The following is a 117,447-nucleotide window of genomic DNA, read 5'->3' on the forward strand; positions in this document are numbered from 1 at the left end:
TTTGTTCAATCCTTTTGCTGCTGCCTACCTTACACCTTACACGGAAGCACCACCCGATTGGTTGGGTCGGGCAGACCGGCCTCGTAAACCTCTCTAATTAATTACCACAACCATCGGAGGTCGGTGGTCAACGATGGAGAATGCATTTTCTCTCCCATCAGTGTCTGCCCAACCGGGTTCGGTTGCTGATTGTCGTAGCTTGCAGGGTGAAACGACACTTAATAAATTGTTTCCTCGTCAACATCCAGTTCGGTTGGTGCCAGAGTTCTTTACTCGGCTTGGCTCCTAACTCGATAAAGAAATGGTGTTGGGTGTTTCCTTAAAATTGGGTAAATAACGGCACAAGACAGGGATGGGAGTGGGATGGTTTGGGTCCCATGCTTTCCTCTTCCTGGTTTGAGCGATGCTAAATTAATTGTGTACATTACACTCTAACCACCAGAATGCATTACATGGCTAAGGAGTTTGTGTAAAGACCACTCAAGCCGTGGGTCTCAAGTTGAAGAACGCTAAAATGGCAGCACTTTAATAAGTGAACCAACGCTCTCAGTGCAGATGGTGATGTAGAAACATGATAGCAACGCTTCTACCGCTCACTGAGCTAGCTCCAAAGCGTCGATTCGGTCGAGACGCCGAGAGCCCATTAGGAAGGAGTGCAAATATTTCATCACCATTGGACATTTTGACCACTGTCACGCTCCACCTGCTAAGGGCATTGCGCAACGAGAAACAAATAATGGTCTAATTTATGAGCGCGCGGGGAGAGTGATCCCATTAACGGGTGAACGATTGGCCACGGTCCTTGCTACTCCTTCCTTTCGCATGCTTCGATACGCGATTCGTCTTGTTAAGGAAGTGTGTGGCTCGTGTGACAAGAGTGTCGTTTATCTAATGGCCACTTGAAAACGTGTCGCCGAACAGAAGGCACCATTCACGATGCATGAATAATGGGGATCATTGTGCGATAATTTATCAAACAATCAGAAAGCTTCAGAAAGCGGCTTGGCAGGTAAATGGGAAATCGTTTTGGCTGGTATAGGGAATATTATAATTAACGTAATATCCAATCATACGATACCAATAAATTATGGGAACGAACAAAAATCTATGGGATACGATTAATAAATCGTGAGACGAGTCCAAAAAATTAGAGGAACCGACCTATAAATCGTGAAAAACCCTGTATTTTAACTGTGTCGGCAGGCCATTTTTTAATTCTGTAATTTCCAGTTCAAAGTTTTAAAATTTTAATTAGTGGGTTTTATAATTATAATAGCCACTGTGCAGTCAATTTTGCCTCTGGTATTGGACATATGAACTTGTCTTTTTTCTACTTCTTCTTCTTCTTTTGGCTCAACAACCGATGTCGGTCAAGGCCTGCCTGTATCCACTTGTGGGCTTGGTTTTCAGTGACTAAATGATACCCCCCATAGCAGAATAGTCAGTCCTACGTATGGCGGCGCGGTCTATTTGGGGATTGAACCCATGACGGGCATGTTGTTAAGTCGTACGAGTTGACGACTGTACTACGAGCAACCGGCAACTTTTTTCTACTTACTTAAGATAATTCTCGATGTTTAATCATGGCAATAATATTTTAATAACATTTGATTGTAAAGAAGAAATAATTTTGTTAAAGTCTTTTCCTATATAACGGAATTGATTACTTTATGTTTATTGACAGACTTAGTTACTTATCCAACTGTAAATCCGTATTGCATTTTATTTCATAACTTATCTGAACCGGTCTTTAAACATGCTTACTCAAAATCAATCCTATTTTTATTGACTGCAACTATAATAATGATCGTTTTCAAACATTAAAAATGTTTCTTTTGCACAGTTCTAAAAACCTTACTAGCGTAACAAAAACAATATTGATCGTCAATATTTGTATATTTTCAACAGCATGCACCTACAAATTACCTAGTTAGACATTAAAATAATATAATGCACTGATAATCAACATTGGAACACATTTACGAAGCTGAATCACTCAAAGTATAATGAATATTTTCGAAGAAAGATTTCTTACCTTACCTAACACTTACCTTACTCATCGTTCATCGAAAACTCTATTGACTCCAGCGTGTCATCAGTTTTGAAAGATATTCATATGTTATGGGATTTTTTTCAAGTTCAACTGAATTGATTTATTGATTTATCTATTTATCTATTTATTCAATAACCCCAATTATTGAAATTATATGATGATATCCTTAGTTCTAACAGTCCAACATGTTAAGTAAATAGTAGTAATACGACACTAAAACTCAATCTTAGCCATAAAATCAAATGATTGAAATAAGAATAGGAAACACCAAAAAACTGCACATATTAAAATAATAAATAATGAATGGAAAACAACGCCTAAAAACAGGAAAACAAGAAAACCACCATGCAAAATGGATACATAATTAAATAAGAATATAAAGCAGATAACAGGAAACACAAATAATACCAAAAACTACTAATATAATACATATTTATTTATTTATTGAAGATAATTGCGTGGCGCGCGCAGGGGCCTTTGCAATATTAAAATAAAGTAATACTTGAAAATAACCTTACTTGCTATATATTTGAAAACAGACATGAACATTTAAACGTGGCAACTGTAATGTTGAAGTCAAAAAAGCAGTAGAACTTATTGAAAGCTTTACACATTGAAATAATTGGATCATGAGCTCCTCTGGAAGTACGGGCCCGGTCTATTTTGATCAGAAAATTTCGAGGACGAAGTGCGTGGTCAGGGGCGTACAAATTTATTTTAAGGAGAAGCTCGGGAGCATCAATTTCGTCTTTTATTAATTTTGCTACAAAAACTGCTTGTGCTACCTCCCTACGTCTCTCTAAGGACTGCAATCCTAGAAGAAGCCGTCTAGTTTGATAGGTTAGAGGCTGGTCCATGTTCCACCGTAAGGTTCTTATAGCTATTTTTGTGATTTTTTTCTGAATTCGCTCAATTCGTGTGGACCAGTTGTTAGTTTGTGGAGACCATGTTACAACATTAAATTCAAGTACGGATCGGACTAAGGCGACGAACAGTTGCTTTAAACAGAAAGGGTCATTAAAATCAGATGTCAGACGATGAATAAAACCAAGCTGCCGATATGCTTTGTCGATGACGTACGAATATTGTTGACGGAAGGAGAGTGATGAGTCAAGAATAGTGCCGAGGTCCTTTGTTTCTATGTTACGTGGGATTATACACGAGTCAAGGTTATAGTCTCGCTTGATAGGGTCTTTTTTACGAGTAAAACTAATCACGCAACACTTATTGACACACAAGGATAGCGAGTTCGCAGAGCACCAATTGCTAAATTCGTCTAGGCTGTGCTGGAGTGTCGGGCTGTCCGAATCATTTCTAATGGTCGCATAAATCTTGATATCGTCCGCATACATAAGCAAACATTGATTTGGGAGCGCAAATACAACATCATTAATAAATAGGATAAACAATACTGGGCCAATGTTACTTCCCTGTGGTACACCGGACGAACTAACGAACACGTTGGACAAGCACTTATTGATTTTAACACAGTATGATCTTTGGTTTAAATATGATTTTAACCATATGACTAGATTATTATGAAAGCCAAACCTGCTCAGTTTCGCAAGGAGTATGTCATGGTTAATCCGATCAAATGCTGACATGAAATCAGTATAAATTGCATCAATCTGTGACTTGCCGTCCATTGCCGTAAGGCATTCAGACACGAATTGAACAAGATTGGTCGACACCGATCGTTTGGGAACAAATCCATGCTGGCTTGGACTGATATAATTCAAGCCACCCCTGACTAACGCTTCCTGGACAAGAATTTCGAGTATTTTTGCTGATGCACATAGGGAAGTTACGCCACGATAATTAGATATAACATGTCACGGACCTTTTTTATGAACGGGTGTCATCCACGAAGACTTCCACATAGTAGGATATGTAGAACTGTGCAGAGAAAGCTTAAACAGATGGACCAGTGGCTCTGAAAGATAAGTTGAGCACTTCTGTAAGACTATTGCTGGAATCCCGTCCGGACCCGGGATAAATGAGGGTTTAATTTGTTTGATTGCATTTTCTACCGATTCATTTGTGATGACAATATCATTTATAGACATATCTAGAACATCCGCGGGTGTGTGCTGCAGGGCAGTTGCAATATTAATTGGTGACGAAGATTGAAGGTCGAAAACTGAACTAAATTTTTTGGCAAAGAGCTGACTGATTTCTAGTTCACTTGAGGCTTTCTCGGTGTCTAGTGACATTACTGACGGGATTTTTGCATTTTTCCTCTTACGGTTAACGAAAGAAAATATTTTAGTCGGATCGGTGGATATACTTCGTTGAAGTTTGTTGATATAGATTCTATACAGATGCCTATTGAATCTTCTATAGTTGCCACTAACAGTACGAAAAGGAACGATAATAACGAAAAGGAAATCGGTCGATACTAAATGTGTTGAAAATACGGCCAAAGCCGTAATAATGTGAATCTAAATAAATAAATAAAAGACCAAATGGAAAATATTTGAGTAGGGACTATTAACCGAACAAGGAAACCCAGCTGATTCGTATCAGCAAGTAAATGCAGACATAACACAATGTAACAAACAGCTACATTTAGGAAGCAAAACGTAAAGCAAAGCGTTCAGCATAAACAGAAGCCCAGGGTTGGGTGAAGGACCGTTATTGTTAAGCATTTTTGGTCGTCGTTCAAACATGTTTCTCAGTCCATTTAAGCGTGTATCGCGTTGGATTATTTTGATTCTATTTATCAGTGTCCACCGTTAGCAAAGAACATCCTCCGGCGATATTTAGGGATTGATTTTTATTTACATATTTCATTCATATTATAGATGTTAAGTTATTCGTTATTCGTTATTGTTATTCGTAGACCGAGTCGATTTAAAACAATGTGATACAAATTCATCCTACAAATTTAGTAGATTGCTTTCGCTGTGAAGTCGTTCAGGAGCAAATCTGACCGGCAAGTAAAACAGTATGTTCCCGGTATAATCCATTTCCGTTCAGAACTATTTTTACTTTGAAAGCTGTTGAACAACTCGGTAAATGATCTTTTCAATGTAGAAATTAATTAATATACTTCCTGTTGAGACGTTATCAACAGCACTCTTTCTTTTGCCCGGAATATGCTAATTAAATAAAAAAGAGGCGTTATTTAAGCAACTTTCTTGTATTTGGAGAAGCTTAAAAATAGGTCGCTTGTCCCGGGGATAAGAATAAGAGTGGCTACAGGTCGTTACCTATGCCACGATCGGGAAGTTTCGTGTAATCGAGGATCGTTGGCTGATCACTTTTGATCTGCTCATTCGTTTTGCAACATCGCTATCAAGCAACTAAAGTATGCGCCACGCGATTCGTTGAACAATTTAAATCTGGTTGTTGTAAATTGCCCCAAATAAAAGGAAAGTAACAACAATGATTTTTACTTTACCAAAGTTAGAACAAAACGTTGAATAAATGCAAGCACATGTGCGTTCGCACAAACGCAAACGAAAACGGACGCAGCAAAACAGCAGACCAGAGCTTAAAATTCACAACAATAGCAGTGTGGAGAAGCTGCCGCCAGCATGCACCCCCGGGTACAGTGAAGCTTTTGTGGTGCAAAACTGGGCCGCTTTTATTGCCACTTTGCATTCACACAATTTCTTAGTATTTAAATCGTTTATTATTCCCTTTTTGTGCCGTTTTAGCTTGCCCGTTTTGTAAGGAAATGGTTTACTCGCTCTGAAATTCATGGCAATCAAACCAACAACAATCAACCAGCAACACACGCAACGAGCTTGGAGCCTAAAGGAAGCGTCATGCATAACAGAAAACGGAGGAGAGATAGAGAGGGAGAATGGGAAAGAAACTGTAGAAAGTCTTATCAATTTAATAACGCCTCGAGTGACAGAGTGTGCAGTTGATTTGCGCTCCGGAGGTTTATTTACTCTTCTGGTGACCTCTTTTTCTGCTCTCTGCCGGCCCGCTAGCATCCCCCCCGAGGTACAAATTCTGGTCCCGTCATGCGTTTCTTGCTCTTTATTGTGGTGATTTATTCATTAACGGTTTCAATTTATCGCGTCTGTTTATCGTGTTATCAGCTGACGACGGGCGCAGAAATCACCTTCGATAACGGCCAACGTGCCGAAACCTCAATGAGTCACACACACACACACATACACCGTGCTCCCTCTTTCGTCCATTTGGTTTACCCTCGCCTTCAAGGGAAAGAAGCTACACCATGTAGTGTGTGTCTCGCTAGCTGTATCTTATCCGCCGCTAATATCTTATCGAACTGACATCACAGTTACTTCTGGGAGCGGTCGCTTGATAAAATCGGTTCCCGGCTGCGTGATCCAAATTCATCACCGTCTCAGTACATCGGACATAGTGGTACCGTGCGGGCGGGATTGGCCCATTTCAAGTGTGCAGTGTACGGGTTAAAAGTTCGAATGAAAAGTTCCCGAAATGAACCAACAAACCAGCTGAAGGGAAAGCTCTTAGCATACAAGGATACTGTAAATCCGGAGGAAAAGCTTAGCACACTTGGATCGCTCCTGGAAGGAAACAAATACATCTACGTACACAGACACAGACGTACAACGCAACACGATGGGCTGTTGTTGCAGTAGCTGTAAGTAGCAGAAAGAGAGAGGGGAGAGAAACGTCAGCAAGCTTATCTCTGTCGCAACTGTTACCCATAAGCCTCCACCCGCCCCGTAAAGGGATAAAGGAAGGGATCACCGGCCCGGAGGTGCTCCATCAAAGCCAAACGCCGAATTCAATCGATGTGTACGGTACACGTTGGGGAGGAGGTGATTTTTTGGAAAATGTTGAAACACTGAAATGCCCGGAAATGGGTCAATGGAATATCTGGGATATGGATTGATCGATTGAGGGGTTTTTTTTTAATTAAATCCGTCCGTTCTTGTAATGAACCCCACACCGCGAAAGAAGCGGAGGATAAACCCTGATGTGGTTTATAATTAAAATTCCCGTATCGACAGTGAAGTGAAATCTGAAACCCATGTTACAAGTGGACCATGATTTTTTGTTGCACCAATGAAAAATTCAGGTTGGCATGGGCAGCGGGTTAATGTAAAGAGCGATTCATACAAATCACCAACCATTAATTTTGGGGAGAATGTTGAACTCAGTGGCAAAAGGATTATGTCCATTTGAAGTTGGTAGGCGTGGACAGTCCGAGAATTTTCCATTCTCACATGGGCCGGTGTTCTCCAAACGCAATGCTTAACTAATTATGCTATCCTATACATGTATGAGGAGTACACCGATCAGTCTGCAGTTTTAGACATGTCGATCAGATGACGATCGACTGCAGTGCGCCTAATTAGAAGAAAAAAAATAGAATAAGAAGATAAAAACTTTCCTTTGTTAAAATTACTTAAAATTTATTACGTAACTTTGCTGCCTTGTTCAGCCGGTTGAGAGAATTGTTTTCATGTTACAATCAGTTCCATTGAACGAACAAAACAAAAACACTTTTTTTATAAGAATAGGCCGGTAAATTGTTAGGCATAGACTCTGTCGATGCCCCTGAGTGGTCACTCGAAAGTAGTCCCTACCCAATTGACATTTTCGAGCACGATTAACTGGAAATTCGAGCTAAGTCCCTTAAACTGGAGTCTTAAACTTCCCTTAAACTGCACCAGTTTAAGGGAATTTAGAAACAGTCCTTTAAAATCAACTGTAATGCGGCTTTTTCGTTGCTTTCTTCTAGATTCGCTCGGAAACGATGTGTCCTATCGTTAAAGTTGATCGTTTAGTCATTTTATACTTAAATAATATCGATTTTTTACAAAATAACGTCACACAAAGATAGCTTTTGTTTTTCACCAAAAATCAAAGCTATGAATGTAAAATGAGCTGGACGGCATCATCCATCGGTAGACGAAGGCCTAATATACGAAAAAAAAAACAAATCTTAACGCTTTGAACACACTAGATCACACACAAATCGGCAATTTGAGGCGTATCGAGTACTAATCGAGCTGATATGGAAAAACAATTTCGAGCAAATGTCACTTGGGTAGCCAAGTGTAGTTTGTGAGCATGGTAAGAAGTCCAACACTTAGTTGTTATAATGATCCTCTTAGCATTACCATAAGGAAAAAAGGAATTAAAGTAAATAGGATGGCTTTGCCTATGCTTCTGAAGATCTTGCTCATAGCTCGTCTACTAGTGGTGAAACAATATTATATTATTATATTATTTTTTTATTAAATGTAACAATCAATAAGATGTATATAAAAATACTAAATGGAAAGGAGAGGGGAAAAATCATTCAATAATCATTTTCACCGCATCCAGCATAGGGCCAATTATGGGGCAATGTACTCAAAGATTAATGCATCCCAAGGCCAATTAAAAAAAAGAGTTAGCTCATGTTTCAATCGTGAGGCCAGTACATTTTATTATTGTATTGAAGAAAACTCACTATTCTGGAAGAGAGATGATCAAATAAATTACAAACGAGACGAGTTTCAAGCTCATGCTTCGGTTGGTGGCCAATACTTTGGTTCTAGTTGATGTATTTTATTTATTTCGTCATGGCCTTGTTTTGTTAAACTCAAAACATGGAGTTGAGGAGCTTGGAACTTCTTCAAACTCGTTCAAACACGTTCTCTCACACAATTGGTTGATTCCTTCTTTTGTCCCGGATTAACTGGCGAACGGATATTGACATGCTGGTATGAGGAAAAGTTAAATTTAGTTGTTTTAGCCGTCTAGAAAGGCCGGCAGAATAGAAGTACATGTTAATGTTTCGTCGGGATGAATGAGCGCAAAGTTCATCAATTTTGCAATAAATGTTATGAAATAGGCAACAAAACGATAATTCCAAACATAGGGAATAGGATTAGTGGTGTGGTTATAACATAGGGTAATGAAATTATTACCAGAACCAATTGACAAATTAAGTCGTTTAGTTCAATTGGATGGCTTGGGATTAAAATTTTATGTAATTTAATATGTAGCATTCCACAACAAAAGCACACAAGCAATTATCAAGAGCATTATTCGTCGTCCCATAGGACTTTTTAAAATAACAATCCCACAGGAACGAACGATTCAAAAGCCCAACCGTTTAAAAGCTTATAACAGTAGCTGCGTGCACTGAATGTATAACCGCAAATCATTAAACCTTACGCATGGTGCCTTCCGCTGCTGCTGCTTCTGCAAAACAAAAACCATTTTAATGAAGAAGCACAAAGCGCGCGGGACGGGGTGAGCCCGATTCCGTACCATGTTGGTGCAGGCTTGGCCCGTTTCCGGGTAGAGTGTAAAAATAAATTAATAATTATTCCATTGAAACACATTTCGTGTAGCGCGAAGCGCGATAAAAATGGACATCCGATCCGGACCGTAACGCACGGTTACGCGCATTGTGCTTCACTCGGCATTCTGAAATGGCCGTCCCCATCCACACAAATTAACGGGCCATGAGCCGGTTTGTGCTTCGGGCGCTACGGCGTTGATGGAGCATCATTGGCCATAGAAAATCACGCATCATGCATCACTTTCGCCACACATCTTTTGGTTCGCATTCGTTTGGTAACCAATGGTAACACCAAACGGTCATGGTGCACGGTCATCAGTCCGGTAGGCGACGATGCGCTATGCAGATTAACCTACAAACCGTACCAGTGTACCAATAAAGTGTTCAAAAGAATGAAATAATTAAGTTGCGCGTAACCGAGACGAAAAAAAAAACAAAAATATGTTTGTCTCCTGTGAGGCAAACATTTTATCAATCATCTTACGGTCAGTTTAAAAGAGTTGTTATAAAACTTTTTTCCATGCTAATGAAAATTGCCTTGCCGAGCCGTTCTTGCTAAATAACAAAAAAGGGACTGCATAAGCTAAGAGACAGTGGATTTAATGTTGCATTAGCGGGCATGGACCTTCCATTTACCAATTTTTAAGCCTTCCATTAGCCAGCGGTCCCAATCCGTGCTGCGATTTTAATCACATTAATGCATTTTTTTTGGTTCCTCCCCATACCCATACAAAACTAATATTTACATTCGCTGTCTTTTCTTTTGCACTTCCCACCGCCAGCCGACTCGCAGGATATTACGCCGGTGCCGGATCGGCCCACCGCAGGAGACTTTCCACCGGCGACCGCTTTCGGTGGCGATGACACCGGAAGCAATCCGGCCTTTACCAACGAAAATGGATAGCCCTTAAAAAGGCCTGTCACCGGATGCAAAATTAGGGTACAACAAGGAAAGAGAGAGAGAGAGCGAAGAGAGAGATATTCGTGCGACGTTTCGCTACAATAAATCATGCTAATAAAACTGTTGAAATAAAAACCTGAACGTGACCTTTTCCTTGATAGAAACTGAAGGACCGGGAACCAGTAAGCTTAAGCTCTAGTTGGGGATTATTATCGTTGGTAGTAACACACCAGCAAGGGGGGGGGGGAGGGATTCATTTGAATGCAATTAATAAAGACATTTTCAGTTTCAATTTCCTTCCTTTCCAGAATTATTTTTCCACAAAGAAAGACTAAGGAGTATTTAAACTTCAAATTAATTCCAATGAAAAGCTCTGAGGCAGCTGTACTTTTCCGTAAAAGTAGATTGCATAAAGATGTTTTACAAATCATGCAAAAGTACATTATTTAACGAGTTTTATACAACCGCGTGGTATTCGTAGTTGTCTTCCCTACTCGGTACAGTAGTGGACAACTGGGGGACAAATAGCGTCTCTGCAAAGCTAAGTCATCATATGTGCTAAGACATAACAAGGGATGGAATTATTATTGATATTAATTATATTCCTTTTACAGCAACACTTTTCCCTTATTCGACCCTTCCAAACCCTACCTTTGAATCTGGGGAAGGTTTGCTTAGTTTCTCTAGCGCGTACTTGCTGTACTGGTCGACCGCTTCGTTCTGCAGCCGCTTGCCGACCCGCATCAGCTTGCTCGGGTTCGCCATCAGCATCTCCTTCTTCATCGGCTCTATTACCGTGCCCTGCTTGGTGACGATGCGCGGCTCAACCATCGCCGCATGTGCCGACTCCGGTATGAACGTTCGGCCCAGCGGTGCCCTTAGCGACGCTTCGTAATCCTTCACCGTCACGAACGGGAACGGTACCTCATTCACCAGGTGCTTGTCCAGCTTCTCGTTCTTCAGTGCGTCTTCGTTGATGATTACCTGGTCGCGGTTATCGTCACGGCGCGGCAGCTCCGCCGGCATCTTCATTATCTGGCGCGTCGCCTTACGCGGTCCCGGTGGCTTAGCGCCCGCCCCAGCCCAATGGCCCCAACCCGGTAGCGAAAGTTCCACCTCCTGGGGCAGATCCTTTTGCCGCTCGTCCTGCTTCTCCTTCGCAAAGTCCGCCACAATGTCGTCATCCTCGAACGCTTCGGCGATCGTGAGGCGATGCGCATCGTCCGCCTCCGCCTCGTCGTCCGACAGCTCGCCCGATACGATCGTGTTGGGGAGGGCCGTTAGCAGATGCTTCGGTTTCATCTGTACCACCTGCTTTAGATTGATTTCGGCCGATTGCTTGACCGACGGCGATGGTCGGCCACCGGCCACGGTTGAGGATTTGTCATTGGAGGACTGAATGGTTTGTAGCGAACTCGATGCATTATTCGTTTCGTCCGGTGCTGCCCGCTCTGCCGTTTCATACATTTGCTCGTCTGCGTCGGCTAGGGTGGCCCGTTTCTTAAAACTCAAATCGCTCAATTTAGTTTCTTTGTCTTGCTGGTCTGGCAGCTCCGAAGAAGGTCCATTTGTGTCCGAACTTTTCTCGTGATCAATATTTCGCACAAACTCCAACTTATTGTCCAGCACATCCTTGATCAGATACTCCGCTTCCTCGAACATTGCCTCCACAGTGGCAACGTTATCGTTCGTCTTGCGGTTCTTTTTCGTTTTCGCAGAGTCTTTTTTCTTGGGCTTTTGGTCTGAATTGTCCACATCTTCCACAATCCAGGTGCCGGATGCCATCTTAACTTTTTCTTTTCGTTTCTTGGGAAGTGTTTTAGCTCGTTTGGGCTTCGATGGTTGCACACCTTCGTCACCATCACTAGGTTCGTTTTCATCCTCATCTGAAGAGAGACGTCCATTCGCCTGCTGTCCGTTGGCCGTTTTGCTGTCACCATTTAAATGCTTTTTAATGTTTTCAACCTGATTACGCTCCTCCCAGTACTTGCGATAACTGCCGGTTTGCTGCATTTCTTTATTGGCCACCTGCTCGTAGTCCCCGGCACGTTCCGTCCACGGATTGGTTTCGCCGACCTGCCCCATCGAAAGGTCCATTTCACCATCCGACTCGGAGCTACTGTCTCCCTGCTGAAGACGCTTTGCCGTCAGCTCTCGCCCGATCGCAAGCTGTTCGGCCAGCTCACGCCTCACCTCCGTGTCGTATTTGGCACGAACCTGCAGATTTTTGGCCCACGTGCCCGTATTCTTGTGCCGCAGCGATATACGCTCCTGGGACCGCTGCTTCTCGATCCAATCGAGCTTCCGGAGCGCTTCCTCCGGGTCCTTTTCCTTCAGCTCTTCAAACTTTTGCATCTGCTCCTTTAGCTTGTCCTTCTTCAGCAGGCGATGGTATTTCTTGCTCTTAATCTTGTTCATACGCCGATTCTTTGCTATTGCGTACGACTCGCGAATCTTCTGGCGAGAGCGCTCATACTGCTGCTCACGCATTTCCTCAATCGTTAGCGCATAGTTTTGCTTGCCATCGTCCGAGTGTTCGTCCCCATCTTCCCCACCATCATCGTACGCCTTCTCAAGCTCCTCCAGCTCTTCCATCAGCTTCGTCTTGACGCGATACTCGGACAGCAGCTTCGGCGGAGCATCGTGCACCGTAGTGCTGTCGTACTGCAGCGGATACACCGTTTGCGGAGCGACCTGCTGCGCCGTTACGATCGGTTCCCATCGGTCCACATCTTTCCGCACGCGTTCGAAGCCAGCCTTCCGCTCGATCCTATCGGCGACCGGTTTTTCCAGCGGTTTCTGCAGCGGGTTCCGCACCTTGAGCTGATCCAGCTGCTTCGCAACGCTGATGTGCTTTTTGGTTTTGGTGAAAAACTTTGCCAAATCGCCGAGCCGTACTTTGTCATCCTTCGTTTTGGACAGCCCGAACTCGGACCGCTTGAGCGACGGTTCCGTGCGCGTTACCTCACGGATGTAATGGGAACCGGTAAGGGCGTTGATACCGTCGATTAGTTTGGCGTGCGCTTTCGGGTCTATCTCATCCTCACCGTCGCTTTCGTTGCGCCCAGCACGCGCGGACCAATTGCTCTTGATTTCCAGCGGCATGGTGATTTGTTTCAATTCTTTGAAAACTAGTGTTACACTCTGAAAAAGTAAATTCTGTCTTAAATATCGTCAGTCCGACCGCATGTTGCCACAAAATCACGTTTATTTACATCGCTGTTCGGATCTGATGACAGTTGCCGCATATTATTTGACAGTTGCACATTGGAAAGAATTTGAACGTAAGTAGGTCAAAATTTTAAAAGAAGACCCATCGACCGTTGGAAAGCATATTGTACCATATTTCAAACCCAAGCAGCGAAATTGATTCCATTCTGATGGAATTCGTAATGCGTCGGCTGTAAATTTAAATTAAATTTTCCAGATATCGATACGAACACATTAGCTGAAATGTTATATCAATATATGCTATATGTAATAGTTGTGGGAGCTAGGAATCGGACCTACCCGATTCCTATTCCGTGTTCGGAATCAAATCCGGAGCCGATTTCGGAGTTGATTTTGGAGCCGATTCCGGATTTGTCTCCAGAATAGGAATCGATCTGGGAATCGCAATTTGCTCCGGCAACGAAATAAGAATCGACTCTAGAATTGGAATTAGCTCCGGAATGGGAATGAGTTTGTGAATTGAAATAGGAAGTTTCAGAAGCGAAATCAGTTCGGGAATCTCCATTGAGAATGGATCGTTTTCAAGTAAATTTTGATTCTGTAAAGCTATCAATACGTAGCGCCCTTTCACCCAAACGTCTATTCTTATGAGGATGCCGAAATCAACTCGGATTTCGAAGCCGATCCTGGAACCAATACCGAAGCCGATTCCGGAACCAATTCCGGAGCCGATTCGGATTCCGGGCCTACTATCCGGAGTCGATTCCAGAACACGTCGTAGCTATCCGGAATCGATTCCAACGAAAACTCCATTTTTCACCATCACTAATACGTATTGCATTCTTTCCTTAAACAAAAAAGAAACATTTCCATTATTCTAAAACATCGATCGCACAGTTCATGTATTTATGGTGATTCGTTCATTTTGTTTTATACATCAATATCTGTTTCCCATCGACAGTGAGTTTAGTTTACATATGCGTAATACCGACACTTTACTTATTCACTCTGATGCTCTGTCCTATATAAATCTCCCAACTAGTCTAATAGTATCCGTAGTTACCGTAACCGCCAAACTGTTGCATCTGCTGCGGGCCGGGACCATTCGCACCGAACATCTGCTGGCCCTGGTACATGTAAGGATTGCCAAATTGCTGTTGCATCTGCCCTTGCGGCCCGGACATTTGTCCCATCGGCATTTGTCCCTGCTGTCCACCGAAGGGCATGCCCATTCCCATGGATTGCCCATGCTGCTGCTGTTGCTGAGGGAAGCCCGGATACATAGAGGAGGCATTCGGCGTGGCCGATGTTATCTTGCCGGGAATTGTTTTACCGACAGCACTTTCCCCACCACCACTACCAGCACTACCGCCAATCGTCGTGATCGGATTCGCGTAGCTATTGCTGCCGGCGGCACTGCCCGCTCCCGTTGTACTATGGCTGTTGGCGTCGGACACGGATTTCTGTAGCGATTCCATCAAGTTGGCAATCAAATTCTGCGTGTCGGACAGCGAAATTCCTGCAGAACTGTTGCCCCCACCACTGCCCGCATCGTTGTTGCCGCTCGTTCGGTGCGAATGGTTCGAGCTCGTGTCGTACGCATCGGCCGGCATTTTCGAGCCCGAAAGCAGCGGTACGTTCGACACGTTCTTGGATGCAGCGCGCAAAATATCGTCGTACGAATAATCGTCCTCGTCTTCCGAATCCATAATCATCGGGTTACCTTTTTGCTGTTGAGGCTTTTGCTGATGCTGTTGCTGCTGCTGCTGCTGCTGTTGATGTTGATGCATGTCTTTCTGTCGCTGTTGTTGCTGATGTTGTGCGCGTTGCGCTGGCACTGCTGGCCGTTTTGGCCCACTGTTGCTAGACGCTGGGTTCGGTACCGGTTTACGACCTCCCATTGACGGTCCTGGTGACGGTTGGAACATATCGAATGTGGAGTCGTCGTCTTGCTCCAAATAATTACGCTCGTCTTCATCGGACAGGCGGCTAGCAGCATCCCGCCGTCCACCAGTACCGCCATCGTTACCACCTGCCTTGGGATTGCTCCATGAGTCAAAGTTCACATAACGGCGCAATCGCTCGACACGATCCGGCTCGGTGCGTTCCAGCTTGCGCAGATAGGAGATGAGATGCATCTGCTCATCATTCGAAAGCTCCTTGAAGCTCTGCAGCAGCGTCTGCAGATCGGAGTCGGTTAGATTCTCCAAAATGCTCGACGACGGCTCGTCCTCATCGTTGTCCGCCATGCTGCCGAAGTTACCGGAACGCACCGAAACATCCATCTTTTTGTCGTTCCAGCGTGCCGCACCGCCAGCCGAGCCAGCCGCTTCCGGGCGCACACGTTCCGGCAGCTTCGACGGTCCAGCGGCCTGCGCAGCTACCGGGGCGGGAACAATCTCCTTCGGTGCTACCGGCACGACGGAGGGCGGCAGTGTGGCCATGTACGCTTTCGCCGTAACGAGCGAGTTCTTCTCCCGAGACATCTGGGCCATGGTGACGTACACGTTGATCAGCTGTTCCAGCTCTTCGGTGGTAAAGTCGGTCTTTCCCTGCGCAACAAGCGATTTGGCAAGCTGCTCTGCGACGGCAATCTTGTCAATGCTGGCCCCAGTGGCCGATGCGCTGATGGTGGCAGCCGCGGCAGTAGGAACAGCACTCGGGACAGCCGCTTCGCTCACCGCCACCGAATCGCGGGACAGCTCCTCCTCCGGTGGCTTAACAGGCTCGCGTTTCGATGCCTCGTGCAGCAGCCGGGCAATGTTACGCACCGCCTTCTTGATCGGTACCATTCGGTTTGCATCGATCGTTTCCGCCATCATGTGGCCTTTCAGCTTTTCCTTCACCGTCTCCAGAAACATGCAGTTGTCCTCGTTCAGCAGCAAATCGTCGGCCGAGTTCGCCTTCACCTTTTCCAGCGCGAGCGCTTTGGCCAGCAAATCGTTCACCTTTGGCCCCAAACTGCCCAGATACTCCTCGAACGCGGTCAACAGCCGACAGACCGCGACAAAGTTGAGCGGTGTCGAGCTGTCCGCATCGAACTCCGTACGCACGAACACCTTCTTGTTCGGGCCGTAGTAATTCTTCGCCCACTCGTCGTAATCCACCCGCTCCGCCACTGGTCCACCTCGATGCTTGCCACCGGGCCATTCGCCCCGGTAGTCCATCGGTGGGGCACGCTGCGAGCGACTTCGCGAGTAGCCGCCCTCGTACCCGTTATCGTCGCTGATGGGACTGCGGGACCGGTGGGAACGGGAGGTGGACCGTTTCCTTCCCGAATCCGACCACTCACCGCGGCGCGATGAGCGCGGCGACGACCGATTCTTGGACCGCATCGGCTGTCCGCCCTTATAGTCATCCTCCTCCTCGTCCGAGTTCACATCGATCAGGATCGGGGCCGCAGCCGTGCCCGCTTTGCGCTCGCTCGAACGGGCCCGCTTGCCCGCCGTGGGGACACGCAGTGCGTACTGCTCCCGCAGCTCGCCCGTCCGTTCTTCGTCCTCCGCCGGCAGGTTCATCTTGGTGCGGATCTCTTCCTTCTTTCGCGCGACCTCCTCTTCGTGCAGCTCCTTCATGCGCTTCGTCCAAAACTCGATCCATTCCGGCTTGAAGTTGTGCTTGGCTGGGTCCTTCTTCTCTGCCTGCAGCTCCTTGTACCGCCGGTTCCAGAACTTTTTCCACTCCTCCGAATACAGCGGGTGCTTCTCCGGGTTCTTTTCGTGATCCTTCAGCTGCTTCTCCAGCTTTTCCACCGCTATATCCACCGTACAGCGATACTTCTCCCACTTGTAGCGCTCGTGTGCAATGGCGGCCGACTGTATCGACAGCTCTCGGGGGGTTGGTAGCATCTGCTTCGCCGACGAATTTGCCGGCTGTGCTGCCCGTTGCTGCCGCTGGTAGGACACGTCGCCACGGCCACCACCACCACTCTGTCTATTGCCCTGCCCATTGAGCGGGCTTCGCTTTCGCGTTCGTCCGCGATTCTCATCGTCGCCGCTGGACGAGATCGTTAGCATCGAGTTAGCACTGCTGACGCTCGAAATGGAATCCAAACTGCTACGGCGCTCGTTGCGTCGGTAGCGTTTCGGCGCACCCTGAACCTGCCCACCGCCACAGTCCTCGGCGGTGACCAAATCCTGCAGCACCTTCGCGTCGATCACCTCGACAAACTTCGGTCCCGTGCGCTCGTCGAAGTGAGTGCCGAACGAGATCTGCTGGCCAAACTTCACCCGGTTACGCTCGAACTCGGCCGCCTCGTACACCTGCGGCGTCAGCCGGCCGTGATGGTCCTCGATCGCTTCGCACACCGTTTGCACCACGCGGAAAAACACCTGGCCGCCGTTCTCCTGATTGTTGTTGCGATACGGGGACAGCATCTTGCGCACGGTCGGATAGTGCTTTTCGAGGAACTTGAACCGATGCCCCATCCCGATCATGTGCGTCGTGATGCCGCTCTCGTTGTTGTTGTGCAGATTGCACAGCACGCAGCTGTAGACGGGATCGGCACCGTTCGCCGAATCGATCAGCTCCACGATGTATTCCAGCCCGACCAATGGGCCATCGCGATAGCCGTCAAGCACGTTTTGCAACCGAGCCTGCGGTTTCATCAAGGACGGTGAGGAAGAGTCATTTTCCTGACCGCCACCACCGCTGCTTCCGGTGGAAGTGTTGTTCTCGTTCGATCCGGAAGTTGCTAAAAAAATAAGAAAATTAACCGTACTTGCATTACATACATACAACCATCTAGAGTTAGTGTCTTTCGTTTACCTTTCGTCGGTTTCGCCACCAGCGAAGCACGGTACTGCTCTGCATCAAACACGGTCACGTTTAATCGGGCCTGATGCTTGCGGCCGGCAATATGAATTTGCAGCATGCGCTCGCCATACAGACAGGCCACGCCGCAGATATGGCACATGTACCCGAACAGCAGATCTTTGTTGCGCGGCGTGCGGCTGAACACGCACGCTTCTGTGCCATCGGACAGCCTAACCTTTGTATCGAGTACATGCTCCTCAAATTCTATCTCCGTCTGTGGGTTGAAGGAAGGAAGAAACAGAGAAAAAAGGAAGAAGAAAAATAATTAAAACCTCGATACAAATAAGAGCTGTGTTTTATAGTTCCTAGATCGGGCTGCATGCTTCACGGTCGGTATTGTTCATTGGCACTTTTACACCTTTTACGTTCTCTCATTGCGCTCCTGTCACAATCGAACCACTTTCATCACACACTTCCACAGCACTTGTTTTATATCACTTCAGCACGTCACACATCCAGCACAAATGCGCCAGCAGCAGCACGTGTAAAGCTGCTAGTTGCAGAGCCAATTCACAGCACACATTTACACTTGCACATCCAGCACCGCTTCCAGGTGTCTGGAATAAAGGCTGTAGAACCCAGGCCGCCTAACACAGGGGAATTAATTATGTTACATTCGGTACTTACCTTTGATCTCGGTACATTGTCACCGGGCTTAATTGCATCATTTGCTTCTTCAAGATCCATTCTCTCGATTTGGAACCTCGAGAACAATCGAGGTGGGGTGTGTGTGGCCTACCACTAGTAGCGAAAGTAGGCGGTTCTGTGATTTCGTGCGGAAACTTATACAAATGCCGGATGACGAACCCTCACGCTATTGGGTACAAGTTCGGGCGAAATCTTTTACAATATTTGCTCCCCTCCTTTCGGCCTTTCGGGTAATTGTTTTATTGTTGTTAACCGTTACAAGCTAAATACTATTTTTCAGTGTCAGTCAGTTTTGATATTACGATACGTTGTTTCGCGATCGATGCAGGAATAGGAATTGATCCTTTCGAACACACCCAAAACACTTCTCTTACACACACTTGCACACTTCGATCACTGATTTCACACAGTAGTAGTAATAAAAGAGTTAGAAAAGGAAATGGCGCCGTTTCGGAGGGCACGTGTTGCTGCTACTTCCCTGCACTCCCGAGGTGAATCTGTTTGCTTTCTCACAGACTCGTCTTAAAGGGAGCCAAAGGGAAAGTAATTAAAACGCCTCGCGATAGATAAATTTCAAAAACCTGGCTGATGTATGTTGCCCAACAGCGCAGTTTTCTTTCTTTCTTCCTATACAGGACAATTAACCGCGGAACGCTATCTTATTCGTTCTTCTACTAACGCACGTTTCAATTAAGATACACGCGCGCGTACGCTTTTTTGTGACAAAATCTGAAAGGAACAAATGAAAGAAGAGGATGCAATTAATAGATTTCATTCTGCCCCGCCGGTACAATCGATGCCTGATCCCACTTGGGTTCTAAAGTGAACGATGCAAAGCTGACAGTTTTTACTATATTGTTCTTGTAAATGTCGTGTGTAAGTAATGATTCGCCTAAGTTTTACTTACCTTCACAATGTGTTTGTACTATGGCAATATTTAAAAGACACTCAGTAGGATATTTGTGGACCTGACAAGCAATCACTAACTATCATCACGAACAAGATTAACAACGTGTATCGATGTTTGCACACCAAACTTTTGATATTCATAATAAATGACACGACGCATCAATCTTTTTAACCGATTGATCGTACAACAAACATTTGATTTGACGAACTAACAATGCAATTAAACGCGATATGCAGTATTTGGCAAGCATATGAGCAAAGCCGTGATAGCGGATTGATTATGGGATAGGTCAAACGACGTGTGATAACGTTCTCGGGATCTCGGACTGTTGGTATTCGGACTCGATGTTGTAAGTGTCGGGGGCGGTCCCGTGGTACAATCGTCAACTCGAGAGACCTAGAATGGACCGTCCCCCGTAGCAAGGACTATTCGGCTGCGTGGTACTGAATACAGTCTCGAATGCCTATATAGGCCAGTATGTCCGCGGAGGACACCAAATAGAAGAAGTTGTGAGTGTTGCGGGATTATAGCATAGACATGTGTGGTTTGATGCGTTTACCCTTGACAGAGATAGCAAGAGGATAGTTTCTCCACAATATGTGGCCACGCTAACGCAGACTGTGTTGCACAGCACACGAGTTTTGCAAATGTTTGTTGAAGCAAATTGCTCTGAAGAGATATATCGTTTGTTAAAATAAAAAATAATTGAGTTGCTTTAATAATTGCTCGTTAAAACTAAACTAAGAACAAAACTCCTCTGAATAGAGAAAACTAAAAGCAAGCTAATATGGAAGGTATATCATCAACCATTTTCTTCTAAATCACGATATCGTATATATTTTTTGATGAAATAATAGCTACGATACCTGTGTTTAGGGTTTTATTTTCATAAACGTGGCTAGCAAATTGTATCAATTTAGGAAAAGCCGAGTAAAAGTTGACTAACCGTATCATGATTTCAACAAGATATGTTAGATGTTTTTTGAATCGGAGAAACCGCGACAATGGGATAAATTAAGTTAGGCTGATGGCTTCGTAACGCGCTACTCGAGAACAGACTGTAGTTGTAATTTGCTACAAGATGTACTTTTCTTTAAATTTACATTCAACTGACTTTCTGAAAGAGCGGTCCTTCGCCAGGATGGAAATAGCAACTATCGTAAAGGTCTGCAGCTTATCACGGTATCGCGATATGGAGAACTCCCTCTTCGTCGGCTGTGGAGTTTGCGATCGATATGCTTGGGCTTCAGAGCAACGAAAGGATCTTTTCGAAAGGATCGCGGAACTGGTTTCATGTGCGATTATTTAAAACCGGACTTTTTCTTCATTTTATTCTTCTTTGACACAGGAACCGTAATTGGTCTATTGTGTGTCTCCCCATCGCAGGACCGTTTAATGATGGACTTACTCCTTCTCTCTTTCACTTTTTTCCTGTGGTTTTACCCATAGCAGGGTATTTAGTCCTGCGCATGGGGGGATGGGTCCCCGGATGGGAAGGAATAGATCCATTTACTGCCTTGTAGGTGTAAGCACGTCGATGCTTTAACCGGGCGTACAATCCGCGTTTTCCATTTGCGCTACTCGCTGCATCAAGCGAAACGCTGACAATGGGGCTGTGATGATAAATGCACAGGATATTGATCTAATCTGCAAACCATTCACGAAGCCTCTAGCGGCTGTGTAGGCTTGCGGCATTGTCCGCCATTGCTTCACTGTGATGACGCTCGGTGGATTGTGATTGTTGTTGCATCAACTCAACAGTACCACAGCGATAGTACGAACTTGTTTGATTCGCTCGATACACAAACCTTCACGCACCTAGGTAGGGATTTGATTATTGCAGCGTTTTGTTACAAACTTACCTTTTATTTTATTGAGAATTTTCCGTGTTTTCAACAGCGATTACAGCGAACCATCGGCAACCATTTTTTCACAGTGTGTGACGTTCATTTGACAGCCTTTGTACCGGTTATTTGAACCGGTTCAACACATCACAACGGACTTTTTTGTTGTGTTTGTAAATCTTTTTGAGCTGTACATTTACCATACTTTTGGTGTTAATTAGACGAAGGAAATTTGAACTTTTTCCCGGATATTTGCTTAATTTTTAATTTTATGAAACAAATAAACAACAATCACCGTACCGGTAAAATGGTATTGTCAAACGAACAAGCCGCGTCAAACGAGCTGATCCTAGCAGAGTGACCAGAAATACGATTTACAGTAGAACGTCGATTTTCCGGGGACGGATTAACCGGTGGGCAGCTTAACCGTGCGCATGAACTTGACCGTTGGTCTGTCGTGGCGAATATTTTCTGCGATGAACCGGTTAGCAAAAACATTTGTTGTGCAGCAATCTAGTGTTGAGTGATACTTTTTGACTGTATTTTTGATAAAAGACAATTTTAAATCTATTGTTAATGATTCAAAAAATATTCTAAAAATGATTAATCGATTATATTGATGTGAATTTCTAGTAAAACCAGTGAATTTTAAAAATTGTAAATGAATTTGACATTTCTTTGACCGTTATCCGTGGATGTCGATTAACAGGCATCCGTCTGGTCCCGAGCTGCCCGGATAATCGACGTTCTACTGTATCTGTATTCCTACCGATTTTTTATATGCCTACCGATTCACAGATGACCACCCTAAAACTACCTATTTTTCATTTATCCTACCGAAAATCACAGATATTTGATATTCCAGTCGTTTAAGCTTAATCTGTGGCGCTTGGGATGCTGTTTCCAGGATCGCTATCCTTATTTGTTACTTATCGCGCAAATGCACGTTTGTTTGCCAGGCACGTGAAAATTGCTGCGTGAAAAATGCGTTTTAAATTCAAAATCTTATCCGTTAAAATTTCATAATAAATTAAATGTTCATAATAAGTAGAAAATGTCAGTTGTTAGGATTCCGAGAATTGCGCGTCAAAGAAAATCATTTAAATTTGAAATTGAATTTCACCGTTGACGGTTAAAGTTTAAAAAGAAATTGATCCTTAAAATTGTTGGGATATACAATGTCCGTCAGTAATACCAATGACGCAACCTGACGTTGCTGTCAACTCACGCGAGGTGAGCGCACCTCTAATTGAACTCATGTATAAATGTACAGCGCTAGTCGCTTCCTGAACTCCGAAAGAGATACATCAAATATATTGAACTCCTCAACCGAAACAAAACTGGTGTTCCACAGCGTTTAAAACTAATATCACATTAGGTTATGGGCCCAGAGCACCTGACTAGTTAAGTTGAGTGATTAATATAGACAATGGATCGTGAAAGTGAAACGGCACGTGTTCCTTTGTTGAACGCGTCGAATTATCCGCAGTGGAAGTTTCGGATGCTAACGCTTTTGGAAGAGCAAGAGCTACGATGCTGCATCGAACTAGAAGCGGATGTAGATTTCGACGAAACAACGGAAGATGCCGCAAATGAAGCAGTGTCAAAGAAAGGGAAAGGCAAATCGCGCGTGAAGAAAGATCGTCGTTGCAAATCCCTGCTGATTTCGAGAATCAGTGATGACATGTTGGAGTATATCCAGGACAAGGCGACTCCAAAAGATATTTGGAATGCGTTACAACGTGTGTTTGAACGTAAAAGCATTGCAAGCCGGCTTCACTTGCAGAAAAGGCTTTTGACGTTGCGACACACTAGTGGTGGTCTACAAGATCATTTCCTTGTGTTTGATCGCTTGATTAGGGAATACAAATCCACCGGTGCAAAGTTGGAAGAAATAGATACGGTATGCTATTTGCTTCTAACGCTCGGATCAAAGTTTTCGACGGTAGTTACTGCAATAGAAACTATGCCAGAGGAAAACTTGACGATGGATTTTGTAAAGTGCAGACTTCTTGACGAAGAAATCAAGCACAGTTCAAAGGAAAGTGGTACAACGCGTGAAACAAGAATAGACGACGCTGCATTTGCAGGGACCAGTACAAAGAAACAGCAAAAGAACAATAAGAAGAAAACCATAAAGTTCAAGTGTTTCGGTTGTCATCGCGAGGGGCACAAGGTTGCCGATTGTCCAGAAAAAGACAAACAAAAAGTGCTGAAAGGAAACAATGCGCACTTGGTGAAGAGTGATGTGTGTTTCTTTGGTGGCGACGCTGTGGAATTCGTGGAAGCAAGTTGGATTGTCGACTCCGGATCATCTGAACACATGTCGAATGATCGGTCGCTTTTCAAAAGGCTTGTTCCCATGAAGCAACCTATGCACATATCAGTAGCAAAAGAAGGCGAAACTATTGTTGCAAAGGAGTATGGCGATGTGAGGTTGTTTGCTTTTTCGGAAAACGGAGAATCAACGGGAATAACATTGAAAGACGTTCTTTACATTCCCGAAGCGCGAGTGAACTTATTGTCTGTGAGAAAAGTGGAAACTGCTGGATTGAAAGTGTTGTTTGCAAATGGAATTGTTACAATAGAAAACAATTCTGGCATCGTTGCCAAAGGTGAACGCCGCGGTAAATTGTACGAGCTAGTGCTTTATCGAGATATTGATAACAATAGTGCGGGTTTCTATTCATGTGGTCGTGTGCCTAAAGAATTAGAGCTGTGGCATCGACGCTATGGCCATTTGAGTGCTAAGAATTTGAGAAATATCATCTCCAAAGGAATGGTAGATGGTATGGAAACAAATGTGAAGAATCCGGGTAACGAGTTTGTGTGTGAAGCGTGTCACGAAGGAAAACAGACGCGGAAACCGTTTTCTAATAGTGAAATCAGGAGATCAAAACGTATTCTCGAGCTGATACTCTCAGATGTGTGTGGACCAGTTCCACAGGTGGGAATTCATGGTGAACGATATTTCGTTAGTTTTGTTGACGATTTTAGTCGTTTTACGGTTGTTTATCCCATGATCACAAAGGTTGAAGTGTTGGATCGATTCATGGAATACGAAGCCTTTGTTACAGCTAAGTTCGGTCAATGTATATCGCGATTACGTTGTGATAACGGCGGGGAATACGTTGGACGTGAATTCAAGAACTTTTGCAAGGTGAAGGGAATTCAAATCGAATGGACTGTTCCATATTCTCCGGAGCAGAATGGTGTGAGTGAAAGAATGAACCGTACATTAGTAGAGAAGGTTCGTTCCATGATTAGTGACAGTGGCGTTGGTAAAGAGTTTTGGGCTCCTGCGGTTCAAACAGCAGCATATTTGGTAAATCGCAGTCCGGCTAGTGCACTGGGTAATCTAACGACACCATTCGAAGTTTGGGAAAATCGTAAACCAAACGTAAGTAATTTGCGTACCTTCGGCAGTGTTGTGTTTGTGCATGTACCAAAAGAGCAAAGAAGGAAGTTCGATACAAAATCGTGGAAAGGTGTTTTTATCGGGTATGCCCCTTGTGGATATCGTGTATGGCATTTGGAGGAGAAGAAAATCGTTGTTGCGCGGGACATCGATTTTATAGAAAATTCGAATTTGAGTGAATTGTTAACATCCTCGCGGTCAAACGGCAACAGTGACGAATTTCTTATCCGTACGGTTTGGGACGGACCTATCAGTGATAGTGATGTTGAAGATGATGTTGTCTCCCAACAACCGATCGAAAATGCCGACGATCCTGATAAAACCCTGGCTGAAAACGTTTACGAAGAAAGTTTCAGTAGTTGTATTGGTGATGGTGAAGATAATTTCGAAGTAAAATCGCCTAAAGTTCTTAGTGAACGAAAACGGAAGACACCTGCATGGCATAAAGACTACAACATGAACTACACAGGCTTTGCATTCAATGCATCAAGCTATGTGGATCATGTACCGACTTCGCTTACGGAAGCGAAATCGTCCGCAGATTGGGAAAAGTGGAAAGCTGCAATCCTCGAGGAAATGGATTCTCTTACAAGAAATCACACGTGGACCCTTGAGAAGCTACCACATGGTCGAATACCAATCACTTGCAAGTGGGTGTTCAAAGTAAAGCGCGGGGAATCTAAAAATGAAGATCGATTCAAAGCTCGATTAGTAGCGCGTGGTTTCAGCCAGAAACATGGTTTCGATTACGCTGAAACTTATTCTCCAGTAGCGCGTTTGGATACCGTGAGAGTAGTTTTAGCCATCGCAAATGATTTAAGAATGGTGGTTCATCAAATGGACGTTAAAACTGCTTTCCTCAATGGACATTTGGAGGAAGAGATTTACATGACACCACCAGAAGGAGTTGACATTGACAGTAATCTTGTGTGTCGGTTGAACCGATCATTGTATGGGTTGAAACAAGCTTCGAGAGCTTGGAATGCAAGGTTTCACAGATATGTCGAGAAACTAGGATTTCGTAGAAGTGTGAGTGACATGTGCCTATACATAAAGGGATCTGGGAACAGTAAAGTGATCTTAGTGCTTTATGTGGATGATCTGCTCGTTGTTGGTCATCAGCTTAATGCGGTCAAGGCAGTGAAGCAATCTCTCTCGAAAGAGTTTGAAATGTCAGACATTGGAGAGGTTAAAACATTCCTTGGCATGAAGATTGAACGCGATGTGGAAGGAAAAAGTCTCCGGATAAGTCAGCGAAATTTTCTAGAGAATTTACTTCTGCGTTTCAATATGCATGAGTGCAAGGCAGTCTCAACACCGATGGAGTGTCATCTTCGGCTGAAGAAAGGTGAAGATGCTGAGCGTACAGACAAGCCATACAGACAGCTGATTGGTTGTCTTATGTACGTAATGTTGACATCGAGGCCAGATTTGTGTGCGTCCGTTAGCTATCTTAGCCAGTTCCAGAGTTGTCCTACGGAGGTACACTGGAAGCATGCAAAGAGAGTACTCCGATACATCAAGGGTACGCTTGAGTATGGGCTCGTTTTTCGTGCGAAAGATTCTGCGCCAGTCATCGAGGCGTTTGCTGATGCGGATTGGGCGAATGATCCGACGGATCGACGCTCGTTGACGGGATATCTGTTCCGAGTATGCAGTGCAGCCGTAAGCTGGTTGACAAGGAAACAGTCGACGATTGCGTTATCGTCAACCGAGGCGGAACTAGTGGCGTTGAGTGTGGCTGTTTGTCATGGAAAATGGCTTGTGCGGCTGTTGCGGGATCTGGAGAAAGAACCGGAGCTACCGGTTGTTTACCACGAAGACAATCAATCAACCATTCGAGTGGTCGAGGATGAGCGAGACAGTGGTCGTCTAAAGCATGTCGACGTAAGGCATCGATTCGTGCATGAAGAAATTCAGCAAGGGCAAGTATTGGTAAAGTATATTCCTACTGGTGATCAGATCGCTGATATAATGACGAAAGGTTTGCCTCTATCTGTTTTTCAAAAACACCGAACGAATTTGGGGTTAGTAAGTTCCGAACATTGAGCGGGGGTGTTGGGATATACAATGTCCGTCAGTAATACCAATGACGCAACCTGACGTTGCTGTCAACTCACGCGAGGTGAGCGCACCTCTAATTGAACTCATGTATAAATGTACAGCGCTAGTCGCTTCCTGAACTCCGAAAGAGATACATCAAATATATTGAACTCCTCAACCGAAACAAAACTGGTGTTCCACAGCGTTTAAAACTAATATCACATTAAAAATAATTTATTAAATTTAAAAGGATGCGTTCTCAACAGTGCTCCTGTCTAAATCTGCCAATATAATCTGGCCACACTGGCCCGCAGGGCAAAAGCTCGCTCGAAAGGTCAACAACCGTCGCAAAACGTCAAAAACAACCGTCGCCAGCGCCTCCAAATCGTTGCGAGTTTCGCTCGCTGGCGACGTCGGTTTTCAGCAAGGTGTGTTTATTTAGAAGGTGAATTATCAGCGCGTTTGCCGGGCGCCATCATTGAGTATTGTTATGTCAAAACGCATACAATTTTCTATACCCCCCTCTTGCCCTTCCCGATTTTAATACCGGAGCCTCCAGTATTGTTATGTCAAGTAGTGAAATGTCAATTTGCTCTGAAGCACTTCACCTCCTAATATCCAAACACCTTGGGTTTTCAGTACTTGTGACGTCGGTTTTGACGTTTTGCGACAGTTTTGCGACGGTGGCCGCCAAAAAGCTCGCCTTGACCAGTGGGCAAAGTGACCAGAAACACCGATGTTATATATATACAGTAGAACGTCGATTATCCGGGGGCGGATTAACCGGCGGGCGGCTTAACCGTGCGCATAAATGTGACAGCTGTTTAAACGTACAGCGAACATTTGCAGCGATAGTCAAGTGGGCAACCAGATTTTTGTGTTGCTCTGAGGTGTCTAAGGGTATTTTCGAAATTCATTTTTGTTCATGAACAGTTGTTAAAACTGTAGTTATTGATTAAAATAATATTTTAATAACGATTAATCGATTTATTCAAATTGGATTAATCATAAAACTAATCAAAAACTAGTAATATAATAATTTTTATATGAAAATGACATTTCTTGGACCATTATCCGTGCAAATCGATTAACCGGCAACCGTCCGGTCCCGAGCTGCCCGGATAATCGACGTTCTACTGTATATATATATATCTAGGGTTTGAAGGAAAAATCTCATTTTTTTAATCATTGAACTATAAAACTCAGCCAAGCAATCAAATCAGTCTAAATAATCCAGCGAAAATCAAACGACAGCACCTACGGTAAAATCGTATCCGATGGAGCTATGCTGCGGCTCTAAGCGGTCGCGTGGTGGCCCGAGAAAAATAGCTTGCCACCACTGAGAAGAAAATGTGCATCTTAGTCCTTCTTTGGCTTAGAATTCCTAGTACAATTTTCAATACGACACTTCAGAAAGACCTTCATTTATGTAACCGCTGAACCAAATCTAATCCATAACCTAGATAAAGAATGCATATTCTCGTGAGATGGAACTTTCATTTTACGCATTAGCACTCCCCCCCCCCCCCCTCCCCCGCGGAGTTTCGAGTTTTAACCTTTAAGTTGGCAACCGGATACCCGGGTATTTTTTTAACTTTAAACTGAGATAACTTTTGATTCATTGCTTTTATTGGCCTGAAATTTTCCGTAGCCTCCCAACTTTTAATTTCTGATTTTTTGGTGCATAAATTGTAATTTTAAACAGCCTGTAAGTATTTTATTTTGTTTTTTTTTTTTTTAACTTTACCACGTAAGTTGGCAACCAGCATACCCGGGTATTCCATACATTTTGTATGGAGAATGACGTTTCTCTTCTTCCTCTTTTCGTATTGTGCTTATTTTCGAGTCAAATTCAAGCGATTCCAAATTTCAATTTGACCGTTATTTTTATAATAAAACGAAAAAATTTTATGTATAAATGAAATAGAAGAGAATATATGGTCAGCATTACTTGCTTACAGCATTAAAATATAGAAAGCATTGTTTACCTATGAAAATCGTTAATTTTTTGCATCAAAATGTGTGGAATACCCGGGTATGCCGGTTGCCAACTTACATGTGTAAATCTGGTTGCCAACTCTACGGTTAACCTACCGAAAACTACAGATAAAATGTTGGGCTCCTACCGAAAACCGCCAAAATAATCTGGCCACACTGAATCCTTGACAAAAGGAAAACATTGATTGTCAAAATTTTTCTACCATTGCGTCTATTGTTTTGCTGCGCGCCCGATTGGAAAGCAGCTTGTTTACGAAAGATTTAGCAAACCCGAAATAAAGTGCTTCGTCGTGTTCTCAGGGGCCAATGCATGGACGCGCGTATCCGAATGTATCGCGTCCTTCCACAATCGATTGTACAGAACTGAACTGTAGCTCGTGCGAAGCGTTGTTGTGTAAGCGAACGGGCGGGAGGAGCTAATCGGGACCGCGAATGGTGTGGTGGCAAAGGCGAAACAAACAGTCGTGCGTGTCACTATGAGCGAACGGTGGAACATTGCTAACAGTGCGTTGCGAGGTGGCTTGGGCATTAACGGCATGGGCAGTGGAAGCAATGCGGGCGGCAGCAACGGCGTCGGCAATGGTGTTGGCAACAGCTTAGGGCATCATCCTGGCGTGGGAGTGACGGCGGCAGCAGATGGCGGCGGTGGCAGCATTGGTGGTGCAGGAGCTGGAATCAAAGTGGGCATACACGGTGCGGGAGGTAGCGGCACCATCACCACCTCCACTACCACCACGTTCAGTGCGGCAAACGGAGAGTCGGGAATACTGCGCCGTACCGGGCATTATCACCACCACGGCGGCACACCGGACAACTTTGACGATCTGCTAGTGTTCGGGTACTCGTGCAAAGTCTTCCGCGACGACGAGCGAGCACGTTTCATCGATCAGGGCCGGCATCTGATACCGTGGATGGGCGACAATCAGTTGAAAATAGACAGGTTAATAGCTCCTTTATGTACCTTCTATACCATTTTATTTCTGCTCAACCAAAAAACACATGCAATATCAGAAACAAAACGTTTGTACCGATCAAGCCTAAGCCAAACAGCGCAGCATCGTCCGGCCACAGCGGCAGCGTCGTCCAGATCCAGATCAATCGACGCACCACACCGACTGGAACGGTATTACGTGAAGAGTCTCGCCTGATGGATGACAGTAACCCCCCCGCTGGAGGAGATCCAATCAAACTGTTTGGTGTGATCGCACAGCTTCTGCTGTAGCAATGGGGAGGATCGTTCGGTCGCAATACACAGCATGATCCTCCTCATCTGGCAGTTTACTACGATGAGATCATTTGAACGTTTCATGTTGTGTGCTACGATCTCTGTCATGGGCAAATGTGCGGACAATAGTGGACTTACGAGCTGTTCGAGCCACCTCCCCGTAAATCGATTTTGCTGAAGCCGAATGCCTCGATAGAAGCAAACACGAAAAGAAAAACCGTACGTTATATTATTCAATTTTAGGTCAGAAAATAATCAAAACCAATTCCATCCCAACAAGTAGTCGATCGGCGGCAGTGGTATGTATAAAACAAGTGGTAATTGAAACATCTCCAAATGTTTGATTTAATTCTCTACATTTTTTTCTCTATTCTTCTTGTGTTGTAAGCAAAGCAAAACCAAAAAAAAAAAACAAACTGCAAAAAATACAAATCTCTCTGCCACCACGGACTGTCGAAGATGAATGCAACACGGGTGGGACAGTACGGAAAGGGAACAACCCACCAACCCCTGGTTTTCAATGAGGGAAAATTCATGGATCGATTCGTACATACGTTTCATGTTGCATGAATCTCCCCATATTTGGAACCTATCCATCATAGGGGTGGTAGAATCCGGGTTTCTGTTTCTTAATTTCCGCGTCCAGTACACAAAACCCTTTCTCGTCTGTCTCTAACAAACATGTTTGCATAGTCTTGCAGCGACGTTCATTGAGATATGCAGCAAAAGAATCTAACCAAAGAACCTCCCCGAAAATGACATCAAATAAACGTATCATACACGTGTCTGCAAGCGCGTGACCATCGAATTGGGAAGATGGATGCTGATTTTTGTTTTTCCGTTCTTTGCTTTTTTTCTCTTTCCTGTCTCTTTCTCTGGCTTCCGCTGCATTCCGGGTTGGACATTCCCTTTCGGATGCAGATATGATGCGCGCGGTGCATTACACGACCTTGCACCGTACGAACCACCGCCCGGTGGGTATCAGAATCGTTTGGAGGGCCTGACTGCCGCCGAGCAGAAAGCGGAACAGCTCTGCGAGGAGGAACGATACTACAGCCTGTACAATAATGAGGTGGAAGAGGAAATGTATCAAGGTAGGGGGTAGCGCATCCTATAGCTTTGCGATCCATTTGTAATCTAACGAGCATTTATCTTTCCACAGAAGAGGCCCGCAAACGGGAGACGATGTTGGGCAATCAGGTTCCGTTCAACTATGACGCTCCCGCACCGCAGGAAGGGGCCACAGTGGCGACCGTTGAAGAACGCACCGGAACCAGTGCCGACGAGCACGATGACGATCCGTACCAAGTGCCGAAAGGGTTCGAAATCCCGCCGGACATTCCGCTGCCCGAGACAATGAAAGAGCACGCCATCATTGAGAAGACGGCCAAGTTCATTGCCTCCCAGGACGCGCAGATGGAGATACTGCTGAAAACGAAACAGGCCAACAATCCGTTGTTTGATTTTCTCAACCAAAGTGGTCGTTTGTTCCGCTACTATCGCCATGTGCTGCTGGCGTTCCGAACCAACCAGTATCCGATCGCAACCGACCAGCAGGCGGTGGAGCAGAATGGAAACGAGAGTGGCACCGATGCAGAGCAGCAGAGCAGTGAATCAGCTGCACAACTCCTCAACCGACCAAAAGTAATTGTGCCAGCAATCAAGTACAAACCATCAGTCGATTGTGCCTATACGCAACTGATTAGCAAGATAACGGGTGCCCCCATACCGACGATGGTTGCGGAAGAGGCGAGCAATACGACGGAAGTTGCATCGGCAGCAGCCCAACCACTCACCGCCCTCAACACCGAAGCCGAATACTATACGGAGGGTTCCACGCCTTCCGTAGAGATCAAGAAAGTATCAACCGGTTTGGCCGGATTGGTGCAGTACGATTCGGATAGTGGTGATTCGGATAGTGGTGACAGCGAGAAGGATGGAACCAACGACAAAGAGCCGGTAGTCCAGCACCAGCCGGGTAAGCGCGAAAGCCCCAAAAAGGTGAAGGAACTTCCGCCATTCAAGGGTGTTGTGCCTGCGGTAACAATTCAGCACGTTATCGATCGGACGGCGATCTACGTGGCCAAGAATGGGTACAGTTTTGAGGAGGCACTGCGGGCCAAGAACGATGCACGCTTTGTGTTTCTGAATCAGGCCCACGAATACTATCCGTACTATGCGTACCGAGTGCGCCAGCGGATGAATGCCGGTGAGGCTGGCCTAGGGCTACTGCAGCCTCCAAGTCCCCCACCGGCCAAGGTGCGCATGGAGACGGAAAATGGTACAGTGGTAGAAACGACACCGAGCCTAGGGATCAAGGCAGTTCACACGGCTGCACCGAAGGCGATTGCCGCACCGGTCACAAACATTCAGCACCAGAAGCTGGGGGCGCCGGTTAGTTTTTCACTCGTTTCACGCAAATCAAAGGAGGACGGAGGAGCAGTCAAAACGATGCCTGGGCTGGGAAGCGACGAGGAAGAGGACGGTGACAAGGAGACAAAGCAACAGGAGATAAAACATCAGGAGACAAATAGCAGTGTACAATCTATAGAAGGGGGTGACAATGTAGGGAAAGAATCAACCGCCGGCGACGGACACGAGAGGAAGGATATCGCCAAATCTCCGAACGTTTTGAAGCAAGAACTCGAAAACGATCTGTTAGTGGATGGAGCAGACGTGCTTGAGGAAGCTGTAGTAGCTTCTTCGGCAATCGAACGCCTGGAACGGGAACCGGCAGTAGCGAAGGAAAAGCAGGCAGAACGCAAAAAACGTGCCAACATGTTCCTGAACTTAATCAAGGCCGTTGGAACGGAAAAGAAGGTCGAGCGGCCTCACCGAGAATCAACCGACAATGGTGCTTCGGATGAAAGGCATTCTCCAATAGAATCCTCCATAAAAGAGCTACCGACCAGTGATGCAGAGGAAGGATCAATCCATTCCGTACGCTCGACCACCCCATCGCCGAAGCAAACAGCTCCGAAAACACCGATCATAAACTCCAATCTACCCACGACGGTGATCGATGACGACGACGACGATGATGTGGTGCTCGTCAGTGAAACACTTCCCAAGCCACGGTCCCGATCCCGTAACCGAGGCCATTCCGTGTCTGATCCAGAACGTTCCAGCAACGGTACCGATCGGCACACGAAGAAGAAAAAATCCAAAAGCCGGCACCGTTCATCGAGGTCGAAGAAGAAATCGAAAAAGAAATCTCGCTCCCGATCACAATCCCGATCGGGGTCGGAACGATCCAGCTCACGGTACTCGCGGGGCCGAAAAAGTACCCGTAGTAAAACCCGTCGCGATCGCACGAGATCACGCAGCCACGGTAGCAACGGAAGCAACAGCACCAGTGACGACACTCGTGTCGATCGTGCCAAGCGAACGAAAAAATCTAAACGTGCTACCCGTAGTCGCTCGATATCACGATTGCGCTCACGGTCCCGTTCGCCTCACAGGCGCTCCTCCCGATCGCGATCACGCTCCAAAAGCAAACGATCGCGAAAACGGAAAGCATCGGTTGAGAGAAAACAGCAACGGAGGCGTCGTTCGCGCAGCCGGTCCGGGCGGAACAGCGATAGCGATGGGGAATATCACGCCCGACACCGGGGCCAGCCGAGGAGGACGGATGCCGGTGTCGGCCGTAGCTACGAGTACGATGAACGGTATCCACCGGCAAGGGCAAGATACTGGGAATGCTAGCATGGACGCGGGGATTGCAGTGACACTGTCCTCTCGAATAGGTAAATGGGTGGAATTGACTCAAAACGATCTAGTGTGTAAGATAACAAAATAAAGTTGGGCCACCGATGGTCGACGATCAATACATAAATCCTTTTTTAAAATTTCATTAGCTCTCTCAATCCCTAGAATATATTCAAGGTAGAACACGTGTTCGAATATTTGCTTGAGATTTTGAACCCATTGTTAAGGATGTTTGACCGTTGACCCAGTGTTTGATATATGAATCGGTTTTTCGGTTTATTATTTCTAGTCAATAAACCGATAACCGAATTCTAAAATATTCGGGAACGATAAAAAGATCGTACGATACGATAAATTATAGTCATTCATTTTAATTCATTACTACGATTTCCTACATGTTTGACAACCCTGACCTCAAAACCATATTTTTTTGAAAAATGATTAACTGTTCGTTGAACGTTGACCAAGTCAAACGGAAAACGTTGTAAAGCAATAATTTGTTGTAACAAATTTAAAGAATTTTAAGAAAATCTTGTTCCACTCTACTACTTACAGTATTCATTCTCTCAGCTTTAAGCTGCACACCATTTCCTCCACGGTGGATGTTCTATCAATAATGTTGCCTGATAAAGAATGGATTTGCTGCCTCTCGACCCTTCTTCTGGCCACCGGAACGAAGCTACCGGAGAGAGCGATAGTAGTACCAGCGCACATTCGCGAGACCAATCAGACCTCCCATTCTACCGACCGACCAACGGACTTTTCTGCGGCCTTTGATAACGTTTGGCATCGTGTAATTGTTTCGTAATTGCCATCATTATAATTATAAGCATGTGCGATTTTTATGGCATCACCATTAGCAGCCTCCGAAGTGCGGCTAGTTCAGGAGAAAGAAAGAAAGAATCAGTGGAAAAACGGCAAACTCATTGCTAGATCAGCGCTACACTTTCCTTGACCTTCGATAGCGCTTACGACGCGGAAGATTGGAACTGCAGACTTTGGCTTCTCTTTTTTTTGGTGGGGGTTTGCTGTTTTGTAATCCTCTCCGCCGTGATCGTACAGTTGTGAAATTATTCTACCCGTTTTAGAATGTAACAAAAAAAGCGAATGATCTTACACCCCAGAAATAGAGACGATAAGGCAATCAACGAACCGTAGGCCCTTTTTTTCGGAGCAGTTGTTTCAAGATGCTCTCAACGCGCCCTGCTTAGTCACATGTGTCTGCGGGTCACGAGACGTGTTATCACACACCAGTGACAGTGATTTGTGTTAAAGAGCGACACGGGCGATCACTGAACACCCGTGATCCTTGTTACGTCCGTACTTCAGCCGAACTTGTTGTTTCCAGTCCCAATTGGCTGGCTAATTACAACTGCCTTAGGTGGTGTTTCATGATTTCATGATTTTGTCTCAATCTTTAATATGTACATTTTGAAGATATACACGAAGATCTACAGAGGCATACTAAACAGAAATACTACAATATTTACAGAAAAAGGGGAAAGTTATCCTACGGTTTCAAAACTTCTGTAAACTAACTCAAATTCAAGAGTTGATTCACGATCTAATTCAATTTGCAGGTATTTGAGATGGACGATGCAGTTCTTTAAAGTGATCGTGAATAAAAGGAGATGCTTGATATCACAATGAATGTGATCTTGATTTCGGTTCTATTATTCATGTTTAAATAAGAATATACAAAACCAAAACACTATATCAATATGTTCAAGGTGCATGTCGTCGTTCATCAGCTCTGACCGCTGGATCGATCTTCTTCTTTTGGATCAACAACCGTTGTCGGTCGAGGCCTGCCTGTACCACTTGTGGGGTTGAGGCTTTCAGTGACTTCTGGATTACCTCCCATAGCAGGATAGTCAAAAGTCCTACGTATGGCGGCACGCTCTTATTGGGGGTTGAACCCATGACGGGCATATTGTTAAGTCGTACGAGTTGACGACTGTACCATGAGACTCGCGGTGCTGGATGGATGCTTTTTACTTATTGGCTATTTTTCCGGTAATCATCGTGACTATTTCTCCGGTAGTGGCCGGTAAACCGTTCACAACAGTTGCAATTGAATCCGTACACAAACCTCCTAGTGGGATTATTAAATTCGCTCATTTTTCAAATTTTCAAATTCTTCAGAAAAGAATCTATAAGGCACAACCCCACTAACACTTAAACACCCCAAATAGTCGAAGTGTACAACTGTGTGGACTACTACTAGTCCGTTACGCGATCTCATATTTAACAACATCACCATTCACAGGGTGCCCCGAACAAGCTTGAGGATAAAACAATCGCAAGCCGCACGAAATTGAATCTAGCTTGATCCGGATTTCCAGCATATGATATATTTATAGAGTGACACCGAATTTGCATCCCCCTTCATGCATTCACGTGCCGTTTGTGCTTTTTTTGCGTCGTTTTGTCGTCCTCGGCTATCACTCCAATTGGCTACACTACCTTCCGCGCAAACACAGTAACGCATCTTACTGTATTACAGTGTTTAGCGAAGATCTAGGTCATAAATTTTAAAGAATTTCTAGAATATCTTCCCCTCGTATAACGGGAATTAAAAATAGGAGTAGTAAAAGCGATTGATTGAATTATCATTCCGTCATTACTGCCGTGCCTATTATCTTGCAAGATACTACCAGATAGGAGCAGATAACGAAACATACAAATAATAAGGATCGAAAACATAAAAAAATGCTCAAAAACCCAGCTACTAATCAGACAATTCAAATCCCAATACCCGATTAAGCTTATCATCGCGGTATCACCATCGCCGCCACACCCCGTGCTTGGAAGGGAAGAACGCTGCTGTTGCTGCTGCTGCTGGTTGGAGGGATCATCATCTTGTTTGTTTTTTTGTTGTTCTTGTGTGCCCCCCCCTCGTACGCCACATACGTAGACATCGTGGCCAGACTAATCTTGGGGTTGCAGTAAAGTGATTGAGATTTCTTTGCCATTAAAATGTCCATGGTGGTGAGTGGCAGCAGCAAGGGTGTGTGTATGTAACATGGTTGTATATAAAACGGCGAGATGCCTCGTGCCAGGATCAAACGGTTGCCTGCTGCCATTCGAATCGGACAACCGACTGCACCAGCTAGTGGCAATAGTAGTTTACAACTTTTAGGAAGTTTTTCTTGTGCTGTGTGAAGTGAAACAAGGGTGAAAAAGTGTGCTTGTGTGATTTGTAGTGATCGCTTATACGATCGTATTGTGTGAAGAAATAATATTTACTACAAATCTTCCATAATGAGAATTATCATTGAAGAGGTATTAAATAATGTTGTTCGTTGGACGATAAGAGTGCAAATCATTGATAACAGAGTTTAAAATCTCAAGCAAACTTTAAATAACGGTCACCTTCTGCCCTTTCCGACCCATTCCAGCACCCGAACGTGTTGGATGTCTCGGAGCTGCTACGTCCCGAGCCAAAGTTCGTAGACAAGGAAGTGTCCAAGTTCCGGGACTATACGGTCGATGAAACCGATCCGCTGAAGGAGCGTGTCCGGCGCACGTACAAGCTGATGCACACCCATCAAACGGTTGACTTTGTCAAAGGTACGATCCCGTCGATTGCGCACCGCGCAGATAATAATACGGTTTACGCGCGACACCCATCCGGATTAAATTATGACCCCCTTTTGGAGGGAGGAGAGAGCCAGGAAGCGTAAACCACGCTCATGATAACGGTTATCGAACTGGAGACAAACAGCGCGTAAATGAAACGACGCAAATAGCGGAACCAACCTGCCAAAACAGGGTCAAGAGTCGCGTTCGGACCTTGCCACGCGAATATGCGAGACAAAATCAGGCCAGCTAAGTGGCGACCTTAGGTACTTACGATTTTGCACCACTCCACTCCACAAAAGCAAGGCCCCCGCTGGTGTGATGATTGCGCCTCCGATAAGCGACGATGACTAGATTTGTTTTGATAGTTTTTCGATAACGTTCGAATGACGCTACGCCACAAACATAAACAAACCGGACGCTAACAGTCGTAGTCACCACTGGCCATGTGCGTGACGCGCCTGTCTTTCTCTCTCTCTTTTGCCACGCGCAAAACCATGTGCTACTGGCTTGTGAGGGAAAGTTTTGCGCGCGCGTAAAACGTAAAGTCGCTCTTGCGTATGAGTACAATACCAATCTCAAGCATGGTTATTTACTAAACAATGCGTTCTAAACAATTCGCCCTTTCTGTAGGTCGCCATGCCGATTGGCTTAAATTCGATCACTTCAAGGCAACCGTGCGGCAAGCGCTGGAGAGGCTGAACGACCTGGTCGACGAGTCGGATCCGGATCTCGATCTGCCGAATATTGTGCACGCGTTCCAGACGGCCGAACGGGCCCGTGCCGAGTTTCCCGAGCTAGACTGGTTGCATCTGACCGGGCTGATTCACGATCTCGGCAAGGTGATGGCATTCTACGGCGAGCCCCAGTGGGCGGTGGTGGGCGATACCTTCCCGGTCGGGTGCGAATGGGGCCCAAGCATTGTGTATCGCGAGGACAGCTTCGTCGACAATCCGGATGGAGCAAACCCGAAGTACAAGTAGGTAGAAGGTGGAAGGAGCCTATGCATTTTTATCATTGCATTGGCTTAATTGTTTTCATACCAATCTTCAGCACAAAGAATGGAATGTACGAACCCAACTGCGGGTTGGAGCAACTGACCATGTCCTGGGGCCACGACGAGTATCTGTATCGAGTGCTGAAGCACAACGGTAGTACTCTGCCCGAGCAGGCGCTACACATGATTCGCTATCATTCGTTCTACCCTTGGCATTCCGGTGGCGACTATCATCATCTGACCAACGAGAAGGACGAGCAAACCAAGCAATGGGTGCTGATGTTCAAGTAAGTTGATAAGAGTCAACGCGCTTTGGCGAGACAGAAAGCGAGAAAAAGAGAGAAATGTGTACTAATGATGTAATGTTCGATTCACTTTCTAGCCGGTATGATCTATACACCAAATCAATCACGCTGCCAGATATTGAGGCATTGTGGCCCTACTACCAAAGCTTGATCGATAAGTACTGTCCTGGAGAGTTGGAGTTTTAGGCTGGAAGTGTTACTAGAGAGAGTTCGAATCATATTCTATTGGATTGGAACACACTCACAATCGTGCCATTTTTTATAGGTATAATATAAGCAACACCGTAACGAGTGGAATACTGTTAAAATCTTATCTTTTTACCTCAACAAACACGTGTGCCTAAGGTCAAATATGGTAATCTGTTTCCATCATGCAAGTAAACTGTGATGCATTTAACAATGATTCCGATCTTCGTTTCTAAATCTATGAAATTGTTGTTACTATAGGATAACCAGCATAGTAAAGTGCCGAGATTTGGAAAAATAAATGACTCTTTATCTTAACTACGGAAAACCATTGGCTTTGGTCATAGGCGATTGAAATTGGTTGTTGTTGTTTGTACAGTTTAAAGGAGTTTTGGCTCGAACGGAGTTCTTTCGCCTCTTGATTGAAATTGGTTACAGGTTTCATCGGTAGGATTAACGCAAGCAGTTGAATATGCTCGTCCTAGCTGATAAGAGATATCCGACACCTTCCTGAATGCATCTAATATTGTATTTTGAACGTTGATGGTTACAAGACTTGGCAGATATCATAACAAATTCTGCTTGTCGATGCTAATTTTGAGAGAAGAACAAGCTCAGTGAGTTTGTTCATCAAATTAACTTATGTTAAAGTAAATTTTAACTGAGAATTTATCGATAGGTAATTTCTTGTAATTTTCGAAATATTTCATTTAAAAATATGTTGAAAAGAAAACGAAAGAAAATTAAATGAATACCACTTACGAAAGGAGCTTCGTGGACTTGTGGGTTTTGTAACTGGTCACAGACTTTAAACGTCCTCTGCCTTCAAAGGTAAAACACGTGTTGTAGGTGGTGTATCACTGTGGTGATATAATGCACAAGAATGAAATTCAAGATGTTTTTCAGTGTTACTGTAGGTTACAACGGCTTACTCCGTCTCGTGGACTGTATAGTGCGGGAGATTAACTCCCGAGCAAAAGCCTTGAAAACGGCTGACATCCCGATAAAGGCCTTCGCTATGCTAACTGCGGAGAATTTTGAAGAGGTTTGGCCACTCTTAAGGAGAATCGAACTTACCAATAAGAACAATGCTCACCTAAAACTTTAAGAAAAAACTTAGTTAAATACATTGGAATTCAAACTTGATTAATTGGCAATTTCTAGGATGTTCTAATCAGGAGCCTACATGCTTCGTTAGCGATAGATACATTTTCTTTTACAATACGTTCGCACTATTCCAACTGGACTTTAATTAAAAGGGATTTTTGGTTAATGGGAAAATAGATGTAGTGCGTGTTGCCTATGTTTTAATCATCGTTTTGTCACGTTTAGTCTTAAGTTACAATAGTTAACACGTAAAAGGTCGCATGAGACGAATCCTATTTAACAATGCGGTGCGTGACATGTAGGGTTGTTGACGATTACAAATGACATTAAACTCACGGCACATACGAATAAACGGATCAGAAGAGCCAAAGCGAGTGCGGCGTTCCTCCATGTCGAGTAGCAATCTAGCACGGAGCGATCTCGGCAGGACATTCATGTAGAGCTTCGAAAGAAGCGCAGGCGAGTCGATCCGATTGTCAAGAAGTCCCGCGACAAACAGCCTCTGAGCGTTGCAGTTCCGTTGCTTCAATGTCTCGATGCCAAGCAACGCATAGCGTCCCCCATAGTCCAGTTGGACACTCCAAGAGCGCAAATCGAACCGCGTGAATTTACGCTCGATCGACTCTAAACGAACCAGGGGGCGAACAGCTGAAGGCCACCATACTACCGTAGCGTATTCCAGCACTGGCCGCACTAAAGCGCAGTATAGCGTCTTCATGCAGACCGGGTTAGTGATGTCTCGAGCTATTTCGATCACAGCCACAACCCGGTCAATTGGTTACCCTTAGTGACAACGTTCTCTAGTTGGACGTGGAAGATCAACTTTTCGTCGAGGAGCATTCTTAGATCCGTGACACAGCTTTTGCGCTCAATGGTAGATCCATCCATTTTTCCATTTAGTACACTAAGGGGCACCGCTTTCTCGCAAACGTAACGACAACACACTTCTCGGCGCACAATTTTAGTCCATTGAAAGAGCACCATGACTGGAAGGCACTTAGACTGAATGCGTGCGAACAGACAGCGTCCACGGGCCTGCCCACGCCCGAATGCAGAGCCGATGGCATACGATTCTATCTTTACCATTAACATGAGAGGGACAGGGCTTATACCACGAACGTACCCGAAAGATATGCATGCTTCACTCATCAGGATCTAAAGGCAAGGACAAGGCAAAAGAGACACAGAAAACTTTCCTCACGGCTACACATGTCCTCTAGACGCGTTGTCTATGCGTCTCGCTCGGTATCACAGCGGCATACGGCAGGTAAGCAGTACAAATGCTGCTACCTGATACGCACACATGTTTATCGAACACAACTATTCGGTTCGGCTCGGTAAACTTCACGAGGATGCCGGAACAAAAGGGCTCAGACGTTTTCATGATTTTGTATGACTTTGGCTGTTTTGGACTACGCGTGTAGGCGCTCGCAATAGGAAGCAACCTAGTGAAAATCAACATTTTATGAAAATGACGAACAGCAGCTGCGAAAACCTTAGCGCAGGGACAAAGCGATTTAATCCCACGGTAATTACATGCGTTTGATTTGTCCCCCTTTTTGTGCACTGGAACTAGCCACGAAGTTTTCTGTCAGGCCCTGGATCAAACGATGGTTCCAGCCTGTCAATCGCTTTCGAGACTGAATACTCATCGATGATCGACAAGTTGAAGGTCATAGCATCCGTTTGATCGTTTTATAGTACTTTTGATAGTGCGTTGGCTATCTGCCTCTCATCAGTTTCCGCTGGAAGGAAGAAGGCGGCGAAGCGCGAGGCAAAAATATCATAAATAGCGGACGGATTGTTGCCATTGCGCCCATTGTAACTGGTGGAACTAGGAAAACCAGAGGATTTCCGACAATTGTTGGCGAAGTTCCATAGAACACGAGAATTACCACGGTAGCGCAAAACTGTACGCCGTATATGCCACAGGTAGCGGAACCTTTTATAACGCCGAAGTCTTAATTAACGAAGTCTTTTTATATTCCGTTTAGGTTGAGAGCTTGAGTCGTTTAGAACCCGTTTAGTGGTCGTTTAATGGAGTTGTTGTACTTGGGTTGGGTCGGAAACAGACTGCATTTCAAAATAGACGTTATAAACGCTGTGTTTAATAATGTGGAATTAACTGGCTGACTGACTTTGGTTTTTGTGGACTCTTTCGGCATTGAATATTGAATTAAAATGATATTTTTATTTTTTTAGTTCTAAAAATACATCAATTTGAGATTCACCCTGTGCTGCAAAAGGAGCTGTCACTTCAAACATCAGGCGTGTCAAACTTTTCACAAGTTGTTTGAAAAAAAGCTCGCAATTACGATACATTATTCAATGAAAACAGGTAAAGTCATATCACTATCTTATCACAATTGACTTTTACACTCTTGCTTGAATATCTAGTGTATGTGTTAGGAAAATTAATTGATTCAACGTCGAAAACAAGTTATGGCAGTGCTGCCAGAGCTATAGTTTTCGATGGACTATGGGATATAAATAGATGTGTTTGCCCTCTGCTTTGAAATAATCATTTAGACTGAAACTTGTGTAACTTCTCCATTTTTCATTGTCCTATACTTTAACCTCTATTATGAAAATAACTCTTATCACAATTCTTCACGAATATGTTTTCTAAATATTTCTTGAATCCTAGACATAGTTTATCGTTATTTGCTTTTATGCCGCTGTATTAGCTGCACTCGTCCCACAGTGCAATCGAATCGGGCTGCTGCTTCGTTTGCCCTTCATTCCATCGTCAGTTTACAACAACGTACCGTTCACGCTCGATGCGACGTGCACGCTCACTTCTTCTGTTTTCCGTTGTGTAGATCGCAATAGTTCACCCTAAACTCGTCTAATTTGCTGCATTATTTTGGATTCTGCATATCGTGCGTAGTGGTGTTAATGTCTGCGTGTTGATGCCGTTGCGCGCCAAAATCAAACGATCATGTGCGGAGGCAGCTGAAAGCTAATCGTTTTTGGTAAACAAAACAGTGCACGCAGCTGAGTGTTTGTTTGACCCGTTTCGAATTTGTACAAAGGTAAAAGAAAAGCCGCCGAATTTATGTGCATTGTTTGCCAGTGTGCGCTAATCATTGCGTCTAGTGAAAATATAACCCCCGCGGGCTTGGATGAAAGCAATCAATGCCACCATTTTTTCCCGTAGCAACCGCATCGTCGACGTCGTCGTTCCCTTTCTCGCAATGAAAGCCGGCGTCACTCACACACACGGATCATAAGCTTGTGTCATCATAATCAGTTTTGAAGTGACCGATTATTACGCATCTTCTTCCCTTCCGCAGCGCAACGGTTAGAAGTGTGTAAGGAAGAAGGAATTAAGAGTAGAAGAAGCCTATTCTTTTCGATTCGTCCCGGAAGCGTGCCCACCTGCACGTTCCCCGATCGTGGGTTAAATCGTGATTATTTTTTTTTCTAGATCTGGAGTTTAGAATTACTCCGGGTTGCGTGTGTGTGTCGTGAAGATCGTGTGAGTGTGTGCATTTGTTGTGTGGCCGTCTCCGTCTCCAGATTAGCGATTGGGGCGAGATCGGTTCGATACCATCGGTGCAGTGAAAATAGTGAATGTTTTGTGTAAGCGCGAATGCTCGAAAAGTCACGGTCGCGCACCAACACGTTGTGCCGTACGTAGGTGAAGGTTAAATTTGTTAACATTAAACATCAGCGCATCAACGACGCGGATCGAAGCGAAGAAAAGGCCAACCTAATTCCAGGTCCCGGCTGTGATCGAAAATATAACGCAACAGCAGCAGCAACAGCAGAGAAAGCCTTTCTTTCTTATCTTTCCACACACTTGCCACTCGATCGGATTGGTGGAATTGAGGTTTGCGGAGCGCAATCAAGTGGCCCGAACTTTTCACCCGCTCCGGATAGATCCGATCGATTGGCCGTGTTTTACATTACCCCCTCCCCATGTTCTGCGCATTTGAAAACATCCCGTAAGTATGCACCCACCCTGTATTGTGTGAACATGATAGTGAAGATGACGCTAGTTGATTTGTGATGTTGTCAGTTACGCTCCAGCCTATCCAGCTTTTTATGCCATTTGTCTTTAATTCTAGCGACGTGCGTGTGCACTTGCAATTTGTAGCCTGCTGCTGGAGGTGGATAATTAAAGGGCTCTTCGAACATGAGCAGAGCGAAAGAAAAGCGGGGTTGAAATGCAAACCTCTGCAATGCTGTCGTACTGCTAGGCAAGAATCCGTTCCAATGTCTACTCCGTTACAGCTAACGGTTGTCAATGTTCGGCGACAACATCATCATTATGTGGATGCGTTATTTTATTTCGCGTTTCTCTGGCGTCTTGCTCGATGTAGCGTGTGTCACTTGCACTACATCCGGAGCTGCAGCGAGGAAGAAGTATCATCGCTTCACCTAACGATGACTGCTAACTGTCATTGCGAACAGTCCCCCTTTTCCCTCCCTCGCTCTAAGCACAGTGCTTCGGACAATGAACCTTGTTCTCGTTCTGTGCATCCCAAAAACAGCACAAACGCCATTCATTCATTCCTCGGTCAGGCGTTCCACGTACATCGCTCATGTTGGTGTGTTTATTTGCCTTTTTTGCAATTAGCGCTCTCTATGGATGGGAGGGAGCCATTAATTAGTATCTACCAAGTGGATACGCGCAAGGTTTATTTGTTTAAACCGGCAGAAGATTTACATTCGTGCTGGGAGTGCTCGTGCTTTACGGGGGGAAAAGCTTGCAACAACGTGCCACTGATGTCAGCGGAGGAAGATCTGTTAAGAAAGATCCTGTTATGAGTGAGTCGGCAGGATGACATCAGCACCGGGGCAGGGTCGTGCATCCTTTTTGCGCAACGCCTTAAACAAATCGATGAGCTCATGCAGCTCGCCAGCAGGGGAATACGTTACTGATGAAGCTATTGCGCCTGACCTCTCTTTATCAATGCATCGTTAACCGACCGTGATGAGGCACGAACGGGAGGCACAATTTTCTACTGCACCAATTACACAGACACAAACCAGCTTGATTCGATTGATCAAAGTGGATCGATATTCAAATTACTTCACTTGTTAAATGACACCTATTTAAATGAAGCTTTACTGGTCGTTCTAGATTGAGATCCATCCAGAACCACTTCCCCGGTCAGCTGATCACTGTGCACTGTGCCTGTAGCTGTAGCTGCAGTTGCAATTTGCATGATTTGGCGTTGCACAATGGTGCGTTGTTATTGTTGTACCTTCGCCTGCAGTCATCGCCGATGTGTCAGTGTCATTAGTTGGCATCGTTTGCATCATTGCGCCTGCACACACGGGTGTGCTGGGCTAGAGTGGGGTCGTGTGGCTTTTGAAGCTGACACCTCTCTAGCCTGGAAGGCTTTTCTGTCCGCTTCTGTTTCGCATGCTAATGCAGGTTGCATAAATCGCACCCCCGATAAGTTCGTGAGTGGTACGGACCACCAGACCGGCTTGCGTATTACGCGGCGCACCACCACGCGGTTGCCGCACGTGAAGCAGTGCGCTTGTTTGTGCGTAAGACGGTCGTTCCTGTTGCACGTTGGCGAAACCAAACCAAACAACGATCGATCGCATGATATCTAGCGAACGAAATACATCCTTGATCGGCAATGGTTTGGCCCAAAGAAGTTTATAATTGGCAGTATAAAAAGTGCATCCATCTCTCACTCAAGGTCGATTAGCTGCTCGTGTGGGAATTCCAACGTTCCAGCTCAACGCGGTAATTTTCGAGCTGCTGGTATTTTTCAACCGCAAAAATCACTCAATTTTCGTGCCGCCAAAGTTCGCGTCATCGTAATCGTTGATACCCCACGGTGAGCGGAACACGGTGAGCATCCGAAATGCATAATCACATGATTCGTCACAAACGTTGTCCGTCTTGGTCGTCTTGCCGTTGGCGCTTGCTAACCGATTTGGCATGCCGGGCGCGCGCACTCTTCCCTTTCCTTGTTTTTGAAGGGTGCAATTTTATGCAAATTTTTATCGGTCACTGTTCTGACCTTGAAGGACGAAGAGAATCTCGTTTTGTGTGTCTGTATATGTATGTGTTAAACCGGGGAGAGCGTTTACATTAGACTGAAGAAGGGAAATTTCCTTTTTTTACATGTTTAAGGGCATCAAATGTGGTAAAATCGAGAGTTATGATGTGAAATTTAAGAGTTAATTCATTGCAAGTTGTTGAATAATTCTTCCAGCATTTTTTTTTGTGTGAAAATTGGAGTTCGTTTTTATTGTGAGTTATTTTAATCTATTTGCAAGAAAAATGGATATTCCTTGTTGTAACTTTCATTTAATTTAACGTTTGCTTTGCCCGGGATTCATTCAATTCACCACCAATTTTGCGGGAAGGCCATCAGAGAGTTTGCATTGTAAACCGGTTACCAGATTGTTTAATTGTGTTTTAAAATATTTTATTTCGCACATCTCGGGGCAGACATTGTGTACAACAGCAGTGTGGCATTTATTTTAGTTTTCACTTCCAGCTCCAGCTGCGTCCTTCAGTGTATCCAACAGGTTCATCGGGCATTCTGGCAGAGAGTTTGAAAAACAAAAATATAGCAAAGTCCCAACCCGAACATGAAACTCACCCGCCGAGAGGGAACAGCCCCGCATGTAATTAAATCGTTTTCTGGCTTTATGCTTGCACACTTTTACGACCAGCAACCTTGAGTGGTTTCTCCAGCGTTTGGAAATGTTGGGGAGATGCTTATTTTTATTATTAAATTATATTCAACCGGACATAACACACTGGTGAAGTGATTTTGGGCAGCATTTCTTCTCCGTTTTTCTTTTTTCGACGCCACGTTGCGGCGGTGTACTTACAGACAGTTTTCACTTACTGTTCCAAACAGTTCCTTGCCATTGCGCTTGAACCTTAAAGGGTCTCTGGGTGGCCTTTCGGGGTGGTTTTGGTTTAGTGCCTTTGTTCCTTTTTTGTTTAAGTGTTCGTCACCGCTGGCCTTCGTTGATGTGTGGCCCTGCTCCTGGCTGTGGCAGGTTGTTTATGCGATGCGGTCGCCAACCATCATTTTGTCGGAAGAAATGTTGCTGAATCTTCACTAAATGAGTTGTACTTGATGCGAGTTGCTTTGGTGTAATGCTTCCATTGGTTTTTATTAGAATTAAATTTTAAAAAGGGAATTAGATTTTTTTGATATATTTATTTAACTAAACTATTTTGCCTGTGTGTATGCTGCAGCTTAGGAATTCCCTGGGATTAGATGTTTCCCCCCCCAAAACGCAGCAAAAGGTTGCCAAATTTGGTTATCAATTGTGCAAACCTGGCCTGCCTCATAAAATCATTTGACGAACGATCGGTCACCACGATCCCACCAGAGACGGGGCCGAAAGATTGCACCGACCAGCGGCTGAAACAGAGTCAGCTCGTGAGAAAGATCCGGTGGAAATTTCATCGGCATAACATGGTTATGGCGAGCGTTAGCGAGCTTGCGCTTCTTTTCCTTTGCCCGTTTTTTGCGCCTGAATTTTGAATTTTGTATAAACCTGAAAAGCGAAACCATTCCCGCTTCACTGTGCATTACGTAATCACGTCTTTATCTGTTGAGCGATAAGGCAGAAAAGGGTGGTGGTGGTGCCTGCGAAACAATGCCACAGATGAGCGAAAAAAGGAGTGCATTGATCGATTAAAATAAAAATATAAATTAACATATGCCAGATTGTTCGCGTCTAATCGCATTTTGCCAGCCCGAATGGAATATTTGTTGATATGTTAATGTAATTGGCAGTCATAAAATACCTTTTTCAAAATTATTTGATTGTTTTTATTCAGTACGGCGCGTGCGAGTGTATGTGTGTGTATAGAACCTCACAGCCGCACTTACTTCAACACTCCCTCAACTACTTTCACGTGTTGCAGCCCCTAAAAATATTCGTCAATGTGTGTGTATAGGCTGTCATAAAAGTAAGAGTGCGACTAAAAGAGAAGAAAAAAAAACAAGTCCGATTCGCAAAAGTGATTGGATCAGGTGTAATTGGAGCAACATTGTTTTTTTTCTTATGCTCGACGTTTCGCGGTTTTGCGACGGTCGTAATGCTCGTTCGCCCTTCCCGGGGTGTCTCCGACATCTGTAGTGAGAGTGAGCCATTTCGGCACAAACGGACAGAGCGCAGCGCAATCTTCCACCATCACTCGACCTCGGGGAACACCTGTGCAAAGGAACGCGCACTTCGCTGCAGATGTATGTTGGCCGTGGCTCAACGGTGTGCAAAAAGATAACAGAATCCTGATCCTGAAATAAAATTTTGAAACCGTCATACATACACGTACACACGCACATGAACGGCTCAAAAATTAATATTCTTCATGTAACGCGCAATCCGATTTTCGATCTGAAGCGTAATGTACAAGCATCATGAGCGGGCTGGTATTTATTTTTTTTTCTTCTTTTTTCGGGTTTCGGCGACTTTCGAATGCTCAGTGGCCGGGTTTCGCTCCTCCAGCGCAAGCAAATCACAACCACAGTGGGTAGGACACGGATGGTAGAGAGATAGAGACTGAAAGCGATTGCCCTGTTAAGGCCGTCGTGCTTGTGTTGTTCTTTTATGCTAGGTTGAACAAGTGTTCAAAAATCCCCGTTATGACAGCGCCCGAAGAGTTTCTTGGCTGGCTGTTTTTGGCGTTATTCCGTTCCACCAACCACCATCGCCTTTTTCGGTGATATTTTCTTGGCGATTGTAGTGCGGGTAATTGTTCCGCCGAACAATTTAAGCTTTCTGTTCGGTACGGGTGTGTGACATCCTTGCAAATAAAAAGCAATAATAAAAAGGAAAGAGAAACACATCCCTTCGATCGCGCCCAGCAGGCATGATTATTGCGTGCGTTGTTAATAATTAATAATCATGATAATAATAATTTTCAATCAGAAAACATTCAGCAGCCCTCCGCTTATCGCGTTTCTGCGAGGAAAAGGTGTCGACCAAATAAAACATTAACATGGGTGGTGCGTTTTTCGAATATTAATTTCAATTTGGCGATGGTTTTGTTTGCATGCGAAGAGATGAACAATAAAATATATTAACATATGGTAAGAGCGGTGCTATGTGTGCTGCTCGGTATGGGCCTTTGACATACTTAAAACAGTGTGTGTGTGTGTTGCATGTATAAAATTGTTTATTATTTGAACAAACACAGTCCTCTCCACAAAACACCTTTACGAAAATGAAGGGAAGAAAATTGCTGTCCAGCATAGCATGATGAATCGAAAGGGGAACCGGTTCTGATCTGCGGTGTTTTATTTTGTATTCACACAATTTCATCTCCAAAATCTCCCGTGTCCCATGTGCGTAGCCGACAGCATCGTTGTACGTAAATTATCCGCGAACGATCAAGCGAAAGCACACGAATAATGTTGAACAGTTTTTGCACCCTTTGGTGTGGTCTGGCCGGGCTGTTGAGGGAAAGGTTGTGGTAGCGCAGGGAGGGAAGGATGGGTGGTTCAAAAGAAGATGAACGAATGTTGAACGGTTCTCCCGCTGCTGCTGGATTAAAGGTTGATAAATAAATTGCCTGTCTAAGTCCTTCTGAAGGTCAATGTCTGACGAGTTGGTGGGGATGATGGAGCGATGGATTTGTTGTTTCGTTTGTGCAACTTCACTGTAACCAGCTGACGCAGATTCTTCTGGTAGAGGGATTGAAAAAAACAGGACACAGTGCTAGCGTCGAACTTGATCCGTTTGCTTCCAAGGGAGGCTTGATCGTGTAATTGGCATTAAATAAATAAATAAATATATAAATATTAGTCTCACTTGATTGTATTGTACCTCATTACAGGGTTTTCCAGAGGTTCTCATAGTTGTGGGACACTTCCTCAACTCTTTCTTATGGGAAGTGAACTTCATTTGATGGAAATTGGAGTCTATGGCACCCTTTTTGGACAGGTTTCTTGGATATTCCTATTGGATTTGTCCAACCAGGATGCTATAGAGTCCAATTCCCATTACATTAAGTTCATTTCACTTAAGAAAGAGTCAATAAAGTGTCCCACAGCTATAAGAACTCCTAGAAAACCCTGTTTCGGGGCTTAATTTTTTGCTTTTTTAATCAAACTTTACAATAATTGGTCAATTTGGTGTCCAATTTGCGACCAGAAGAGTTTTGGGGTGCCTGGCTACACCAATACAAACACATACCTACATACCGACACACCGCACTTGACCTCCGGACAACACGGACCAGTGACCGAATGATCTATTCCGTGCCGGCGCGGTGGAATGCGTTTACAGTGTGATGTATCTTTTTCGATCTGACCATCGCTCTGTGACCGATTGCCTTAAGCTGTGTGCGAAGCAGTTGGTCTGACTGCATAAATATTATTACCGCTACCATCATCCCCCGCAATCCGCGGGAAGCGCATGTGTGTGTGTGTTGGTAGCATCGGATTTACCGCCCAATCGGTCTGTGACTTGAATTGGTAATGTAATACAATTCCGCTGACACAACCCGGCACGCTCAGAGTGGCTAAGACCTTCGGTGTGGACACGTTACCATACGCCGTCTTGGCCACGGCTCCATGTGAGTGTGTGAGCTCAAGGTCAGCAGATGAGGTGACGAAGTTCAAACATCCTGCTCCTCCTCCTCCTCCGCCAAAATCGCCCCGGGATTCCGGAATTGCAACTATTTGTCCGACCGGATTGGCAGAAAAATTAAAATTACCAATTTATGCGCCGCCCCGTTTTGCTCAACGCACACGTGAGTGAGCGATCCGTTGCCGTGAGTGCAGCGGTGCGTTACACGACGCTAAAGATGACGAGTGCTGCTCCACCACAGCGCCCCGGTGATGGTGATGCTAAGAAGAGAGAAACATTGCATAATGTGTGCCGATGATGTTGGACGACCTGCTGCTGCGGGCGCTGCTCTGCTACCTTAGACTGATTTGCTAATGAATGGTGTAGGTGAAGGACCCGTGACGCGCCTGGGCATGATTTAGACTCTTGCATAACCTAGCTCCACTAACTCCGACCGATTATCTGTGTCAAGTAGTCGTAGTAGTAACACTGGGGGGCAGCGTGTTCTGACGGTGATGATGCTCCCCGAGATGGCTTGATCCGTAAGGTGTGACTTGTACGCTCTCGCCACTAACAGAGGGCAATGATGTACGGCGCTGGTCGAGGAGTGAGTTTTTATTGATCCATTGTTCTCGGGCGTATGGTGGGTGGGTGTACATCCGGAACGGTTGGAGGTGCTGATTGGTGAAACAAATCAACGAACCCTTCCATGGACGCTCCAAGATGCTTCCGAGCCGAGCACAGCAGGGAGAAGCAACGGTGTTGGGATCCTCGGTTGGGCAACAACTGGTCACTGGTACCGCTGCCGCCACCCTGCCGAGTTTCGCAAAGCTTTAGCGGCAATATCATTTCTTCTTCAGGGGGTGGTTATGCTTGTTTTTGGTCGGTTGGTGGTGTTTGAATTTTAGATCAGCTTCCGGCGCAGGCAGAATTAATTGTGCTGTATCTTGGATGTGTGCGGGTGTCTGGCCTCGGTATGAGCCCACCGCATCAGGTGTGGGCAGGTTAGTTTTTTGTTGGTTTTGGTGCAAAATTCTTACGAAAACAACCGGAGATGCTTTGGTTTTATTATTATTATTTTTTGCGTTTTCTGTAACTTGCTTTGGATTTGTTTTGTTACTGCTCAAGGTCTTTGTTTTTGTGTGTTATGCTTCTTTTACTAACGTTTGCTTACAATTATTGGATTTTTTGTAACCGTTTTCGAGTCTTGTGTGTAAATAATTCTCTAGGAGTTCATGATAACCTATTGAAACCCAAAGATTGTTCATGCTGAATGATGGTTTTATAATTTTACAGTGTGTCATCAACCTGTGTGCAATTAAAACTCAACTTTGTAGCAATAGAATGAACGTTAAGATAAAACTTAGATAGAGCCAAGGGGCAGTTAATTAAATTCATGCGCATTTCTTCGCCGAACACGCCACGGCCGTCCATTATATTTGTGCCATTCGGGCGTTTGCCGCGCAGACGCTCACCTTTATTTTACGATTGACAGCGCTTGTAGCAAATTACGGCCATCAGAGATGTGTCATCGTGCTGTTTTTTTTTTTTTTTTTTTTTTTTGGGAAGACGAAAGCTCTTCCCTTCCAGCACGCCGATGAAACGCTTTTCACGTTTATCGGCAAGAATTTCTGTCTTCGCATGATCATCCATCGCTTTATTTAGCGGATAACTATACTTCCGACGTACCGTTAGCTTTTAGTTCGTAAGATTCGAGACCATTGGCAACGGCGATGACGATGACCGCACTGTGTGTTGTTGCACCTTTGGGGCTGTGTAATTCGTTCTTTGTGCCTCTTCGCATACATCCAGCCGCAATCAGCATCGCTTACCATCGCGTTGAACCAGAAACCCCATCCCCACAGCTCCAGCTGACCTGAACTGCCGTTGTGTGGAGCGTCTTTATCTTGAGAAGAAACGATAGAAGAGAATTCTTCGCTCAACTCGAAGACAGTTGAACCAAGTCTGGGGAATCCACACCACTGGAGAGACCCTGCTGGCTTTCTTCGAGTGTGCAAACGGCATACGCAGAATGGCGCGGAAAATACACGCGGACCAAATGAAGCATATCTCATCGTTTCGGAGACTTATTGACGTTTTTGGTTTGTGAAATTTCATGCTTTTTTAGCGCGATGAGCTCTGGTGGGAGCTGAGGAATCTTCATCCGAGGAATTAAAGAATTGGAAAGGTGCAGGTTTTTCGGTGAATTCCACCCGCAAAGCAACGGTGTCTGTTGTCCACGATCCCCCAGGGGAGCCATGTTTTAATTTGCAACCTGACCCCAGGAGGTCTAGCTAAGAGCTGCGATGCGAGAACCGAATTGCCGTCAAGGTTGCACGGTGGTACACAAGACTCCCCGCGGTGTGCAGAGAGCAAGACATCCGAATTGAACCGAAACGACATTTGATGTTGCCAAAGTTTGCACCATTGGTTGGGCATTGAATTTTTTACAGAAGCAGAAAGGTTCATGTTTAAAATAAATGGATCAGGACTTCAGGTGTTGTAGGTGCACATTTGAATATTTATTTAGTATTATGTTTTGAGTTTTATTTTTACAAAATAATTTGTTTATGTTCTTAGCTCCTCTGAGGTTTATTGGTAGTCGAAATGATCGTGAACAGATACATTCAAGAGGCATTACAAATACTTTAGATGTTTGAACATCCTTTTAGGGTTCACTTTTACAACCTTCATTAGCCCCTTTTAACGATTTTACAGTAAACTGATAACAGAGGTTAATGTACTCAAGATTAATAGATCAAGCTATTCCATAAGTTGTTCCCGTCGACCGGCCGATCGATCCATTGGGAACCGAGGAACCTAAATCGATTGGTTTGCCATAATTGCTTGCTGTTTGCTGTCGATTAGCAAGCTCTTGTTCCGAGCGGGTGTGATGCACATGCACCAGGCGCTCAATTTATTACCCCAAGGTTGATTGGTGGCGAAGGTCAGACCACACGATAGCAAATCACCATTGCTCAAGAATGTTTCGTTCGGTGGTTTAATGGTTCCCCAATGGCTGGATATTGCGAGGAACTTTCTCTCATCAGGATTTATGTGCGGTTGCGGTGGTGGTGATGTTGATGGGGATACCGAAGAGAGCGCTTGGCATTTCCGCCCGACGAGAGCGTGACCGTCAGCGAAGGAAGGTGTAAATCACCCCAAATTCGTTGAAAATCTCAGAAACTGTCAGTCCACTCACATAGTACGATTGCAGAAGAGTGAAGAGTGTTCTCTGCAGGCGTTTCTGCAGTTCCTGCCTGTATCATTGTTGCAAAAGCGGCTGGAACGAAAAAGAAATCCTCATTTGCATACGCCCGTATTCAAGTTCACCTTCCTTTTACCATTGCTGATTGACATTGGTTTTATTAGCCGTTCATTTCTTCCTATGGCCAGAGTACAAGGTGTCGGGAAGAATGTTTATCCGTTTGGAAAAGGTTCACTTCCTCTGTTGGAGCAGTTGCGACACAGCAAGCGTGTGGTTGCGAAGATAACGTTTCGACCAATTCCGGCAGCCCCATCACAAACTGCCTGCTACTGCCTACTTCCAGCGAAGCTAAAACTGGTGTGTTGGTGGCAAGAACAGCTTTATAAACACACTGGTTTCCTATCACTGTCCGAGTGTTTTGCAAGACGGTTTGGTTCGCCCGTGTCCCCAAGGTCGTACTACAACCGCTCCGCCGGTGGTTTTTGTTCGCGGCAAGGTTCTTGCGGACGGTGCAGCAATTTGCATACAGACCCTGCCTGCAACCCTAAAAGAAACCGGAGCACACAATTTAAATTGCACCCGCCCGGCAAACCGGTGATCTTGATGAGATCGTGGGTCGTGTTCGGTCTATGCGCACACCTGCACGGCGCGGCTCCATTTGGTTAGATTGCGTGGGAATTTTCTTGTATTTGATGTGTGCCTGTGTGTGTGTGTGTGGCTGTTTATTTATGGCGTCCTGTATCGGGCAAGATTTTGTGAGCCCGTGTGTCAGTCACGAAACACGAGAATCCCGTTTGATGAAGCCTTTTTTCCCCGTCAAGTGCAGTGTTCCGGTCTCACGCGCAACACCCCCCCGGATGACGATGCTAATTGCCAGGCGTCAAGATTAGACAGAGAGTTGATGGAACGGAGTAAGTCGAGAGAGGGCACGTCAAGAGCCTGCACTGGCGATGGTCAGCAGAGAGCGGAGCCCATAAGGAGCCCACGCAATGCCCACTTGTCGTCCGCAGACATGCTGAAATGGGGCTTCAGTTTTGACGACACGATGGAGCCTTTACAATCATCAAGAGTTCTTGAACAAAACTTTCATTTTCTCCCCGATCGCTCCCCGTTGAGATGATGTTAGCACAATGTTTTTTTTTTCGGGACACAACACCCCCATCTTCACGCGGGAAACACCGCGCGAAGAGCACCTCCTCCTCGCTAAATGCACCAGCGTTTGTAGTTGTAGGCTGCGGTTTCTGTGGCTTACCAACGAGAGTCCATACCCGCATATTTGTACACACTCACCCACGTATGAGCGATGGGAGGATGTGAGGGTGATGTTGACACAGGTTGTTCCCGGACTCCCCAGGGACTGTTTCGGGCGCGCTCGCGAAGAGGAAAAGTGAACAAACTAGAAATTGAGGCCGCAGCGAGGCTGCCCGGCGCGCAACGCGTATCATACCCGGCTGGCTGCTGCAGTGGGCCACGATGGATGATAGCGCCCCCGTCGTCGGTGGGCAATGGTGGCCAGGGAGAAGATGCAAGCGCCCATTTACGTAGAAGCGGGTCTGTCTGACTTTGGTGTACGTGTGTGTACATCACGTATGGAGTTGGTACGCAATTACCTGCTCGGAATCAAGCGCGCGCAATGCGTTTCTACCACCCTCTCAGCGCAGCACCAATCCGAGTTATCCAATATAGTTGTGCCTGTGTGTGTGTGTGGGGTTGGTAGTAACTTATTGCATCGGCAGTACACTGGGATATCGAATGCCTGGGGCAACGGGGAGTCAGGTTTCGCGCTTCGTAACCTAAAAATTAGAAACATCAGCCCTCCTTCCTGCTCCATTCTGCGCCACTGACGGGTCGTTCTATTTTCACAGTGGACTTATTTATTTATTTTAATGGCTAGCGGTGGAAATGATACCGTCCAAATGGGAGGGCAGCTTCCGGCGAGGTAAAGGAAAATACCGCACGGTACGGACAAAGGTGTTGAAATGGAAGAGCGCTTGAGGAAATGAATGAAATCTTGAGTTTGTATTAAGGGAAAACTTGTGCCAATCCGAAATAGCGTCTTTCAAGTTCAGTGTGAAGGTATTTTAAATTGCTTTCTATAGGCTTCAATGGATTTAGAAATAATGTTGTTTTAATACCAACTAGGTTGTATTTAGTTGTCAAAGTCAAATAATACGTCAAAGTCGTTAAACATATCACGTGACGATTACCGAAAATTCTGAACTGTATGTTGCATCTGTAGCTGTTATTAATTTCACATTCGAAAGTGGTTCAATTGTACCAAAACATGTTTCAAAGATTTAATATAAAAGACATACTAATTAAACGAAATCGCCCAGCGGAATGGAATGTTTGGCTCGTCTCACCATCAAAGCATTGCCGCGCCATATTGATCGCAGACGATTGCAAACAAATGGTTAGCATTCCCGCACCGGACAGCCTCCCCTCAGTCGTCAATAAACTGGTTTTCGAAAGCATCCACTTGATCACTTTTGTTTCGGGGTGGTGAGCTGCTGCGTGGCGAGGTGCATAATAATCCTGTTTTTATGTGCTTGATGTTTATTCATCCTCGCTCGTTTTCGGCCAACCTGCCTGCGATGAAAATAAAAATCCTCATCTAAAAGCTGCGTTAAAGCTGCACCCCGGTTTGTCTTCGCTATAGTGCGCAAAGTGGCCCCAGTAAGGGAGCTGGGGATTTTTGGTCGGAGCCTTTCCGAAGGTGAACTACTAGCGAAGGAAGTGGAAATTCCTGCTCTCGTTCGAATGAGTCGCGGGAGGAAGAGATTCTTTTTTTTTTTTGAATGCGCTGGAAACGTGTGAAAACTTGTCACACCCAACTTGGCTGTCTCGCACCCATCTGGTTCGATTTCATTTTTATAAGCTCAATATCACGATTTTCTCATCTTTCGCTGATGCCCTTACCGATCGCCTTTTATCACCGTTTAGTCGCCGTTTGTTGCAGGTTTGGGGATGTGTTTTGGGATATGGCTTGCGCGGAAAGGAAGGTGAAAAGCTAATCAACACGAAATAATCCGACTGCAATCGGAACGCAGAAACATCTGTGCGTCATTGCAGCAGTGCTGCTACCTTGTCTTGTCTCTGCTCTTTGTCTTGTGCTTCATTTGCGAGCTCTAAATAAGTTTGAACCAACTTCAAAAAGAATGAGGCTCTCCATGGGGAGAGCCTACGAGTTCAGCCTGCTGGAAGGAAGATGTTGTTTTCTCCCCTCTCTGCTTGGAAGCGTCCGCATACGTGTTCGGAGCGAAGCAGGTTCTTCCTGCCCGCTACGCAATTAGCGCGTCCTTGCGACAAGGACGACCACTGTGGGGCGCGCAAAGATGACGGGTATCGATGAATGTCATGACGGACGGCATTTATCTGTATCTGGCTGTCGGCGCAGTAGCAGCGGTGTGTAGAAGAAGCTTAAGCAAATCAACACAAATCCCAGGGCGAATTCGCTTGCTGGTGATGAAGAAGGTGTTCGCGTTCTGGCGGCGGCTCTCGGTGATTGTGTGGGCGCGCTCTGTGGCGCTGGCTGCCGTGCGTATCATATGGGTGGACAGGGAATAAACATTCCAATAAACACACACCGCGGGAGGCAAATATATTATCATACGAAGCTGAACGCCGCACCGGCACACAGCGCGTGGAGTGGAATAATAATGAAGTGGAGATTAAAATATTCTTCAACTTTTTTGTTTTGCAGTTTCTTTTAGACGGATACTTTAGCCGTGGCAAATATTTGTGCATCTGGTGATCATCGGATCGGTGAAGTTGTTTGAGAAATCAATTTTGATGATTAGTTATTGAATATGTTTTTTGCTCATAGTAAAATGCGCATTATAAGAAAGGAATCTTTTCCTCTAGAATAATGCAATGTGTGTTCCCTTCCGTGCGATGCACTTTGCGAGCCGATATAGGAGTTGCATGCATAAAGTGGGCCCATTAATTGGCAGGAAGAATGCGTAAGCGTCGAGATTGGTGTGATAGGAATGCTTGAGCAGGCCGTGATGGGCCCAAAACCTGTTCGCGCTTAACTCCCGGGGCAAAACTTGTTATCCGATCGCGCGGTTGCCCTATCGATTTTGATTCGACGATCGTAAAAGGCGGTAGGTTTAATCCAACCGCGCACTGGTGTTGCCTCGTTGCTGCGAGTGAGCAAAACAAGACTGTAAAGGATAGGGTTCAACTGAAGATGACTTAGTCGCTGGAATGGAGTCAAAAGCGAGACTAGATTTGCTGCCTCTTTTTGCTCCCGGACTAGATTAACGAGTTTCGGCCCAATAGTGTATTATTAATCGAAAGTCTATTCTCTAGCTATTGAAGAAGATGGGTTTGGAAATTCCAGAACGATACATTCCAGTTTGCTGTGAGTGTTGCCATCAACCTGGAATCAATGTTGATCTTAATAATGAAAGAATTTTTATTTATGTACACATTTACACGCTATAGTACACATTTTAGTGGTTTAATGCGTCCAAATTGTAATCGTTGCAGGTTCTCGGTGTACAATAATATCTTCACGCACTTGATACAATCATTATTGTCGCATTGTAAAGTAATCTTGCTGAAATTATAGCATTTGGGATTTCCGCAGAGCAACTTTCTAAATGTTTGGCTTGGCTACGCCGCGCTATCATCACAACGGGTTCCCGAAAAAAACGTCATTAACAGAATCAGGCCGATCGCCAAAGTCCACCGTTCATTGGCACAATGCGGGGCTTAGTGGTGCCGAAGCTATGGCTTGGTATACGGTGGCTGGCTGCCTCTGTTCTCTCGGCTGTTTTGCGCCTTCGTGTCGCTCCGCGTTCCTTGGCTTTTTAGAACGCGACCAGACGCGGCGAGTGAATGTACATCGGCACGGTGAAGGTTAATGACTTCCCTTTGCAGGCGGCAACCTTCCACCCCTACCCTGCCCTACGCACCAGCCACTGGCAGCCAGCCGCGCGCAAGAACGCTCCGGGCACCCGTCAGTCGTCGATCGAATTCAACCCCCATCGCTGGGTGCCACAGGTTCTTGTCCCCCCGGTCTGTGCTGCTGTGCCGGGTGGATTTTTTGTTTTGTTCTTTTTTTCCCTCTTACTGCCACGGTTTGGCCCGACCAGAGGCAATGCAGAGGGATGGGGGGTGGTGGTGACGTAAGCTTTCCGAGAGTGCCCTGGCAAGTTGTGAGGTGGCCAACGGTTATGTTTTTGTATGTGCGGGCATTGTTTTTGGTTCGGCACGGTGAGCGTCTTTCGCTCGCGTTCGACTTCTCAATCGCGGCTACTTCTGCTCCCGTTTTTTTTGCTCCCTCCTGCCCTGTCCCACTGTCATTCTTCTGCTCGATTGGACTTTCTATCGGTACACGTTTACGCTCGTCGCTTCTCCGCCGGTCAAACGGACAGGTTTGAGATCTTCTGCAAACCGTATCCATGCCCAGCTGACGATGTGTGAGTGTGCGTGTGTGTGTGAGAGAGTAATTCGTTCTTGAACGTTTGTACGAGTTTTCCCCCGTTGGCTGGCCACGCGGTAATCAGGGTTCGGGAAAAGAATAGAAAAACATACCTTTGCACGTTCTTTCAGTACGACAAGACAGAGCGAAACGGCCACTGATGCAATCAGAAACGGTCTCCCCTTTCCTGCCCGCTCATCGCCTTCGGAATCGATGGCGCCGTTGATGGAAAAATTCTTTCTTTCGATCATCCAACCTCTCGCGTTCGCTTCGTTCCCCACTCGCCGTGTGTGTATCCTTCGATTTATTGTACCCTTTTTAGCTTTTTCTTCGCCCATCAGCTCAATTGTCCGTAATTTAACGCTTCTTTTTCCATCCGCGGATGTGTGTGTGTGCGCTCGGTGAGCATCTGCGGCGTTCAATGTCTCTGCTGCTCCGCCCTGGGCCGCGAAACGGCGGAAGCGAAAGATTCTAACGCCCGGCAAAGAGACGAACCCCTGTTGGCGAACGGTTTATTTAAATGTGTGTGTCCCTCGCGTTGTTGCCCGGCATCATCCGGCATGTGTGTCGGCTGGTGTTAGGGCAGGCGGTTTGTTTTGAACCGTGCGCCACCGTTGGGGGAGTCCGTTACGTGTGAAAAGCACTTACGATTGCCGAAGTGTCATTGCCACCGAGTGTCGCGACGGGAGAGTTCGCCTGTAGTGTGTGTGTGAGTGGGAGGATTTGTTTTAACTGCTCACCACTAACAACTATTCTGACCCGACTTTCTACCTGGGTGATATAAATCTATTGCTCGTTAGCGATTGCACGCGCCGCATGGTGTGGCACGTGTGCTGACGGGCGATTGCGCTGCCAATAAAAACGGCCATGGATAATTTATGCGAGCGTTTGATGTACGTACGCGGACGTTCCTTTTGAAAAGGATGGTAATCTTGCCCCTATGTCTGGGCGTTTTTTAATTGGATGATTTGAAGTTTTGAGCTACCATTGCTGCATAAGCAAACTGTATCCGTTGAATTAAGATTTTCAAAATAGACCATCGGCATTGTTGTGAAGCTGGTGCATTCTTTTCTCGTACGCTTTTGTCACATTCATCTCGTCAGCCAGCTCTAGATGACTACATGGAGATCAACGGTTTCATGACATAATGCTAGCCTTTGAGTGGGCTATGTCTGTGGCGAAGCTTTACGGTTTGGCATTCTTAGCTCATTTTTTTGTCGTTCGCGGCATAACTCTGTAACTGGTCGCGTTTCAATCTCGACATCTCAAGCCGCCAGCTACCGCTTGTGTCTCGGCTCGTGCAACGTAGAAAAAAGGCTCTTTTCATATGGATATTACTATGACCGTGCGCTGGGCTCATATGCAATGATGAAAGTAAAACCAGCCTATGCTCCAGCGCAATCGACCTTAGCTGAAAAAGCAACAACTGCTGCGCTTGCCCCCACCACCACCCTACTGCGGTATGTAAATAATCTCATAAAACTGTGATTTAAGGCAAAGCAGCAGCAGCAGTGTGTGTGTGAGTGTGGTTTCAAGGGAAAATGGCACAAACGGCAGCACAAGTAAGTGAGCTTCAGTAGCAGCAGTTTCCCAATGAAGCCAGGCGGGAACTGAAGCATCAACTCGCTCCTCCGATGTGTGTACGAACGAACGAAAGTTTCGAACGAAAAAAACGCGTGACACTTGCGCGACCGGACCCCTTTCTGGAGGGGTGCACAGGGCTGGTTCCAAGCATAGCCTTTCGCTCTCCTTCGGAACGGGGCATCTCGGGGCATGTTATGGACCGCGCGCTCGTAGATGGAATTGCGAAACAGGTTCAACCGGATCGGTCGACGATCTCGGTTCCCGCTGCACAAGACGTACGGGATCGCTTGTGTGCGGTGCGTACCAGACCAGCTGACCACGAGCCGCGAGAGTAGGGATCGAATGGAATCGTTTTACTTTGGCCAACTTAACACTCATCACATGCGCTGCCGCTTTACAACTAAAAAAAAAAAACAAACAGGTGAGCTGGGGTGAAATAGAGAACCAGATTAATAAAAATCTCGTCTTTTCAAATCACCAGCTTTTCCATACACGCTAGGCACACAGCACCACATCGGGGAAGTAGGTCGACTACTCCCGGCATTTGACGTCGGGCCGTGTATCAGTTTTCCACCTTAAATTGGGGCTCACGCGGTGCGCCACCCCGCAGATCCTGTTGTACGGGAAGGGAGCAACGTACTGTTTCGTTCCGTTCGGTCTAGTAGCTGCAAGATTTGATACTTCAGCTTGGAGAGGTCAGCTTGGCGGCGTGTGCGCGCGGAAGTGTCACCCAACAAGAACAGACCGGCCGGGGGTGGGAACCGCGGCGTGATGTGAAATAAATCAATCAGGTCCTCAGCTACAGCGCTAAGCCGTTGTTAAGAAGTCATTGATCCGATTATGGTCCAGCGCTGAAACGGTGTGGCCGGTTGGTGCAAGTGGGATGGCGCTTTGGCTGCCCGTGGGCATGAAAATGGCGCATGGGGGAGTTTTTTTTCATTTGAACGCATTACACCCTCACCCCCTGGTCGCCAAACCAGCACTTTGAATGAATATGGTGCACTGTTGGGTCGTGGGTTCGATGGAGGAAACATGATCGAGGTGCACTTCTCTCCACGAGAGGCAGTGGCTTAGCATACTTTGCATTCCAATCGAGGGAAACGGGCAGAACATGGGAGTTGGATTGGAATCGGGCCCGCGTAAAGCTCGTACACAAAACCCGCATGTAATTCAATCGCTTTTTTGTTATTTTTCTTTGTTGTTGTGACTAGCAGCTGCTCTGTAGTGCAGTGTTAGCTTAGCTGGATGCCGACTTTAGCGTGATTCTATGTGTATGAAAATCTGTATGCTTGGCATTGCTATGAAATTTTACAGCTTTCATGTAGCAAGAAAGGTTATCCTTTAACTCAGAACCATTATTCTAATGTGTTAGATGTTTGTTGTCAAACATATCTTAAAAAAGTAACGTATATACTTTAGAAATCCATTGTTAAAGGTAGTTTAAGTTGATTAAAATCGTAACTAGAATTCATTGTTGATGTCATTATTTGCAAATTGAACTCTATGTTAGGATAATGGCTTTCATGACAGGAAAAGCATTCGGAAGTTTCTAACATTTAAGTATAAAACAATATTTTAACATGTTATTACAATAACCATTGCTTTTACTACATTTTTATTAAAAAAAAAACTGTCCGAAGACCCAAGAATGAAGACTTAAGGTGAAAAATGTTGTAAATACTGAAGATGTTGCCTAGGTAACGACCCAAAACAGAATAGAAATGTTTCCAAAAAAGTTGGGAAATACTCAAAAAAAATTGGGAAAAATGGGATGCTACCAAAAAACTACGGGAAATTCAGCAAATGGAACGATCTTTGGATGTTCTTCTTTTATTATAAAGATTAGACTATCATTACATTTATTCACGAACGTTACTATAACGTTCGTCAACAACAACAGCGTACTTGACCAAACACCTTCAATATTCCCTATCCAAACAACACAACTTCGTATGCGCAGACATTCTCTCATCTCCCGGATTGACTCAGTGAAGGGAAATGGGTAGCCTCTTTCCTTTTGCATCCACACTACCTACCCCATCTACCGCGTTCCGGCTGTGGTGTAATGCGTGAAACTGTTTGATACATGATGCATAAGCGATGCTCAACATTGTGTCGGCTTTTAGTAACGCATACAGACCGGTCGATTACACACTGGCCCTGAGTGACGTATGCGTACGCATTACCTTCGAGTGTGTGTGGTTGGACCTGTTGCGAATTGCGTTTTTTTCCCTACTCCAAAGTGCATTAAAGTCGCACAGGAAAACCGTAAGGGCACCGAACCACAACGAGAGCTCGGGTGTGGGCATCGATACGTCTAGCGCGTCTGTGACGCGTAATCGAAATGCCCCAAAGCTGATCACCAGCGTCAGAGTCGCTCCGATAAATCCTCGTTGTGTGTGTGTGTGCCGCTCTGCATCGATGTTAGGGAAAACTGAAATGCGTTACGTACCAAAGCAGAGCGGTGGGCTCAAAATGTAATGCAGTCAAACCCGTGTTCCGTTGAGATGTAATTCCAAACACACATGCATAGACACGCGGCAACTACTAATGAAGCACATACTCGCACGATTCGGCGATTCCATTTGGTGTGTGTGTGTGTCCAAGTGCAGTTTTCGGTGTAATGGTGCGTTAAAATTGACCATCGGTCACACCTCACTTGGACCACCGCAGCAGCAGCAGCAGCAACAGCATAATGTTGCGCGTGCCCCCAATGGGGCTTGTTTCTCGTTTAAGCGACTTTTCGTGTAATCGTGCAACGGGCTCTGGAGGGTTTTTTGTACTAGCTATTGGTTGATTGATCGATCAATCCCGATCATTGTGATGACGATTGTTGTTGTTAACTCAGGAATGTGCGAGAACCAGCCGAAAACTGGGAGAGGCCAAGTTTGACTTCCAGTGTCATGAGTTGCCTTTGTATAGGAGTACCGGTTGATCTGGTTGTACGATGTTGTGTTGAGGGAGGGAGGATATCATAAGGCATTAAATGGCTTCGCAAGTAATTCTCTTTTAAATACATTTTATTCACCAACACCTAAGCTCACAGCTTTAATGCGTTACGGTACTGTTTAAAGCTTCGTTCGTTCGTTTAAATACCTCACAAGCGGATAGTGTTCCTGTATGAAATGGAGATAATGGTACAACAGCAAACCGTGAAGCGAGACACATTGCGCGATTCGCTACCTCTCGGCGATCGTCCTGGGAAACATTTTTCCCACACATCCTAAGGTGTGGTATTGAACTTCCGAATTTCGATGTCTTTCTGTGTCCGCCTGATGGTGTGTGAGTCACGCCGCATTTGGAAGCTGTTTAATGAGTTAGCAAAAAGAGTTTCGATTGCATTTCACGCTTGCCTTTAAGATGGTGAGTTACATCTTGCCACCCATGCCCCTCGGTAGCCACTTTGCTGTGTTTGGACGATTTCTTTCCACAGCCTCTGGTGTGACCTACACTTATGGGGATGTGTTTTTGTTTCTCCTTAGTTTTGTTTTCTGGTAGCATATATTCACCTTTTTTCTTATGTTGTGCCCACTCGTCACTACTCCCCTGCTTAATGGTTCCTTCGCTGGTTGCATTTGTCTAAACTTCGCATTCGTCGTACGTCGATAGTTTTAATTGATTTCGTTGCGCAAGTTGCAAACACATTATGCGCGCGCGCACGCTTCGAAGCCATTTCCCGTCCCGCGTGTTGTGCACTTACGGTTCGGTAGCAAACGGCGGCCGCGCTTTTAAAGCGAGCTTCGGTCGGGAACTAGGTTGGCTGGTTGAACGTTTTAATGCTGGAAACGCGGTTTGTTACTTTTTTGTTGTTTTTGTTGTGCATGGCAGCCCTGCGCAAGAAGAGATAAACGTGGAAAGGTTTACTGTGCGCGGACCTTGAGTTTAATTGATCGAATCGCGTCGATCGATCCCGCGGGGTTCAGCAACACCAGCAAGGGGAGGGTTGTGCAGAAAATCTAATGGTCAACCTAATGCCTATTAGCTGAAATAAACCGTCGTTAAAACCACGGTCAAAAGTTCACAGCTAGTGTTTTTGTGTGTTCTTGTGTGTGTGTAGCACACATACCAAAACATGTGAGAAATTAGCTCACCCGGTGTTCATGATGACGAAAAGCGTGCAGGGAATGTATGTAAAATAGTAGAAAAAATGTGTGACCACCGTTGAGACGATATGGGCATACGATAAGTGAAAAAGCTATGTTGTTGGTAGAAAAAATCATAGGAAATTCGTGTTTTTTATACATTATAATTATAAATCGTTTACAGTAGTTTACAGAGATATTAACGCACTTGCTGTACGAGATTTCTATGTAAAACTAAGAATTCTTATGGTTCTTGTAAAAATAAAATCCTACTTGAAAAATAGAATATTTTCTTCATAATTTACGAGTACTTTTATTAGTATTTTAGTAATTTGATTTCGCGAAATTTAATTGAATTAACCTTTTATGGGGCAGTGCCGTGGTACAGTCGCCAACTCGTACGACATAATTACATACCAGTCGTGGGTTCACGCCTCATATGGATCGTCCCCCGTAGCAAGGACTGACTATCCTGCTGTGTGGCACTGAACTAAGTCTCAAAAGCCTATATAGGCTGGAATGTCCGCGAAATAGCAGAAAAGAATCCTTTTATAATAAGACTTATGTCAGTGGTTGGTTGTAAGACCTTTGGGAACGTCAAAAGTTTTGTGTTTTTATTTGATAATATTTTTTTAAATTTTTTTAGTTGATTGAATAAATCTTTCAGAACTTTTCATTGATTTAGAAAATAAAATCTCCAATGCATCCACTGCAACGCCCGTCCAGAATTCCAGTATTCTTCACAGGTGTGCTTGTGTGCGCCTGCATTTGCAGGCCTGCACCTACCTGCAATGCAATCAATTCAGCCCGTCCCACACCCGCTCGTTTGTTCAAAGCCTACAGCCTATGCTGCGCATACTAAACTAACACCTAATCGTTTTCAGCTTCCTGCTGCCTGTGTGCAGCCGGTTCTGACTTCAATCGCTTCTTGCCTCATGTATGCAATCGTACGATTGCCATGGCGAGAGTTTCAATTATTATTCATCGGCTTATTCTACTGTGGGGGACGCGAGAGCATCGGCGAGATGGAAAGACCTTGTCGGCGATACCTTATAAAGAATGGAGAAAATTCTCTTCAGCCTTCTCGGGGTTCGGTCGGCGTTGGTTGATCGATTATTTTCTCGTGCCGACTGGAAGGATTGTGGATTATTTACATTTCAACAGGATGCGTAGGAGTGTGTACAGTCTGACGGGGGAGTGTGAGCCACAGAATGCCACACGATTGTGTATGGTGGGAGCAGTGTAACAAAAAAAAAGGTACATGAGGTACACAGGTGCGTGCAGGTGTTCTTTGCAGTAGGCTTGCGGGAAAGAATCGACAGTCGAAGGCAAAGATCACATTCCGGATCAAATCACGGCCATATGCTTTACGCGTTGTGCAAGCCAAGTATGTGTTATTTTTTAGCTCCAACCGTTCTGTATTTATGATTGGTTTGGTTTAGGTTCGACGGAATACAACAGGGGGCTCCTCCAAATGTTTTAAGTGCACGGGCCGCATTGCTTCACAAATAACGTTGTTGAGGGCCATGTTGACGATACCTTTAGAATGAGTGAAAGTTCAAATCTTGTTTTGGTCAGAAAATACTAACTGAATATATCAAATTTAAACAGCTTTCTTTTGTTGAATTTTGATTTTCGTCTTTCAAAAGTCAAAATTGTTTTTTCATTAATCAGCCAAAGTATAAGTTATTTATGTCAACCTTTACAAAGTCTGTGCGGGTCGCATTACATGCTCTTGAGGGCCGTAGTTTGGAGACCCCTGGTATGACATCGACATTGTATCTCACTCTTTAGTTGGAGCGTACAGTATAGCGTTAGAAAACAATGTGAATAAAGCCATTTCATGAACTAAATTCATAATTACAAGCTGTAGCAACGGGCAGTCGCCACAAGATTAACATTTAACAAAAGCTGCAATTTTTCTCAACTGTCTGATCAACCGGTCGAAAACCGCCGGGAGCGCTTCACAACCAGCTCTATTACCCAACGATTCGCTAATGAGAACTGACTGTAGGTTAGCTTCCAGAGTGTGGTGACTTCCTCGCGCTTGTCTAACGCTAGATCGGTCGCTGCTTCTTCCGACCGTACGGCCGCAGCGCTCATCCGCGCTATGCTAAGCTGCTTGTTGACAATGCTTCATTAGGCTGATGCCGGAATGGACCGACCGACGAGGGTTCAAACGCGAAGCGGCGTGGCGTTTATCTAACATCGCACCGGGTTCATCCGCGGATCGTTTCATAACGGCGTTCGTTTTGTTTCTTGCCATTTGTCACCCGCGTGTACCGTCAAAGGCGTTAATCTGTTTTCCCTGCGCAATGCCAACCGGCGGTGCAGGTGTGTGAGCTTCGTTGAAAAGGTTTCGCCCTTCGCGGAAGGTTACGGTGATTAGCCTTGTGAGTAAGCAGCCGTCAAACAGGCCGCCCGAGTGGTTCGCTTGGTTGGAAATGTTTGGTTAGTGAAAATGGAAACATTTTTTCACAAAAGAAGGTTAAATGAAGTGCTGTGAAAATGTTGTGGATCAGTAAGAGATAGTGTGGAATTTATTACTCGTTTGTAATGGAATCGCGCTAACAAAACCACAAATTGCCATAAATTGCATTTTAAATATTGTGTCTTTATCATGCACTAGCTTGCTTTTATATCACATTTTAATCAAACAATTTATTTTCTTTTGTTCAATAAATTCTTTCAATTTTCCTAACTATCCTAATTATTTTCTTTCAAGTCCCGTAAAGACAATATTCATTAAGACAGAAAAAATGTTCTGCGATATAGCAACCAGACTTACATTTCCTTCGAGAAGAAATATCCTATCGACATACGCAATAATTGGATTAGCTAGTAGCGTGCATTTTAGCAAAAAGGTACATCAGTATCGTTCGCTTGAAATGCCGTCATACCAAAAGCGATGGCTTAACAGGATCGATAATGGCAATGCCATCGAGTATGCCTTCTAGAGGTTAAAGAGCCGATTAACCTCTACTAGCACCTGGCTCAAGCGACTACAGTAAAACGTTGTGGTAGCTAAAGGTTGATGCTGCCACTGGAAAGAAGTTAGGATACTACTAATCCGGGTCTTTTTTTCTTTTTGTGAAATACCAGCATTTAATGGGTCGTTAAGACAAGTGACCTTGAGCTAAAGCTGTATAGATAATTGGTTCCAAATTAGCTTCTAACCTCAACCGCTAGTGTTTTCTATAATTATATCTAAATACTTCCATTAATAAGTATTATTTGATAAAACAGCTCATCAATTAAAATATGTCACAAATCTGAAGCAATTTGCTTGCTTAAGGATGATTCTAGTTCCAAAAGCTTGTCTTGCCGTTACTTAAAATTCGTTGGCAAATTGGGACCAATTTTCCAAACGCATCATTAGTGACGCCTGTTACGAATATGGCAGACATTAAAAAATGATTAAAGTTTGCGTTTATTTTATTTTTTTTTTCTTTGCGCCTCGAGTGTTGGTCGGAGACACATTTCGCACTCTCAGCAAAAGTATGAACCTTTTCGCGCCAAATGCAACGTTGGCGTCATTAGTCCAGCTGACACAAATCGATTGCCGGTGTTGACTAAAAATATACCCTCAACGTTTCGCAACCAAACGAACTACCGTGTGCTGTTGCTTTTCATGCAATCAGCATTTTACAAAACATGTTTTTGCTGATTGATTTTTTTTTCTTCCACAGCATGACTGTGTCTCGCAAAAAACACCAAATGAAAGCAAAGACGAAAAGGAAACATTTAAATTAGAACATTGTTACACGGCTGATTCATTATCCATAGCGACGATGTTTATTTCTTGCGATTAAATCGTTAAAATTTGGTTTCTTTTGGTTGATTGCTAAACTGTGCCTGCTGTTTGTTATATTGGAATCCGTTATGTAGAAAAAAGATACAACATTCCTTTTGAGCTACTATTCCGTTCGATTACGATTGCTTCCCTCGACTGTTAACGCAACAAGTAATGGTCGAGGTTTGCAATAGTACGATTTATCGCCCTGCCGCGAATAGCTTTAGCCAGGATTACTCTAGCCCCGTGCAAAGCGGTTTGTTTGGTTAAGTAAGAATTTTATGAGGCTCCAATACAGGCAGGCAACCCCACATATGTATTGATAGCCCAATGTAACACTTTACGTGCCTGTGTGTAACTCTTATGCCCAATCGGCTGTGGACCAAAGGACGGGCAAGTCTTACGTGGGTGCAAAAAAACGACGAGGAAATAAAATCCCAAAAGCCATTCAATAGCGCGTGGTGCCTTAATTTATCGGTATGATCTAAATCTATGGTTAGTAGTATAATATATGCCCAATAATCGATGAGGTAGTTATGAAATTAGTAACACTTTCCTTCTACACTGGACAGAGGTGGTGAGGAAATTCACATTAGCGTAGGGCAAACGTTTGGTGTGCGTTGCAAATATCTTTAGATCGATATCAAAATCCCGCCGTGATGTGGCTGCGTTTAATTATGCTTGTTTACATGTTGATCATCGATGGAGAAGAGTGCATACAACGTAAACACGCCCCCCTAATATGTGTAGCAACCTGTGCTGTTAAAATAAGCAGCCAGTATGGATGCAATGTGTGCAGTTAAGATTCAAAACGAGGCATTCCTGTGTAAGATTTTGTTTGTTTGTTGATTTTTTACTCAACCGTCGTCTACTGTCTCGCCGGGAGAGCATACATGCACTTCACCATCATCTGTGTGTTGCGTTTTATGTTGAGATAATTGATTTGTTGCGTGTAGGGCGTGTGTGTGGTACACGATAACATAAAGATATTAGGAGATACAAACACCGAAAGTGAAAAGCACGGTGGGAAAATGGCTCGTATGATGGTTCCACTTAACTGAGCGTATGAAGCGAAAACAAAAAGCGAATCGGTAGAGGTGGTATAACATTAATTGCTGTGTGGTTTTTTTTTTTAATTCGAGTTTCGATTCGATTTTAGCACCTTTTGATCGCATTATAATTGATGCAAATATAGTTTTTAAATTCTTCAATTAAATTGATTACACAAGACTTACTATTTAGTTATTGCATAAATCAAAGCGCTGCGAGTTGATGGCTCTCTAATAACTGCAACAAAAGTAGATCAAAAATAATTAAATAGTGCTGGTAGTGCCTGCAGCCCGTGTATATAGATATGTGGGAGAGGTGCGTTTTTTTCAAATTAAATTATAATCTTCATTAGGATCGAGAAATGCAAACGTACGCCTGTGCCGACACGACCAATGCTACCGTTAAGTAATCCTTGCTGGTCGATCATTACCTACGCATGTGCCCCAAACGCGTCTCGCATCTAGAAACTGCAGCCGATGCGGTGGTAACACGACGATACCCATCGGCATCAGGTTAGCCTAATTTGCCATAATGATCGTATGTTTGTATGCAAAATTCGCAACGTTTGCCACTAACGGATGCCGCGATGCGATCCGTCGAGCCAATCAAGCAGCACCCTGGCACCAGCACCGGTCGTGACATAATACAGCGCCAACATTAAAGTGAAATGCCGGCGAGGGATGGATGGTGGAATTGATGCGCGTCACCAGAAGCAGCACAACAACCAAAAAAAACAAAAGACATTCAATTTCTTCCACTGTCCATTTTCGTGTGATTTTAACTGCATTTTTGTTGTGCGTTAGTTAGTTGGTTCTTCTTCCAGCGCGAGGTAAATGCGTAACTTAATGTGGTACACAAGTGGACAGGTAGATGGCGGTGGTGGCTTGTTGTGCATGCTGATAATTCACCGAGGGACGAGAAGTTGACGAAGATTTAGTGCAAATAATAAAACAAAACGGAAAATTGTGGAGAAAGTAAATAAAAAGAAGCACGAAGCGTACCCAAAGGGGGAGAGCATCGGACGTGAGGTGTCACCCGAGCGAAAGATAAGTGGCACGCGCCAACGACCTGGTCATTAATCCATGCTGTGAATGTGGACTGCCAGGGTGTATGCCAGTTGCGCAATCGAGAGAAGTGTGCTGTGCTTCCGAAAGCGGTGTTATTTAATTCTGCTGCTGTCTCAAACGGCACGAAGCACGCACTGACACTGGTGTGAAAATGTCAATCAATCGTTGACGTGTGGCGTTGGCACATTTTTGGGTTTGTTGCAAGTTTTTGCGATCAAAATCTTCTCTGTCAAAATCAAATTGGACAAAACCTCCTCTGAATTTATCATATCTTGTTTTTTATACAGTAAATGTAATATTACCCTTATTATTCTAATTACTCTAATTCAATGATCTTTCATTTCATAAATATATTAAGTTCATATGTTAGTAATGGCTTTTTTCGGAATAGACATGTTAGAATTAAAAAAAAACTTATCGCTTTTTCCATACTAGTTTTTATTATTAATAACTAATAGTTGCATTCTGTCACTCTTTTGCAGATTCTAATCGTTAGAGCAGCTAAACAGCGCGACGATTCCACGTTCGCCCTTCCAAGAGTCATGGACTAGGGGCCACTTTTCGCCGGAAGCATTACGGGCGTGGAATCATTCCTATGAATCGAACAGTCCCGTTATTCACACCTCTCCTGGGCTACGACTCATCATTCGGTAAGTGTTTGAGTAAACGGTTGTTGATGTACAACTGAGACGGAAATAGCAGAGTTATGATGTACCCTTTGCGATTGATTTTTTTTTATTTAATATACTTCAGGCTAATCTTCTATTCTAATTGAACCTCCTGTGCCTGATTTTTTTTGAGCTACTGTGAGTAAAGAGTGTTTCCATTGTTGATCTCACACAATCAACATAACCGACGCCAAAGGAATCGATAATATTTTAATTAACAATTACTTTTCCGTGCGCCTGTGATGACTGTGTACCTATTCTAACTGCTCTTCCCCGCTGCTCTAGACACGGTTTGGGGCTTCCCTTCTCCTCCATCAGGCCGTACGATAACTGTTGTTTTCTTTATGTGTTTTGATTGCCGTTCGGAAAATGAAAAAAGCCACAGTCATCGTTTGGTGTTTTGGTCAAAGTGCTTGCCCATCATTATTCTGTGCCTGGCTGTTTGGTGCGAGGAGGTCGCACCGAACGCTTGAAACGGTTTGCGGTTGATTGACTTAAGCGTTTGCTTTTTTGAGTTGCTGTAGTTGCTGTTATTCCATTCTAGATGCACGAACCCAGCAACACACACTCATATTCAAACGTGCTTCAACGTCTCCTTTTGTGGGTTTTCGGTGTGGTTATCGGGTGATTGAAGTTCCGGCGTTTGTCTGCCTATTTTGGATTGAATTCCGCGGTTCCGAGCCCTCACAACCAGAACGGCAGAACGGCTCGTTGCTGGTTAGCTAAGTCACCACCCTATCACAAATGGATCGCTGTTGTGGGGTGTTGGAAATGGAAATTGAAAAAAATGACACAGAGAGAAAGCAAAGAACGATGAATTCAAATAGAATATACACCCTTGCACTCACGGCTCACTGGCGGTCGAGGTTCGTCGCTCGCCACACCGTTGAAGTCTTTCATTTGTATAACTGTACACCACCCTGCACTGTTATAGGTGGCGGTTTTAGCTGGTGTGCTGTAATGCGAGAAGGCTCACGGCAAAACGAATCAAAGGTTCAGATTACACCGTCTCTTACTTCACCCCGCTGCCTTGCTTTTCCCCTCGGTGGACAAAAATATTGTAGAGCGAAAAGTCTTCGCCCGATGATGATGGAATCTTACCCCATTTCGGGCACAATGCAGAATTGAATTGCAATAAAACAATTCGCACACTTCACCGGCCGCTCGGTCATCGAATCGGTTACCGAGAACTTGGCCACAGTTCCTGTGTGTTTTGTATGTGTGTGTGTGTGTGTTGATAGAAATCAGTCGTGCGAATCCGGAGCAAGGGTTTCTGCGGTGACGCCGGGAAAGGTTCGCAATCGATGAGCTGCACACGCACCTGGCACACCAGCAGTGTGTGTGAGGTAATGTCTTGAACCGCGCACGGCTTATGTAAATCAAAGTGTTGGAAGGGTAGGCGCCGGAAAATTATCGGGTCGGTTCGATTGGTGCGCTTGATGCGTACCGGTTATAGGTGTACACGGTGCCATATAACGGTTCGGGCTCAGCTTTGAACTTAAGTGGAGGTGTTGATGGGTTAAGTAAAACAGGTTTGATGTTATACAGGATTTGATAAAATAATAAATAACTCTTTAAAATACATCGTTTTCTATGTAAAAATGATTTGCTGCTTTTTCGTCTTTTTGAATGCATCGTCAACCTGCATATCTAAATTTGAACATCTGTTACAACAAGAGCAAACATCGCAAAGTGGCTACGGAAATCCACGGCAATGAATGTCTGAACCACTTTGTCCCACTCGTTGGCGGAACAAATCAAAGCAAATACTGCATAGAATTTCTCTTTGTCGAGTACGCCCTTACGCAGCTCCCCCACTGACTAGAGAGAAGGCACATAACAAGGCATATCTTCGTGCAATCACGCATGCATAAGAAGCGGCATCTTACCGCCATCCCAAGTTCAATGCTCCGCACTCTTGAGATGCTTCACATTGCTGCTTGGCTTGGTTGGCGAATGGTGGCGGTGATGAAGCAACTGTTAACAATGCACTCATAGCTTGTGATCTTGTGATCGACACATGCCCGTTCCTCATCAAATGACAGGTTGTGCGATTCGTTCGATTGAAGCATTTTCCATCCGATGTGCCGATACCTAGCCATAGCTATACTCCACAGCAGATTTCCTGCACACTTAGCGGCCGTTTTTCCGCTACATATGAGGTGCGGCGGAGGGAAGATTCTCCTTTCCCCCTGGCTTCCCCCATTACGCTAAATGTATGTTTGATCGGTATTTTTCGACCCGATTAGAGGAAAGTGAAAATTGAGCAGATATTTTCGATTCGATTTGAGTCGTTACGCGACGACGCCTCCTCCATCACACGCGCCGACACGTTTCCGACGTTAGTTGGTGTGGTGGTGCACCTGATGTCTCGAGCATTACGCTGCCGCAATTTGATGCTTTCAGTTTCGATAGGATGTTTGATGTCTTTTTTGCTGCTGCTGCTGCTGCTGCTGCTGCTGCTGCTGCAAGTTAAAATGCTTTACACTTACTACAGCCCCGGCCGCCAGAGAGTTTTCACCCCGGTGGGTTCATTTACTTCCGTTTAGAGCAAAACTTTTAATCCGTATTCGACTACACGGGGCCTGCGGCTGTGTACCACAGACAATATCTCGTAGCAGGAAGGAAATAAAGCGGTACCAATCCGGTTAAGGGGTGATCGTTTTTGGGTGGGATCGATTTGAAAATCGGTTTGGGTCTGCTTTTCCTCCCGCTTTTCTTTTCATGGGAATGACGAATGACGCTTTGATGGTGGTTGCTGCACGGTACACCCAGCGCTTGGAACCAATCAATTCCGGTACCCAGCCGGGTACTGATCGTCCACCCATCAATTTTCTCACGAAACTACAACCTGTGGTGGGTATGGGGTGATGTGGGTTTTAGGAAACAACACAAAAAACGACTTTATTATGTGAAATGGATATTTCCTCTCTGTTCGAGATCAGTATGTCCAGTATAATGTCATTATTTTCGCAAGCTTAAGGGCATACGACATAACATCAGTTTTCAAAGTCTCAGTTTGTATGTAGTGTACCATTGTGTTGATTCGTACAGTAAGTTTGTTCAGCAAGTGGCAAGATCAGTTACATTTTACTGGAAGTATTATTGAATCTGCTTTTTGGGGGTGTTCTCCAACTGTCACACAATATTGCTATTTCTTCTTTGAAAAAGCTATTTACTTCTGCTCCACTTTCTAGTTAAAATGGTGCTTTAAATTATTACTCATAATCACATCTCCAGATACTATTTGTTTGTTTGAAGTGAATTACCGACGGGATGCATTGTCGCAATAAACATTATACAAACAGTGTAACGGTTGTAAACGTTGTCGAAAATGTACACAACGGAAACAATAAAATTATGCTAGGCTGGAAAATCGCACAGCAATTTGTTCTTTCTCCTGCTCTTCTCCTTTTTTTCCTGCAGTTCCGAATAACTGTATTTATCTGTATGTTTTACACAATCCATGTTTAAATGTTAGTAATAAAGTCAACCTTTTCCGATAACACCATTGCCGTTTCACTGCTTTGCATGGAAACTTGCATGATTTTCATGGTCATTGCCTTACGCTATTCTTTAATTAGATGTATGTCCACCTGGTAATTTGAACGGAGTCTGAATAATTAAAAAAGAGCTAATTATCCATTAAATAGCTACAAGGTCTTCTGGTCATTACGTGTGCTTATGCTCCTCCGCCGTCGTGTTCAGCTTAATATTTGGATACAATTTCTGTGTCAACACTCAGTTAGTCAATCTTGTGTTAACGTATAACGCATTTAGCGTTTGTCTGACAACAATGGTTGCAGCCTACACACCAGTGTGTACACAATGCCATGTACTGTAATAATGCTGCATTCGGTGTTTTTTTTCGGATTTTCTTTTTAAAATGCTTACTTCGCGATGTTTTCGCCACATCTTACACATGCCTCCGACAAAAGCCCGCATGAGACGGGTCGGGAGTTTAATTTAACAAGAAATAAAACTAAAGAGCTCATTGTCTCTACGCTAAAAGTAGTAGACCAAAAGCGGGCCTGCTGGAAGAGTGAGAGAACATCCTGAAACGATGAAGACAATGTAGGCAGCAGTTTGTTTGACGGCATGCATGAGTACGCAAATTCATGTTTTCCTTGCGATCGGTTGTGTTGCGGAAGTGACATTTGAACTTTAATTTCGCTGCTCCCGGAGCATATGCACGGCTCTATCTGTAAATCTAACCGTTTACCCGGCTATTGTTGGAAGTAATCGTTCATAGTGTATGTCCATATTCATATAGAAAGATTGACAGACAGGCCAAATTGAATGTAACGAGTATTGTCGAGTGGTGTTTTGGCGATACAGAGCAATAAAGTCAACCTTCAGCTCAAACTGGTTGCCTTGTCGTTTAATAAACTTTTCCGGGTAAAACACAAAAAAATAGTAACTTTTATTTAATTTTGTTTTGCTTCAAATTCCCAATATATAACGTAAAAAAAAATTGTTAAATGCTCCCCTAAGTGGTCTCGTAATCAATTTGATAAATATGTTTAAAATAATTATTTTGGTGCTAGTTATTTATAAATTTGTCCCATGTTCATGTAATTTCGTTGGATTTGGAATTTGGAAATTAGTTACAGGCTGCCTTCATGTTGGGATATCAAACATTATTTATTGTCATTTATTAACTCCTTTTATTTTTATATATTGGATGATGTTAATTATATGAATTATATTAATTAATATTTACCTAATATTATGATATGAAGGCACGTTCCATAGCCATCATTACTAGCCGTTAACAACTATAAATTATTTAACACAATGATTCCAACAAATCCATCTATAGCGAGGCATCTAGAAAAAAAAAAACAATTAAATAACTTATCACCTGCGAGGGGTTGTTTGAAGCAACGCGGTGTAAAAACGGATGCAGAAAGACATAAAAAGATTAATAAAAAAACATACATATAGCATTGTTTCATGCCGTTAGTAAAAGCAAAAGTGTGTATGCCAAGAGCGCACAAATAGCAAATGTGCTGAAATCTATTTTCTCACATTCCACTCAATAGTGAATGGCGTACCGACAAGAAATCAGCAAATATAAAAAATGTACCACACCAAAACGCTTTATCGGTGGGCCCTTTTAAGTGGCAGTGTGCAGGGTAGCGGGTACATTCTTACTGCGAATAAAACAGATGGTCTACACGGTTGAAAGATGCGCAGTGTGCCCCTCGCCAACATCAATAGGGAAATAGCTAACCGCAGGGAGGGCACGCTAATCGTTTCGACTTAGAGCAAATTGGAGCAAATGCGCATTTGCGCACAATGCAAAATCCTTCGCATTTCCCGCATAAGAATAGGGATCAATAAACCTTCCGCTGCGTGCCGGATAAGGTACGCAATTCCAAATTTTTCCCCGCGCTTGAATCATTTCACCCGAGCTCGCATTGTGCGCCGCACGCAAGCTAATCGACATTTTATTGGCGCGCTCCGTTCGGGTGCGGCTCGTCGTTTATGCGCGGTGCCGAACTGAAATTGGCGTTTTCACTTTCATCCAATAAAACGCGCTCGGGGCTCACACAGCCGTGAGGGAAACTGCGCAGGATTGATGATGATGCACCCCGGACGTGAAATAACCACCGAGAGCACATTTCGAGATCCGGCCGAAGCTATCTTTCCGATCGTCTTTGGTCGGTCGTGCGTTTGTGTTCCGATTGCGGTGTGGTGCATCATCGCACGTGTAATTTGCACCGGGTGCGGTTTTGTCTTAATAATTTTAAATCCAAGCAGGGAGTGGGGAAGCAAGACAGCAAGCGAGTGAGGCTGCGGGTTGGTTGCGTCATAATTTCTCTTTAATTGTTCGGACGCGCCAATGAACGCGATTGTGTACGCCTTAGGGGTGGTGGGGGATAGCACGGCAGCCGCCGGTCCCCGTGTGATATGTGCGCGTCGGTTACCGGAAGGTGCTCGAATATTTTCTTTTTAGAAACCAGTGCCTTTGTTTTATGTGTGTGGTTTGCTTTCCTCCTTCCCCGCTGCATCCACACGAGATGACACTGCCGTGCGACGACATTTGGGTTTCTCGGTGGCCGACCAGTGTATGTTGGCATTTGGTTTTGGTTCATCGGTGTGGCCGGATGGGATCGGTGAAGGGTTTGTAGTTTTTTCGTTTTGTTTTGCCGTCACAACTTAATTCACCTACGTTTTCGAACCACAGCCTTTCCGGCGACAGGAAAGTCCCACCCGAGTTTGGTGTCTCGGAGGCTGTGTATGAGAACGTTGCAACGGCCGAGTAGTTTTCCTGTGCTTCCAAATATGGTGGACATTTTTCCGGCCGCATTACTCCTCCTCCTCCCTAGACCCTCTTTCACTCTCTGTCGCCGGGGCAGATCTAATTTTGGACGTGGTTGATTAATTTAATTTACGAACAGCTTTGTTTTCAACACTGTTTCCTATTTCGGGCGCGTTTCTCTACCCTATCTTTCACCGGATGCTGGCCTGAGACAGAGGAAAGGGAAGAAAGGGAAACGAAAAGAAAACTATATCGTAAAGCAAATCGAAACAACGCTGGCTTTTATGGGAAGTACTGAGATTTAGCTCGTATTTTTGATTGCGTGTAGGACAGAGTGGGCAAAAAATGAAAGAGACAATGAATTCGGCTACCCGGTCTGATGTGATCTTGATTGTGTAGTACTTTGTTTGTACTTTTTTTTGCGGTTTTATGTCTGTTTATGAAGCAAACGTAAAACTCATTAACGAGAGTTATGAACCGGTGACATTATGTGCCAATGATTGTGAAGGAAATGGGTAAGAGATCATAATTTTCTCGCTTCATAGCTGCTACCACTACGGGCGTGTCATGTTGGAGTGGGTAACCGTACGGAGGATTAACTATATTGTTTACAATTTCCAGCGATTACTTCTCGTCGACCCAATGATGCATGGAGTATTGTTGTTTCCTTAATTCTTTGGTCGGATGCACTGTGTCATAACGATTGCGCTTTTTATAAGCGACGAACCTCTGAATATTCAAAATCAACAGAAAGGGGTAACAATTTGTTCTTTGTGGTTTTGAGCTAGTCGTGGAAGGAAGAAAGCAACTGGCTAACCGACCGGGGGAGAAATCGATCGATGTTTGGAAATGTGAACGATCTCATTTATCATCCTTAGTGGTAAGTGGGAAATAAAAGAAACGTGTATATTTTATCCACTTTTATCTACCTTTGCTGGCGAGATTCATTTTCCATCCATGTTGCATCCGCGCGATCGGCGATCGATCGCAGCTGATTATAAAGCTCTACGAATCAAAAGCACCGTTGTCTGTGGAAAATGGGTTACATCAACCGAACGCGCACAGTACGCAAGAACGGAATTCGGTGGTGATATTGCTTTTCCATGTCCCGGTGCTGTGTGCGTTGTTGTAGCGCACTAATCGGCCACCGTCTATCTCTGACAAACGTTATAAATCGAGCTATCGAGCTGCCGCTGCAACGGTAACGATCGAATGTGGGAATGTGGTTCTGCATTGGCACTGCTTGGTGGTATCGTAGGTTGCCTTTTTGAATATCTTGTAATGAACACAACGCAATTGGAAAACCGGCTTTTGGGGGAAAATTTTCTCCTTCACCGGTATCTGAAATACGTTACATGTGTGCCTCTCTTTTTATCAAGCTTTGTTGCATAATTGTTTATTAAATTTTTATAAAAAATCACTTTATTTAATTTGAATTTCTTCAAAAATTTACTTTAAATTTCTCGAAATGCATGTGCATGTAAACTTTCTCCTGTGCGTTTCGTATTGTTTTGCTTTCGATTTAACCAAAGACACTGATGACGATCTTCGCAATCATAAACGAAAAGAACCAATAAACACGCAAATGTCAGGTGCCTGCGGCAAGGTGCACGAAAAAAAAACAGTATCAGTATCTCCCGCTCTCCCGAGAGAAAGTGCACCATTAAAATAGTTAAAAAGTCATGCTTCTGCTTTTTAAAAACATGCAAAAATTCGTACAATCCCGTATGCACGGTCTTCTTTAGGTGTCAATTTGCCGTGAGATGTGTTACTATTTTAGCAATCATTTACGCCACACCAGCGATGGAAGCTTTTACGTGATCGCGCGACCCGCCGCCACCAGAAAGTGGAAGCAACGTTCATTAGCCCTCCTTCCAACCAAGCCAAGCTCCCCAACGCAAGATGCAGCAGCCTTCATCATTCGACAGTGTCGTGCTGTCGCACATTCGTGCGTTTCAACTTTCGCCCTCATTCGCCGTGCAAGAAAAGGGAAACATTGGCAGGCTAATACTGCCGAAAGTGCATTAAACATGGCGCACTTTGCTGACGTTGCACTGCCGCGGCCAAACCGATTCCATGGGAGGAGGTTGCATGATTACCCGAGCGCTTATTTGCTTGCCACTCCAAGGCACATCAATCGAATGGGAAAATCCGGAGCATCATCGGAGTGCATAGATTGGTTCACCGATTGGATGAGAAGCAAGAAAATGGGACGAAAAAGAGGGCAAAGAGAAAAGAGCTCATGTTTTGTGCTCTGTGTGTACTACACACTCTATTGCCCTGGATTTCGTTTATCAAAATAATTAACCGCCGGCTGAACAGGTGAAGAATGCGGTGGCTGCTGGATATGGTTCAGGGGGCAGGTCGGTAGAGTCTGGGGTGTAAATGAATGATTTTGCGTTGTTTGGCTTTCGAGCCGGTATGCGGAATGAGTTTAACGAGCTTAAAAGCTTTTCTGATTTAAAAGTAAAAAAACAGAACGGGCGAAACAGGGCAGGTCAAATGTATTCTTGAGCCAATAATTGCCTGGTTTCTTTAGCGATCAAACATTTTTCGGCATTTTGCGCCAGTTTCTGATCATTGTCAAATTGTATGTCTGGATAACTGAGTAGTTTTAACATTAAAATTTGGTTTAACATTCGTGTAACAAAATAAGATTTGATTTGGGAAGGCTCTATTTAAGAAAGGCGTTAATAATGTCATTTATAAACATCTTTTTGCAAGTTTGAAAACTAATGATCATGATCATACCAATACGACATATTATTTTTTAGGTTTATGTAGTCTTCTTCCGTAATTGACACTTGTTCTTGAAGCAACTATAAAACACAAGTACAGAAAATTTGCTGAAGTGTTTCCTCTGTCCTTTAAGATTATCCTTTATGAATCAGAAGAATGCGCAGTGAATGACTACGCCAAAACTTATACCCTTCAATGGGCGGTAATGGAACGCGCGTGCAATTTGCTTTTCCTTTTGTCGTTTCGAGGCCGCCAGCCCTTTTGGATGTGCTGACGATGCACTTACCGATTGCTATGACAATTGAACTGGGTCAGTGTATGGTCCCGCCCGACCCACAGTGATGGATAGCGGAATGGCACATGCACACGTTGCAACATGCCAATGCCGGCTAATTGCATTCTGAGCAGTACAGGAAAATGGACTAGGGACCTTGAGTTGCATTTCATCCTATTGTACACGAGGGCATTAAACTAAGTGAAATTTTCAATCCAATAGTTCCCTTCTTTACAACAATATGATGAAACGTTTGTTAATTCTTATATTTTACTTAGCAGTCGGAAAACGTTTAGATGTTCCCTTCCCATTCTATGATTGGTCAACATTTGTTAAATGACAATATTACCACGCAAAGCAAAGACCTTCTTCTTCCTGTCTGCACAAACAGTAGCGTAAAAAACACAAAACCGCTAGGTGAATCGTGTGGGACGACAGTGAAAGTAAGCCATCAATTTGTCTAATTGCTCCAGCAGCAGCAGCAGCAGCAGCTAGCGGCCAACAGCCGGCACGGGTAATTGAGTTTTTCCGTGACACACTGTACACGCTCACGCTTGCGCTACGAAGGAAGGGCGCCGGCCCTCAATTCGACAACCGAACGGGCTGCGAGGGACCAATCGGTGTTGAGGGAAGCACCTTCGGCGAGACTCGGTAATTTCATTCGGAAATTGAATCAATCAACCATCATCAACTCGAGCGCGGCGTGTAGTTGGCGGTTGAGCGGGAGGGAAGCAGCAAGGCTCTCGTTCAGCCGGTATACCGGCACAGAAGAGTGAAGCGAACTGTCACTCGGTTGACAGATAATCGGTTGAATTGGCCGAGTCCCGGTTGCAGCCGGGACTTTAACGGAAGCCGCCGTCTTTCAGGGGCCCGGTGACTTCGTCGAATCTCAGGTGTCGATCGAGAGTGATCTGAGTGTGGTGCCCGGCGCTGGAACAGCTGGCAACCATCGTGTGCCACTTGCTATGGAAATGGTTGTGTTGAACATTGCGCCAAAGCCTGGTGGGAATTGGGTGACGAGAGAGACGAGAACGAAGCAGATGCAATAAATCAGAGACACGAACAACGTTTTCCAATGATTGCCACTCATCACTTCATCTGCTGCCTTCTGTGAAACGGTGTCATTTGGTGATGTGTTTTATCTTGGAAAAGGCAATTCTCTCAACTGCTTGATTTCTAATAATCATTCGAATAGTAATTAATAACTTATATTGTATAAAACTGTGTTTACCAGCTTGGCTGCTTTCTGTCCCTTTTCCAATTCCAATTTCAACAAAAGCCTTTTGACCGTAACCAGGTCCAACAGATAACTCCTTCTGAAACACGTCTTTAGAAACACTCCCTTAAGTGTATTGTGTTTTCGAGAAAGAGATAAATTAAACTCATCAACGCCCCGGTCCACCTTGTGCGACCGGTTTTGGGGTGTGAATAAAACGTTCCTATAACTTTCCTTCGTCCCTGCTCCGCATTGAGTTACACTTTCACCCTTCTGCACGATTCCAGGCGCTTGACCACCTAGCCTGCCTACGCCCGACACCATCATTACCATGCTCCGAGATGTTCGCGCAGCTCTTGTCCATCGCTACCACCACACGTGGACAGATTCTAACCAACAACGTTGACCCGAATCCTCCCCATTCCATACTCCCATCCCCACATTCGCAGAGGGAAGTGTGAAAGTATCTAACCTTTCGCTGTGTCCACTGCGAAGCAAGCCTTCCGTTTCGCGATCAAAACAACATAACCCCGCACGCGCCTTGTTAACCTAAATTATTATGCAAAACATCCCCGGTGTGTACGCACGCCTTGTTTCGCCCCTTCGGAGCCCCCCTTCGAAGCGTGTTGTTTTGCTGCGAGCTGCACATTCTCAGAGGATGCTGCAGATGCCTTTACGATGCCTGTTGGCACACACTGTAGACAGGGTGGAAGGCGATGCCGGGGGATGGAATTTCATCTGCGTTGGCAGAGTGTTGGCACACGTGCACATCACTGACGCCACACCGTATGGGTCTAGCAAACGTTTACGCCCCCTCCTCCTCCGATGCGTTAAGCCCAAGCGGTTGATGACGTTGACACGGCTACTTCTGTGCTCGAGGGCTTTGCACTTCGTGCAGCGGTCGTCGCGGTGGAGTTTGTTGGGCGCATTGGACGGGTTTGAATTTGTGGGAAGTTTTGTCGTCGCCGTCCATCCTCAGGAGAGGTACAAAGTTGAGGCTAGTTTGGTGCATGTTTCGCAACCTCCCATCGAAGCTGTAGTCAAGTTGGACAGAGCATCAGCGACATTTGAAACTGGCAATTTGGAATCCTGTATCAATTCGTGTAAAGCTTACACAAAATGAATACCTGTCATAGGTATGTATTCATCGTACGTATGGGAAAGAATTTGATTTCTCGCACACACACAAAAACTGCACACATTTACCTTCATTCAAAAAATATAGTAAAATTTGAAAAAAAGTACACCTATGCATATTCAAAACATATCAACACACTCGCTCGGTCTAGATTACCTTTGGAGTCAATGTGATGGCACGATGGCACGTTAGCGTCCGATTCCTTCAACTTTTTACCTTCGCAGCTTCTTCGAAGATTACCATCCGCCGTGAGGGCACGACGCAGACAGTGCTGCAAACGGCTGCACATTAATCTTTCACCGCCATCGATCTGACCTATTGCAAATTAGCGATTGGTGTGATTCGATTGGCCGTACTCGTTCATCCCCATCAACGGTACCATGTGGCGCTGCTTGACTCGATCTCCCCCCTTCTCCCATCAGCGAATGTGTGCCGGCCAGTTTCGGACATTCGCATAGTTTTCAACGATATCTTCGAACCGACCGGTACTGCGGCCGGTCAAAACCATTCCATCGTGGGAGAGTGCACTGGATGCATGCACACTGCAGGAGACACTTGCCTTCGCGTGTGGAATTGAATTTTCGCCAATCGATCGTGCTTGGTAGAGGTACACACACACACACACACACACACCACCACCACTTACGAGGGAGGACACCGCGGTGACCTGTGGTGGATTGCGTTCGGGTGGAATGGAAGGGCTGACAAAAAAACCATTAACCTAAATTGTCTCCGACTTTGTCGAGATTTCTCATCTCTCGCGGCATTCGACTGCAGCCTCCCCCTTCCCGTCGCTCTCTCCCGCATCCTTCTAGCCGTACACCAGCCAGCCTGTATGCCCACCCGCTCTGTAATCTTTCCTGCATCGCGCGCAAGACCTGCGGGTGGATCTCTGTGCCTCGGCACCGGGCCGGGAAGGTATTATTTGTGCGCGCGCGGCTACCCTGTCCGCGTTTTGTGCGCTGTGTGCGAATAACCTGCTCTCCAATTTGCTGTGGCCCGCTTTTTTTACTCAGAAGGGCGCGCACCACACGAATGTATGTATACAGGTGTACAAAAGCAACTGCGGCTCGGCCCGAACGCGAACGACGCAAACGGCGCAGCATACATTTTGGAGACGATGCAGTGAGCTTCATGCAACCGATCATACGTTTCTGCTCTTTTCGTGTTACCTTTTTTCCCCGTTCAACGTTCGCTCGGTGGAGATGGCTTTAACATCTTGCGCACGCGCGCACGTACCGAACGCGTATGTGCGGGCGATCTAAGGGCAATCTAAGAAGTGGGCCTTTCCTCTGCCTTGCTTCTTACCGGTCGCACAGTTGCTTTAGCCGGTACAGGCAACGGTGTGTTTTGCGATTCATTAGTATGTGGTTTTGTGAAGCAATGTCGCTCTCCTTCTCACTGGAACAACCTACACAGAGTGTTGTTTGAGAGTGCGCAGAGCATTCCATTGCTTCTGAGAAGGACGCCATTGTACAGCGAGGGGCGCGAGCAGGGATCGTTCCAAGTCCAATCAGATTTATCTTCTAATGCTAGGGATAGTTGCCGTACAGACGCAAAACACGAATTATCTTGTACTGATTGTGGGCAGTGTATTATCATGTTTACATGCTACGTACGCGTATTTGTGTTGTACAAGTACTAATACTACATGTTGCAACAGTTGATCGTTCTTATCGGTGTGTAGTGCCAATTTGATAACAGAATTAAGCAAACAAATTATTGTTTCACTCGCCAGCAAACCTGCAATCAACGGCTGGTTTCAATTTTTGTTTTTTAATCTTTTGAGTAACATTGACAATTTATTCACTGAAGTGTTAAGTATTCCTATCTTTCATTGGTATCTCTAGATGCGCACGATTGTCCACGGCTAGCTTTCTGCGGTTGCAGTGCTCATAACCATGCATTACTCACTGTCGATGTAGCCAGGGTAGTCATTACCGTTTGCACCTTTGTGAGGTCATCAATTCTTCAGATCTGTGACCCACTAGGGCTAATCCAGTGGTCGTGGCGATACTTCATTCCAGCATGCTTCCTGGTTTACCACAAGTTGAGGATGTTCAATTCCACAGTTAACATCGTCTTATTACGCCTACATTGTTGCATAAAGTGCTTCAGTGCTCATCGTTGAGCTTTGATGTCGTTGCTCTTAGATTGTTCCTGGATTCAGCGAGATCTGAAGTCATAACGACGGTATAGCTTATTCAGTGGATTAGTTATAGTTTTGTCATTGGTTGCTAGAAACATCATAAAGAAGAACCCTGTAAATGGAAACAGTTTTTATTTTTCATTGAGGTAAATCGTGACATATGTATCGATTAATCAGATGACCATAATTTCATAGCATATTTAAAGCAAAGCTCTGCCGATATCACCAACATTGAGCACATTCTGATGGTAAAAGACATTGAATAAAAAAAGCTGTAAAATCTACATAATTCTCTTTGGTGTGCGTAGGAATGTCTGGCAAGCTTAACATCAGCCATACAAGCTAGTATCCTATGCTCTAGTTCCTAGACTTGTGGGACATAATCTAGAAACCTCGTATGTGGTCCAGATGTGATTCCAAGGTCAATTAGGCTAATAATCATAAATCTTAATGACGCACAAGACGTTGGACTGTATGCTGGAATGAAACAGGAAGTGAACATTTGGCATGAATGAATGAAGCAAAAACACACAGACGCAAACGAACGTCGTTAAACATGTTGGCTGGAAATTAAATTAAACGACCAACGTAGCACAACGTGTTTCGGGTTAATTCGCCAATCTGCGCGATACAAATCTACTTACGAAGCTGGTGAGTGTTTTGCCTCTTTCGAGAGAGTCTGTTCTGAACGTTTGCCTAAATATTGCCCAAGCCATGGGAAATGAAGCATGGCTTAAGCAAACGACGGTCCGGAGAGAAGACCTCACATCAAAACAAAAACATATATTATCGTCTAATGCGAGGTTACAAATTCTCACGGGGTAGGAGGAGGTACGTTGATTTTTGCTTCACCCTAGGCGGCAGTACATTTGCAACGGTCTGCTGTGAATAATTGCTCCATCCTCATCAAGAGCAGTGTAACTGGAGAAGATGGAGATTTCCTTCTCGTAGGAACAGTGGCCCTTATTTTGGCCCCGGATTGTTGGGCCACATATCCGGGCCACCCTCGTGAGAAGAGTGATGGCTCCCGCGATGAATGAAGTGATCCGAAACGGACAACCGGTTCAGTGGAGAGTTCAACGGCCATCCGAATGCATTGGTCCAAGGCACTGCCCCGCAGGTAGGACCGCCACCTGCGTACATACATTAAACCGATCATCTACATCGGTCGCGCTAGCATGCCTGTGTGCTAGGCAAATTGTGTCACCTGTAGAGCGGCTGAGTCAACGGTAAGACATCTTCTGTGGAAAAACAGCAACCGCCCGGAGGACAACAGGCTAGGTCGTGACTTTGGTTTTTGCATGGAATTCCTCGCACGGGTTACGGGTCGGTGCCATGCGGCTACCACCTACAGACCTATTTTAGCACATGCACGTCCTAATGTTACTTTGCACAGCGTACCAAAGTCTTTGACCTTACCAGCATCCCCTTCTCATTTTTTTCTGGTACCATTTCAATCCATTCAAGTGGACTGTGGCGTTGATAATTTTTTATCTTCCATCGATGTTGACCTCTAATGCTTTTGGTTACTTTTTTCTGTTCCTCTCTTTTAACTTCACATTCTGCCACAAGGTTATATGCGAAAGACATGACTTCCTTCCCCACAAAGTGCCATGAAATCGAATGTTGATCGATAGCCTTTTTCTACCAGAACTACCTGGCGCCTTTCTCGGCGTAATCCGTTCCAAATCGCGCACCACCAATGCGGCACAACAATATGCATTAAAAAAGTGTGATCGATCGATTGATCGATACGATTGAAGTGGTGGCCCCTCATGCTCAGGAGTGGCTTGGTGGGAACCTTTGAAACATCGCCCGGGGCGATGATTACCGTGAGTTGTGGATTTGAAGATTGAAAGTTTTGACACCTTCTATCTGAGTGGTGCAAACTGAGTCGTTCTTTTTTCACGCGTCACGCTGTACATGCATTATATTTAGTTCAGTCGCATTTCAATCGTTCATGAGTGTGATAAATTGACTTCTGATAGTGCAACGCAAGTATGGCGGTGGAATTGAGCCGTTCAACGGTATCTTTATTGCAACCCCACCTTGAAGCGATTTAAGCTGATCCGAATGCCACGAATGTCAGTCAGTTTTATTAAGCCGGCAGAGAATGTAAAATCTAGCGACCTAAACAATACCATAAACATCCATTTATGCCAATTGACATCAATACGGGGGCGAACGTGCAGTGGAAGGCTAACGTTGAAGGCTGGCTGCACACAAGCGAACCACCAACACCACCAGCACCGGCAGCAGGCAGCTCTTTTGAAGGGCCTCGGGGTGCTCGTGAAATTGCCCCCTTTACTTCTGGTTGCTGCACTGAACCTGTGCACAGTCAGGTTTAATCAGCTGCTGGTTTATTTACCTGTGTGTGTGTATTTAGCTTTGTGCCACCTTTTATCTCGCTATTATTGTGCAAACGGATGCGGTTGTGTTGCTTTCCAGCCCGTTTTGAACTAGAACTCTAGAAGCTGCTTTCTTGGGTGCATGTTGCCACTAAAATGCTTGGTTGCATATAAATCTGTCCAGACGGGGTTATTGTTATGTCAGGCGGTTTTCCTGCTGCACATTCTTCAGCAAAATAAAACTATTTTCGCCTACCAAAACAACTTTGCTCGGTGCAGCGCATGCACAGGGACCCCGTGCCTACACTAGGTCCAGGGACCCTGACTCTATCTATGAAGCTGTGTGCCCGAAGCTATAGTGCGAGTATAAGGGGGTTGCGATTTCTCCTTGCGAGCGCATATAGACACCATTCATTCCCCACGCCCCGAAGCAACATAAGCAACATAAGCCTGGGCATGCGGGTTCTCCAAACTGGGCGGTCGCATTCCATTCCGGCACCGTTCGAAATCCAATCCAGAGGCACTCTCTCGCACACGGGGAGAAGGCTTTGACTATTGATCATCATCGGCAGGCCGGGACACTCGGGAGCAAGAGGCACACACCAGCGCACCATCCATTCAGCCTCCTCATGCCGGGCGGGGGCACGTCTTCTCTCCAAGCAAGGAATGTCGAATGCTGCCTTAAACGATCGGTCCGCGATCGTTCATGCGAAATTCATTTCCCTTTTTTCCCGTTTCCCGTCCACTCGCTCTCGCTCTCTCTCTCTCTCTCTCTCTCTCTCTCTGTCTCTCTACTACCATATCGTTTATCTCGCTCCCTATCGACGAAGGGGCAATGGCACTGTCGTCACGAACGATCGGGTTCGAGAGTGGTTGGTTGGTGCCCCTCGCGTCCCTGACTTTGTCGAGGCCACGATAGCTCGAAAATCATATGTGTGGCTGGTGTGCGCTTCTAACCTACTTTTGCTCGATTCCTCGATGGGAAGCCGCACGGCAAGAAAGAGAAAATGGAAAGGGAGGAGGGGGAGGCAGACGGGTAAAGAAGGGCTAAGAAGCGATATGGGACACGTAGCACCGGCGTGTGGGGTGTGTTCTGCTCGGAATCATCATCATATCCCCCCTTTCGTAAAAGTCTAGTGCCCGAAAAATTCGACTCAAACCGGTTCGGGAGAAAACTTTGACCGGGGAGATTCCTTTCCTGGCGTTGCGCTCGACCCCGCCGTCTCCTTCTGCGCACTTTGGAGGTCACTTTAGACACTTCCATCATTTTGAAAGCTTTGGAAAGAACACTAAACTCCTCCCTAGGTCAGCCGTGGATTGGAGGCAAGTAGGAAACGGGAAGCGATAAAGCATTTATCATCATCAGTCGGTATTTGGGGTAGGTGGCTGTTACAAATGAACCTCATTCTTTCCTTTTTTTACTTATGCATTAGGTGTCGCATCATAGCGAATGGAAAATTCAATGAGATGAATTTCCCGAACAGGGCACGCGAATGGAAAACACTACGATACGATACCTGAAAAACGTAGTTGAAAGAACAACTATGTTCGAAGGTACACTTTACAGCTGTACAAAAGCCGTCTCAGTGTGGTGATTACCGATTCTTAGCTGCAAAGATCGCTACATGCTACAGCTGCAGGTGTACCAGGAGAGGTAATATGCTCTCCGTTCTCTTGGCTTTCTAACTCGCCGGGCACTAATAGGCGTCTAGACGTAACCTAGAATCAAGTGGATCTAGAGCACACAGCAGCAGCGGCACGATACATAACGTGCAGCCGGGCGATGGCGCGCGGTTCGTGGAGCAGGTTAATTTTCGGTTTCGATTGTCGTCTTAACCGCCCTGCCGGAGCTGCAATGCACTACTACCGTTTGAGGCCATTTAGCGGCAGTTTCGGGACCGATAGAGGTCTTGCATTTGCCACAAAAGCCCCCTTGGCGGCATCGGGAGTGTATCTAGCTGCTGGCAGGTTGTCAATTTCCAACCACACTGATCATGTCACGTTGATAAATGAACGCAGGTAATTACTACGGGACAGGTTTTTTGTGGGTTTTGTAGAGCGGAAAAGGGTTGTTCCAGTTCATCTCTCGTCGCTTGCTGGTTTTTGTTTCATTTGCTGTGATGAGGCCAAGTTGCAGGAATAATTTCAGCGCTAATGGGACTAATAAATCTTGAAAAATAGATAAATGTTTGATTTGATGTTATTACGCGTACAGCGAAGAGGTATGTGTGTATTGTCAGTATTTGTCTCAGCATTTGTGCGATGACATCTCACTTAATTATAGATAAAACACATCACATGTACATACATTATCTTGTGTGGTTGATCCAATATGGTTGCGTTTATGACTATTAAAGATCCCGCTACATCTCTAAACAATAGCGTATCATTAAAGGAAAATGTGGCCTTCATCGTACTACTACTTCTAAAAACAATCCAGCCCATGTCTTGGCGAGGTTTTCGCCTATTTCAGCTTTAATCTATTTCAATTGATTGGGATTTTTTTTTCATTTTGCCCGCTTGATAAATACACAATAAAACCCTTCACAATTAGCGATGATTCTCTTTTATATCTGGTTAACAAAACCTCGGAAGAAAGCGAGGTCAGATAACCTTGGGGTCCACGCCGAATAGTTTCATCGCGCCATCATCTTCCCAAGGAACGGTTGTCTGTTGCATTGGTTATAACATTCCTTCTCTTAACTGTATTGCCCTTCAACATTGATGTCCTAATCCGTGACCTTTTTCCATGATCAGCTCCTTAAGTGTGATCAATTTCAACAAGTGGTGGATAAAAAAACAGTGAAGAATTTCAACAAGTAGAGTGGACATTAAATGAAACAGGCGGGCATGTTGCTCAGATTGTATGCTAGAAGCTGCAGTTATTTTCACAGGATGATATAAATTCAGCATAAAAAACACACCGTCGTCGTACGCGAAATTGGGTGTGAATCAAATGCATCACCTCCTTGGCCGCTCGGTACTGTTATTCTTAATACAATTTCAAATGCAAAACTCCATAGCTCCAATCTCACGTACTATAAAGAGCCACATTTCCCCTCCAAATGGATGGTGGCATAGAAACAGGGCCAATTGTAAAGTCGTAAGAAATGAACAACCAACTTCAGAGCAGGGAGGGGGCCGCGCCAATTTGAATACATGGAATCTACGGACCGCTAGCACACGGTACTCTAACGGACGTACGACTGACCTTTCCCTATACCTTCCCCCAATGATTGGTGATGGGAGGATTTGTGTTGCTCGTTACCACTGGCAAACACACACCTCGTAAATAAAATCTCTTTCACATGCCACGGGCCAGAGCGCCCTCAGGAGTGGATAGATGAAGAATGATTCCCCGCGGGACGCGTGGTACGGCGGTGCGCGCCATGATAACAAGCATTCCAAGAAGCGAACGATTATTTTTCTCTCACATCCCCATCCAGCAGCAGCAGCAGCAGCAGCACGCGCAACGTTCATATGTGCAGAAAGGACGATCGTCGTAATGAAGTATACACGGAACACGGTGGTAAGAGTTTGTTCTGCAAAATGGGCTTAGCTATAATTACAACCGGCAACTACCGGTTGCATCCCTCACCAAAACTCCCCCATTGTGTTGTCGCATGGCTTCCGGGGGAAGGTTGTTACTAACACCGGACAACATGATGCTTCTGTGTGATGCAGTTCTCTGTCGCTGGTAACAACCCGAGAATGTTGAGCACGAAGAAGAGTTTCGCTCCCTGTGAAAGAAGCATAGAATTAGCTACCGTAGATAGAACTCCTACGGGTACAGTAGCATGGGATGAGCCCAGTTGGGCGTCACTGCTGCATCCATGATGATTCTTGACACTGGCCTGCTGATACGTGATAAACACTGCTACAATGCTACCTGTTTGTTTGATGACTTATTTGCGCGCGACTTTGACGTTTATCGGTGTTGTGAAACCCTCAATCTCACAAAATAGATGCCCTCAGTTACTTCAATTCCGTGAGACAGAAGAGGTAACTTCATTACCGGGTCGATGGATTTTATGTCGAAAATCCTCGGATGATTAGTGAGTCATTGGGGGCAAATATTTGATCAAACCTGTAACGCCGGTCTCGTAGTACAGTCGTCAATTCGTACGACTTAACAACATGCCCGTCATGGGTTCAATCTCCAAATAGACCGTGCCGCCATACGTAGGACTGACTATCCTGCTATGGGGGGAAATCAATTAGTCACTGAAAGCCAAGCCCATAAGTGGTACAGGCAGGCCTTGACCGACAACGGTTGTTGAGCCAAAGAAGAAGAAGAAGAAGTAATCAAACAGAAGTGAGCAAATGCTGCAAAACCCGGTCGCTAAAGGGTGTCATCTAGTTAGTTAACGCAATTTGTCACTGCTTCCCACGGCAATTGATGGCATCTGACCACTGGTAGTGGCAGGTTCTGCCCTTCCCTTGTTTATCTGCTCATCGGATCTGAACCATAATTAGGCGCACATTATGCAGCTTGAATTTGGCACAGATACCGCCGCCGCTACTGCATCTCAACTCCGCTACTGACCCAGTGAGGCATCTCTGCTTCAGTTTCTAATGCATTCAGTGACACTCTTTCGGTACGGATGCCTTGATGAAAAGCCGACCAGGTGAAGAAAAAAGTATCTCCGATTAATCATCGGAACAACTTCAGCAGCCGCCGTAGTGGCGAACTTGTGGATCTGATGGGAAAATGAAAGATGATTAATTAAGCCAACTGCAGCTGCGTTCGACCAAACGGGCGCGTTGGTGTCCGCGGAAACACGCCGACAATGTCGCAGCAAGTGGAAAATAATGAATATGAAAGATGGACCGACGTAAATCATGGTTGGCCCAGTTCTGCCAACCGGGCTTCCCGATGCAGAAGATGGCGAAACCCCAACAATCCGACGCTGCTTGAGGACAAGCGCCATTCACGTTCATCCAGTGGAAGTCAGCGCAATCTGCTGTTTGGCAAGTTCCATCAGCTGATTGAGTGATCTCTTGGGGCGATTCTTCAATTAGCCATTGGTTTTATTGTTCAATCAACGTCACTAATTGCGTACGCCATGGCGTTATGTTTGGGTGCTTCACCTGAAGATGTGGATTCCTCTGTCAAAATATGTCACTGTGCCGAAAGTGGCATTGCACTTTAGTGCCTTTTTTCTCGATTTCAAGAAGTAACGAGGCAAGGTTGCTTTATGTCTTACTCCACTCTGTCGAGTGGTGATTTATTCGCATTAGAGTGCGTCCCCGCCAATGTTCGGATTAAGCCAACAACAAACAAAAAAGTCAACGAACGGATGACAGCATGGTCGTCGCGTTTCTGTTTTGGCGATCACCATCAGCAACAACAAGGTTGGCTCTGTTTTACGACTCTCCTCCACAGCGGTGTGTCCTTGTTGGCAAGAACTTGACTCGATTCGCGCGTTCAGACTACAAATACGGGACAGATTTAGCAACGGAAGGGAATGGTCAATGGCGCGCGCGCGCGTGCTCTATTGCAATTCTAATTAATTGCTTCGATTCACTTGCGCGAAAGTAAACAGACGACAACATGTGCGATGTCCACAGGCCACAGCAAGGAAGAGGGGAACGTTCGGCGAGATATGAAGTGAAAAAGCAAACGATAAACAGCTCTTTGCTCTTCGGGTTATCTTTTCATGGGCACACACGGAGCTAATGTCTGGAGCACTCTAGAAACCACTCAGGAACAAATGAAGTTAGCCTGCTCTCTTTCTCTCACGAGAAGTGGCTTGTGCCGGTTGGACGGGGTAGTTGTTTGTTTGGATGTGGCGCAATTAACATTCCGATGCCGTTGCCTCCTCCGCAAAATCAAAAGCAAACACCAAATCGGAGCGCGAAGATAGCGCGCAACCACACAGACACACGCGTACCCAACACAATGTGACCACGCATTCGAGTGGTGTGGAACAGGTTTGTAGAGCTTTTTCCACGGGGGAAGGATCACTTGAGATTAAGCGAAGGTATGTATTGCCTCTACTTTCAGCAGTTGAGCTATCCTAAAGCCATTTCTCGATCCCCTTTTTGTGTGCTGGCAAAACAATATATTGTTCGTTGTTATTTGTTTAGTCGGTTTACGAAAGATATAATATATCTAAACACTCCATATGATGTTCACTCCAGCATATACTCTTTCATATCATTCACTTGGGGAGCGATTGCCGTCGCAACAAGTGTCACATGTATGCCGCCCAATTCATTGGAGAAGCTATGCAAGGCTGGACGGAGGTTTTTGGACACCCTGCTGACCAGCCTTGAACTTGGGCGGTGGGAAGGAAGGAGAGTCGTTATTTTTAGACATCTTCCACCCTCCCAAAGCTGCCGGTATAGGCCGTCGCAGGAAGAGCTCAGTGGTGAAAAAACCTGAAACGACACCAATTCCAACCGAAACTGTTTTGGGAGAGACGCCCTCCACTTGTGCCGAGATTTGAGAACCGGCTGTCGCGACACGGTGGACAAACTTTCGACAAAAATCCAGTTGCCAAAAGTGGCAACCTGTCCTAGCAGGTTCTGGTAGCAGCAGGGTGTGTTCCATTGGATCGATGTTGGACTGTGTATATGGAATGTGATATCTCTGATCGCTTGCTGCCTTGCAGGAATATTTTGGGAGTTATTTTTAGGGAATTAAAATGTGTGTATATTTGCACGGAAGTTATTTAAAATAATTTAAAGATATTACGAGTAAGATCGTGTACAAAAATTGTTCTACTTAAAATGATTATAACCTAACGAATGTGCATGACTTCAGCTACATGCTGTTAGTGGTATAGCTAGGCACTAATTATGATTTAACGACGATCCTTATACAGAAAAGTAGAACACCACAATGCTTCAAGTATGGTGTGATGATCTATAGGCTATAAAACGTCGCCATAAAGCTGAGTTCTTTTTCAATAAACGATACCCTGCGTAGGATTAGCCATCAAGAGGTATGATAAAGCTGAATTCTTGTCAGCATGTTTGATCGTAGACACTTGACATTCTGTGTCGAGTGATAATACAAGGCAAGCATACAGACACGCTTGAAAACTTCACCTTATGTGGGGGATTTTTTAAGCAATAACTAGTTTACCATCGTACAGCGTTGGAGGAAGATCGACAGGTTTGAAACGCAAAGCCATTTCTGCGGGAGGACAGTCAGTATCACAAGCGCTCTAATTGTAATTCGCATCGAGTCGGTTGAAATGGAAATTGAAAAGCAACTATTACCGCCTCACTGCGTCTGTTCGTTACATCGTTACGCGCAATCGGATGCAACGACTTACGCACTACGCCTTGTTTGTTCCCATCCAGCGAACGTGCATCTCATGGTTGATCGTTTTGCTGCCTGTGCAGAGTGATTGACAACCCTTTATGAAGAAGGTAATAGCAAAACAACAGCCAATGCGGAAAGGAAGTCGATGAATCGAATATTCCAAAAACGTATGTCGAGCACAGCGAACAAACCGTGGAAGATGTCAACAGCTTTGAGTTCGAGGGGAAGGATGTCTAATGACAGGTCTGTGTGGTCGGTGGAATGCACGATTAGATCGGCACGGTGTCAGCCTATCCGCATTCGTGATCATCCTAATGTTTTTGGTGAATCCATCATACGCGATTGTCTTGGATTCACAACAGTGTTGTGAAGCTCGTGAAGCTATTCGCAAACTAATAATACTTTCTCTGCTTCGCTACAGTTGACAGTGTTCTTTCAATAGCATCCCGCACCAGGAACTTGTTTTGTAAACTGATCTCACTTAATCCACCTGGGGTGTGGAGTGTCTAATAATCGATCTCATGACTATTTGGGCGCTTCTTCAAGTGTCGGCTTTACGAGATTGGTTGAGATCATCATGCTTTGACACCTTGGGTAAACCTTCAATTTTACGTACCAACCTTCAGAAATCGTGGTCTGCTCTGTTCGCAAACAACTCGGAACCACACCGTGCGCTCGTGCGTTTTTTTTGTTGTTGAATGGGGCAAGTAACGATCCAAAGTTGACGCTGATGAGCGGTGCTAAATGGCGAAATTGAATTAACCACTCGGATAAGCAGAACTCACTCCTTGCCGTAAAGCCGGCAACCGGTACTACACTGCTGGAAGATGCAAATTTGATTTGAAGGTTGTCAAGTAAGAGTTCCGATTCGTCTCGATCCGTTCCTAGCGCGCGCTGAATGGCGAAACTGATTGATGCTTGAGATTTGTTAGACTTCTTCAAACCGCCCATTGGGTCCGCCTTGTTTAGGATGGTCATTCAACAAAGTCTGTGTTCATTCAAAATCGCGCGTTTTCTATGCACGTTTGTGCCTGCTCAAGTAAATAATTTTCTCTATTCGAACAAATTGTGTTGAAAAATGCTTTGAACGTGTCCGCTGGGAAGAGAGCACGAACCCCGAGGATTAAATGAGTGTTAAATGGTTTGCACATAAAACACAAAATGCACCTGAACACCATGCAAAGAATCCATTCGTCGATTAGGTACAGTGTTTTGGCGCATCAGTCTCAACTGCCTCCGTAACGAGATCTATTGAGCTTGAAATTAAGTGTATTGTGTGTGTGTCTTTATCGTGTTCGGAAAGTACACTACGATACACTGTGAACGCTTCCAAGTCCAAGTACACGAGCGCCGCATCCATTGTATGCAAAGTGAATCGAAAACGAAACTTGTGGCTCTCAAACCACCACTTTGCATGTTGCCCCCTCATTATCACACGCACATGAAAAGCCTCGTTGTTAGCTAGCTAGCACATGATGATGGTACAAGTTCACATTTTACAGCTCGAGAATTTTAGATGCACGGGAAAACCGCAGTACACCGTTAGATCAACCGGCCGCCGATAGAGATTGTTTAGCTAGATGTATCGTCTGATCAAAAGCATTTCCCTTGGCCCCTCGGAAGGACGGTGTGCGAACTGCCTGCCCAGGGGAGTGTTGCGAAGGCACGATCGCTGTATGCACCGGTTATTCACAAGTGCACACTAACACATTACACCAATGCAACCGGAAACCAGACTGTGGAGGCGACCATCATCTTCCGGTATGCTTAATCACTATCATCAGTGACCTTTCGGAAGGTTGGGTGCAAGATTTCTTCTTTGACGTGAAAGCATGATCTTGTTACACACGTCTACATACCATTCTTCACGGGGTGTTGTTGTTGATTTGTTGGATTTTGTATAGAGTTGGTTTTTCTCACAACCAACGATCATCAATTCTATGCGCATGAACGCCAGAAAACCAGGGTGATCGTAATTGGTGGTCGACGTTTTTTTATTTTTATTATCTTTCTGTTCAATGATCGCCATTCCAAAAGTACATAGATTTGTCAGTTGCATTTATGAAACTCTAATCTGTTATTAAATTCTTCGACACTATTATCAATAAAATCAATTTAAAAAAAAAAAACTCTTCAATCGTCAAATGATCATGTTGAACAACATATGAACCAATATTTTTGTTCATCTTTCAAAAATGATGAATGGACAAACAACTAAATGCAATCTCACGGATACGTTCGTCACGAAAATCCAAAGATTACAAGCCGTAAGCAAACAAACAGTGATTGGCGACGATTATTGTAGACTAATCGATTAAACGGTCAGCGGTTCGGGCCGAGTGGACGATCACCACAATCCAACCTTCCTAGGAGCGTACAGACGCACGTCCCTTCAAGCGAATTTTGCTTGATGTTCGTCAACGAGTCTTTCACCAATCTCTACCCATCATCGACCATTCCAAAATGTGTTCATCGACAATGGCGTAATCCACGCGGCCGTGTGTACTGATGGTGATTACGACGCAAGTAATCTTACCGACAATGGGGTGTCCCCATCGTCAGTTTGCTTGTTATTGTCGTTGTGTTGATGAGATAATTTAAGTCACGGTGTGCAGCTAGAAAAGGAGAGAAATGTCGTTTGGTGCTTACAAGGGCACTGCGCGTATCTAGCCGGCGTTATTACACCAAATAGAACAATTCTAATTGAACTGCTTGAACCACACGGTCACATGAAGTGCTCTCATGGCTCTGACACTTGCTGCTGCTCGTTACGATAGATTTGTGATTGTTGTAGCTAATGAAAGCTAACGATTTATATCATTCCCGTTCACCGAGATCATCGTTCTCGGATGGTCCCGGAATCAGAGCGAAAGTAAGTTTACGGATGCTTTCGGACGAATAAAAAAGTTTCGATCTTTTCCAACGTCGACAGTCTGGGTAATTGTTCTCACCATTATCTCACCCAGCTCAATGGAAGCACAATTGATGAGCCATGGCTAATGATAATGATCTCACCGGTAAATGCAGTCAATCCCCACAGTCTCCGGATCTGTGTTGCGCCCTCTCCACTTGGTGTGGCGGGACAGTAGTGTTTTAGTCGTTGCACATCTCCAGCAGGGTGCTCCGGGCGGGAACGAACGGCCAGGTTGAAACGGCTGCATTTCAATCAAAGCTAATTATCGTACAACAATCGAACGCTCTTGACGCCCCCCTTGTGCTACCGTGCGGCGCACAAACTATATGCAATGCAACGCTCCCTCTCGGCGATGATGATTGTATCCTTACCTTGAGGTCAGAGTGTTGCAGTACTTGCCGCTGGCAGGAATGAAGTTCGGTGAATACTAAAGTGCGATTTTCATCGCGCTTCGTTCAAAGTTAGTGAAGATGATTATAGTTTCTAGCTGATGTATGCGCGAAGGGTTGTTGTGTTAGGGTTAGAAGCAAGATAAAAAAAATATTACACTGCTTGAAATGACCTTCATGTAATTTCTTCTTAAACAAAAATGTGTTGTAAAGAGCTTGGATTAATCAAAATATGTGACACAAACGTTTACACAAAAAACATGTTAATTATTAATTTGATTGACCTAAACGATAACAAACGATGACTATGGTATAGCTTGCGGACGTGCAGTTACACAGAATCTGTCGGCTCTCCATAGTAGCGTCGATGTAATAACACTTCAAGCAGTCCACAAAATCGTACCTTGCACTGCGATTTATTATCTCTCGGACGCGGCTATCTGCTGTGACATGGGAAGCTTCCCCATATCTCACATTGGCGACCACTATGTACTGTCCGCGGCCAGTACCTGTAGCTTTCCAGCTGCGGAAAAGGCTGTATCAACACACTGGCAACACGTCTCCCTTGCACACAAAACCGCGTCCGTGTGTTTGTGCGCGCGGTGGGGGCCCTATTACTGCGGCGGTCTCGCTTAGAGAAGCTCACGTTATCATCGCCGTCATCATCATCAATGATCACGAGATACCACTACCACCCCCAATCGGTACGCCCCGCAGTAATACTCACACACGTTGCTGCTGCTGACTGAACCCTGTGCGGTAGAACTCGACGCTGAACACGACTTTTGTTTTAGTTAATTTTTATCACTCTGCGCCGATAGTCCAACGCGCGTACCACAGGAGGAGGAACTCTCGCGTCTCGCGGCCTTTTGCGCACACAGTCGGTAGCGCACAATTAATTTATCGAAGGAAGGACGAGATACGCCACAGGCAGCGGAGGAGGCCCCGTGGAGGTAGGATTGTGCGACTGTGCATGCACTGATATCTGATCAGATTTTAATCAGTGTGACGCGTCATCGGAGGGTGCTCTAGTGATAGTCGAAAGAGCAGGCGGGAAGAAAAAGTGCGTTTGATGATTCAATGTTTTGCCGAGAGAGTGAGTGGGACGGTGGTTTATGGTGAGGACCGTAGGATCAAAACCTGTGTTGTTGAGTCAGCTTATAAATGCGCCGAATATCCATCGTCCGTGTTACCAGTGGCTTAAACCTCTTTTATGGTCTTAAAAGCTGCATACGTGCCTAGGAAAACACAGCTGCTCAAAACCGCCACCACACAAAAAATATAGGAAACAAAATTCTGATAAACGTGTCTGTGCGAGGTCATGTGTGTAAACGCGCTCAAGGGTGGTGTGCCAAGCGGTGAGATATGCGGCGTCAATCAAATCATACCGATGATAAGCTAAATTGCTTCCAGCACGGCAGTAAAGAAACGGCACATTCCAAACCGTAATAAGTGCGATTGCAGGATAACGTTAAGTCTGGTGTTGTGTGGGACTTCTTTTCGCTTTTTTTTTTGTTTTAGAAGGATGATTTCTATGCTGTCCCCCTCACTAAAGTTGCATTAAAACTCATTCTTGCACAGTGCGCCAGTACGTGCTAGTCGGTACGTCCGGTAGATTAACGTGCAATATTACTCTTCAGGCTCATATTTTTATCGTGGTCAGTGGGGGGAATGTTGACTTTGTAAGATCGCTCTGCTGCCCCTCTTTCGCTCTCTTTCTCGCTATGCCCCATAATTGTTCCAGCAGTACCATAGTTCAAACAACCGACAACCGCTTATCAGATTGCGGAGGAATTCCGCCAGATTGGACTGAACTTGTTGACAACGGTTGTGGGCAGCACCTATCATCAATAATGTACCTATTGTCTGTGGAGCATTGAGTGATGGTTGTTTTTTCGTTTGTATTCTACCACCATCATCTCTTCTCCTTGCCAAACACTACACATCACTTTTTGCGTTGTTTTATGAACGGTTAGTACTGAGTGTGTCAAGTGGTTTTAATTATTCTAGCAAAAAAGATAAACACACACTTTCTTGAAATTTCTAAATAAAGTCGTTACAACTATGTCTTTGCCCACTGTATACAACACTTGCAATGTGGGTAAATATTTTGGTTCGCGGTACAATTATTCTACCACCCTTTTGGTGGAACAAGCTGAATAAACCGTCTAGCTTGCCGGGGACAGTTGTCCAGCTCATCTTACCCTATGTATTGCCTACCAAGCTGCTGCTGCTTGCGTTTCGAGTACGTCTTGGACACGTGACCACACTGCTGCGAGCCGGTCATTAAAACGTCAGATCTTTGATGTACGGCAGTAGCTGAAGTTTACGCGCGGCTGGCAAGTAGGGGGACGACGGTACATGCAAGACCGAAGGGGGGCAGATGAAATTTCCACATGCAGTCAAACAATCGTTCTCACGCTAGCCAAACACCACTCGAGCAAGCGTCAAACTGCGCGCGCGTACGTTAAACGTGTGTATGAATTTTGCGCAACATCTTTGCACGGAGGAAGCACGATCGATAGTGAAGTGCATCTCTGCTGATACTCTATTTCCGTTTAGAAGATGGCACTCCTTCAATATAAACAAGTCGCTAATGTATTGTTTCATATCTGTGTCTACTTTCAGAACTTTCTTCGAGCCGAAGAGAATACCAACCATGCTTAGGATTGTGATGCTGTAGATACAGGTTCCACTGCATATTCACATATCGTTTTTGCTAGGCAATTAAACAACGTCAAACACAGCATAACTGCAGTTACCACAGTAAGCAGCTCCTTTTTTTAGAAGCTGATCAAATATACATCCAAACATTCCAACCACACAACACACATCCACCTAAAAGCCAAACAAAATGAACGGATTATCAACGCTTAACAGACTGCTAGGAAAAAGAAACAAAGATGGTAAGTTTAAAACGCGTTTTACCCAGCGCCAGGGGCTAACTCACCAGTCGGCTGTACTTGTGTCCATTTCAGTTTCCAAATCAACCTCCAACCTCAGTCGGTCCACCACCAACCTGGACGCCTCTAGTCACTACAACAACAAAGTCATACAGCTGCCCGTCGTGCCGAATGCGCCCTTCGAGCAGACGTTCCGCGTGACGGTGCTGCTGCCACGGGATCAGCTGTACGTAGCACGCGTCGGCGCGAAAACCAAACTCTCCACCCTGCTCGAGATGGTGTGCAGCGACAAGCTGCTGGACGCACAAAAGTACGTCTTTCGCCATCCGGCCGACTTCCAGCAGGGCTTCGAGCTGGACATGAACATTGGCGAGGTGGGACTGAGCGAGATACGCATGATGTCGCGCAAGGAGCTGGAAGCGCTGCGCAACAGCGACTATCGGCTGAGCACGAGCGACATCTTCCGGATGCACCAGAAGGGAGCACGGGAAACGTCCGGTGGAACCTCCGTATCGTCGTCCGATTTGAGCCGCACCTCGAAACTGGCCCTCAAGACGACGTCACCGTACAGTTCGACCAACTCGCTCAACTCGATGGACTCGTCCGGCGTTAGCTCGAGTTCGCGTGGTGGCGGTGGTCACAGTGGCACTGCAAACGGTACGGCAACTAACGGACACAGCCAGATGGGCCCACCGGTAGCACCGACGCGCAAGAAGCGACTTGCTCCGCGCCCACCAAGCCAGAGCTCCATTCCCGAGGTGTCGCGTGTTCCGCCGCAAACGCCGCCACAACAGTCGAACGGCGGAACACCGGGCGACAAGCACGGTACAGATGATCATATCTTCAAAGAGCCCCAGTTACCGCCGTACTCCAGGCAAAATTTCCACGTGTCCACGCCAAACTTGTACGATCGGGAGCTAAAACCGGCCGACATTATCAACAACAATGGCAATGGTAGCGTGCATCCGAAAACTGCAAACGGTGACCGAAACGGATATTCGGCAGATGTTCACAACAACAACAACAACATACATGATGCGCAAAGTGCGATGCTGGGGGAGGAGGATCGCAAAAACCTCATCAACACCAAAACGTCCTACAGTACGCTTAAAAATCGGCCAACGTCCATGTACATTATACGCGAACCGGACACAACAAACACGCTGCAGCGCTCGAGCGAGAACGGTGGCAGCATGGTCGACATACATCATCACCATTCCCGGGCATCGTCCAGCTGCTCGGATGCGAAAGATCCGCGGGACTTCCAGGACATGCCTGAACCAACGCCACGAAAGCGCTTGAATTCTAGTGGTAAGCCGAACGGGTCAAAGCGCGCAGCAAACAACGTCAACGTATTTGATTTTTACTTTACTGTTTTCTTTTTTCGCTTTTGCAGCCAAAAAATCCAAAGCACCAGCCCCGCCGCCGAGAGCAAAGACAACTACCATCACGCCGGTGCCGACGCCCTCGCCGAGGGCACTCACCCGCTCGACGCTGGATTTGCTGCGGGACAACGATGCGGCCATTTCCGAAACGGATTCAAACTTTAGCAGCGAACCAGATGATACGCATCGTAACAGAGGTAAGACACTCGGCTTGAATGTGTTGTGGGGAATTAGAGAAAACATCATTTTTTCCTATTTTAAAGAATCGCGATTGAATGCCGTCAACGGTAGTGTCCACCATGCTCCGTACACACCGCAGCAGCAGAACGTGTCGAAGGTGATGCTGAACGTAGAGCAGGCACCGCTAAACGATCCGGTCGTAACGTCGACCACACCGAACAACAGCGAGAAGAAGCACCAGAAGAATGGATCCACTTCGTCTTCTGTGTCAATTAAAATTGTCAGCAATGGTGTGGGTGACGCACAATCGAAACCCTCATCGACGACACCCATCGTATCGAAGGTGCAGATCGGTGGAAACCTACCCGCCCCGTTGGATCTGCCAACTTCGCCGGGAGATAACAGCTCGGACGAGGAAATCAAAATCTACAACATCGAGTCCGGCAAAGCACTGATTAAGAAGAAAACACAGAATGGTACCGAAATGGAGCAGGAACAGAAGAAGGCTACACCGGGCGGAGGCACTACCCTCACCAATGGAGCAAAGGTAAGCTCGTCCAACGGTACAAGCATCGAACCGAATGGCGACACAAATCAGCAATCGGCTGAACAGCAAACCAACGGTGCTACTGCAGATGAGGAACAGTGGACGTACAAGCTGCCCGCACCGCCAAAGTTTGCCGATTCTTCCATCAAAACAAGCGATTACGATGAGCGTGGCCAATTTTATCGACCGGCTTCTACCTTCGTCGACAATACGACGCTGCGCAGCGATATGCTGACGGTCGTTTCTGATGAGCAGACGGAGCGCATCGAACCGTTCATCCAGGAGCGTCTGCAAACCATGCTCGACCTAACGGCAGGCCGTGACACAATGCAGCCACCGTTTTACCCCACGGTGCTGGACCACCGGCCGGATAGTCCGGTGAGTGTGTCCACGGAAACCGACGCTACCATGCACGTTTCGGAGGATGTTCCACCACACATCAGCTCAGATCTGGAGGATGGTTATCGTGTCGGTGCCGAGAGCCGATCGGAAGCAAATGGCGCCCCGGACAGCAGCCAAGAGGCGCGCGAAGTGTGGCTCCAGACGCTTGAAAAGCGGCGGGAAAAGATCATCGAGGGTGAGTTGTCGACGTTAAGCGAATCCATCGGTAGCGGTGGTAAGGGACCAGAAGTTGATGCACCCACGGTGTCTCGCACACAGTCGGTGAACGATAGGAAGAGCAGCGTAATGAGTGAGCTCAATCAGCTGCTGCGCGAAGGCGTTGAGCTGAGCCGAAAGGAGGAGACGGAAATTGCCGTCGTGAACAGGAGCAGCTTGGCGAACTTTAAAATTTCAACCTACAGCAGCTCGGAAAACAAGGAAAACATCATTACCAGCACCACCACCACTACCATCGTGGAGAAACAGGTGCAGCAGCAGAACCACGCTGGAGGAAACGACGTGCCGGTTGTACCGAACGGCGCTTCCGACGCGAAACACGTGCCGGAGTGTCAGGAAGAGGAGGAGGAGGAGGAGGTGCAGGAAGTCGATGTAATCATACGGCGCAAGATATCGGTCGATTCGATCACCGTCCGTAAACCGCACTCGCTTACCCAGAGCAGCGACGAGGATGACCCGGTCGGTCGACAGACCAACGGATATGGGGCTGCGGGTGCGAGCGCCAAGAAGGAACTGGCCCCGGTCAAGCGTCGCAGCTTGACAATGCTCAACAAAAGCCCGAGGGTGATTAATCGGTCCGATTCGTTCCACTCCACCCGGTCGGATTACATACAATCGTTGAATTCGCCTGCTCAAACCGGCACGAGCACATCCGGACCGTTGCATCTAACGCCAAGAAGCACGTCGTACATTTCGCTAATCGGTGCACAGCGGTGGGAAAACCGAGCGGCCACCAGTGCCTCGCTAGTGACCGCAGCGAACTCTTTCAACCGTCGCAAATCGGCCAGTGAGCTTAGCATCTGCGATTCACCTTCCCTGCAGAGCCTGGAGGTGATCAAGAACATTTTGAACACATCGCGCAAGAACAGCATTAACAATCTGCACCAGACGAATGGAAGTGCGGTGGAAGGTTCCCCGGCGGATGAAGGTATCGTCTTGCCCTCGATGGCTGCTATCAAGCGGAATAGTTTTACCGACATTTCGACACTGGTACAACTGAACGGTGGTACGACCAAGGGGCACATGAACAATGGTGCCGGAAGTTTGATGAGCAATGCCGTGCGCAAGGATAGCATCGAGGAGGCAAAGATAGAGCAGGAGCCTGAGCCGGAGCCGGAACCGGAAGTGCAACCGAAGCAGGAACCTTTAAAGGCTGATCTGAAACCAGCCCTCGAGGCAAACGTTAACAAAACGGAAGACGTGAAGAAGGTTGAACAGAGCGTTGAGAAGCTGGTGGAGAAGCAGGTCGTACCAGAACAGAAGCAGATAGAAGAACCTGTTGAGAAATTGATTGTGCAGAAAACGGTTGAGGAAAAAACGGTGCAAGCCGAATGGATTGCTAAGCCGGCAGAGGATCAGCAACTGGCAGTGGATTTGACTAGCGAGTCGAAGAGCGACGATGAAAAGCTGCAGAACAAGCAGCAACAACGTCAGCAGATTCAGCACGTGGCTGTCCCGGCGAAGGAACCGCAAACGACGGTCGTTAGCATTACTACTACCAACACGGTGGTAAGCAGCAGCAGCAGCTCGAGTGTCGCCGGTACGCCGTCCAACGAGTCCGACACGAAAAAGTGGACCTACCAGGGACCACCGACGATAAGCTTTGCGACGTGGAACGAGCGGCCCAAGATCGACGTGTCGATCAAATCGGATCGGGACTATCGGTTCGGTGGCAGCTCCACGCTGCCGCGTGGATTCCGTAATGTGAACAACGTAAGCAGCACCAAGATTAGCATTGGTCCGGGGGGCAGCACCACTACCACGGTGGAATCGAGCAGCGGATACATACGGCGAACGATCCATGAGGTTGATCAGTCGCAGCAGGAAGAAGTCGTTTCCAATGTGCCATCATCATCATCATCAGCAGCAGCAGGAGCCCCGTCCCTGGGACGACAGCAGGACCTGACACCAGCGGTGGTGAAGCTTCCGGCGACCGCGCCGAAGCCTACGACGACACCGCCCGGCGAACGCCTACCGATCGTGCGTGCCGTCGAATATAAGAAGAACGTTGCGCAACGGCCAACACCGCCGCCGGTCGAGCCAAAGCCTTCCTTCTACTCCAGCATCGGCACCAACGTCAGCAGTGTCAGCATTAACGGGGCAGCGATTCCCTCCCCCAGCGTCAGCACTAACATTAGCCGGCTAAGCTTCGGGCCGAAACCACCAACCGTGCTGCAGCCGACGGTGCGCGGTTTCAAATCGCTCGACATCGATCCGGCCGGCTCGTCCGGCACGGTGAGCATGCCCCGCTTGCGTCCCGTTTCTATGATCGATACGAGTACGCTGCGCAAAACGACCGTCCCACTGGTGCCTGCGGCGAGCGAGGATGAGGCTCCGAACTCGTTGCCCTTTTCCCAGCACACTTTTCGCCGGACGGGATTGAAGGACAAAATACTGGCCAAGGACCCGGCCCCCGTTGCGGAACCGGTTACTACGATTACCAAAGTGAGCGTTACACAAACTGCTCCTGCTCCTGCTGCGCCGGCACCAGCACCCGTACGGCCCGTTTCCCTTCCGGTAGCGGCACCCATTCCGCCACCACCGGCACCGATGCCACCGACCAAGACCTCTCAACCCGTGGTGCGTGGTGCGATCGTGAAGAAACCCGCCACCACGCCGGCCATCGATCCGCGAACGGCACTACTGGATGCGATCCGAAGCTTTAACAAGGATTCGCTGCGAAAGGATTAATAAGAAGCACTTGTTTATGTGTTTCACTTCCTTTAAAGGTGGGGCTTTTTGTGTAGTTTCCTTTTACATTTGTTTTGCTATTTTGCTTCTACTTTTGTTTGTAGTAATTTATGTATGCTCACCATACATATATTGTATCCATTCCCATACACCTCGTTGTGTGGGATGTGAGGCGCTTTTTATGCTGTTGTCCTTGATTCATGTGCTTTTTTGCATGCAGAGCACAACATCATCGCCGGGACAACAGTACATTGCATGCATTTTTCTCGCATGCATCGTTTTATTTACCTTTTCTTTGCTTTTTAAACATAGCAGGGATTTTATTAAATCTTACTTACCCACCCACCAACCCTTTGCTGTAACATAGTTGAAGCGTTAACCGTTTGCGCAGCTCATGCGGGTAAATGCACATTTTTGCACAATGCAATTGTTATCTTTTATTATGGAATATGGCAACTAAACCTACTGGTACTGTCTGGTACTGTGGCTGTTTCAGAAACGGCATATGTGTACATGTAAAACTGATATCAATAATCCACAATACACACACACAAACACAAAACACAGGTACTCGGCAAGCAGGGACTCTTATACGAGCACATGATAGGATATAACTAGAATATAATGCACACACTTCCCCGAAGGAGGTGTGTTTTGTTAGTCAGCATGCATACAGTTAGAAGCAGTTGAGCTGTAGCGGAAAGCTATTTCATGAGAATTACGCTTGAAAGGAGATGTATGTGTAGGTGTATCAAATAGCAACGTATGTAGAATGAAAGAAAGTTGAAGAAAAGAGTGGAGAAAGGCTGGAACCGTTTCACGTTGGTTGTGTATATTTCATTGATGTGTATTGTTAACTATGTTTTTTTTTAATGGGAATTGTCTAATACCTGCAGTCTAATAGATATTGTATGAAATAAACATGTGGATATTAAAAGTTTACTAATAATAACTCGCTGCTCTTCAATTGTACCATTAATTGAAACATTGAAAGAAATGTTACCATTGAAAGAAAATTTCGTTAAATTAGGTAGTTTATTTTAGGATCTCTCTCTCTCTCTCTCTCTCTCTCTCTCTCTCTCTCTATATATATATCTCTCTCTCTCTCTCTCCCTCTCTCTTTCTCTCTATCTCTCTCTCCCTTTCTCTTTCTCTCTCTCTCTGTCTCTCCCTTTCTCTTTCTCTCTCTCTCTCTCTCTCTCTCTCTCTCTCTCCCTATCTTCCACGGATTTTCTTTCTCTCTCTTTTAGTTAAACGTGGTTTTTTAAACCTTACTTTTAGCTTGAATGTGAGCCCACGTACGAAAATCCAGATATGTTGCCACAACCTGTTCTAAGCCCCTGTAACCGAATTTAGCGTTTTTTGGAGAAGCTTGATTAATATTGAAAATACCTTATAGGCTTACATTTGATCGGTGTTATACGTTTAAATTCCTTCCTCTTACAGCCGTATTCGACCTCTGTTGATAATCCCTACCCGTAGCACGCGATAAGGTTCAGAAGATCCTCTCCTGTCTTGTATACGTTATTTTAACTGCTCGGCAAAGTAGTCGATTTCCAACTGTTTTAGTCTACTTTCCCTTCGCGTCTTGTCTGTAGTGATGGGTAATCCGGAGCGAAGTCATGGAGTCAACTCCGACCCCGGTGCGCAAAATACGATTCCAACTCCGTATCATAACCGGATTCAGTCAGATCAAATTGATCGGGACTGATCCGGACTGATCTGGACTGATCCGGATTGATCCGGATTAATCTGGATTGATCCGGACTCGGAGACAATGAGTCCGAAGTTTTTCCCGTACACCCCCCCCCCCCCCGCCGCTAAAACAGTCCGAAGCAACTCCGACTCCGACTCCGAGGGGTACCGGAGTCGGATTAATCCGACTACGAAAAAAATATTTACCCATCACTACTTGATTGTGCCCGTCCTCCGCAGCCCAGCTTTTTGTTCCTTCCTTTCCTTTCTCTGTTTCTTTTCCATGCGTTCTGGCCAGATTTCCTTTTTCCTCTCGAACCAAATAATTTAAATATATAGTAACAAAAAAATTGCGTCAAACTCCACTCGTGCTAGTTTTCAACCGTAGCGCAGCTGGGACATGCAACTAAATCGTGGAAATTCCCAAATAAAGATACGGTACGAACCTGCCAAACATAGCGCTACAAACGCATAGGAATACAGTCATTGCCACAATTCAGTCCAGAAAACGCATCAATACTTATAAGATGCATATGGCATACGAGCATTATTATATTTGCACACTAGTGCAGTTTTTACTCTTTAAAGATAGGCAAATAATTACTTACCTCATCTAAAATTACTATCCTTTTGGAACGGATCGCTCCTGACAGGTTCGGAACGCAAAGCGCATCACTACAACTGAATGTCGACGTTCGGTTTACGCCTGAAACGTATGCAACTCTGATTTGTTGAGCTATCGCATAGTTATGCAACCCGCATCACTTGTGTAGTCGACAATGTTTAATTTCCCTTTTCCTTTTCTATTCAAAAGTCATAAAATGATGATCAGTTCAATCGCACCAATTTCTAAGTCAAACATATCCGGCAAAGGGATAATGTTGGCTTATGTCTCTAAATCGACTGAAATTTGAAACCTTGTGATAAACTGTGGACTTGTAAAAAAAACCTTGAACACTTACTGATCCATTCTTGTCATTATTATCGTTATCAGTTTTATTATTTCAAAATAAATATTATGAAGTAAGTCACCATTCATCCGATAACGATGAGCATATCTGTTGCTTAATACGCTGAAACATCCTTGAAACACCTCCACCATCCTGCGCTAAACCAAACGCCCAACCAAACCTCACAACTGCAACTGCATCGCCCAACACACCCCGCTATTCCGGCGGATTAGATAAGACTGTGAGTGGGGTTGAAAATCAGGCGCTCGCCTGTACCTGTATTGGGAATGATTTTCAAAATGACCATCCTGTACCATTAACTTCCGCGTGATATTGCAACGCGCATTGTCACGGCACGTCCCGCCGGATTTATTTCTCCCTCTGCATTCCCCCTGCAACCCGGCCGGTCTTCCCGTACGCAGCCCGTACGCGGTAGCCGCAGGCGGGTCTATGATTCTTCCCCCGTCATGGTTGGAATACAATTTGTTTCGATAATATTACTACGATAAGGATTAAATCCGACCGTTTATGGTCCGCCCGGATCGATGACTGTGTCTTGCGGCGCTCGTCCCGCCGGCCTTCCTATTTAACCGGCGTGCAAACGACTGGAAACCGTTTAGTCTTTAATCGTACAACCAACCGTACAACCGGCCTCGGGATGAAGCTTAGCTCAGCGAGTGTGAGGCTGGCAGCGCTGCTGCTGCTGGCCGTGATCGTCGTTGCTTCGGGCAAGTCGATCGACAAGATCCGCCGTCTGCCGCCCGGCATCGAGCGGATGTTCACCCGCAAGGATGGCATCCGTCCGCCGAAGGGCTACGTGTCGCAGAGCCCTCGCACGGTCGAGGGTCGCTTTACGTCGCGTGTGAATCACTTTGACCCGCAGAACCGGGACACGTTCGAGTTTAACTATCTGCACAACGACCAGTACTACCGCCAGGGAGGCCCACTGTTCATCGTCGTCGGTGGCCACTATCCGGTCAATCCGTACTTCATGGAGAACAGCCACTTCCGCGATGTTGCCGCACTGGAGGGCGCCTGGTTGGCCACGAACGAGCATCGTTACTTTGGCGAGAGCTACCCCACCGAGTAAGTGTATGAGGAAGGTCGTTTCTTTTTGGGGGAAAATGTCTAACAACTCCGTTTCCGCTTGCTCGTCTTTGGCAGAGATCTGTCGACGGAGAATCTTCGCTTCATGCGCACGGAGCAGGTCCTGTTCGATCTGATCGAATGGATCGATTTCCTGAAGCGCGAGGTCATGGGTGACCCGAACGCACGCGTCATTCTGCACGGTGTGGGATACGGTGGCTCCCTGGCTACCTGGGCCCGCCAGCGCTTCCCGAACATCATCGACGGTGCCTGGGGCTCGAGTGCGCCGGTCCGTGCCACCACCAACTTCGAGGAGTTCGCCGTCGAGGTCGGCAACATCATCCGCGAGCGGGGCAGCGACCAGTGCTACAACCGCATCTTCCAGGCGTTCCACACCGCCGAGAACCTGATCGATGCCGGCCGCACGGAGATGATTTCGGAGATGTTCAACACCTGCGACCCGGTCGACACGGACAACCCGCTCGAGGTGGAGCTGTTCTTCTTCGCCATGATGTTCTCGCTCGAGGCGGCCATGGTGGAGGACTACGACATTGAAAACATTGGCCGCGTGTGCGATGCGCTGACGGACGATGAGTTCGGCACCGGGCTGGAGGCCCTGTCCGCCTTCCTGCTCGACCGGTACGCCGACACGCGCGAGTGCTTCGATCTGTCGTTCGAGAACTTTATCCGCTACCTGACCGATGTGGACATCAACGCACCGGCCAACGTGGAGTTCGGTCTGCGCCAGGCCGGCTACCAGGACTGTACCGAGTTCGGATACTTCGAGATGACTACCTCGCCGGACCAGCCGTTCGGTACGAAGGTGACGTACGATCTGTTCCTTGCCGAGTGCCAGGCCGCCTACGGTGACTGGCTCTCCAAGGACGTCGTGTATGAGGGCGTGCGCCTCACGAACTTCCACTTCGGTGCGACCGATCCGCGCATCACCAACGTGCTGTACACGAACGGTGAGCTGGACCCGCTGCGGGCCGTCTCGATCACCGAGTACACGAACCTGCTGGCCAATGCGCGCGTCACGCCAGGAGCATTCATCGGCCAGGACATCCAATCGATCAGTGGCATGGATTCGGAGGAGCTGCTCGAGACCAAGCACATGGCGGAGCAGTACATCACCACCTGGCTCGGATCGCCGATCAGCCCGTTCCGCAAGTAGACCCACCGTAGCTCTGTCTTCTAAGTCTAAGTGTAAGCGGTCACCTGCCCAATCCTGCCTTAGCCCGTCACCAAACGCATGACCGTACATCACGCGGTCACAACGGGTAGGATCCACCAGCAATAGTGCGCAAGTGTCCGCGTGAAGAAAAAAAACAATAACAACAATAAAAACCTAAATCTAACCCAAATAGTAGCACACTGACTTCCATATCATTGCTTCCGTTCTTTGCTGCGCTTTCCGTCTTGATCGTCTTACTATTATTACCTTGCCATTATGATGGGCTGGTGGTGTAGGATAAGACGGTAATAGCCTCATTAACGACCCGGCACATCAGAGCCCCGCAAATGGGTGGCACCGTTCAGCATGAATCGTTACAAATTTTCGGGCAGGCCAATTTAGATAAGAAAACTGTGTGTCCGTTTTGTGTGTGTTGGATTTGGTCGTTGTCGATGGCCTTATGGTAGGGCTGCCGCGGCTTGCTGCTGATTTATAGCCCTATCTGAGCAGGCCGAAGCCTTGGCAGGTGTTATCGCAACCGTGACGAAGCAACCATTGCCTGTTTCGAGGAATTCAGTAAGACGTCCTGACGAAATCGAGTGAATTGCGTTTCGTGTAGTTGGGGCATTTTTTAAAAATTGAATTAAAAATAATCAGTTTGCAATTAGTAAAACAATTCATTTAAGCCCAAAAAGAGATCCAGCTGCACAACTGATGCGAACGATCAAATCAACCAACAACCAAATCAACCTGTGTTCGTGTCTTGGCAGTGCATTGAAGTCTCCTTTATCCTTTACTCGTTAACCCAGGCACTCGAATTGAAATTCATTCACGCATTTCCTTCACTGCGTCGCCGTTATCATCCTATGAGAACCGTCCGAACCACATACAGCTGCAACCGATGCTGCTTACGCACTTCCCAATCCCAACACGATTACACGATACACCAGGCAACGTCATGGCGGGCCGTGCTTTTTCCTTATCGTTACAGGTACTTTCCGCGCTTCCAAATATTCTCAGATCCTTGATAAGCAAGCCAACGGTTTATGGTACTCTTTTGCGCTCGTTTTACCATCACACGCGCCACCCACCCTCCCCATGATTGCGGTCACATCGACTGAGGAGTGTGTAGTAATTCAAATCGTGAGAGCATAATCGACAAACAACAAGGTACAATACATACAAAACGACAACGCGACTTTACCTCATTCCATCGCTTTCTAACTGCAGGCAAATGAGTGACGGAGTGAGTTCCTTGCCTCGTGGAACGGGGCGGAGGGAATGGGTCGGATAGTCTCCTGGGTGGGTGCTACTACTCCCGTGGGAAAGTGTGCGTTCCTGTCCTCGGGAAGGGGACTATTTAACCAACGCACCGGGCGCCGGCTGACCATTCCGTTGTGTATATTGTTAGTGAAAGGGAAGGGAACACGCGCATTGAGTACAGGATGAAGCTTACGCTAGTGCTGCTGGTAGCAGTGGCGGTCGTTTCGACCACCTTCGCCAAGACGGTACCGTCCGGCAAGCGGTCCCGGCTGCCCATGGAGCTGCTCGGCGGCATGTTCGGTGCCAACTTCCAGGCCCCGAAGGTGCCGAAGGATTACGTGCCGAACCCGCGCATCGTTGAGGACCGCTTCACGTCGCGCATCAACCACTTTGACCCGCAGAACCGCGACACGTTCGAGTTTAACTTCCTGTGGAACGATGAGTACTACCGCCCGGGCGGCCCGCTGTTTATCGTCGTCGGAGGCCATCACCGTACCAATCCGTTCTTCATCGACGAAACGCACTTCAAGGATATTGCCGCCCTGCAGGGTGCCTTCCTGGCTACGAACGAGCACCGTTACTTCGGCACCAGCGTTCCGACTGAGTGAGTACACCTAGGACCCTCCTCTGCACTTACTCAAGCGCTAACTGGCATCGTCATTCCCCACTCTTTTTTTTTGGCAGGGATCTGTCGTCGGACAATCTGCGCTTCTTGCGCACGGAACAGACCCTGTTCGATCTGATCGAATGGATCGATTTCCTGAGGCGCGAGGTCATGCGCGACCCGAACGCGAAGGTCATCCTGCACGGCTTCAGCTACGGCGGTGCACTGGCCTCCTGGGCCCGCCAGCGCTTCCCGAACATCATCGACGGTGCCTGGGTGTCCAGCGCTACCGTGCGCGCGACCGTCAACTTCGAGGAGTTCACCGAGGACTTTGGCAACACGATCCGCATCAAGGGCAGCGACGAGTGCTACAACTCCATCTTCCGTGCGTTCCACACCGCCGAGAACCTGCTCGACGCCGGCCGCACCGATATCGTGTCCAGCATGTTCAACACCTGCGATCCGATCGACGCGGAGAACTCGCTGCAGGTGGAGCTGTTCCTGCATCTGATGACGCTGTCGCTGGAGCTGTCCATGTTCGACGACTTCAACATTGAGAATGTGCAGCGCGTGTGCAACGTGCTGACGGACGAGCAGTACGAAACGCCGATGGAAGCGCTGGCCGCCTACCTGAAGGATCGCTACTCCGAGATCCGTGACTGTTTCGATCTGTCGTTCGAGAACTTCATCTCGATCCTGGGCGACGAGTCGGTGGATGCCCCCCAGAACGCGGAGTTCGGTCTGCGCCAGCTGAACTATCACATCTGTACCGAGTTTGGCTTCTTCCAGACGGCCAAGTCGCGCGACCAGCCGTTCGGTTCCAAGGTGACGTACGATCTGTTCCTGGCCGAATGCTCGGCCGTGTTCGGCGAGTGGCTCACCCAGGAGGTGCTGTACGATGGCGTGCGCCTCACGAACTTCCACTTCGGTGCGACCGATCCGCGCATCACCAACGTGCTGTACACGAACGGTGGCATCGATCCGTTCCGCCACGTGTCGATCACCGAGTACACGAACCTGCTGGCCAATGCGCGCGTCACGCCCGCCGCCTTCTACACCGAGGATATCCGCGCGATCAGTGGCATGGATTCGGAGGAGATGCTCGAGACCAAGCACATGGCGGAGGAGTACATCACCACCTGGCTCGGTTCGCCGATCAGCCCGTTCCGGAAGTGAGTGTGGAAAGCGCGAGGCAGTTGGCGAAGGAGTTGGGGCCACTAGCCGCCCCACGCACAGTTCCACCCATCTCCTTTCGGCGGAGCGATTGCATAATGTAAGCAGAGCGTTAGTTTGACCAATTAAAAGCCATAAACACATTCGGCTTGATAAAGCCAACATAAAACAAATCGTGGCCCCTTTGTGTGCCCTTTGGATTATCGTTTCATTGCTATCACAATCGATCAGAAGGGGGAGTGTTTTGTAAAGGCATTTATTGGCAAGGAAAGGGGGACTGTTCTTTTGCTGATAAGGAGCACGGTACGGGGTCAGCACGTAACAGACAGCTGTGCGCGATTAATTCGATTAGCCAACCAGGTAGGTATGCAGCTGTTATCGTTACCGCAATTACGTACTTTGCAGAGCGATCGCGCGACTTTGCTTTGAGGAATGCTAATCCACCTTCCAACAGCGAAAGCAATAAATCGTAGATCAATGGGGCGGAAATGGGTATTTCAATGCGTAAAGGACTCCTTCTTCTACTGCTGTCCGTGTTGATATCGTACCTTAAGGGATTAAAAGGATTACACACAGCACAATTTCACTTCCGAGTGTGTTTTGTTTTTTTTTTTCTCATTCCCGGTCGTTCTCATTCCTGCCTTTCTCAGGGTTCTGGCCGAAGGCTAACGGACATTGCTAATCTTATCGGACGATCTTGCCTTGTGCCTCATGCTGGGCAACCCATGTGGATCATATAATTGAATAATCGGGCTCCGATATCGTCGGCCTATCTTATCAGGCTCGGAGCGACTTCCGATTAGCAGTTGTAGAATTGATATTTTATTAATCGCGCTCCTGTACTGTGTTGCCGATCTGTACAAACAAGCTGTAAACTTTGTTACGAAGCGTAAACAAACGCTGACGTTAATTTGTTGCGTAATGTTACCATATTGTTTTGTTCGCAGGCTGGAATAGTGTGGATCACGTCTTTTTCTTCGTCTATTTTGTCAAGAAAGGGCGTATGTTCGTCCAAGCCTATGTTTACAAAGTCCCATATTCAGAGGTTTACTTTCTCATTTAAAGACGTCGACTATCCAGAGTCATATGCCTAAGTATCGATCACAGCAATGTGGCTGTTGTTGTTGTTGTTGTTGTTACCATGGTTACAGTAGCTTTGGATCTCTACGGTAGGTTTTGCTCCTTCTTTAGAGCAAAGTACGTTATGGTAAGCCCATGAGAGAGTAACAGATTCTTCTCCATTCGAGAAAAGTAGCAAACACCACAACAACGATGAACTCTGGATCCTTTTTAATTCCTTTCCGACAGTAGACTATTGATACATGCACTCCAAGAATATAGTCATGAAATGATCGCAAAGTACAGAAGTAAAGTGAATAAAAAAGGCAAAGAATCTTCTTCTTCTTTTATTTGGCGTAACGTCCTATGCGGACATGCCGGCCCTATACAGGCTACTCAATCCTTGCTACGGGGGGACGGTCCATTCTAGATTTGAACTCATGACGGGCATGTTATTGAGTCGTTCAAGCTGACGACTGTACCACGGGACCGATCGACGATATCAAAAATATGCTCGCCTTATTAAGAGCATGACCGATGTGGAATTGCAATAAGAGTTTTACATCCAGACAACTACAAACAAATTTGAGGCACTTTTCAGGACACAACACAAGCCCTTGAGAACAACACCACAAATTGGCGAGCTAGTTTTAAAGAGATAGTTGATAGTTGAATCGAATAACGTGAACGACGAGCCTTAAGATGGATTTTTAAGTGATCTGATCATTGATCCTATCCATTGATCTGATCATCATAGTCATTGATCCGGGCAGATCAGCTGATCACAGTCCTTGATAAACAGCGAAAACATTAGGGATCAATCAGTCCCGAAAACTGGTTGGTTTTATCGACACGTAGTCGTGTTACCGTAAATAGTTGGTCTACTGTACAATAGAGCCAAGATATGGATTGCCTTTGACTAGGTAGTAGATTGATCTCTAAACCATTGCCCCAGAGTAACGGAGAGCTACCTTGAATATAAGATAAGTTAGCTCATCCCTTCTTAAATAGGCATTTGTCGGCGGTATTCAACACCGTTGGATATTTGTATTTGTTGCAGCAATACCTAACTTCCTTCTTGATTTTCTTGTCAATGGTGACAAACTCGTAATGAAAAGTTACGGACGTAATTCAAAAATTCATTTGCTACAGTGCACTTATATTAAGTGCATGTAGTTAGTAGACAAAGTTCAAAGCTTTTTAATCAAAAATATGTTTTGTTGTGGACAGACCGCTGCCTCATCCTGAGGGCTCACTGTTGACAGCAGGGCTGTCATCCGGTGACGTTCTCAGTGAGGATCGCGGCGCGAAAAGGACCAGCCGTCCTCTCCCTGCATTGCGTGTGTGTTGTTTATATTATTTATTACCAATGTTAATTGTACCCATACCAAAGATAGTGATAATATAACATATTCTGTTTGTGCCGTACACCACCGTCTTTATGTTTCATTTGTGTGGACACAACATGTTTCATATTATGCTAGACATGCTTGTTGAAAGTTTAATCTTGATTGTGGGGAAAAAAGGGAACGATATGTGTTAGCTTTTCTTGTTAAAAAATCAAATTTGTCGTGAACCATAGCTTGGAGACCACTGGTGCATACAGTAGTGATGGGCAGATCGACCCGAACCTACCGGGTTGGTGCCATCCCTAAGCAACTCCGGAGTCGTAAGGATCGACCCCATAGGCAGAAGTATGTTCAGTAGGTGCAACGAGTCCGGTATGTGTATCCACTGCACCCATAGGTCGGAATCGATTCCGACAGGCTCGCACCCGACTCTGAGTCGGGAAATGAATAGTATGATCCATCACTAATACAAAGCTTTCTGGGTAGCTATAGAGC

The 117,447-nt window shown here is 45.8% G+C and overlaps 7 protein-coding genes and 1 long non-coding RNA gene across 15 annotated transcripts; 5 read left to right on the forward strand and 3 right to left on the reverse strand.

The window, feature by feature from the left end:
* Window positions 1-10,787: 10,787 nt before the first annotated feature.
* Window positions 10,788-14,111, reverse strand: LOC1274296 (U3 small nucleolar RNA-associated protein 14 homolog A). Its single transcript, XM_313396.6, has one exon. The coding sequence runs from the start codon at window positions 13,309-13,311 to the stop codon at window positions 10,834-10,836; it is 2,478 nt and encodes an 825-aa protein (XP_313396.6). The 5' UTR covers window positions 13,312-14,111; the 3' UTR covers window positions 10,788-10,833.
* A 138-nt stretch (window positions 14,112-14,249) lies between these two features.
* Window positions 14,250-21,725, reverse strand: LOC1274297 (uncharacterized protein CG7065). Of its 2 annotated transcripts, XM_313397.6 has the most exons (4): window positions 21,613-21,722; window positions 18,820-19,569; window positions 18,145-18,406; window positions 14,250-18,070 (listed from the first exon to the last, which is right to left on the reverse strand). In XM_313397.6, the coding sequence occupies exons 2-4, from the start codon at window positions 18,877-18,879 to the stop codon at window positions 14,421-14,423; spliced, it is 3,972 nt and encodes a 1,323-aa protein (XP_313397.6). In that variant the 5' UTR covers window positions 18,880-19,569; window positions 21,613-21,722; the 3' UTR covers window positions 14,250-14,420. The 2 variants fall into 2 exon arrangements, with proteins under 2 accessions (XP_313397.6, XP_061497235.1); XM_061641251.1 differs by lacking the exon at window positions 18,820-19,569 and having other exon boundaries at window positions 21,613-21,725.
* A 7,486-nt stretch (window positions 21,726-29,211) lies between these two features.
* LOC1274299 (protein suppressor of white apricot) lies at window positions 29,212-34,107 on the forward strand. 2 transcript variants are annotated; one of them, XM_313399.6, is made up of 3 exons: window positions 29,212-29,993; window positions 31,200-31,372; window positions 31,441-34,107. In XM_313399.6, the coding sequence occupies exons 1-3, from the start codon at window positions 29,530-29,532 to the stop codon at window positions 33,981-33,983; spliced, it is 3,180 nt and encodes a 1,059-aa protein (XP_313399.6). In that variant the 5' UTR covers window positions 29,212-29,529; the 3' UTR covers window positions 33,984-34,107. The 2 variants fall into 2 exon arrangements, with proteins under 2 accessions (XP_313399.6, XP_061498322.1); XM_061642338.1 differs by lacking the exon at window positions 29,212-29,993 and adding an exon at window positions 30,396-30,577.
* A 2,854-nt stretch (window positions 34,108-36,961) lies between these two features.
* On the forward strand, window positions 36,962-39,384 carry LOC1274300 (inositol oxygenase). Its single transcript, XM_313400.5, has 5 exons — window positions 36,962-37,271; window positions 37,388-37,559; window positions 38,202-38,547; window positions 38,622-38,852; window positions 38,948-39,384. The coding sequence occupies exons 1-5, from the start codon at window positions 37,251-37,253 to the stop codon at window positions 39,054-39,056; spliced, it is 879 nt and encodes a 292-aa protein (XP_313400.4). The 5' UTR covers window positions 36,962-37,250; the 3' UTR covers window positions 39,057-39,384.
* Window positions 39,385-42,873: 3,489 nt separating this feature from the next.
* LOC1274303 (uncharacterized) lies at window positions 42,874-107,551 on the forward strand. 6 transcript variants are annotated; one of them, XM_061663777.1, is made up of 7 exons: window positions 42,874-43,198; window positions 43,594-44,113; window positions 71,379-71,546; window positions 100,904-101,181; window positions 101,254-102,489; window positions 102,575-102,760; window positions 102,827-107,551. In XM_061663777.1, the coding sequence occupies exons 4-7, from the start codon at window positions 101,130-101,132 to the stop codon at window positions 106,597-106,599; spliced, it is 5,247 nt and encodes a 1,748-aa protein (XP_061519761.1). In that variant the 5' UTR covers window positions 42,874-43,198; window positions 43,594-44,113; window positions 71,379-71,546; window positions 100,904-101,129; the 3' UTR covers window positions 106,600-107,551. The 6 variants fall into 6 exon arrangements, with proteins under 6 accessions (XP_061519761.1, XP_061519759.1, XP_061519760.1 ...); XM_061663776.1 differs by having other exon boundaries at window positions 42,880-43,198; window positions 43,324-44,113; XM_061663778.1 differs by having other exon boundaries at window positions 42,906-43,198; window positions 43,460-44,113.
* Window positions 91,146-98,982, reverse strand: LOC133395086 (uncharacterized). The gene is made up of 3 exons (XR_009767198.1): window positions 98,258-98,982; window positions 91,295-91,436; window positions 91,146-91,238 (listed from the first exon to the last, which is right to left on the reverse strand). It is a non-coding gene; the product is annotated as an uncharacterized LOC133395086 (long non-coding RNA).
* A 2,298-nt stretch (window positions 107,552-109,849) lies between the features above and the next one.
* LOC1274304 (putative serine protease K12H4.7) lies at window positions 109,850-111,699 on the forward strand. Its single transcript, XM_313404.5, has 2 exons — window positions 109,850-110,330; window positions 110,409-111,699. Exons 1-2 carry the CDS (start codon window positions 109,903-109,905, stop codon window positions 111,502-111,504), a joined length of 1,524 nt encoding a protein of 507 aa, XP_313404.4. The 5' UTR covers window positions 109,850-109,902; the 3' UTR covers window positions 111,505-111,699.
* Window positions 111,700-112,887: 1,188 nt separating this feature from the next.
* Window positions 112,888-114,717, forward strand: LOC5667418 (putative serine protease K12H4.7). The gene is made up of 2 exons (XM_001688389.2): window positions 112,888-113,371; window positions 113,452-114,717. Exons 1-2 carry the CDS (start codon window positions 112,950-112,952, stop codon window positions 114,545-114,547), a joined length of 1,518 nt encoding a protein of 505 aa, XP_001688441.1. The 5' UTR covers window positions 112,888-112,949; the 3' UTR covers window positions 114,548-114,717.
* Window positions 114,718-117,447: the final 2,730 nt, after the last annotated feature.

The sequence above is a fragment of the Anopheles gambiae genome, chromosome 2 (assembly GCF_943734735.2).
Source record: "Anopheles gambiae chromosome 2, idAnoGambNW_F1_1, whole genome shotgun sequence".
Classification (NCBI taxonomy): Eukaryota; Metazoa; Arthropoda; class Insecta; order Diptera; family Culicidae; genus Anopheles; species Anopheles gambiae.

Excerpts from the sequence above, each read along its gene's own strand:
- LOC1274296 (XM_313396.6), bottom strand. The coding sequence starts at position 13,311 with ATGCCGCTGGAAATCAAGAGCAATTGGTCCGCGCGTGCTGGGCGCAAC.
- LOC1274297 (XM_313397.6), bottom strand. The coding sequence starts at position 18,879 with ATGGATCTTGAAGAAGCAAATGATGCAATTAAGCCCGGTGACAATGTA. Across the intron at positions 18,407-18,819 it reads ACAATGTACCGAGATCAAAG|ACGGAGATAGAATTTGAGGA; the intron begins GTAAGTACCGAA and ends TTCAACCCACAG. Across the intron at positions 18,071-18,144 it reads GGTGGCGAAACCGACGAAAG|CAACTTCCGGATCGAACGAG; the intron begins GTAAACGAAAGA and ends TTATTTTTTTAG.
- LOC1274299 (XM_313399.6), top strand. The coding sequence starts at position 29,530 with ATGAGCGAACGGTGGAACATTGCTAACAGTGCGTTGCGAGGTGGCTTG. Across the intron at positions 29,994-31,199 it reads AATCAGTTGAAAATAGACAG|ATATGATGCGCGCGGTGCAT; the intron begins GTTAATAGCTCC and ends TTTCGGATGCAG. Across the intron at positions 31,373-31,440 it reads GGAAGAGGAAATGTATCAAG|AAGAGGCCCGCAAACGGGAG; the intron begins GTAGGGGGTAGC and ends ATCTTTCCACAG.
- LOC1274300 (XM_313400.5), top strand. The coding sequence starts at position 37,251 with ATGAGAATTATCATTGAAGAG. Across the intron at positions 37,272-37,387 it reads TGAGAATTATCATTGAAGAG|CACCCGAACGTGTTGGATGT; the intron begins GTATTAAATAAT and ends GACCCATTCCAG. Across the intron at positions 38,853-38,947 it reads CAATGGGTGCTGATGTTCAA|CCGGTATGATCTATACACCA; the intron begins GTAAGTTGATAA and ends TTCACTTTCTAG.
- LOC1274303 (XM_061663775.1), top strand. The coding sequence starts at position 101,130 with ATGAACGGATTATCAACGCTTAACAGACTGCTAGGAAAAAGAAACAAA. Across the intron at positions 101,182-101,253 it reads AGGAAAAAGAAACAAAGATG|TTTCCAAATCAACCTCCAAC; the intron begins GTAAGTTTAAAA and ends TGTCCATTTCAG. Across the intron at positions 102,490-102,574 it reads AAAGCGCTTGAATTCTAGTG|CCAAAAAATCCAAAGCACCA; the intron begins GTAAGCCGAACG and ends TCGCTTTTGCAG.
- LOC1274304 (XM_313404.5), top strand. The coding sequence starts at position 109,903 with ATGAAGCTTAGCTCAGCGAGTGTGAGGCTGGCAGCGCTGCTGCTGCTG. Across the intron at positions 110,331-110,408 it reads GGCGAGAGCTACCCCACCGA|AGATCTGTCGACGGAGAATC; the intron begins GTAAGTGTATGA and ends CGTCTTTGGCAG.
- LOC5667418 (XM_001688389.2), top strand. The coding sequence starts at position 112,950 with ATGAAGCTTACGCTAGTGCTGCTGGTAGCAGTGGCGGTCGTTTCGACC. Across the intron at positions 113,372-113,451 it reads GGCACCAGCGTTCCGACTGA|GGATCTGTCGTCGGACAATC; the intron begins GTGAGTACACCT and ends TTTTTTTGGCAG.